Here is a 144179-nt window from a genome sequence, read left to right on the forward strand (position 1 = left end):
TTAGGTAATTTAAAAAAAGAGCTCTTCATTCCAGACGAATTGGTTGATAGACGTCTCACGCTTTAACAGCTATGGGTAAAGTGATCTTACCAGCTTGCAACCAGCGTACTAAATTTGCCGAGCGTGCTTTTGCTGTTGCTGGTCCAATGGCGAGGAACGCTCCTCCACCAGTAGTTACAAACAATGTGAGTGAATTGATCTTTAAAAAAAAAAACTAAAAATGCAGTAGTTTGCTAAATCATTTCCACAATCTCCTTTTCCCCAATTAAATCACAGTCAAGTGCCCTTGAGGTAGTATGTTACGAAAATGTCACCAAATAAAAATTGTGCAAAATTATTGTAATATTAATTTTTATTAAATGTAGGTCGATAAAATGACTCTACAACAAGTATAGTTTCACAAGCAACATTTTGTTAAATATATGTATAAAGCACGCAAAAATCTAGATTGTCGTTTTTTCTCTCATAAAATAAAGTAGATATAAAAATATACTTCTTCAAACCCTTATTCGCACCCCAGTAGTGCATCATATAAACGCAGTGTTATCTTGATCGTTAACACATGAAGGAAAGGTGATCAAACATCTGCTTCAGGTACCAGTCCAGGGTAATATTGAATTAATATTAGAGTGAAAAATCACTTATATTTATTTGACACCCCCCCCCTGGGAATTGAAACCAGGACTTACAGAACGTTAGTCGACCATCGCACTACGGAGGCAGACAGATATTAAAATATTTCGTCTATTTTTTTTTTTTTTACCTAACGTTCAAGTGACTCTGAAATCTAGCTACGGCCTACGGATCACCGCTTATCATGACCCTACTCAGGCTTCAACTTTTTTAGTTTCATAGCCTATGCCTACTCGTGAATGGATTTACTCTTTATGTTTAAAGTTACTATAATTTCATGTAATTCATGAGTGAAAAACCTAGACAAAAACACTCGCAATCTCGCTAGAGGTATGAGTTTATATTAATTACGTCTGTACCAGCTCTATCTTTTTTTTATGAGGTTTCTTGAACCGCTGGTGTACGACCACTTATTCTATTCGCCGCTGCCGGCCCCTCACCTCCCGCTATCTGACGTTTCAGACCGCGTGCTCGGCGATGGCCGCATCGCTCCGTCAATGTGTCAATCGCGGACGGCCCGCGCTATACTCGCTCCATCCGCCATAGAACCCGCAATTTCATCATCCACAATCCACACCAATTCGTCGGAGACATAGCGGTCCGCGGAGACATCGAATGGGATCACCCGCCGCGAAAAGTTCTCCGTGTTGTGAAATGTTGCCGCCATTATCGATTGCAGTGAAGTTCGCGCATGGAAATCGCGAGTAAATAGTAGCAAGGAGAGGATTGCCGCTCGCCCCTCCACGGCTTTATTCCGTCGTGGTCACATGATTTTGACAAACGTGAAAGTGGTGCAGTTGCGAATATGTTTCACGCGATTAGGGCATCCCGTGCCATGCGCAGAAACTAGTTTGTTTTTATTTTCGTTTGATTTGAATGCAAAGTTTTTTGTTAGACTCGTAGTATGGCCCTTCGCCAAATCTGTCAAGTGTGAGCTTCGATGAGTCCTTACTTCTCGCAGTGCCAATTTTACATTTCATCAGAATTTTTTAATCGTTTCATTTACTTCCGCGCGTTTTCGTCAACTTTAAAACTTTAAAACGGTAAGTTGTTTTTATTTATATAAATATTGTACAAAATATTCCGATTTTACTATCCAATGTTTACCTTTTTTCGTGTCATTTAATACATATGAGTTTTCTCTAAATACAAAGGTCACATTCGTGAGTTTGAGGTCACAAAATTCATTAGTTATAATTTATGATGAAAAGTGAAAATGATTATTTACATATCTAATGATATTAATAATAAACTATTAAAATAATTACCGCTTTTTTATCGGAATCTAGTAAGTAATTTTAGCCATTTCACACTTTTTGTTTTTATTTATTATTTTAAAATAAATATACAAAGGAATATTATGCTTAAAATGCGACCATATTATTCTTTATGTTTCAATTACATCGTAAACCTGTTATTTTGAAATTCTGATTCTTATTCATTGTTTTAATTTATTCTTGCATTGTCTTTCACCGTGTGGCTTCAAGATATTCGCAATATTTACATTTTAAAAAACGATTTAATTATTTCAAATACATTTTGCCTATCACACACTTCTTATTACTCCACCCATAATACTAGACTGCAAATTGTGTAAACAAATTAATCTTATCGCCAATATGTAAAAGTAATACTTCGATAACCTACTATATCTTCTTTACAGACTTAAAAAAAACATAACCTTGACTTTTTACCTACCTGTGTAAATTATTTTGTTTTTTTTTTCTGACTGCACCACTGGGTAATTTTCGAGTCCAATAAATTTAATATTCTACATTTATTTATTTTATTTATTTATTTCACAGATATATACATTTTTTACCATATGTATTACGGCTCTTTAGGCATGGCCTGTGTTGAGCCGAAATACTTACATGTTAATACAATTTTTTTTATTTTTTATTATTATTTGTTTTTTTTTTTAAATTATTAGATTATATACATTACATACAAAAATACAATTTACAGTATAAAGAGCTAAATTTTATACTTTCAGGGATTAGTTTAATTGTTTTATTTTTTATTTTTACATCAATGAGTTTCTTCTTTTTCTTATAACCCTTATCTGCACTCAATGTGGCACTACATCATATCTACGTAGTATTTTACTATAATAATTTGAATATTTTACAATATATTCCATGTAAATTTTACTTACTATTAGATTTTTAATACATATACACTTTTAATATACATAGTCACTAACCAAAGTAAGAATGAGAAAGTTTCTGAATATTTTTCCAGACTTTATTTTTCTTTGCTCAATCTAGGGATGACTGTAACACTAATACTATCTTAAATAAATTTCACACATTTATACTTATACATATTAAATATCATTTAATTTGTATAAAAATAAAATTATAGGTAATAAACTACACAAACTTTATAAAATAAATTTCATGCGTATACTGGCAAAAAACGTTAACTCTAAAATCTCTGTTTGAATAATCCCTGTTATTTAAAGCCTTTAGCCTGAATAAAATACCCGCTATTAAACATAATGTTGAATTTACTTTTGAAAACACATAAGTATACGTATATGACATTTCAAACTACTTAGTATATTTTTCCAGTTAATAGAATGTTGAAAACTTTATAAAATGCAATAAAAATTGCATATTTTCTACTTATCGTTTTTTGCCAGTAAACCCACGATTTAATGTTTGTCAAAAATATATTTAGGTACAAAATTTTTACAACTTCGTAATGCCAAATATGTAAAGTTATTGTCATATTGTTTTATATAATCTAATATATCGCTAACTCCTTTCAAGAACGTCATAAATCAAAAATTGTCAATTTTCAGTTGTGCATGTTTTCGGAATGCCCAGAAAATGTACTATATCCCAGCAAAAGATAGATATTTTAAACTTAATATTTACCCGCTACAGGGCAGAAAGTGATGTTTTTGCATTTTGAAGTAAAGGCATTGTTTAATTATTTTTTTTTAATATACGAAATATTTTTCAAATGGAGAAAAAACCTTCAGGTATTACCTAAAAAGATCTGTTGCACAATAAAAAGTTCAGTAAGTGGCTTGATATTTATTTTTAATACATTGCATTATATTTTTAAACTTTAAAAACGATCTCCTGAAAAATCAAGTTTTTTTTTATTTATGACGTTCTTGAAAGGAGTGAGCGATATAATAAAAAAAAATGACATGATTGTTTTATTACAGTAAGTAACATTGGTTTGGGTACCTATCGTTAGTAAAAATAATATAATATAATGGTCTTTCCATTGTTGGTGCATCGTAAACAGGATTATGCCCGCGCCCGTATGTCTGCCGTGTGTGAAATGATTTGAGTTGCCTTATTAAGTTTTATATCAGCTTTTAATTGATTTATTATTCATTACGTATCATCATACATCATAAAACTCGTATGTTATATATTATATTTACAATGTATGTAAAAACATTGTAAGGTACTTATGGTAGTACATATGGTTGTATTACCCGGCAATTTTCTATAGGATTTTGTTTTTTTTTTACATTTGCGGTAGGCTAGTTATTGAATGAACCGTTCTTTTATAGTAGGTCAGTTTTTTTTACATGTCTACCTCCGTAATGCAGTGGTTGACGCGCTTGTCTACTGTAACTATAACGTATAAAGTTCCGGTAGCACAGACTAGAAACAAAATTTTAACAAAAATCCCTAAAATGCATACCAAGTCATACCAAAAGTCTTTTTAAAAATGCTTAATCAAATAGAACTTTACTTCTTCACTTCGAACCCTTATCCGCACCCGATGGTGCATAGGGCACTGCATCATATAAATACACTATTATCTTGATCGTTAACACGAGAAGGAGAGGTGATCAGCTCCGCTTCAGGTACCAGTCCGGGGTAATCTTAAATAAATATTAGAGTGAAAAAATCACTTATATTTATTTAGCCCTCCCCTGGGAATCGAACCCGGGACCCCCAGTACGATGGCCAAGCGTGTTAACTATTATACTACGGAGGCGGAGAAAATAATTATTTTGATTACTAATGGAATCAAAATACTGATGACTGATTTTTCACTCATTTATTTATATTACCTTTAATTAGAGTACCTGGAGCACGAGACTGATCACCTAGCCTTCATATTATCAACAATTAAGATAACATATTAAGAAGAAGAAGAAATGTCAGGTTAGCCACACGTTATGTACGTTCACAATCTATATTTATGTTAGACGCGTTGGTAGTCCGCGGAAATATGTGGTTGGTAACCCTACATTTTATGTACAGAATTTGAGTTGACAGGCAGAAGTGGGTATATCCAAAAACATTGTATAAATGTAGTTGTCAAGATAACTAATGCAAAAGAGATGATAACGGAACATATACATTTTTTCACGATAGGTCAAAAATGTTGCGTTTTCTGGATACTTTAAGAAGAGATAAAAATAAATATTATTACCCAAGTTCTAGACCTGGTTTTTGCAAGATGTGTTTTGTCACAGCCTTTAAAATAATTGGTAAGGAATATGAATAATGGATCTCATTTTATATATTTTTTGTTTGTAAATTAAGTATAAACGAAACCAAAATGACTATACATGTTTAAATAAACATTAACTAAAGTGGGTAAAAGTACTACATATAAGTAATCTGTTAATTTTAGATGGTATTATCGTATTCTTATTTGTTACGCATACTTATATGATATATTAGAAATTTTGTAAAACTAAAAGGGTAATTCTATTCCCAGTCCTCTCCTTTTCTTCTTTTCCTATCACTGTCATCTCCTTTTCTCCTTGTCCCACCCTTTTCTCATATCTCTTCTTATATATAGACTTTTCCTATGCATTAATGTGAAAAACTGTAATTGGTATTCATGATTTTTTTGTATTCTGATTTATCATATATTGAAACTGTTGTTTTTCCTTCTAACAAAATAAAATAAAATAAAATACATAAATGCCGAAATAATCGGCGGGTATGTATGAGGAGATGCATGAGCGTGAATGAGGCGAAGAATGTTTGCAAAGACAGAGTTCTGTGGCGTTCTATTATCTCTGCCTACCCCTGCGGGGAAGCGGTGTGATGGTTAGTTAGTTAGTTATATGCTTAAATATACAAGAATGTACCTTGTTCTGGAAAGTTATTTCTTGATACACACTACTTTATTATTATTGATACATACTTATTTTCCGATTTATTCGTGATTCATTATTTGTAGTTAATTTTTTTTTGTTGTATGGTCACGGTAAAAAATTATTTTATATTTATTATTTTAAAAAAATACATAAATTGTATATCCCTGGCCAAACGAGTGCAGTGATTGAAGTGTACCAAACAGTGGAAATTTCCATCACTCCATTCCTTCTCCAGTCGCTCAGCAATCACTGACCACAGTAGCGAGTAGCAGTGCCAATTAAAGAAGAAACGAAACACGTTTGCCGGCTACTGCCGTGGGATGAAAAGAGACGCAGATAGCGGTGCCGGTCGGCTACCATGCCGTGACTCAACACAGGAGATGCACTTGCTTCCTTTGTGTAGCAAACGCGCTTAGTTTTTTCTATCGCTAGTTCAATTTTTAAATTAAAAGGTAATAGACATCAGTGTGAGGGTGTTGCTTTTGATTTTTTTATTGTCATGGCCATGGCAACAAAATCTTTGAGAAGAATATGTGAACCCTTCCAGAGAGAATCTTATAACAAGCGTTGTAAGGTGTTCAACCTTCAAACCAAATTGGAACTCGGATATTTATAAGCATTTGAAGATATGCATGTGTTTATTTCTTCAATAATCCTCCAACTTCTATCTACATATACTGTAAAATATTACGAAATTTCAAGTATCTTTTGTTGTATGTAATCTTCAAAAACCAATTTTGTACTAGCTTCTGCGTCAGAAATAAAAAGCGATACCCATTGTCCTTTCAACCTCGTTTGTACTAATTAGTTCAATGAGCGATGTCCCTTGGATGACTAAAATTCAAGAATATTTAGGGAGTTCATAAAAGATAAAAATAAGATGAACTAAGGTATTATCGACGTAAATATAAATACACGATAAAATAGTTGAAAAGGATTATTGATCCAACCATAAACCACGATATAATTGCTGAAAAGGGTTCTTGATCCAATTATAAAACACGATATAATTGCAGAAAAGGGTTTTTGGTCCTATCATAAACCACGATATAATAGCTAAAAGGGTTTTTGAATTGAAACAGAACACGATATAAAAGCTAAAAAAAAAATTTTGTTCTCATACAAATGCGACATATGACTTGTTGTCTTCCATTTCTTGTTTATTTGATGATTGGGATTGTCGATGAACATATATTATGAATGGTTGATGGATATCTGTATACTCGATTATTTTTATTATTACTTGAGTTTCACCTATGGCATAGATTCTACGCAATATTGTATAAATATAAGAATAAAAGACAAATAATCTCTGCAGTAAAAGGGATTATTGAGGCAGAATATCATAGTACAATATAATTGCATATTCACTTTCATGACCAGTGATAACGTGTCTTTTTACAGATTTTCCGGTAATCCCATTTAGCGGCAATTTCACATGTGACAGGAAGGATCTATATGACTTTTTAATGGTTGGAACAAATATAGTAAGCATATAATTTTGTGTAGGTTGTAGATAGTATTCAATTAAATTCAAACCCTCATCCGCACCCAGTGGTGCTAAGGGCACTGCGTCATATAAATGCAGTGTTGTCTATAAAGGGTGATCAGGCCTTCGCTACAGGTACCAGTTCAGGGTAATATTAAATAAATATAAGAGTAAAAAAATATCTTACATTTATTTGACTCACCCCCTGGGAATGGATCTTGGGACTCCCAATATGGTAGCTAAGCGTGCTGACCAATACACTACGGAGGCGGACAATAGATAGTATACCTGGATTAAAGTTTCTTGGCTCAGTTTAGGATAAACCAAGAATAAAAAAGAAAGGTCTGTTTTGGTTATATTAATTTAAAGAAAAAAATGGTAAAAAGTATTTTAACCTCTAGATATTTGAACATCTCTTCGTGATCACTGCCTACAATTTAAAGAGTACATTAGTTTTTTCTGGGTTTTTTATGATGACTCTTCTCGGAATTCAGTGGAGCTGTAATTATGGCCAGTAGGATTTGGTTTTAAAAATACAATCTTTGTTTTTTAAGGTATTTCCTTTGTAGGATATTTTTTTGTTTGTTTCGGGTTCATTGTTTACATCCACAATAAAAAAATAGAAATACCTGTAGGGGATAGTGGTCATTACGCAAAGCCTTTTGACTTATTAGTAAAGTAGAAAATGTAATTCAATGATTCAAAACGTTGAGAGCGGAATGATTTAGTATTTATCTTGCACCCGCATTGCGCGGTTTGTAATAAAACCACCAGTAACTTCATAAATGGACGAACTAAAATTTATATGTCTCGGTTATCATTTTCTTAAGTGGAAATAATTATTTACGTAATTGGTGTACGTTACACAATGCATTATTCTCAGAATATATATATATATATATATATATATATATATATAAATATATTTATGTATATATATATATATATATATATATATATATATATATATATATATATATATATATATATATATATATATAAATATATATATTTTATCAATTGTTTCGGCATTAACTTTGTGGTAAGACATGTTACAATGATTAAAGAAAACACTTCGTTTTTTACCACTTGAATGTTTAGTTATTACACTTGTTTTAGTTATTATACAGACCTGAATGATGGACGTTTAACTTCTGAAACATGTAGTCTATAATAAAACTCAAGTGGTAAAAAACGAAGTGTTCTCTTTAATCATTGTAAATATATATATATACATATATATATATATATATATATATATATATATATATATATATATATATATATATATATATATATATATATATATATATATATATATATATATATATATATATATATATATAAATAAATATAATGCAAAATGTATTGCTTACTGATCGTTTTTGTAATGAAAACAATATGATTTCATTTATTGATTCGGCAGTCACTTTGTGGTAAAATTTATCCATTTTTAATTTAAGTTTTACTTACTTAATACCACTAATAGTGGTATTTAAGTAAAACATAAATTAAATAAGAAAATAATATGGTTGAAATATTTTCCTTAAAGGACTCGTACACATTAGAGGTGTCGTGAAATAAATTTGTTAAACGTCCAATTTGATGTTAGGCATCCAATTTGAACTCAAAAACCTGTAACTTAATGAAGTTAACGATAAGTCAAGTTTATGAGTACGGATAGAGGTCAAATCCGATAATCTCCCTACACTGAAAATAGCAAATATCCACTTTTTTCAATTTCATTATTTCAGTATATTCTAAATTTAGTTCAACTTTACGGTTGTCAGAAAGAAACATCCCTTCTTGGAAAAGAAAATTAATATCGAATTTATCTCTCGGGGGTAGTGCTTTGTGAGTTTCTCTGTAATTTTAACTTTAGTTTCTTAGAATTCTTGGCGAGCAGGAGCATTTCATTCTTAGAAGAGTGACTTTCGGGGTCATAAATTGCACCCTGACAAAAATTTCCCTAAAATTTTCTACACATGTAAGTTTTCCTCACATATCAATTTATGTGGAGTGCTCATTGTTTACAAAATTGTACATAGATTATCTCTTCATTGTATACACGTTACGATAACGCACATACTTAATATCTCATTACTTCCAACGGTCATATGTCCTTTGATAAAAACCGTTGCTTATATGGATCGTATTATGCAGAAACTAACCAGAAAATTATTTAAATTGACAATTTTATTAAAAGTTTTTTTTGTAGATTTTTATAGAATTTTCATCAAAGCTTATTGCATTTAAAAACATATCATTGCGTCCTTAGTTCAAAGAATTAGAAGCCAATTACGTCAACCCTTTTGTTCCTTTGTCTAGACTTCTAGACTGTAGACATTATTTCCAAAATGTAAACACCCAAAGTTGCATGACCATGAAGTGTTATTCCATTATGATGAATAATATTGTAGTTTAGCCAAGTTGACCCGTAATTCCTGGAATAAAAGTAGGAAATCTACATTGTATGTATTACATTATACGATATTTACTTAAAAATCATTATTTTATGTTTGTGTTTTTTGAACTTGACAAATATCTACATTGCAAAACAGTTGTCGATTTATGTAAGTGCGGTTATAATTTTCTTTACCATTTTATGAAACATTTGATGAACCTGATTTACGTAAACAATTCAGTTATAAATAGTAGTTTATGTAACGTATAAACAATACATTTTTTTCTTAACTTTTTTCTGTGTGTCTATTTTTTCATGCCCCGTAAATGCCCAGACTTCCATGTTCTTCAGCATCTTTGTTGAGATATCGAAAAATAATATGAGAAATATTTATTTAGGTTTTTATTATTAACAAAAATACTTCAATTTCATACTTTTTTGTGAGAATAAGCGACTCATTATTAAAAATAGGTATCAAATTGTGGTAGAGTGGGTTCGAACTCACAAAATCTGTCTGAAGAGCCCGTGACACTAACCACGGGATCACAACCCGACACACGATTTATTATCAGTATTTAGAGCTTATATTTAGACAGTAATTAAGTTCGTATATAGTACGTAGATGTAAAAATGCTCTATGAAACGGTAAAAAGTAATTGATGGGGTTTTCAATGTAAGGAAATCAATTAAATAAAAAAAAATCGTGACGTTTAATATCCAGTATTGGGTCTATCATATAATTAGAAAAAATGTTTACAAAGAAAATCATTGTTTTTAGTAATTATTTTTGTTTATCGATTCTCCGTGCATGAAAGAAAATAATTATCAATTTCTGTTTTATCGCCATTTTCCAAATCAATAGTATTTTCCCACGAATAAATACATTTAAAAAAATCATTAAAAAGAAAACACACATACAGTACAAAACTTTGACTGAATATAGTCTTCTTCATAAATATTTATTACATCGAAAATTGATATTCACATTTTATTTACATCTATGCTGATGCTATTTTTGCTGTGCATCACCCACACATTTCTTTTATATTCTTATGAAGAAAATACAAACGATGTACTACATTGTTTGAATGAGTGAACTCCTCAATATTTGTCCCACATTTGATAATGTGACTCTCGAAAAAACACACATTTTTCTTATTTTTTCATCAAAATATATCGTGGTAAATGTTTCTAAAAGTGTAACCAATAAGTACGTTCCCCTGACAGTAACTGAGATTATTTTGCCGAATTCCGTCTTCTACATACCTTATTTTTTTCTCCAGATATTTCTAATATACAATGCAATTTACTGTTCTCTATTCGACACCAATCTCATTAAAAAATGAACGACTTCTTAAAAAAAAGTCTTCAATTGATTCGGTTTTTGGATTCGATCTTTTAAAGCTGATCTGCGAATCATCAAATTCGGTTGCGTATTTCGAGCTCCTTATTTATCACTTGAAATATGAAATGAGAAAAAGTAAAGAATTCCACTCCAATCAAGTAACCTAAAAAGTAACAGTCACATCTTTATAATCTATCTCCTGTTTACCAAAGATAAAATTGATTATTACAATAATATGACCGGTACCAACTAAAATATGTTTTTGTCTGAAATATGATAGTATATTTCAATTGTATTCTTATTTTTTATGATTACGGATGAGCTTTGACCTATATTTATATAATGGCATTCTTAAATGAATTAAGAATATTCCAATGTCTGATCACAAAAAAACAAGTCACGTGCAAGATTCTAGCTTTATCTTCTAGGCCACTCGGTAGTCGACATTTTGAAAATCCACTTTTAATAGTCAATAAAATCTTTATGCACTACGTACGCAAATAGGGCCAAGGTGATGGAGTATCATTGTGCATTCTGTGGTAATGATTAGCGAGGATGAGAATAGATCTACAAAATATTTGGGCCTTGAATATTGTTTCCATGACAAAATCTCAAAAATATCTACTTTATCGATGTATGAGAAATAAAGAATAAAATTATAATGTCCTTTTCAACGGTTATTACTTTAAATGTTCATATATTTAATCGATTTAAGTCGATTTTTTAGGAATGTTTCAGGACTTTTAATTGTAATATTTTTGGCATTTTGATACCGGTCGTCGATCAGTATTATCAGGACGTTAAGGATACTGTATACAATTTATTTCTTACTGAATAAAAGTAAAGTCAAAGTAAACATCTTTACAAAATGCGTTATATTTTCTTACCGAATAAAGATAACGTTAATGTTTTCATCTTTAAAAAATGCGTTATCTTTTCTTACCGAATAAAAGTAAGGTTAAAGTTATCATCTTTACAAAATGCGTTATCTTTTCACTGTAATTCCAGCCCAGTTACCTCTTATTCATCTCATCAAAATGTAAATGCTCTCGTTTTTTTCATGTATAAGTACGTCAAAAATTCTCTGGATGTTTTAACCTTTACCGACGCTAGTATCGTTTATTCATATATTTGAATACGCATAATAATGTGTATATATTTTTGTATTACAATATATAATGTAAAGTGTAGATTTTCATATGTACACGTAAATATTCACATCACATCATACGCTTATAGGTTGAACGACCAGACGGTTCTTTCTATTCTCAGACATAAAATTGTAAGTGGAAAGTACGATCAATAAAATCGTCAATATAATATTCATGTCTCAAAATTCTCACCATTCACCGTCAAAAAGCACGGCATATGGCAGTTGCTTTAATTGTCTTTGTTAATGATCACACATAGTATCAGTGACGTAATACTGATATAAAATTGTTCAATTTAATTGATAGTTTTCGTTTATTCCAGAATTAGGGACTATGGTATGGGATTTTTAAGCAACATATGAATCGCAAAACTTCTTTATTTTGCTAGGGATATCTGCATAATTATTTTAAATCAATTTTAAATAGATAAAAGTCTTTCTTATAAAATTACTTCTTGAATAACGAAAGAAATTACGGTGAAAATGTAAAAATAATGAAAAAAAAGACGAAATGAATGAATCGTAGCTCTTTTTCAGGTATATTTGAATGTACGAGTATGTGTATATGTTTCCGTTTGCAACATATGATGAATTTTTCAGAGGGTTAAAAATACATCTAATTCTTGCGAGTTGAAATACGTTTTCTAATTTTCAATTTTATTCCTCATCGGTTTTTTTTAGTCCAAATACTTCAAAAATTGCGACAAACAAGACTAATTTCTTCCATTAGCGTAAACCCCCTTGTCTTCCTATAATATAATATTTTATACATATTTGTATTTAAAAAAAGTTTAACTATTCAATTATTTTAATAAAAGAAAATAACAACTGAAAACTCGAATCACATTTTAAAATTTAAAAATAACTTTGCAATAGTAACATCAAACATTAAAATTATTGGGTTAATTAAGGGACATCTGCATAATAAAAACTTTGTCAATCCAACCATAGTCGGCTTCAGTGAACTCGCACATAAAGCGTCATGAGATTTATGATATATGTAGGAATTTATAAAATTTGATTACTGTGTCAATAATTGGTAGAATGGTGAATGCTACACGCGTGTAAAGGGATCACTTAGCTGGCTTTTGAAGTAGGCATTTTACGAAAATGGCGCTATTTCAACTATCCCAATTCATTATTATTATTATGACAGGTCATAAGATCTATAAATACCGAGACTTCGTCTATGTTGAGTTGTGAAAATGTACAATATATAGAAACGTGTACTCTATATACTATGCAGGTTTATGTTTTGTACTGACATTTCTTGGTGGAACTGCATTTTATATAATATAATAACAAGTATATAACTTTTTCCACATAAAATTTATTTGACCAGCTCCTTTGTCCGGGTTTCTTCGTAACCACCAGTCTGATGATGTCGGTTATGACGAAACCCGGTCGCTGGTCAAATAAAATGTATGTGGAAAAATTATATACTGTATGTAGTTTTTATTTTATTATATACTCGTCCTATGCAGGTTAATCGATTTTATCTGTCTCCATTTCATGCAAACGCTTTTTTTTCTAAGAGATAAATCATAATTTCATGGAACAGCTGTACAGCCAGTATCACGTGCTTCTGACCGAATTCTTTAGCGACATCGTGCACGTTCATCGTGATTCGTTCCTCTTTCATTTCGCCTTTATTAATAGCTGCCTTTTGTCCATACCGGCCGTGCTCGATGGTCCCGCGAACATTGCACGCTGCGGTCTCGTGCTAATATAATACTTGTCATAGAGTATAATTCATATAACTAGTATGTATAACAATATGATGTTTGGCTCTACTCGACTGGGAACAGGTTTTCAGCTCGCGCGATTCGCGATTCGTCTGGCCGAATGACGGCTGGCACGTGCGCGCTTGCGTGTTGCTAGCCAAAACTTGGGTATTGATATACAGTACATATTACACATTGTATCTATAATATTATACTAATATGTATATCTACGTTGTTAAGGGGATATTCGTAAAGACAGAACTCATTCGTAGGCCTACCGCCGAAGATGTAACACATCTTTCGGAAAAGATATTGGATTTTTATTTTTTAGAATATATCGTAGTCGTACAGGAGAAAGCGACCAACTAACAAAACGTAAAATGTTCAGGAGGGCCATTTAAGTCACTTTTGCTTGGTAAGAAAATAAACATCAATGCAGTTAGTCATTTAAACAAGTCAGTATATTATACTTCCAAATTTAAAATCCTTAGGGATTTTTTAGGGCAATATTAAGCTAGTAAGATATCCAATAGTCAATGATCACGTTTTTGTATAAAATGTACTTGGTCACTTTCCCCTGTATGACTACGATATATAGAAAACATATTTATGTATATTTTATTACTCCTAATCTTTCAATAACTCTTTTCTTTTCAAAACCATGTATTTTTTTTCGAAGAAAAACTAATTTTTGTATTACGAAGACAGTGTTTTAAGAAAAAACATAATTACCTAAATTTTATCTGGATTTAGTGAAAATTAGTTGCGACTGAACAAATACTGGGCTTTAAGGCCCAATATACGATAAATCACAACTGAATTTTCATTACAATTGATTTTTTTGTTTGAAATGCCGTTTTTGTTTTGAAAAAATAAGCTTTTCTTCGAAATACGGTTTTGAAAAGAAAAGAGTTATAGAAAGGACGATTTAAAAAATGAGATATCATACAACCTTTACCGACTACTCGACTACTTATTTTGACTACTTATTCCAAATAATTTATCATTTTCACTACGTAATTTTTAGGCACCTAGTTATTATTCGAATTCGAATAGATTCATTAATTTAATTACCTTTTAATAATGTAATTATTTCTAAAACTTATGTATATAATTGAATAATCGATTATCCTTGTTCGATTCGATTTTAGTTGTTACAACTACGTATCTTCTAAAAAGAATTTAGTATAAAGTTTTTAGTATAATTTTAGTATTAGAATTTGTAATATATGTGATGTAACGACACGACAAAAATTCCGATGTCATGCCCTTACTTTGTAGTCACGTGAATATTCGCGGAGATCACCCAGTAACCACGCTAATTAATTGTTTACTTGAGTGATCAACTCCACCTAGGGTTGTCAGACAGGCTGGGAAGATAAAAAGCGCACGGATTTGTGTAGAAGGACGCAAAAAAGTCAAAATGTGCGCTTTTAAACTTATGTTTCTAAAAACAAGACAACTTAGTGTTGCCATATTGAATCGTGTCGTTGATAGGTTCGACGAGGTGTGGGCAGAAGACAGATCTCCTGGCTCCGGAATATACGAGATTGGACGGGGATCAGGACCGTTGAGGCGCTGTTTAGAGCTGCCCAAGACAAGGATAATTACTCTCAAGTGATAGTCGACGTTAGGGGGACCTGACATGACACGCAAAGAAGAAGTTAAATAGTATAATGGCAGTACAAACCGTATAAAGCAAACCGCAATTGTAAATTGTTTTTATTACATTCAAGTGTGAATCGTACGCTTTTCCACATTTATTAATAAATGTGGAAAAAACTGTTATTTTATTATTTAAAATTCAGTTCTACCAAAAAATGTCAATACAAAACTTAAATCTAATATATATTGGGTTTCCATAAATTTGAGTACCGTAGAACGGGGCTACTTGAACTTTGATATGTTACTTGAGCCCAGTACAAAAGAATATTTAGATCGTGGTGTCGATCGAAGTATCGTGATAATAAGTATCACCTGTCAGGGAAACAATGAATCATGTCGATACATTCATTATTGTAGACCAAATACAGATTTAAATCTTTTTTGTACTGTGCTCATGTAACACATCAAAGTTCAAGTAGCCCCGTTCTACGGCAGTGTTGTTGTTTATCATGAGTAGAATGGTGAATGTTACACCTATGTAAATTTATCACTTTACCAGCCTATGAGTGGTCATAAACTCTGTAAATACGCAGACTTTCATATTCTTTTATTTCTTCTTTGTATATGTTGATATGTCAAAATGTAGTATTACTTTTGCTGACCCTGTTCTACTGTCAAAATATTTATTCCATTTGTATCACGAAACGCCAGCATGTACATTACATAATAATTTTATTATTTACAATCACAGACAAAAGCATTTATCCAGTTTTTTTTTTCATTTTAATAAATATTGAGATTTTTGTTGCTGAAAACAAATTTCGGTAAAAGTGTCTTGTTGGTTACTGGACATCAGAATTCAGAATACAGAATCCGAGGTTCTGTATTGCATTCCCACTTTTCTACATACAACATGGTTCATTTGAATAAGTATTATGTTGAGAAGTTTTTCATTAATTGATTCGACAGTCACTTTTTTCATTAGTTTTTCATTAGAAGTTTTTTTATTACTTTTTTTTAAGGTTTTCAAAGGAACCCATAGTTTCAAAACTTATTTTTTATAGAAAAAGCATAATATTTTGTTGGAAATTAATCTATTAATATACCGTAGAAGGGGCTACTTGAACTTTGATGTGTTACTTGAGCCCAGTACAAAAAAAATCTGTATTTGGTCTACAATAATGAACGTAATAAGTGTCACCTTTCAGGGAAACAAGGAATCATGTCGATACTTTCATTATTGTATTAGACCAAATACAGATCTATTTTTTTTTGTATTGGGCTTAAGTAACACATCAATGTTCAAGTAGCCCTGTTCTACGGTACCTAAATTATTAAGGATGAAGACATATCAAAATATCATGGAGGATGTCAGAAAATTGCGTCGATCGAATTTAATCAATCGATCTCATTTACTGGGATGAATTCCTAGCTGGGTCAACGAAACAACTGTATTAAAAAATTAATTAAATGTTATTTAAAAAACCCAACTCCATCAGAGTTGATGTGAACAAAGTACTAACATAGACACTTCACTAGTATACATATTGCCGACTTACTATCTATATTAATGTTTCCGCCCCCTAGGCCTACATACAGGATATAGAGTGCGTTAGGAAATTTCCAAACGACAGTTAAAGAGAAGGCAATAATTATCCCCTTTCTTTTATATAATTTACGATCAAGATACCTAGTTTTTCACAAAGCTCATAGTTTAAAGCAGCGGTTCTCAAAGTGTGTTCCGCGTAGCTTTGGGGCTCCGTAAGGCTTCTGCCAAGGCTCCGCCGCGATAAGCAGCATTATAAATCTACAATAATACTACGATCAAAGCTGCAGAAATTCAACAAAAGGATTCAGCTTTTGCTGGTAGATATTGTATTATTGTGTGTTGTATTTATTGGATACTGTTGTAGAAGTCAGTGTAACTAACGAATTAACCATCACGCCACTTACCGCAAGGGTAGGCAGAGAGAATGGAACGCCACACCAATCTGGCTTTGCACACAATCTTCGCCTCTTCCATATTCATACACGCCGATTATTCCGACCCCTGACCTGACCATTTTCAAGTATTTAAATACTTGATCATGCCATGTTTTCCTCTGTCTTCCTCTGGTTTTATTGTCCAATCACATTTACCTCGTGAATTTGTTTAACTATCCTTTTTTGACTCGTGTTAATGATTATAATTAAAAAATATCATACAACCAGGTTTTGTTTATTTCAGGACTCAATAAAATGATTCACAGTGATTTAAAAAAAATTCTGTCACCCCTTGAGAATCCCTGGTCTAAATAAATATTAAAAAAAATAGAAGGTACTTTGATAAATTTTTCAAATATACCTCTTACGGCCACGTTTTTAAAGTAGGTACTTTATTACGTTATTCAAATGGTGCGAAACATTCGTTCGTGAGTGTTAATTCGGTTCGAAATAATCGATTTTTACTGTTTGCAGAGAAAATAAATATAATTAAGGTGCAAATTTGCTATTCATGACATTGATCGTTCGACACTTTATGACGCACAGGATATTAAGATAATTCCTATAAACAAATGGATCCTATAAATGTACTGAGAAAACAAACAATTCTTGCACTATTGCTATGCAGGTTGTCGTGTGTTTTTGTACCTATTATATAATATAACCTACCTATTAGAATGTATGATATATTCCATTGTATTACATATACCCTATTATATAATGCAATGGAATATTACCTGCCTTGAGGTAGCCTTAATTTAAACATTGTAAAGTAGGCAGGCACCCTTTAATTCAAGTAACGCGGAAATTACGTGTATAATTCTATGCATTAAATTTGAATGTATAGAATCTGAATGAAAGGTAAACTAGCGATAATTGAAAATAATAAGAAAAGTTCTTTAAGGTGGCAAAACTTTGTATTATACATATACGAATGAATGGTGATAAAAGGAAAGAATGCAAGGCCGAAATAAAATTAAGAAATTTAATTAAAAATATAAATAAAATTAAGAATTTGTGTTATGATGGTTTGAGGTTTGAGGATATGAATCGAAAGTACCTATACTAAAATATATTTGAAAGGCTAATGTGGCTGGCAATAGAAGCAGAGGTAGACCGAGGAATGGCATGCTCAAGTATTTAAAATACTCAAATGCGGTCAGGTCAAGTGTCGGAATAATCAGCGTGTATGTATAAAGAGATGCATGAATGTAGAGAAGGCGAAAATTGTGTGAAATGACAGATTGGTGTGGCGTTCTATTATGTCTGTCTTTTATTATATATATACACACACACGCACATATATATATATATATATATATATATATATATATATATATATATATATATATATATATATATATATATATGTATATATATATATATATATATATATATATATATACAGATACATATATATATATATATATATATATATATATATATATATATATATATATATATATATATATATATATATATATCATTATATGGCATGTGAAAATGTAACATTGTAATACTTTTGAAATCTACACGTCTTTCTTCCTTTGAAATATCCAAGATTAACAACTATAAAGTGTTCAGTTAGATATACAGAATATTGTCTAATTTTAGACTCTGATCTCAATTTTTGTCACCAGCTGCGTTTTGAGTGGTATTCATATGCGAGTACTTATATTCCACCTACACTTAAAGAAGCTTTCCTGACAAATTTATTTTTATTTACAACCAAACGTCTAATATACTTTTTTTAGAACTTTGTTTATAAAAAGCTCAAAAAATACATTCCAGTTTCAGAGTTTTAGGTTTTTATATGTCAACTATCAGGTTTTTATATGCTAAATGTACTACCTACCTCTACTGCCTACCCTTTTTAATTCTCTATTATTCTCTGTATTATGTTTATTATTCAATAATAAACATGATACAGAGAATTGGCTTGGCCACGTACTCCGCATGCCTCCTGAGAGCCTTAATCAAGCTTGCCTCTTTTACAAGGCATCAGGTTCGCGCCGCCCAGGACGACCACTGCTAACAATTCGTCGGCAGTTCTCGTCAGAACTTCGGGACGCGGATCTGACTTGGGAGGATGCAAGGGAGCTGGCAGCCGACAGAAAAGCCTGGACACAGTTTGTGGACTCCATATGCTCCACCTAGGGAGCGGATATGGTTTATTATTATTCAATAATAGTTATTTTATATGTCTTATTCATGGATCACCATTTTTACAAAATATCCTCTCAAGGACTCTTTACATTTTTCTTATTTACTATATCTTGTGCGAACTTAATCAAAATCTTAATCACACAAAAAATTATGGGAAAGGATAGAGAAGGCTTTGAATCTGAAATAAGGTTTACATACCATGAAAATAATATAATGGCATGTATGAGCAAAAATACAGCTGTGTTTATTTATTTTAAATGCAGATGGAAAGGAAATGAGATTAAAGAAAATTTAAATCTTGCATATAAAAAATACTGTTTTTTTTTTCAATGAAAAAATATTCAATATTCATTTGAATTAAAAAAATAAATAGCTTCGCCGTGATCTTGAAATACACCAGCGTTGCCCGTGATTTTATTGTACCTAATTATACTTTATAAATAGTAATGTGTATAAATCATTATAATTGCTAATATCATGAGTCAGTGTTACCATATTCTATTACTACCGTAAACGAGAATCGTTTCTTTATTATCAATCGACTGTAATGCCAACATTATAAGAAAGATAAGCTTTCCGTACCAAGTATAAAAATAACTCGAAAAAGGAATTTTGTGCAAATGAAAATAATAAATGTTTTTATATTATTTTTTGACATCTCATCAAAGATGAGGAAGAATATGGAAGTCTGGGCATTTACGGGGCTGACGACCGTCATAGGCTGGTTTAAGTAATCACTTTTTCATTTTTATTATTTAAGCTTATAATTTGACCAAATAATTTATTTACAACATTTTGAGTGTGTCCAAATACTTGTTCACAAAATCTGGATTATCTCCAATTACAGCAGTTATTTCATATTATTTTTTGACATCTCATCACAGATGAAGAAGAATATGGAAGTCTGGGCATTTACGGGGCTGACGACCGTCATAGGCTGGTTTAAGTGATCACTTTACACACGTGTAACATTCACCAATTCTACCCATTATTGACAACCACACAATTCAAATTCTTGGAGGTTCTATATATATGAACCAATTTAGAAACCTTGTTCTTGAATCACTAGAACTTCACTAGAGACATCTATTGGTGAGATGTAAAGAAGCTTTTTATTAAGCAGAAACTCTTCTATTAGTATGTGAGGTCCGAATCCTGGATTAATTTGATGAGATGTCAAAAAATAATATGAAATAACTCCTGTAATTGGAGATAATCCAGATTTTGTGAACAAGTATTTGGACACACTCAAAATGTTGTAAATGTTTTTGATCGCCGTTTGGATCGAAATCTAATATATGGTATTTTCTAACCAACTTCTGCCAACTCGTCCCCTGTAAGAGTGGCCGAAAAGTTAGTAAGAGAATATTATTTTTTGCACGGTTTAATATTTCAAATTATCATTCATATTATATTTATGTAATTAATTGATATCGCAGTCACTTGAAGTAATATCTATCCATTTTTAATTTAAGTTTTACTTAATAAATACCACTATTTCTTAAAATCTATCGTGACACGTGTTTCGGGACATTCCGCATCATTTACAAAGACCTAATCTGAATCTGAATTTTAGTGTTGTGTCCTTGGAACGTTGAAGGATTAAGAGGATAGGAGCTGTTTCTTATCTTTATTTATTTTTTATGAGTGGGAAAATGTCCTCTCTGCATCCTTCATCGTCCCAAAGATACAACTCTGAAATAAAGAATTAGCTCACATGCGGTGTTTGAAAATGATGCGGAATGCATCGAAACACGTGTCATAAAAGATTTTAAGATATAGTGGTATTGACCAAGTAAAATTTGAATTAAAAATTAAAATTCATTGCCTGGATTCTGACAAACAAAAACAAAATATACATCCTCGGTAATTGGCTGTCCAAACTTAAAGCACAGTAAGGGACATTTTTTTTAAAGTACTTTTTTTGTTGTTGCATTTTTGGACTAAGTAGATTCTACTTAGTTTAAAAATGCAAAAAAAACGTACTACAAAAATGTCCCTTTCTGTGTTTTAAGTTTGGACAGCCGTAATGCTGTTTGACATAAACGTTAATAGGAACGTTTGCTGAGATGTCAAAAAAAAAAAAGTAAAAATATGTTAATAGGCATTATAATGTGTTTTTGCAGAAAATATTTGATACATTTTACTAGTTTGTTTAAACAGGTATATGAAAATGATAATAACTATTGACACTTACACCATTTTGCATTTCCGTCATATACCTAAACTTATCCAATTTTATCATTTAGAGCAGAGGTTCCCAACCCCGTGCCGTGAACGATTCGCATGTGCCCGCCACTATTCGACAGATACAATTTTTTTTCATAAACATGAATTAAACATGTAATTTTTTATTTATTTCATTGTTAGTTGAAATTTTTTTGAGTGCCTAGGTTGCGATATTGTAAGTTTGAGTGCTTCCTTTGCTTACAGTGCTTAAAAATAAGTCGATTAAAAATAGGTGGCGCACGCCACCCTACCAATATTTTAAAATGTGCTCTAGAGTACAAAAAGGTTGGGAACCCCTGATTTAGAGCATTGCTCTTTATCCTTTATTTATTGGCATATTAATTTTTCAGCAACAAATTAACTGATATTAAATTATTTATTTAAAAACATATTTATATCGGAACTGGTTTGATAACGTTTGAGATTAAATACAAATTAATAAGTGAAAATCGTGAGCCGGTAGGTACCAAATCAAATTTAGATTTTTTTTCTAAATGTTTTATGTGGGTCAATGTTTAATGAATCATGTGATTCATTTTGATAAATTGTATCAGCTGATATCGAGTCACATGATTGCAATTCAATATTATCAGGAAGTTTGTAAAAAGTAACCTCACGGCTGTCACGTTTGCTGTGAGTGGCTTGATATATGCATGTCATGACATAACCCAAAATGGATAAATGTAATGTATTCCTTACTTTACAGCACGTATTTATTATTTATTTATTATATTAACTAATTTCATCATATACAAATAACAAATTATAATGATGCACATTTTATTTATTTATTTATGGTTCACAAACAATGAAAAACACATCGCTCACTCCTTTCAAGAACGTCATAAATCAAAAATCGTCAATTTTCAGTTGTGCATGTTTTCGAAATGTCCAGAAAATGTATTATATCCCAGCAAAAGAGGCATATTTTTAACTTAATATTTACCCGCTACAGGGCAGAAAATGTTGTTTTTGCATTTTGAAGAAAAAGTATTGTTTAATATTTAAAAAAAAAATATATTAAATATTTTTCAAATGGACAAAAAACCTTCAGGTTTTACCTAAAAAGATCTGTTTGCACAGTAAAAAGTTCAATAATAGGCTTGATATTCATTTTTAATACACTGTGTTATATTTTAAAACATTAAAAACGTTATCCTGAAAAATCAAGTTGTTTGATTTATGACGTTCTTGAAAGGAGTAAGCGATATTACAATAAATGAAATACAGTGCAATACAAATTGTTTGAATGTGTTTCATCAATTAGATGAGAACACAACAACCTCACAGAAACAATAAAGGTGCAGGTTAAACACATGTATACAGAATAGAAATTATGTTTTAAAAAAAAGGGTAATAACAATTAAAAGTAATGAAATAAGAAAAATAAAAATAAAAATTACAATAAAAAATAAAAAATTAAATAAAACTATGCTACATAAGGTACAAAATTCAAGACTCCACCAGATTGGTGAAATCAATTTGAAATTGATTTCACCAATCTGGTAATAGACCTCTTGTATTTCTCCGTGCCATCATTAAATATGTCGATGGTGACATTATCAGTATTTTCTAAATTATTATATAATTTAAAAAAAATAACATTAATATTTGTGTTTTTTTATTATTTACAAAAATACTTCCACGAGTAGTCGGCGTGACCGCACGTAACCAGCCCCATCGGCTGATTGGTCGGACGAGGTCGGGTGAGATCGGTTGTTTCCGGGAAATGTACGTTGTGGAAGCTTCATTATGTACGTTGTAGGAAGACACACGCTTTCCCATTCATGACAAAACAAGGCCAAGCAAATATTGTTCTGTTTACGTGACATTTTCCGCGGAGCTTTTAAACTTCGTGAACTTGAAGGGGATTTTTGATCGTTATTGATTATATTGAAAGTAAAATATACTGAAAATTGTTTGTTTAGTGCTCGAATTCAAGAAATATGGTAAGATTTTGACTAATAAATATAAGAAAAGTATAATTTTTACAAAACATACTTTTACAACATTTTTAATGTGTCCAAATACATGATCACAAATCTGGATTATATCCAATTAGGAGTTATTTTTTTACATTATTTTTGTCAAAAATCATGTAAAAAACAGCGTGTGTAACGTGATATTTATAGGACAGGACAGGAGAGGATAATTTATAGGACTTAAGCCCTGTCATAGGCTGGTTAAGAGAACCAGCCTATGACAGGGCTTAAGTCCTATAAATATCCAGACTTCCATATTCTCCCTCATCTATGTTGAGATGTCGAAATGTAAAAATAACTACTAAGTGAATAAAATCCAGATTTGTGAAAAAGTAATAAATTTGGACACACACAAAATCTTGCGAAAATCTAAAATAATCACAAATATTTTTTGACATCTCAACGTAGATGAAGAAAAATATGGAAGTCTGGGCATTTACGGGGATTAAGACCGTGATGGGCTGGTTGAAGTGATCACTTTAGACACGTGTAACATTCACCAATTCTACCCATGATTGATAACCACACTACTCACTCAAATTCTTGGAATTTCTATATTATTTTTAGCTTTTATAATAATTTCACCAGTTGATTTATTTACAACATTTATAGGAGTAATTTCTCATATTATTTTTTTACATAAAATAGTATTAATAATAACTCGTGTAAATGGAGATAATCAAGATTTGTGAACAAGTATTTGAACACACTTAAAATGTTGTAAAATAAGCACATTTACGCAATTTCTATGTCTGCGATGAAGATATAAACAATTTGATATGGACTTGAAGAAAAGATCGTGCTATATTTATTGACTTACTTTATTGTTTGTCTAAATATTTTCGTTTTGTATGAAAACATTTGCAAAGTATCAAGTGTTACGAACACAACATCCTTGACGCAAAAAATATTTTCTTTATACATACGAGCAAAATAAGAAGTACCTACACGTCACGTTTTAAGCGCGTGATGCTATTTTTTTAATGTACAGTAGACGCTTTCTTAACCGGCCTCGATGGGACCGACCCAGTACCTACCGGATAATGAAAAAGCCGGTTAAATAGAAGGTAGTGCAAAATAAATAATAAAAAAACTTTCTTTTGAAAAGAAAACAAACACATTTTTTTCAAAACACTAAGAAAACAGAACTTTTATTCTTTGTATAAGAAATTCACATTTAAAATGAACATTTTACAAACTGATAAAAATGTGTAGAGGAAAAAGCTACACATCACACCATTTAATAAAAAAAGTAGGCCTTCAGTGGATTAAAAAATTCTGTTATTTTCTGCTGCTTCTTGTGTTGAATCGACTTTTAAAAGTTTTGTCACTTTTTAAGCTTATTAAAAAAAACTTATTTTAAGTCAGACGTAATGCGTTCTTTCAGACGAATGTGCGGCACAATGTTGTATGAAAGATGTTCGAAAGGTCATATAAGTAAAGTATGCAAGGCTGAGATAAGCATTTTCCATAAAATTAAGAAGAGTGTGTGAGGATGGTTTTAGCATGTAATTTGAATGAGTGAAAAAAGGATAGTCAAACATATGAGTGATTAAAGGATAACAAATTTATATCGCGTACTTGGAGAGTAATAAAAGCAGAGAAAGACCATGAAAACTTGGCAATATCAAGTATTTAAAATACTTGAAAGTCGCAGACCAGGAGTCGGAATAATCAACGGGTATGTATGAAGAGATGTAGGAATGTGGAAGAGGTGAAGATCGTACTATTTTCTCTGCCTACCCTTGCAGTTAACCGACATGATGGTTAGTTAATTAACATTTTTTTAACAATTTTTATTTTTATTTTCGGAATAAATGTTTCTTTTGCCCCTAGTATCTGTGTGGTGTCCACCGTCAACCTACTCGCTGAATATTCCAAATAAAAAATTATTGAAATTAAATTATCTACAAAATCGCATTTATATTATTTACATGAGACGATAAAGTGTTTTTTTTAATAAAAAATAAACGTACAGTGCCTGAAATCTAACGACTAATATTAGAGTTTTATTTAAAAAAAAACTTAATGTGCACTCAATTAACTGAAAATAATAGAAACTGTGATTAAATAATCTAAATAAAAATATGAAAATTTATTTGACAAATTTATCCGCAAATATCCTACTAATTTACTGTTTTTTACATTTTTTATTTCTTTTAAATATGCTTCTTATACCTATTTATTTATTTATTATACCTGTTTATTGTTTTTATATTTTGCTATGTATTAATTTTGGTTATTTAAATAAAAAATTGTAACATTATTATTTGTGTTCCAATCTTGTTAACCTTAATCCCATGTCCCAAAATGAGAAATAGAAATTACTCATCGGGAATATTATATATTTGACTTATGTATGTAATATGTTTTGAAAAATAAATAATATAAAAAAAAACATTTTATGCTCTAACCTCAGGATAAAAGTTCAGTTTCAGCCAAAATACAAATTTTACATTTTTTATGGAATCATTATTCTGTTCGCCTTGTTGTAGCTTGATTTGTAATACATTATAATTTTATGTATAATTTTTACAAAGTCTGTAAAATGAAATTTCTTTTTTCAGGACCAATCACGTGTCGGTTCTAAGTGGAAGGCTTTACCCTGGCAAGGGCGCGGGTTGTAAGGTAATATTTCCACTTGGTTAATTATTTGACAATCGGTCTTCATTTTCCAAACACGTGTTTAGTTTGTCATTTGTAAAATATTTATTTGACATATCCGTCTGGAGCGTAAATAAAGAATTCAAGTCGCTTACAGTATATTTAATGTTTCGGATGTTTGATAAAGTATGCATTTAAAAAAATGTTATCAATATTTAATTCTGATATTTCTTGATGTACCTAGCACATATACATACTATTTTATAAAAGGTAGTTGGTGTAATTTAGCAGTTGGAAAATGTCGGTTTGTGGTCCCATGGTTAATGTCGTGAACTATATGTCAGGGTTTCTGGGTTCAAATCCATTCTTTCACATTTTGAATAATGAGCCGTTTAGACTTACAAAAAATATGTGAAATAATGAATTTTTTTTTTTCGTATTATGAATTAATATTATTTAAAGCATTAACACTGTCGTCAGTCATTTTTACAAAATATAAGTTACGTTAGTATATAACCACTCACCGAAATTTTAGTTTATAGGTCTCAAGACGTACCCGTCTCTTCGTCAGGACAATCACTATATCAGCATACACTATTATCACTACTACACTATTATCACTACGATAGCATTATTCACACGCTATGGTGCGAAGAGCCCTTGAGGTAGTATTTTACGAAAATGGCGCCATATAAATTATCCAAATTTATTATTATTATTATTATGGTAGTGAAGCGTAGTGTTGTTTATATGCTGGTTTCGTGTTTGCCCTGACGAAGAGACTGGTTATCTTAAAAACGGTAGATTAAATCTCATAAATCATAACGAGTAATTCGCATAACGAGCTCCCTTAACGAGCGACATTTCGCATGAATTACAGAGAAAGTCCCTTTTTCACGACATTCACTTGTGAACCGGGACTTCCGCGCCAGTAAAAAAAATCGCTTGACGAGTAACAATCTGGAACGAATCATGCTCGTTGTGAGAGGTTTCACTGTATACCTATATACACATATTTAAAAAAATGAAGGTTACATTCGTGATTTAAAAACAAATAGATTCCTTCGCCAACATATTTTTATCGGCTTCTTGCTGTATGTTGGTTTTCTTGTTTGATTTCAGTGTGACGTGTTGCCATGTGTAAATAAATTAGAATTTGTTTTTTCATCTTCAGCATAATAGCAACATACCAACAGTTGGGTACGCATGACTCATTAGCATTTCGTTAGCGCATGGTAGCCTTCCTTTATTTGATTACGACTATTTACAAAAATCACAAGTAAGTCACACAATCAATCCTGTAAAAAATGGCGATTAAAAAAATATTACCCATACTCTTTGTATCCGTAACAAAAAAATTCTAAAAATTCCTTAATAATTCTACCGATACCTTATATCGCTCACTCCTCTCAACTACGTCATATTTCAAAAACCTAACTTTTCAGGAGATCGTTTTTAAAGTTTAAAAATATAATGAAATGTATTAAAAATAAATATCAAGCCACTTATTGAACTTTTTACTCTGAACAAATCTTTTTAGGTAAAACTCGAATGTTTTTTCTCCATTTGAAAAATATTAATTTTATTTAAAAAAATAATTAAACCATACCTTTTCTTCAAAATGCAAAGACAACACTTTCTGCCCTGTAGCGGGTAAATATTAATTAAAAAAATATGTCGCTTTTGCTGGGATATAGTATATTTTCTGGGCATTCCAAAAACACGTACAACTGAAAATTGTCGATTTTTGATACATGACGTTGTTGAAAGGAGTGAGCGATATGTACTCCTATGTACTGTCTTAAGGCCCATAATTCGTTAAGTCGCAACTTCATTTTCTCTAAATCCAGGTAACATTTTTTTTCTTAAAACACCGTTTCGGCATTGAAAAAATAAGTTTTCCTTTGAAATAATTAAATGGTTTTGAAAAGAAAAGAGTTATTGAATGCTTAGGAGTTAATTTTTTCTTCGGTATTCAGGGTGGCGAAATATTAATCACCCTATCGGAAGATGTTACAATTTTTGGAAATGACGTCGTACATCAATCATATTTAACATTTGTGAAGTAGACAACTGCAGTATACAAACAGATTCAGGGTGGTGGCGCAAAATTAATCATCCAATTTTGTTTTTGAATAATTTATTTAATAAATAAAAAAAAAAAATTTGAGTTATGGAAATCTTTATTTGGGACCTTTACAAATTTTTCTGTTAAGTGGAAAAGATGATATCTGTCATGTGGCTGCCGCCAGTGTTGATATACATTTCTGCCCGTATTATCAATATGTTTATATACTGCAGTTTCAGTACGACGCCATTTGCAAAAATTATAACATCTTCCAATAGGGGATTAATTAAGAGCCACCCTGTACATATATTCTAAAAAATGAAAAAAACATCCAATAAACATTCTTTACAAAATCGGACATGGAAAGACGTGTTACCTCTATGGCGTTCGGCCTGTCAATGAATTCTGTGATGTAATGTATCCCCTTAAGCGAAAAATTCAATTACGTTTAATGTTTAAGGGTTTAAGGAAAAAATTGTTGAGAGTTATCGATTATCCTGATTAAATTGTTATCAGTCAAAATTTCTCTTGTATTTCTTTTTAAATCGCCGCAATTCGGAAGGTTGTCCTGTTTCTCACGATTCAATTTTATGTTGACAGTCTGCGTTCAACCGTTCGGTTTTCAGTTCCTGTATTATAGTAGCCAGTAGTAAATATTCTTCCTCGCATAGCGGCCGCTATGCGCTGTCCACTTTGGGCCTTTCAAATTTTAGATAATTTCAGTTGAAATTTGCTAGTGCTGCGCTGCTATCAGGTATATTCATCTTCGATACTGATCTATCGACAATCTACTCGGTTATTATAGTACCAAAATTTGCGAGTATTTCAGTATGAAACATCGATTAGGACTGTAAACATCGCGGTAAATTGGTTAGAACATATAAGATAGAAACGTTAGTGTTCGTTTGATAGAACTTGCTACTATTTTTGTGTTTATTCGTGAAATTTTTAATACTAATAATAAAATGTGTCATTGTTTGCGATAACTCTATAAGCATAAAGTTTGTATCGAGTCGAAACTGATAAGTTATCTTCAGTACTGTTGTTGTGTTTTGAATAATTTTTAAGTGAACATTTTTGTGTGTTGCGGTAGGACTATTGACATATAATATTACGGTAAGTAATTATTGCACATTTTTTCTATAAGACGGCGAGCAATATTTGAGGCGATACTTGGATATGAAATAAATTTATAATATTTTTAGTGTGTTCAAATCTTTGTACAGAATTAATTGATCTAACCCCACAAGATGTAGTGTAGTTTTTATTTATTGATAATTCAATAGATACTACATAATTGAATAAATACACCAACACAAACACATACACACACACACACATATATATATATATATATATATATATATATATATATATATATATATATATATATTTATATGTATATATATATATATATATATATATATATATATATATATATATATATATATATATATATATATATATATAAATAATATAAAACCCTTATCCGCACCCCAATGGTGCATAGGGCACTGCTTCATATAAACGCAGTGTTATCTTGATCGTTTACACATGAAGGAAAGGTGATCAGCCCTCCGCTTCAGGTACCAGTCCAGGGTAATATTGAATAAATATTACAGTGAAAAAATCACTTATATTTATTTGACCCAGAACGGTAGCCGAGCGTGCTGACCATTACACTACGGAGGCGGACAATGTGTGACAATATGTCAATGAGTTCATAAAAATCCCTGATTTCCATATTCCCATATCGATCGCTTCTTTTTATTCAGATTTTATTGATATCTCAACAATTATAGGCTAGTTTTAAAAATCACTTTACACACGTGTAATAGAATAGTGTAAAACATTCGCAGTTGCAAAACATTCGGTGAAAGGTTGTTGAGATGTCGCTTTGAGTCTTTTCGCTTTCCAGCGTCGACACGATAATGGTACAAAAAATAATGTATGAATGAAATGAGTTTAGCATTTCTGTCAGGAAACCTTTCAGCTTCGCTTCCGTCAAGTGCTTAATTGGATTGGAACCTTCGACGCGACATAATGTGACTATTTTGTATCCATACGACACCACTCATCTTCTGTTGCGTAATTACAAACCTATTTTGTATTATCTGATAATATATATGTAATAGCCAAACGATGTTATGGCATGTTCCGATTTTACTATAAGATTATAATTTTTTGACATCTCATCAAAGATGAAGAAGAATATGGATGTCTGGGCACTTATGGGGCTGACGACGACTTAGGCTGGTTAACACACGTGTAACGTGACAACCACATTATTCAAATTCTTGGAAGTTCTTTATATATATGAACCAATTTCGAAACATTGTTCTTGAATCACTAGAACTTCACTAGAGACATCTATTGGTGAGATGATAAGAAGCTTTTTTATTGAGCAGAAACTCTTGAGGTCTCTCTGAGGTCCGAATCCTGGATAATAATCACACACATGAGAAACGTAAATATCAGAAAATATCATTTTAATTTTTATTATTTAAGCTTATATTTTGACCAGATAATTTATTTACAACATTTTGAGTATGTCCAAATACTTGTTCACAGAATCTGGATTATCTCCAATTACAGGAGTTATTTTCATATTATTTTTTGACATCTCATCAAAGATGAAGAAGAATATGGAAGTCTATACAGACTTCCATATTCTTCTTATAAGTATAGTAAAATGTTATTCGTTAAAAAGAATATACATATTACTGTGAAACAAATATTTTTATACGGTGAGAGGTGAGTTATCTTGTTTATGTGCGTCATTATTCATTATTATTTTTCTTACTCTTATCTTTAACCAATGGTGCATAAGGCACCATGTCGGATCGACGATATAACTTTATAACACTCCTTATCATTTATCGTTCACTTTTAGGTGGTATTACTCAAAGTGAACGGTGATAATGATAAGGAGAGTGTTATACATGTATTACCATACCACAACGTTTACAATGCTCTTAATATACAAAATATATAACTTAAAACTAACTAACTAACTAACCATCACGCCGCTTCCCCGCAGGGGTTGGCAGAGAGAATCGAACGCCACACCACTCTGTCTTTGCAAACATTCTTTGCCTCTTCTACATTCATGCATCTCCTCATACATACCCGACGATTATTACGACTCCTGACCCGGCCGCTTTCAAGTATTTGACATACCTGATTGTGCCAAGTTTTCCTCGGTCGTCCTCTGCTTCTTTTTCCAACTACATTCGCTCCATAAATTTGTTTAACCGTTCTTTCTTCACTCATACGCTCCACATGTCCAAACCATCTCAACACACCTTTCTTAATTTTATCGATAATGCTTATCTCAGCCTTACATTCTTTCCTTATTTCATCATTCGAACATCTATCAAACATCGTTTTGCCACACATTCGTCTGAGGGATCGCATTTCGACTGCATTCAGTCTGCTTTCATCCTTCTTTTGCCAACTCCATGCTTCGCTTCCATACATAAGGGTTGGAACCAGAACTCCATTGTGTACTGCCAGTTTAGCTTCCGCTGATAGATTTTTATTTGCTAAAACTGATTTTAGTGCACCATTCACTCTGTTCCCAGCATTATAACTTTATTAAATAAAATACTTACCACTCAGAAAAAAATCCTACAATATTGAAAAACAGTGCTTTTGTATAGAAAGGACACATTGTTAACATTCATTTTTGTGTAGTTTATGGTGTCTGTAAAAATGGAAGGTTATGGTTTGCATATATCGTATGGAACGTTTTAATCCTAACTGTCGTTTTGATAATTATATTATTTATTATCTTTTTTTATTTTTATTATTTATCAATAAAGATCTATTTTTATTTTTATGTCCATAAATTGAACATGACAAGTTGACATCTGACATCGATTGCGGTATAACGATATGTTTGAAATTTTATATTTCGCATGAAAACCACTCGTTAATCTGAATTTCAAAATTCGCTTGTAAATCTGTGAAATGAATTTTCATGATTTTTGCATACATTTTTTTCATTACATTTTTATTCGTCTGTATTGAAGATCAAAATTTTATTTTATGTACCAAACTAACTAAAATTTGTTCCCGAAAATTGTAAATATATTTATGTCAAGATTTTTATTGATATCTCAAAGCAATAAGCTATATGAATTCCCAGATTTCCCATCTTAACAGACTTCAATATTTTTTAAATATAAATTACTCCTAAATGGATTTAGTCCTTCTCCGTGGTATAATGGTTAGCGTGTTTAGCCACCGTGCTGGAGGTCCCGGGTTCGGTTCCCAGGGGTGGGATGGTGAAAGGAAATAATAGTGATTTTACACTTTATTTTTCAATAAAAGAGGAACATTTGTGTTTTTATTATTTACAAAAATATTTCAATTTCGTACTATTTCTTAGCGGTTGATTATTAAAAATAGGTATCAAATTATGGTAGAGTGGGTTCGAAACCGGAGACTGACACAAGAGTCCGCGACACTAACCACGGGTCCACAATCCGACACAAAACAATAATATTTATTTAATATTATCCTGGACTAGTCCCTGAAGCGCAGGAGTGATCATCTTGCCTTCGTGTAAGTAACGATCAAGATAACACGGCGTAAATGCTATTTAATGCCCTATGCACCATTGGGTGCGCATAAGGGTTAGAAGAAGGGGGTTAGAACAGTAGATTGTACACTCTTAAAATATAGAATTATCTCAGGATCTAAGGATGTATGATTCTGTCGTAATTTCGGTATCTTTGCTTGTCTGGAATGTGAGGTAAGGTTTCGAAAACGACAGAACCTTGAATTGGCACTTTGAATTGCGAATTCTGATTTTGCCAAGTTTATCCGGCATTTGTATTCAGTCAGTAGCCGATAACGCAGATGTGGTTATCCATAAACCGCCGTTTTCCACGAAATGTGAACAGCACGCCCACATTTATCTATTTAGCGATTGAACAAAATCTTTTACCACAGACAATGCCGCCATTGCATTGTAATTTGACTTTTTTGCTTTGAAATACAGGCAAGTAATAAATGTATTATAAAATTCAAGATTAGTTTCTTCGCACACATGATTACGAAAAAAATCCTTACGGTAATCGCGATTCAATCAACTACCATGCTATTTACAATGACTAAAGAAAACACTTGTTTTTTACCACTTGAGTTTTATTAAAGACTACATGTTTCAGAAGTTGAACTTCCATCATTCAGGTCTGTATAATAACTGTCTGTTGTTATTATACAGACCTGAATGATGGAAGTTTAACTTCTGAAACATGTAGTCTATAATAAAACTCAAGTGGTAAAAAACAAGTGTTTTATTTAATCATTGTAACATGTCTTACCACAAAGTTAATGCCGAAACAATAAATAAAATACTATGCTATTTATTGAATTGGCGTTTAATTTATAGAACTCCATTATTTAAATTTTAATATTAAAATCAAACATTGATTTTTAAGGGTCTGTAAAGGTGTATATTTTATTTGAAAAAACCTAAAATTTTATTTGTTACTATTGTTCCGCCTTGTTAGGGCATTATCGTAGTTTGGTATAGTATTTTAGCAGTTTGATAATGCCCTTACAAGGCTAAAAACTACTTTTGTTCATATATCATAATAATAGCGAAAATTAAATATATCAGGAGAGTCGAAAATTTTGCAAAATTTCAGACGTAATCTTTGGCAAGTATTAAGGAATGATTTATAATTTTTTAATCTAAGTTTCACTGACAAAAACCACTATTTCTTAAAATCTATTGTGACACGTATTTCAAAGCATTCCGCATCATTTTCAAACATAAAACCAATCAATGGAAGCATTGTTAACTTTGTGGTATGGCAATATAACACTCTCTTTATTATTTATCGTTCACTTTGTGTATTACACATGATGAATGATAAGGATAGTGAAATGTTTATCATTCACCAGAAGCACCATATTTATTACAACGATCGAGAAATAGGTGCATTGTAAAATTGTTTCTCAAATCAAGCATTTCAATGGTTATGAAATATTCGAGAGTCTATTTTACCGAGTTAACGAGTAAGAAATTTATTCTTGACCTTGAGATAATGCTGCTTTTGACTTTTGACCTTGAATTTGCACTTGAAATGTAATATTCAATTGTGCTATGTGGCAACATGTGAGTTTCGTATACAATAATAATATAATAATAGAAAATTTAATTAATTTATTTTAAGATTTTTATTGCTATATGTATCAACATATACGATGAAGATTATTTAGATGAAAATATAGAAGTCTGTGTATTTACAGGGTTTTCTATCTGTCATTGGGTGGTTTAGGTGATCACTTTATACAATGCTTCACATATTCTCATCTCGATAAAATTTTGCATCTCTTTCAATAAAAATCTTGATATTTAGGATATTAGAGTATCGGGAAATGGTGAGCTTTAACTTTAAAGGGTATGTTCTATTTAAAAAAAGTGATTATGTAATACAATTAGTAAAATAAAATAAATATAATATGCAAACATGTTACATGTGACACTGTCTTTCATGTTTACTAAGACAGGTTTTGTAGAAAATTGTAATGAGCTTGCGTTGAATGTCATATTGATTAAGTTATTTGCAACATGATAAACATATCGCTCACTCCTTTCAAGAACGTCATAAATCAAAAAACTTGATTTTTCAGGAGAACGTTTTTAAAGTTGAAAAATATAATAGAATGTATTAAAAATAAATATCAAGCCACTTATTGAACTTTTTACTATGCAACAGATCTTTTTAGGTAAAACCTGAAGGTTTTTTCTCCATTTGAAAAATATTTATTATATTTAAAAAAAATAATTAAACAATACTTTTTCATCAAAATGCAAAAACAACATTTTCTGCCCTGTAGCGGGTAAATATTAAGTTAAAAATATGCCTCTTTTGCTGGGATATGATACATTTTCTGGGCATTCCGAAAACATGCCCAACTGAAAATTGACGATTTTTGATTTATGACGTTCTTGAAAGGAGTGGGCGATATTGCAAATTACAATTTTATCGCACTATTTATAAATGCATGTATGTATTTCAGTTTTGTCGTATTCACAAACGTACAAAGTTAATAGTTCGAATGAATTTACGATATGTAAGTCTTCTTCTGTGGTCTCAATCTTGTGGAATGGTTTGCAGCAACAAATGATACCTCCTTCGCCATTCTGGTTTATTATGCGACACCCTCTTCAGCTTCTCATACGCTGAACAGCCCATATCCTCGTACAAGGGCGTGCTCTGGCGTTTGTTCTCTCGATCGTACCCTTTATTATCAAGTGCAGGAACCCTCCTTCCGCAACACGTGACTGATCTATTTGGCGCGTCTCTTTGAGATACCACATTTTGAGTGTGTCCAAATACTTGTTCACAAATCTGGATTATCTCCAATTACAGGAGTATTTTTCAAATAATTTTTTGACATCTCATCAAAGATGAAGAAGAACATGGAAGTCTGGGCATTTTTGTGGCTGACGACTGTCATAGGCTGGTTTAAGTGATCACTTTACACACGTGTAACATTCACCAATTCTACCCATTATTGACAACCACACTACTTAAATTCTTGGAAGTTCTATATATACCAACCAATTTCGAAACATTATTCTTGAATCACTAGAACTTCACTAGAGACAATCTATTGGTGAGATGAAAAGAAGCTTTTTATTGAGCAGAGACTCTTTTATTAGTTTGTAAGGTCCGAATTCTGGATTATAATCACACACATGAGAAACGCCAGAAAATATATCTCTTTGAGATAGTCGCGAGTAAGTGCCTTCATTCTTAGGTTATTCCTACGAATAATACCCCGTAGTTCGAGATATGGTGTCTCTAGGGTATCCCTACCATTCTTCTAAAGGTTCACATCTCGAACGCATTCAGCCTCTCCATGTCTCGCAGCCATACAGTAACACACGTAAAGATATAGAAATTTGATATAACGACTCATCATCATATTGCTCAACGTCAAGAGTTATGAATTCCTGGTATGTCAGTCACTTGGTTTATGTTTTCCTTCAATTTCTCTCGATCCTTAGCCAAGTTAAGGGCAATATTTAATGAGGACACGTTTATTCGGCCCATCCTGTGGGAGAGTTTCTTATAGTAATATTCAATGCTTTTGAAAGTGTTGATTTATTTAATATATTGTTATCCACCTAGAAGTCTGTACTTTCTCAGCATTTCTTCTCCATGTTATAATGGATTAATTTAAACGTTGTCTTTCACTCTCGCTGCTCGCTGATAGTGTGTGAAGGAGATGTGTATTTACCAGTACTTACTATTTGTTATTTTATTATTATTGTATGTTTAAGACTTTTTGTTTCTCTATTAGTGTATTCATTAGTGTATTTTTATATTAGATATTGTAAATATGTATTATGTTAAAGGCATTAGCCGTTCAATAAATAAATAAATAAATTAAATATATGCCTATATGAGAAGTACAGATTTATTTTTCTACATCTCGTGGAGTCTGTGTTCACTTATGGTTCCTGTAGGATGCAGAATATTCGTCTCGTAGACTACTGACAGCTACTAATTGATTATTCTTAAATATAGTGCAATAAATTTTGTTTATTGGGTTTTGAATTTTAAGAATAACATTGATAATTCTATATTAACTCTATGTACATTGGCTGGCTTATTGCTAAGAAGCAATTTTCTCCAAACAACCAAAAACAGACTAGTGATATTGGTCAAAATGTTTGATACCTTATATAGCTGTTTGCAATCAGAGAATAGTTAGTGCTTGAACATACAGTATAAATAAGAATGAAAAAAGTCATAAATGTCAATTCACTGCTGTTTTAATGAAGCAACTACTTAAAATAAATATTTATGAAAATTACAAATTGATAAAAATAAGGAAGGCAAAGGAAGCAGGGACTTCTTTAGTGAAGGGAAAGAAAATTTATTTCGACGTATTGAATTTTAACAAATGACGCTTGACGTTTTTTCTTTGATAAGTATGTGCATAAGTAGTTAATAGTACATATTATAAACTAGTGATTTTTAATCACGTAGTATCAGTAATTTTCGGGGGTTTGTCGAAATCAGTTTTTTGGGCGTTTAATCCCGTGACTATGAGAACGATCAAGATTTATCGATAGTGTCGATTAAATTGTTTGTTGGTCGTTTAATTATCTTATCAGTCTTGAATTGTCATATCACCTTCAATCACAATAAACGTATCAATACGTCAAGTATAGAAATATTTATCTACGTAATATTAAGTATTTCTTTGAATGAGATTGTTTGTGTTTGTAATATAATCGTTCTTTGCATCTTTTCTGATAAAGATACATATTTCACAATGCTATGAAATTTCTCAATAAAATGATCGGAAAAAATCTCAATTGACATAGGTGTACCACTCTCCTTATCATTCATCGTACACATTGTGTAATACCACTCAAAATCACTACTTCATGACTATAGGTTTCGGAATAATCATTCTACCATCAGGTCAAATTAATGATGGAATGATTATTCCAAAAACCGGTAGTCATGAAGTAGTGTTTTTAAGTGGTATTACACAAAGTGAACGATGAATGATAAAGAGTGTTATATTACCATACCACAAAGTTAACAATGCTTTTAATATACAAAATATAAACTTAACCAGTTTCGATTTGATCATAAAATACCAAAAATAATTAAACTAAAAAAAAACAATAAACCGCAAAGCCTCTACTTTTTAAAGGCTTGTCTGTAAGTGGTATAGTAAGGATGGGGAAGATAAATGTGAAAAATACTTCACAAGTACCTAGACTAATTGAAAATAAATCCCTCTTGAATTTTATTTGCAATTGGTGGGACTTGAACTTGCGACTCTAGTTCTGCAGTCGAGCGTCTACCCAACTACGCCACGGCGCCTGTCGTGGCATAGTTGATGAAAATAAAGACACTTAAAACTATTTTATTCTGAAAATATTGCATGGTACATTGACGCTTGTGCATATGTCGCTCACTCCGTCATAAATCATAAAACTTGATTTTCAGGAGAACGTTTTTAAAGTTTAAAAATGTAATACAATGTATTAAAAATAAATATCAAGCCACTTATTGAACTTTTTTCCGTGCAACAGATCTTTTTAGGTAAAACTTGAATGTTTTTTCTCCATTTGAAAAATATTTTGTATATTTAAAAATATAATTAAACAATACCTTTTCTTCAAAATGCAAAAACAACACTTTCTGCCCTGTAGCGGGTAAATATTAATTTTAAAATATGCCTCTTTTGCTGGGATATAGTACATTTTCAGGGCATTCCGAAAATATGCACAACTGAAAATTGACGAATTTTAATTTATGACGTTGTTGAAAGGAGTGAGCGATATGTAATATTGTGGTTATTTTTTGTTGTTCCAGATATTCCACAGTTCCTATGCTTCGGTGATGGTAACTGCATAGGGCCACCGAGAGTGCCCGACACCACCCACCACCACCCACCACCACCCCCCACCCCCCACCATGATGTCACCACCCATGAAGAAGGTCGCCCCGGACGGTGGCTGGGCCTGGATGGTCTGTCTTGGGGTTTCTATGGTTAATGTAAGTATTGATGAATAAAAATTTAAACATTAAAAAAATGTCATTAATTGATTCGGCAGTCACTTTGTGGTAAAATCTATCCATTTTCAATTAATGTTTTACTTAGTAAATACCACTATTTCTGAAAATCTACTGTGACACGTGTTCGATACATCCGCATCATTTTCAAACACCGTATTACGGAAAATGAAAAAAAAAGTAAAACATTAATTAAAAAAAAATATGGTTTAAAAATGTGAAAATTATATAATTTATTTTATAACATATTTTTGCTGTCTCAACATAGATAAATAAGAATATGAAATTTTAAGTATTTACAAGGCTTATGGCCTGTCATTGGGTGGTTTAATGATCACTTTACAAACGTGCAACATTCACCATTCTACCCATGATCTACAACCACGCTAATCCATTTTTTGGAATACCTAGATATATGATCAATTTCATGACACGGTACATTCGCTCACTCCTTTCAAGAACGTCATAAATCAAAAAACTTGATTTGTCAGGAGAACATTTTTAAAGTTAAACATATAATACAATGTATTCAAAATAAATATCAAGCCACTTATTGAACTTTTTACTGTGCAAAAGATCTTTTCAAGTAAAACCTGAAGGTTTTTTCTCCATTTGAAAAATACTTAGTTTATTAAAAAAAAAAAAACAATACCTTTTCTTCAAAATGCAAAAACAACACTTTCTGTCTTATAGCGGGTAAATATTAAGCTAAAAATATGCCTCTTTTTCTGGGATATAGTACGTTTTCTGGGTATTCCGAAAACATGCACAACTGAAAATTGACGATTTTTGATTTATGACGTTCTTGAAAGGAGTGAGCGAATATGAGTTCAGCTATCTCTAGGGGTTCCAAAATTTGAGTAGTGTGGTTGTCAACCATGGAGAGAATGGTGAATGTTGCACGTATGTAAAGTGATCACTTAACCAGCGTATGACATGTCATAAGTCCTATAAATATGCAGACTTCAATATTCTTTCTTGTATATGTTGAAATGTCAAAAAAAAGTAAAAATGGCTCCTAAGTGGAGAATACCCTGATTTGTGAACAAGTATTTGGGCACACTCAAAATGCTGTTAATCATTTGTGGTGTTGGAAAAGGGTGTAAATATGAGTTCACTATTTAAATATATTATATATTGTATATATATATATATATATATATATATATATATATATATATATATATATATATATATATATATATATATATATATATATATACAATATTGTCCACCTCCGTAGAGCAGTGGTCAGCGCGTTTGGCTACCGTGCTGGAGGTCCCGGGTTCGATTCCCAGGAGGGTCAAAATAAATATGGCCGATTTTCACTCTCATATTTATTTAATATCACCCTGGACTGGTACAAGAAGCGCAGGGCTGATCACCTTGCCTTCATGCAATTTACGATCAAGATAACACTGCGTCCCTACGATGCAGTGCCCTATGCACCATTGGGTGCGCATAAGGGTTAGGAGGGAGGGGGGAGATTTAAATAAATTAATTCAATTGCTTAACTCATCATGATTTTTTTACTGTTATAATAATGTACCTAACGTCAATTGATGTATTAAGCTATTCAGATAATGGAGTAACCGCATTCAGGATGAATTTTAATTTAGTGATATGACTTTGGCGAATTAATTAACGAGAAGCGCATGACACCCGCAAAAACTATGACAGTTTTTTATTAGCCTATAGTATTTGTGTCTAAAGTGCTAATAAAGTTTATGGAATTTAATTGAACGTGTAGTTTATTAGTTTTAGTATGATAAGAGCGTGTAAAAGCAATATAATAAAATTTTACAAATATGTGTTATTGTGTCATAGAACGTTGTATCCTGGCTTAAGGGGATACAACGCAACACATAATTCATTCACCGGACAATCGCCGTAGAGGTAACACGTCTTTTCACGCCCGATTTTTTTAAGAATGTGTATTGGATATTTTTCTGTTGTTTTTTGAATAAATTTATAAAAAAATACTTATTAAAATAATTAATATAATAGAAAAGATACCGCGCACAATTTTTAACAGCACTGAATATTCGTATGTTATGTTTGAAATTTTCTTGCCGAATGGGACATATATACATACATGTATAAAAAAATAAAAACCTGATATTTTCATTCAGTTATGTAGAATGTGTATAAAGTGATCACTTAAACCAGCCATCGTCTTATCTTAAGCATTGAGATATAAATAAAAAATATAGCATTTTTGGAGAAACTATTTTTCGAAGGACAGAATTCTTTAAATCCATTTATTTAAACGTAGGTACGGTAATACATATAAATAAATATGGTATTAGTTAGATGTATAAATTTTCCGATGAGTAATTTCCATTACTCAAATCGGAACATGAGGTTAACAAGATTTTAAAACAAATAAGAAAATACAGGGAAAATGTAAAATACAAAGCAATAAACGGTAGAGTAAATAGGCATGTAAAAAACATAGGATGAGAAGTTTGTTTATAAGAAGAATGTAATTAAAATGAGAATATATAACTTATCACTAACACAAGCATCTATCCATAAAGTATTTTTTCAGTTTATTCATTTTGTATCATTGACGGGTTCTATTTTATATATCGCTCACTCCTTTCAAGAACGTCATAAATCAAAAATCGTCAATTTTCAGTTGTGCATGTTTTCGGAATGCCCAGAAAATGTACTATATCCCAGCAAAAGAGGCATATTTTTAACTTAATATTTACCCGCTACAGGGCAGAAAATGTATTGCTTAATTATTTTTATAAATAAATTAAATATTTTTCAAATGTAGAAAATACCTTCAGGTTTTACCTAAAAAGATCTGTTGCACAGTAAAAAGTTCAATAAGTGGCTTGATATTTATTTTTAATACATTGTGTTATATTTTTAAACTTTAAAATCGTTCTCCTGAAAAATCAAGTATTTTGATTTATGACGTTCTTGAAAGGAGTGAGCGATATGTCAGGCAGCTGGTTAATTTGGGTATAGGCAATATATTGGAAGGACCTTACACCAAACTTAGTTGTATTTGTCCACATGTATTTTATTATGTTCTCTTGTATTAAAATGATGAATTTCTCTGTTGAAAATCGGTTTAGTGTTGCTGAGAGTCGTTTTAAACATAAGTTTTTGTTTCATATTTAAACAGCATGGTATTTGTAATCTCATATGTTTGGAAAATGTCAAAAGGTAATATGCTACTGCTCAAATAAATGTATTTTTCATAACTGGTGTACGGTAGACGAAATATATTTCTTATAGCTCTATTCTGTAATAAATTTTCATACCGTGGCATGCATGAAACACGTGATCTCCAATTTGAGAAAGGCTATATCTCTAGCCGGATGATTACAATCAATTGAAATGCAAAACGCGTTACATTCTCATATATATTTAGCACTTCAACTGCGGATGAACAGCAGCAGATCGTTTAAAATTTAACCAATTAAATTTTAGCGATGTGAACATTGGGTGACAATACCAATGGACTACGTGTCTAAAAACACAGCGGATCTTATTTCAAGAACGAATATTTTTAGTTTTTAGTTTTGTCTAAGTTTTTGAAGTGAAATTTATCAGGCGGTGATTCAATATCGAGAGTGAAATTTCAAGGACGCTTCACGTTTATTAGGCACATTCCGTTACATGAGAGAGAAAAAAGATATCCATTATAGAGAAGGAGAAAGAGAGCAATATATTCCGAGGCCACGGGAGCGAAGAAAATGACAGCGACGTATACACAACGATACAAAGCGATTGAATTTTTAATATTGTTAATTTTTTTATACAATTTCTATGCATTTCTACTTAATACAATCTTATAATTTTAGTTGCGCTGAGCGTCTCCAAAAAAGAGACTGAGCTCTTGTGCTTGGAAAGGGATTTTTTTTCTTTTTTTGTTAGTTATTTTTATGCGGTGCGAGGGAGTTATTCGTTTATTATTTTTTATTGTTTAGTCACAAGATAGAATAAGATAGTGTCGCGCATGCGCGCTTTGTAGATGTACACATCAGATGCTATATATGAACAGGAGCTGATAAATGAGAACTTTTTTTTGAAATGGAGTCGTTTATTGACAGTCTTATTATCTAATGCATTTTACATACACAAATGAAAAAGTAAAAAAAAGTACGTGAAGGGGAAGGGTGTCAGTTATCAGTTTGATTATTGTACATATTACCAATATTTGTACAAAACTTCTGCCATTATTAGTATTTTTTATTTTAATTTATTTAATATATTTACATTTTTATTTATAACATAATACATTTGAATCATTTATACATATGGAGAACTTTTATATTTCGATTCGCTGTGCCTCTCTATAGAAGAGACTTTGCTCTTATGCTTGGAGAGGAACTTACACTCGTGGTTTAATGTTATATAATAAAAGATAAAATAGTATTTTTTTGTATATTTTTTCAAGATTTAAATGTAATGAGCTTTATTTTTTTTCTTAAGTATTTTTATATCATCTTTTTTTAAAAATTTCTTTAGGGAGTTTATTGAAATGTTTGATTGCCAAATATTTGAAGTTTTGCTGAAATTGCTTGGTGTTGCATTTTGGAGTAGGAAAATCGTTTGAGAATCTCGATGATATATTTTTTTTAAAATTTAAATAATTGTCACCCTTTAGTATTTGAAAAATTGCGTTTTTTTTATAAATGGTTTCTATATTTGGGACTTGAAATTTTTTAAATAATAATTTTATTTGATATATGTTTTTTTTTTCAAAATAACTTTAATTATGGTTTTCTGTACTATCTGTTATTCTGTATTACAATCATTAAAAAAAGGTGAATTATTAAGCTATAAATATGTACATACTTAAGTATATCAGTGCCATTTCTTGAGCCTGAGATTATTACGGAACGTTAGTCAAAACACAGTTGATAGCAACTGTCAATAATTGGTCGTGTCACTCTATAATCACGTGAGATGACGTCACAGTTGAGCTTTTTGAACACGTGATGTGTTGAACCCTGATTTTGCAGCTATATTAGCATAGGCAAACTTAAATCAGCGATGAAATCTGATATTTCCACGAATACAATTTATTTTAATCATTGATTTATTTTTTTAAGTATAAATCATCACCGGAGAAAGTAAAAAAGATCACGTCACATTTCTTTCAAATTTTTGCGCGTAGTATTAAACATATAATATTAATCGATACTTTTCTGTGTAATATGATAAAATGTTTTTTTAAGAACATAATACATAGTGTGTGCAAGGAAAGTGATTTATTGATGAATGTTAGCAAATCCAAGATTATGGTTTTTGAAATAGAAGAATGCAGATCTGAATGTGAAATATTGGTAAACGGAGAGATTTTGGAACAGGTAGATAATTTCGTGTATTTGGGTAGTATGTTTTCTAGGGATGGAAAGATTGATAAAGACATAGAAAGGAGAGTGAATGCTGGGAACAAAGTGAATGGTGCACTGAAATCAGTTATAGCAAATAAAAACCTATCAGCGGAAGCTAAACTGGCAGTGCACAACGGAGTCCTGGTTCCAACTCTAATGTATGGAAGTGAAACATGGAGTTGGCAAAAGAAAGATGAAAGTAGACTGAATGCAGTCGTAATGCGATCTCTCAGAAGAATGTGCGACAAAACGATGTATGAATCATACATACAGTACGATAGATGTGCGAATAGTGAAATAAGGAAGAAATGCAAAGCTGAGATAAGCATTATCGATAAAATTAAGAAAGGCGTGTTGAGATGGTTTGGACATGTAGAACGAATGAGTGAGGAAAGAACGGTAAAACAAGTTTATGAGGCGAATGTTAGTGGGAAAAGAAGCAGAGGAAGACCGAGAAAAACATGGCACGATCAGGTATGCTAAATACTTGAAAGTGGTCAGGTTAGGAGTCGTAACAATCGGCGGGTATGTATGAGGAGATGCATGAACGTGGAAGAGGTGAAGAATGTTTGCAAGGACAGAGTGGTGTGGCGCTCTATTCTCTCTGCCTACCCCTGCGGAGAAGCGGCGTGATGGTTAGTTAGTTAGTTTTTAATACATAGTGTCTGGTTGTGGTCCCGTGGTTAGTGTCGCGTACTCTTGAGTCTCGGTTCGAACCGACTACTACAATTTGATTACTGAGTAATAATGAGTCGCTTAGGCTCACAGAAATAGTATGAGATTGAAGTTTTTTTGTAAATAATAAAAACACAAATATCTCACATTTTATTTCTAATAAAAATATAATTTGTATAGGCATCGGTAATAAGTTTTTGATTTCGTTTGCTTAATGGAAAAATATGGTGCCATCTTAATAAAACTATTTTGAAATTAAAATATGAGTATAAAATAAATGCGAACTTAGTAGATATAAAAAAAACACTTGTTCAAGCATCCAAATGCATATCACGTAATTCCGCGGTGTCTCTTGCATAAATGAGTTTTTTTGGAGATACAAGCATACGAGGAATGACTATACTGAAGTATCATCATTTCATCAAAACTTATCTTTTAAATATTACGCATCTAAGTACGTCCGCCTCCGTAGTGTAATGGTCAGCATGCTCGGCTACCGTTCTGGAGGTCCCGGGTTCGATTCCCAAGGGGGGTAAAATAAATATTAGTGATTTTTTCACTGTCATATTTATTCAATATTACCCTTGACTGGTACCTGAAGCGGAGGGCTGATCACCTTTCCTTCATGTGTAAACGATCAAGATAACACTGCGTTTATATGACGCAGTGCCCTATGCACCATTGAGGTGCGGATAAGGGTTTTATTATATTTTATTATTTATTAAGTACTATATAATATGTTTTTGTGAGTGTTCCTGAAATATTGCCAATTGACAATGATAATTACCAATACAAAACAGGTTTCTGAAAAATACCAAGTTACCGGGCGTGCAAAATGGTTATACCAGTAAATCGGTAAAAATATGAAGTTAGTACCGGTTTACTGGTAATTCTGAAGGTGTTGCAAAGCGATTATTAGGGCATTTATTTCATCCAAATCTTGGGTTGGATTGTGCAGACCTTAGTTTTAAAAAAATTAAGTTTTACTTGGTAAATACCACTAATTACCGGTATCCATGCTCTAATACTTTCTTAACACAATCGATATGGAATTTTTTCTATACCGCTTAGTTTGACTCGAGTGCGTAAATTCTTGTAGAACTGATAACGAAAGATTATCGCTGAACCAGCAGATTGTGGTTTAGTGTTTAGAATTAATCTAAGTGGTTTAAACAATGTTTTTAAATTGATTTATTAAAGCACTTGAAGTTTTTTGTATGGATTCCTCATATCAAATCTTTTATAGATCATTTTTACCTTATAATTAGGATTGCCAACTTTTTAAGGGAATTATTAGGGTTTTACTTGGAAAATAGCACTATTTATTAAAATCTTATGTGACACGTGTTTCGATGCATTCCGCATCATTTTCAAATGCCGTATAAATGCATCGAAACACGTGCCACATTAGATTTTAAGAAATAGTTGTATTTACCAAGTAAAACTTAAATAAACATGGATAGACATTAGGTATCACAATGTGACTGCCGAATCAATTAAAAGAATTATTTCGATTTGAGATTTCAATTAATTTCAAATATCAGAATATAATAATAATAAAACCCTTATCCGCACCCCAATGGTGCATAGGGCACTGCGTCATATAAACGCAGTGTTATCTTGATCGTTTACACATGAAGGAAAGGTGATCAGCCCTCCGCTTCAGGTACCAGTCCAGGGTAATATTGAATAAATATACAGTGAAAAAATCACTCATATTTATTTTACCCCCCCTGGGAATCGAACCCGGATCCTCCAGAACGGTAGCCGAGCGTGCTGACCATTACACTACGGAGGCGGACAAAGAATATCATAAATATCAGAAACAAGAGGTATTTTGTAGCTTTCGATTTTCAAAGTGCATTTTATGATTCTGTATAAAAATGCATGCGATTGAAACTATGTTTTTATAGAAATAGATAAACTTACTAGCGAAGTCGATACTTCTACTATATTTCATGCATTATATGTTATGAGAACGTTAATATATATTTCTTTGACAATTTATTAACAATTTTTACTCATTATATATTATATACCAGGTCCGGTAAAAATGAAACATTGTAGCTAATGATTTTCCCCAATAAGAGTCATTAACCTTCAAATTTTAGTAATGCAATTAAGTATTTGCCTTTCTGTTATTTTTTACCGTCTAATGGCAATACTGTACATTTAAAAACAGTTTCAACTAAACTCATATTATAGTTTTCTGTTTACATAAGTGTTCCGTTTTAAAAATAATGTTTTATAATGTTAAATATTTCGCGGAATAAAAAGGCAATTAACGATCATTAAAAAATAATAAAGCTTAATTTTTTATCTTATTAGTGACTATAAAGTTATTGATACGTCAGGTACTTACTTAACGAAGTAATTTATTGTTTTTAATATACAGGGTGTGTCTCGCGTAAATCGTTGGATTATGATTATTATTATGATTGCTAGATAAACTGTTCTAAAATTATATTATTTCAATGTAACTTTGTTTTTATATTAATTATAAAATGGAAAATCACAAAGTTAGTGCTTCAAATATAAATTATATAATGTTCTAAAATTGTAGTTTTCAATGAAAAAATAACAACGTAATGCAAAAACGATTGAATTTACTACGTTTATTTTGTTTTTTGTTTACGTCATACAAATATGTATTTTTTCAAAAAGTTTTCTACGGTATTTCAATCTTTAAAAAAGTGCGTTGCTATCACATTGAATTCAAGATTGAAAAAAATTAATGGTATCAGTTAGATATTCAATTGTCTACTCAATTAAGCTTCGGCGAAAAAAAATGATAGGCGTCATTGATAGAGAAATGTGTTTATAAAGTTTTTCCCATCGACTGTTTTTTTTTCTGTGGCTTTACAAATTGGGATTTAATAATATGTAAATAACGAAATAATTAATATTTTAAACACATAATTATTTAGAATTTCAAATTTACATTAATAAGTGTGTACTCACTGGGTTTTCCTGTGTTAAGGGTACATTTTAATTTTTTTTTGTTATTTGATTAATCATTTGTCTGTTATGAGTCATGAAATCGTTGAGGATATGGCCGAATTATACAATTTATTTCAAATCTATCCACACGCATTATTTAATTATTAATTAACAAAGTGTTGTTATTTAATGACTTTATGGATAGTGGAAGCAGGTTATACAGCTTTGTTGCGTATTTTTCATAGTTCTTTTGACCTAACTTTACGTTTGATGTGTTTCTGTGTTTTTGATCTTGTGGTTCTATTATTATGTGTACTACCGATGTAATTATATGTACAGCATTTTGAGAGTGTTCAAATACTTGTCCGCAAATTCGGACACACTCAAAATGTTGTGAATCAATTAACCGGTCAAATTATAAGCCTAAATAAATATTGAAAATTATGTTTTCTTGCGTTTCTCTATATGTGATAAGTATGTGAATATAATCCAGGATTCGGACCTCACATACAAATGAAAGAGTTTCAGATTAATAAAAGCTTTCCTTATCCCACCATAGATGTCACTAGGGACTCACGTGCTCTGTGTTTCGATTTTGATCAATGTATCTGGAAATTTTAAGAATTTGAGTAGTGTGGTTGTCAATCATGGGTAGAATTAATAAATGTTACAGTATGTAAAGTGATCAATTAAACCAGCCTATGACGGTCGTAAGCCCTGTAACAGACTTCCCAGACTTCCATATTCTTCTTGATCCATGTTGAGATGTCAAAATTAATGTAATTAAGTATATGTACTTTTAAATATATGTATAATTAATATAAGACATTTCCCCCAGTTTACACCCTGTATAATTTTACGATACGTCATATTGGTTGTAATCTGAATCCTATCACTTATAAGGTGTACTAAAAGACGCTCGTAGAGTAACCATTTTGATGGATGTTTTTATATTTCATGATAACGTCATCACTCTAAACCACAAACCTACTAGCCACGGTGTGTTATTCGTTAGATACTTATAAGTCAACACTTATAGTTATGTAAGGTAATTAATTTTGCTTAGTGCGATAAAGGTATTATCAAGCTTTTTACAGAAAATTAATTAAAAGCAACTCTTTCGTAATTAATAATTTTTTGGTTAAAAAATAATATTGATACATTTACATAAATACGCATTGAAAAATATATAAATATATAAAAATATTCTATATAAGTATGTAAATAAAAATGTATATGTTAATTTTATTCAAAATCTTAAATACCCTTGAGTTATTCCCCGATTGCTTTGAGCTTTTATCACAACCTTGCATTCGAATACGTGCGTTTGTATGTATTTATATATCTATACACATACAAGTAAAATGGGACAGGTTTAATAGATTTTTTTTCATTATGGCGTACAAATCATAAGAATTTGAGAATTTTACTCTTTTAGGAATCAATAAACAATCTGCGATTTTTATCTTTCGGTATCAGTTCATTAATAACATGATTTTAGTATTGAAGAAATAAATAATGAAATACTTGTGTTGTTATTTGATTGCTTTGTTTTTAAAGATAAACGTTATAAATGGATACAAAATTGTTTATTGTTTTCGAAAAGTGGCTTTATCTCCGCCATGTTTGTTTTGCATCAACATCATTCAATTTCATCTGTAGACCCAAATGTGTCAGTACCTTTGAGCATAAAATATGTATATTAAACAAAACTAATGCTTATTTTTACATATTATATATTATAAAATATAAAATGCACTTTAAAAAAGTGTCAGACTGGGTTTACAATATTTTCCTGAGATTTCGTTGGGACATTTTGACATTGATTGCCAACAACAACAAAAAAACAGTTTTTTAGAACATTTTTAGACTCTTGATAAGGTCTATTTTTCATGACCAGAATTCACCGTATTTCGACTAATTATCGACGTCGGGACATCACTATTAATAACAATAATATATCCGAACATATTGGTACGAGATGAAATCTTATATTAGATGCAAAATTAAGCCTTCTGAATACTTTTATTAATTGTCAATTTAATTATTTTTTTCATTTAAAAACTAAGTAAGCATCTTCTCATACATACCCCCCCGATTATTTCGACTCCTGACCGTACTGAATGATTTTTTTGGGTAATATATAGATCGTTATTCTATGTAGTATTCAAAATAATGTTCTGTTTTATGTCTAGCTTCATTTATAGCTTTCTTTTAGTGATTTAACACTCTTGTCAAACTATTACAACACCTGACTTAAACGCTCTTTTTTCTTTATTGACTTGGCGTTTAATTTGTAGAACTCCATTTTAATTTATGTATTAATTTTAAATCAAACACAGATTTTTTGAGTCTACTAAGTTGTATTTTATTAACAAAAACACATAAAAAATTATATTGTGACAATTGTTTCGCCTTGTTAGGGCATTATCAAACGAATGTGAAGATCAAATGGACTACGGTCCTTATGTAGCTATACAATTCTAAGTGACAGTTTTAACATGTGCAGCAATAATTTATGGGAGACAACAGTAGCTAATAGGGGATTTCTTGTCAAACTATTACAACACCTGACATAAAAGCTCTTTTTTCTTGTCAAACTATTACAACACCTGACTTAAACGCTCTTTTTCTTGTCGAACTATTACAACACCTGACTTAAACGCTCTTTTTTCTTGTCAAACTATTACAACACCAGACTTAAACGCTTTTTTTTCCTGTCAAACTATTAATTTGTAAAATTGAATGTCTTACATTTCCTGTTCTAAATACTGTAATATAACACAGAACTTTTACAAATGTGTTTATTGATTTTAAAAAAATATTTATTGAATTTATTACTGTCAGTATAAATCAAACCCAGATTTATGATTCTACTGAATTTATTATTTTTTGTGACACTTGTTTCGTCTTGCAAGTAAATGATTTAACTATATCGAAAAAATCAATTAGACGTATTGAAGTAGATATGTACACAATTTGTTTTAGGTGGGCTGTAAAATGATCTAACATTAATTAAACACATTTTATTGTTAAATACAAATATTTTTTTTCTTGACAATTTGATAATTCTTATTTTTTTCCCAAATGCTAAACTTTAACATACTGATAGCTAAACTTATCACATGACGCACGGATCCCTGGTGTGTTTTCGTCACTTATAATTATGAATAATTAAAACCTTTTCCAAGTTTATTTTAAAATAGGCCATTTAACACATTATGTCCAATATCAGGGATGTTTACCTTCGCTTTTATTTTTTTCTGTAGGAACCTGCCAAATATTAAAACAGAAACGTTCACTGGTTAGCTTTACTTATTTACAAAAAAAATCAATATATCTTCTGTTTGGAGCTGGATGTAACCTAGTGACGCTGAAATACTTGAAGGGACAACACTAAACCTGATTGTAGGTGTTGATAAGAATAAACGTATCTGCTTACTTTTTAATCATACATTTAAGGCCTTACTCGCAATGGTAGAATTCAGTAAGCGTCCGGCTGCCCTGAGAGACGTATTTTAATTTAAATAAAGATAAATATTTGTGTTATTATTATTTACACAAATATTTCAATTTCATACTATTTCTGTAAGCCAAAATTGTGGTAGAGTGGGTTCGAAGTGAGAAACTCTGACATGCGCCTCATAAATTTGTTTTACCGTTCTTAAATATTAAAATATATGAAGGATATTTAAATTATTATTATAAAATTATTTATCTTAAGTGGCATACTAGATCGATATTAAATTAATATTACTGTGAAAAATTACTGTTTTTTTATCCCCTTGGATAAAGATCCTGCGACCTTCGACACGGTATTCAAACGCTCTTACCATTACTCTACGAAGGCGGGCTTTGGACGAGAACAGGAGTATATAATTTGCTTATCTTTATTTACCCAGTAGGATTATTGTGTGGGAAAATCAAAAGGTGGGTACGTTAGAGATATAAGGTACTCAAATGACGTAGTAAATGTACGTAACACGTAGTATATTTACGTACATTCCCATTAATTACAAAAAACTTACGCGCTTCCACTGGCTTCTATTTCCTACTCCTACAGGAAAGTGGCGCGATGGTTAGTTAGTTAGTTACTTAGAAGAAACAAATGAAAATTGGCTCTGAGGCCCTTATAATAAAATAAGGATATTGTAGGCATTAACTAGTTGAAATTTGGTCATCACCGAGTACAAATTCGATCTCCAGAGAGCCTTCATACTATTGAATGAGGTGTTCGCAAAGCCTAAACGCACTACCAGTTCTTTTTGGCTGGGATTTTCTGTAATGATCATTCTAAATACTTGAAACTTTCAACGCTTTCGATCAGATTTTTCAACTCCAAGGGTTGTTGGACATCTAGGCACGAGTTGTTATACAACACTTGAGTTATAAAAAACTTTTCTTTGAGCCACATGTGGCTGGGGTGAGGTCAATTATGGTACCCTATGCGCCATGGGATCGGGATAGGGGTTGAAAAAGGTGCTCTGTAAAAGATAATGAATGTTAAACACCCTGTGTAATGAATTATAATTTTCTTTTACATGATTTAGACTAAAAATTTAAGAGGAAAGTAATATTTTATATTCGCTGTATTGCGGTTAAATTGACTAATATTATGAACACCGCATTGTTTGCATAGTTAGAGGCTTCAGTACACAAACGATGTTTCTTTTTATTGTTATGCTCTTAAAATTATCTCAGCCTAAAAAGATTATACTGACTAATATGGCGTTTGGTAAATAGTGATTAAAAGTCTATTGTGACTAACAAAATTACGCAAGGATGAAGTGATGTAGCATCATTTTTCTGTATTGCTTAAAACTTAAATTTAAAGATTAGAATTAAAGAACATCGTAGCGGTCTTGATAGTAATTATTTTTCGGAATTTGCAAATCACATAATAGCTACAAATCACTCATTCCACTCTCATAAATTAAAATTATTACACCTTGTTCCACATAAAGGCCAAATTATGAATTATTTAGAAAATTTAGCAATCCAAAAATACCTAAATTCTAATAATAATTTATCAAATAATATATTGTTTCAAAATTCTTCACCTTTGCTTTCCATTTTTCCTTTGTTTTCAAATTCCGCCCGTTTACTAACCCCCTCCCCCTAACTTTCCCCTCTCCTTATTTATATAACAATTATTTATTTTATATTTTAGTTAATATTCAGTCCTGACGATGGGAAGCTTCCGAAACTAGTAGTCTTTAATAAAACTCAAGTACATGACAAATAAGGCAATCATGTTACCGTTATGGTGCGCCGTAACACAACTAATAAGGCAATTATATTACCGTAACCTGCGATGCTACTATTAACATAGTAACATCGCAGGTTTTTAAAGTAAACTGACATTATGCGCAATGCGATCCCTCCGACGAATGTACGGCAAAACAATGAATGATAGATGTTCGATTGGTAAAATAAGGAAAGAATGCAAGACTGTGATAAGATGTGCAAGACTGTGATAAGATGTGTAATGATGTGAACTATCAATAAAATTTATAAAAAAGGTGGGTTGAGATGGTTTGGACATGTGGAACGAAAGAGTGATGAAAGAACATTTAAACAAATTTATGAGATTAAGAAATGCTGAAATGAAAAAAAATTAAAATAGCGTCAGCACCTAAATTCTTACCAGAAGAAATTCCCGATTATATTATTTTAATTTTAAAATTTAATCATCACAAATCTTATCATTATTGATCGTGGATAACAGTATTGTATAAAGACGAAATTGTTTTTAAAAAGATGCTTGAAAAGGTGACCTACATTTGTTTGAAATCACTGGCGATCTAACCTCGTACACTCCCAACCTAACCTATTTCCTAACCATTTTCGGCAATTTACTTTTAAATTCAATTTCGCTTCATTCATTATCGGGAAAATTCCCCATCGCTTTATATTCCAATTTAGACCCGTATCTACTAATCTCGTTATGGGGCGTTCAGCAGATAGAAGACCGCACATCTGCGTTATTTAACGAATCGATTTTCATGTCTTGATTTTTTTAACTGGTAGAAATATAAAAAAAGCCATCACCACGGTACACCAGTGTGCCGCGGCACACACTTTGCGGAACAACGGTTTAGTTGGTTAGGTACCTACAATGTTAAGGAATCTTTTTTCGTGCATATATTTTTTCCTTCATTTGAAAAAAAGTTATGTAGATAATACGTACCTTTACATCGAGTAAATTCTAAATTCTGTTGCGTATTTTTATACTGTTGCAACTTTAGACATTGACCGATGATGATATTTATCATTTAATTAATATGCACATAGTAGTATCGCCTTGCAAATTTTTGGGTCAGTGCTTGGCCATGAGTGCAGTAATTTATCTTTTAAAAAAAAGTTTTTTGCTTAAATTTTTTGATTAAAATATAAATTATTTAGAAAATTTAACTTATCGGTTTGATCGGCAATCGTGCATAGTAAAATAATTGAAGGCCTGCATATATGTAGTAAGCACACGAATTGGACCTGAAAATATGGTTTCAATTAGAGATGTGACTGATGGATCGCTGTTACTTTTTTGGTTACCCGATTGGGATAGTATTTTTTATTTTTCTCAATTGATATTTCCTCCACATTTATACTTCTATAGTATTTAGTTTAATAATGTTAGTGTAAGATAATATGAATAAAAATACATTTTTTTTATTTCAGTTCTCCACTCGATCCCTGGAGCCTTCATTTGGTCTTTTATTTGGCGACCTGCTGAAAGATCTAGGGGTCGCAACTACAGGAGCTTCCGTGATAATGAGTACTTTGGACTGTATGGTCAACTTCTCCGGTTTCTTCGTGGGTCCCATGATCAAAATGTTCTCCTTCAGAAAGGTCTGCATCTTTGGTTCCTTCATCTCTGCAACAGCTCTCCTCTGCACCGCCCCTGCTGCGAGCATGGCGCACATACTAGCGACATACAGCATCATGGGAGGTTAGTAGTACTTTGCATTATATGTAATTTTGTAAGTAAGGCGAGGACACGTGTATATTGGCTGCATGTCCTAATGAAACCTATAAAAACCCTCAATTTTAAGACCCAGAATCGCAACTTAATTATCTCTAAACCCAGGTAACATTTGACGTTATTGTTTTTTTTTAACACGATTTTTGTATTGAAAAAAAAATATTCTCAATATTATTTATACAGTATTTAAATTTACTTTGTGGTTAGTCATTTTTATGTCTACCGGTTTCGAGACGTACCCGTCTCTTCGTCAGGACAATCACTACCACCCTTCACCACCATGTAATTTTAAGTGTGTAAATGGTGCTATGATATATATATATATATATATATATATATATATATATATATATATATATATATATATATATATATATATATATATATATATATATATATATATATATATATATATATATATATATATATATGTGTGTGTGTGTGTGTGTGTGTGTGTGTGATTGTCCTGACGAAAAGACGGGTACGTCTCGTAACCGGTAGACATAAAAATCTCGGTGAGTGTTTATATACTAATATTATTAACATTTTTGTAAAAAAAATAATTAAGAAAAAAATTAGTTTTTCTTCGAAATAAATATATGGTTTTGAAAAGAAAAGAGTTATTGAAAGGTAGGGAGTTATTGGTGAGAAGAGGAAATATAAAAATATTTTTTCAAAAAATATTCTAAAAAAAAATCCAATATACCTTCTAAAAAAGTTGCGCGTGAACACACGTCCAGCTCTGAGCGTGGCTGAGTGCATTCTGATTTGAACGCTTGAGATCTAGGTCTTGAGCGGAGACAGCCCATCAATCCATTCTTCAAAATAATGCAGGGTAAACATTGTCCTTAAAACCAAACAAATGGTTATGAAACAAAGAGAGAAAACTTACTCAAACAATATGAAATTATTATATCACAAACTGAATAATAAAGTTTAGCATTATAATCATCACATTTTTCTCATCTGATTTTGTAAAATTAATATTTACTGTGATGTTACAAGAATCAATCGTAAAAATATGGAACACGTCTTGTGCCGCCATTTACGGTCGATAAATGAAGGCTTTCCTCTTCATTCTAGCTTTTAAAACAAACAAAAGATGGTTGGTTTCCATTGTTGACAGTAGGGGTTTAAAAAATCCATTCTATAATTATTTTTTTTCAAACCCTTATCTACACCCAATAGTGGCCCAATAGAGGGCTGATCACCCTTCCTTCATGTGTTAATGATCAAGATAACGCTGCGCTATGCACCATTGGGGTGCGGATAAGGGTTTGAAGAAGTTGATGCATATTAAATAAAAATAAAAATATATATAAATATATTTTTTGTATACATTTATTTAAATCACAATTTATACATTTTTGTAACTTTTTTTTTTGCAGAGACCCACCAAGTCACCTTATGTCTTGTCGGTGGAGTTCTTTTTTAATACATTTTTATTGTTTTTAACGATTTTAACCTAATATAGACACAAAAAAGAGAAAAAAATTAATAAAATAAACATTTTACAATTTTCATAAAATCAACTCTTGATCATTTACCCATTCCTTTATTTTGCCTTTGTTCCATATTTTATTTTGACCTCTAACATCCGTCGGCAACAAATTAAAAATGTTCAGAACGATATACTGCAGTGTTCGACTCCCATATTTATTGTTAATTCTTGGGACTATCAAACCTTCGTTGTGTGTAAATCGTGTATCATGGTTGTGTACTAAAAATTATAAACTAAAATGTTTATAATTTTCCAGGGTTTGGAGTAGGGTTCGCTTCAGCCTCATCCTTTGTTTCCCTGAACCACTATTTCACCAAACGTCGCGGTCAAGCTGTGGGTCTCTCCATGGCAGGAACAGGACTCGGGCTGATGGTGATGCCCCAACTGGTCAGGCTGCTTCTCGACGCCTATGGCTTCAAGGGCAGCGTGCTGGTCCTCGGGGCTCTGGCCTTCCACTCTGTTCTGGGGTCTTGTCTGCTGCAGCCTGTGAAGTGGCATCTCAAGGAGGTGCCTGATGATGAAGAGGGTCACTTCATGCAGGTATTTTTTTTAAATCAAGCTATTTTGTAACTGTCATTGGATTGTGACTTCCATCTCGATGTTCTGTCGCGTAAGGTCTAGGCGCTGCTCACTGCCTGTGCATTTCTATAAGATAAAATGCGTTACATCACCATATTACCATTATTAATAAAATTAAGAATGGTGTGTTAAGATGGTTTGGACATGCGGAACAAACAAGTGAGGAAAGAACGGTAAAACAAATCAATGAGGCGAATGTAGTTGGAAAAAGGAGCAGAGAACGACCGAGAAAATCTTGGCACGATCAGGTATGTCAAACACTTGAAAGTGATTAGGTTAGGAGTTCAAATAATCGGCGGATATGTGTGAGGAGATGCATGAAATTGGAAGAGGTGAAGAATGTTTGCAAAGACAGAGTGGTGTGGCATTCTATTCTCTCTGCCTACCCCTGCGGTGAAGCGGCGTAATGGTTAGTTAGGTGGTTAATTAGTTGGTATTGTTTACAAAACGCCCCATTTAATTTAATTTTACTTTATTATATTAACAGACTTCCACATGCTATTCTGTTGATTTGAACACTCACTTTTAGAAGCATTCATTCGTTTTTTTTCTTCAACATTTAAGTATTTAAAACAAAATAAGTATGTAGTATTTCATGTCATAAAAAAATATGATCATTTTATTCCTATCAGTCATCTGAGAAAAACAACTTTTTATCACCAGCTTTGCAAATTATTGACCACTTAAATACATATCAATAAAATTCCAGTCACCAGGTGTTGGAATTTGGTATTTTAAGAATTTATTCTGCATATGTTAAAATTGTCTGTTCTTGCAAAATTACGTAGTTAATATTGAGTACACATCTTTCTCAATGTCATTTATGAATCATAATTGTCAATTAAATAATATGAATTATGAATGTCACCTTATAAATCACCTAATAAACTAAAATAAATTAATGAATATTTAATTAGAAAATATTATATATTCTTATATATTCTTCTCAGAAGAATGTGCGACAAACGATGTATGATAGATGTGCGAATAGTAAAAAAAGGAAGGAATGCAAAACTGAGATAAGCATTATCGATAAAATTAAGAAAGATGTGTTGAGATGGTTTGGACATGTGAAACGAATGAGTGAGGAAAGAACGGTAAAACGGATTTATGGTGCGAATGTTAGTAGGAAAAGAAGCAGAGGAAGACCGAGAAAAACATAGCACGATCAGGTATGCCAAATACTTGAAAATGGTCAGGTTAGGAGTCGTAACAGTCGGCGGGTATGTATGAGGAGATGCATGAACGTGGAAGAGGCAAAGAATGTTTGCAAGGACAGAGTGGTGTGGCGCTCTATTCTCTCTGCCTACCCCTGCGGGGAAGCAGCGTGATGGTTAGTTAGTGAGTTTAGTTAGTTAATTCGAAAATACTTTTAGTCAAAAAAATTCAGTATTATCAAAAGTAATATTTGTCATATCATCTCCAATACCAAATCATGTTTGGGAAGTTTATCTTATAAAATGTATTTATTATTTTTATATTTTATAACTTGAATAATTTGATTAGACTTGGTTCTTACAAATCTCCTTACAGTACAAAAATATTTACTCAAAAACTAAGTATATGTGCACATATTAATTTATTTTAGAATGCTGTGAAACAAAATAAATAATATCATATGATATATCGTGAGTGTACTGGCAAAAAACGTTAACTCGAGAATATGAAATTTTGACTTCAAAACGCGTATTATAATGTTTTCAACATGCTAAAAAGTGGCAAAATACACTTACTAGTTTAAAATGTCATATAAATGTGGTTTTAAAAGTAAATTCAACTTTGAGTTTCATAGCGGCTATTTTATTCAAGTTAAAAGCTTTAATTAACAGGTATTATTAAAACAGGAATTTTAAAGTTAATGTTTTTTGCCAGTATACCAATGATATAATATATGAAATAAAGGGAACTATGTATCGAATGTAAACTCTATCTCCATACGGAATAGTATTATTTTTTTGAGTTTCGCTAAATTAATATGTAAATTTAATAGACAAAGACGAAAAGGTATTTCTATCCGTTCGGTCGAGAGTATTTATGTAATATCTAGGTGCATCTGGACAAAGATTCATTAGTAAGTCTGTAATTGCTGCGTTATTATGATGAAGGATTTATTCAAGTTTATAGATTTGTCAAATGTCAGATTATGGAGCCAGTATTCCCCGTTTATTTGTCATTGGAATGTTCCCAGGAGATGGACAGAATTGACGAGACGGAAGAGGAGGCCGAGGACCGCTTCGAGGCCGATGCCCTCATGAATGCGGTCAAGGCACCCCAGCGCCCCCAGATGCCCCGCGCGGCGACCTGCGAGAGCAAGACCCTGCGGGACATGGAGCGAACCGCCATCGGCGCGGGGGGCCTGGGCAGGCTGCCCAAGCGGCCCACCATGCCCACCATGCCCAGGATCATGTCCTCCGTCAGCGTGACGCATTCCAACTCCATGCGGAGAAGGAGGGAGTCGCTCATTTCCAACATGTCCAACATGGACTTCACCGGCAGCAATATGTACATTTATTTAGATGTGAGTTTATTATTATTTATTTGTTTAAGACCCATTATTCGATAAGTTGCAACTGAATTTTCTCTAAATTCAGGTAAAATTTTACATAATGTACGTACATCTATGTTAAGATTTGATTTGGCGTTTAATTTGTAGAACTCCATTATAATTTAAATATTAAATGTTAATGTCAAACACTGATTTTTTGAGCCTACTAAACTGTATTTTATTGTAAAAAAACACAAAAATAAATTTAAATGAAAACATTAGTATAATTACAATGTAACTTTGTTTTAAAATCACTATAAATATTTTATTATAACTTAATTATAATGTCTACCGGTTTCGAAGCTAATCGCTTCTTTTTCAAGACTGATTAATACTAAAACTCTATCTACTAAACAACATTCAACATATTTGACGGTTAGGGAAAGAAGCTTAGGTAGATCTCAAGTGGCTTTATTTTTTTGTAGATTGGCAGTCACAGTCAAAAGGGATCAGGGATGATGAGTGATTGGAAACATATTTAATAACGGACTTTTAGCAAAATCATTTACTTGTGTATTTATTAGTTGTAAATTATTATTTATTGCCTTTTTAATTTCTAATATTTATAAGTAATCTAATTTAACTCCTCTATTGCGTGTGTGTAATATATTTAGACCTTTATTTTTATCAAATGAGTGATTATTTTCTATTAAGTGATTGGCAAATTCAGAATAATTATTATTAGTAAGGCATCTTGTATATAAATACAATTTAACAGTAAAATACAGTTTAGTAGACTAAAAAAAACAGTGTTTGATTTTAACATTTAATATATAAACAAAATATACTTATTTTCAGTCTGCAGATGATGATTTGGGGCTGAACATGACGCATGGTAGGAAGGTGTCTCACATCAGCAAGGGAGAGAAGTTCACCATGAACAACAATGACGTGAAAGAACCGGAGCAAGAGAGCTTCTTCAGACGTTTCATCCACCTGATGGACCTGGACCTCTTGAAAGACTGGTCTTATTTGAATCTTTTGTTTGGCCTATCCATCTTCTGGGTGGGCGAACTGAACTTTAGGATGTTAACTCCGTTCTTCATAAGTAACTTGGGGTACACTAAGACTGAAACAGCTTTCTGCTTATCCGTCACGGCCATCACCGACATCTTGGTCAGATTGATTTTGCCGCCCATTTTCGATCGGAAGAATGTGTCCAAGAAACTGGTGTTCTTCCTGTCGTCGTTCTTCTTGGTGGTCACCAGATCTGGTAAGGATACTTCTAAACTTATTACAGTGGAACCTTTCATAACGAGTGCCTCTCAAAATGAGTAATTCGCATTACAAGCAAAAAAAATGTGTAAAAGTTGCATAACGTGTTACAGAGAAAGGGCATGTCCCTTTTTCATGACATGCACTTGTGAGCCAGGACTTCCGCGCCAGTGCATCAGTCTGTGTTTCGCTTAACGAGTAAGACTCTGAAACAAATTATGAAAGGTTTCACTGTATTTTAATATTTAACCAAAACTTGCAAATAAGTCTTTTGCATGCCTAATAGGACAAAGCAAGGATTATATAGACGTGCCTTACGTAAAGTGCTCTAACTACATTTTTGTCAATTTTGAGATATTTGGTGTACGTTATCAACTGACCGTTATCTACAAATATAAATAAACAAATAAAATACATATAAAATAAATTACGCCTAGTTTTTAGGCGTATAAGACGCTATCTACATCGAATTTTCGAAAAGAACTGAACTCCTAAAACAGTAACTACTTAATTTTGACAAAGCATAAAGTTTTAAAACAATTTAATACATTATTTTATCGTGTTTTTAATGTATAATACTAGTTTAGAATTTCAGATAAAACCGTTTATTAATAAAAAAAAAATATGTTGAAAAATTCTTCTCAGCTCTCTTCTGTAAAGTGACAGATTTGCAGATAGAGTACTTTACGTAGGGGCCGTCGATATATCTGTATACAATTTTCTGACTTTCACGCCAGTGCATTAGTCTGTGTTTCGCTTAACGAATAAGACTCTTTAATGAATTATGCTCGTTATGAGAGGTTCCACTGTATTTTAATATTTAAGCAAAACTCGCAAATAAGTATTTTACATGCCTAATAGGACAAAGCAAGGATTATATACAGATAATCATGCATTCCCTTAAAAAAATCATTCACATTCCGTTTATTTCACTGTCTACTGATTTCCATATGGGAGAAACAAGGATAGGGATATAGAAGGATGTAATCTTCAACTAATTGTGAAAATAGTGAAAAATGAAAGCGTTCGGCATTGAACATTAGAACCTCAATTACAAAGTACACAGTTTTCAGATCATAATGATTTTTTGGATGAATTCTTCATATGTACTATATATACATCTGTTTAAATAATCCTAAAAAGAGTATTTTTTGCATAGTTAATACAAAGATCAGTGGTTCTTAGCGTGTTGGAGGTACCGAACCACACCAGTTTCATATGGGCATTCACCAAACCCTTAATTGGATTTTTTTTTGTTGTTGCTTGAAATAGTATGAAGGTATTAAAACATTAAGAAAGGTATCACACAACGCACCATCACGACAGTTACATTTCGATTATTGGGCGGCAGTGTAGACAGGAAATTATCACTTCTCCATTCTATGTGATTCCCCGATTTCGTAAATCACATTTTGTAAATCTCAATGACAACACGTTATGACAATAGATCTAGAACATTTGTTGTGACTTATTTGAAGTCCCATCCCAGCAAAAAAATATAGGTACATACGATGCGCAGTATGTGCATTGTTTTAGCGTTTGAGCTCTTGTATTTTTTTTATTGCTAGATTTACATACATATTACTTTCAAATAATATACTAGATCTATTGGATAAATAAATATATATGGTACGTCATATCATTTTTTAAATATCGTATAATAAGAACCCGGTAGACTGATTCACCGAACCCCTGGGGTTCGATCGAACCCAGGTTAAGAACCAGTGACATAGATAATCTGAATAAAACATATCTCAATCATTTTGTCTTACAGAGTATTTACCGAGTAAAATTTTAATTATAAAAGAGAATTAACTTCTTAAGAGTGCATTTATGCTTAATAAATTGTTTTGTTATTATTTGTAGTTCTCGCTGAACAAACCGAGTGGATTCCTCTGATGGTATGGTTGTCCATTTGTGGATTCTTCCGAGGATGCTGCTTGAGTAACTTCACCCTGACAATATCGGAGTCCTGCACGCTGGAGAAACTTCCAGCAGCCTTTGGGCTCCACATGGTTGCAAAGGGCATTTTCGTCCTCATCTTAGGGCCAGTAGTTGGTAAGAATTCATTTTGATAGTATTGTACCTTCACAGTTTATCCCAGCCGTGATTTGGGCTTGTAGGTAGTTATTTGCCCAAGCCAGTATGGTGAAGTATACTTGGGTCTCGTATAACACGGTTCTATATAACACGGATGTATAAATTGTGGCATATTTTTTGTATAAACATGTATTGCACACACTCTTTAAAATACGGTTTCAGAAAAATAAATGAATCAAATAATATGTTTGTTATCAAAAATTAAGTACATATTCATATAAACTATCTTAGATTTTTTTTGGAACGCAAACCCTAATTTTGTATGAACTTCAAACCTTGTATAACATGGGTTTTTGTGGAACAATATAACCGTGTTATACGAAGCCTGAGTGTATTTGTTTTTACACCAGGACCTCACTTTGCATCGTAGATACGTTCCAAAATATCGCAACACAAATTGAAACAACGCAAAGTGAATTGCTATTTTCCATTGGAAATCAAATATACATCAAAGATAGCAAAAGTGAGTCTTAATTCAGTAACAACGCAACTTTGAAAAAATACAAAGTGAAACAACGTAAAGCGAGGTCTGAGTGTATTCACATTTTTGGGTGTCCAAACCCTTATTAACAAATCTGGGTATCTAACTAACTAACCAACTAACCATCATAGGCAGAGAGAATAGAACGCCATACCACTGTCTTCGCAAACATTCTTAGCCTCTTCCACATTCATGCATCTCCTCATACATTACATACCAGCCGATTTTTTCAACTCCTAACCCGGCCGCTTTCAATTATTTGGCATAACTGATCATGGCAAGTTCAGTCTTCCTCTGCTTCTTTTTACAACTATATTCGCCTCATAAATTTGTTTTACATTTCTTTCATCACTTATACGTTCCACATGGAGTCCTTTTCCAAGCACAAGACCTTAGTCTCTTTATTGGAGAGAACTGCATGATTAATTTTAAGATTGTAAAAATGGAAATGTCTAGAAAATTAGTTAAAACTATAAAAAAACTTTTGTAACCATATTAAATAAAAAAAAGAAATGCTCTTTGAAAATTATAATACTGAAATTGTTGCATAATACAACTGTTCTAAATTGCAGGTGCTGTTCGAGATTATACGGGAAGTTATCCCATCTGCATTCACTTCCAAAACTTCTTCATATCGCTGTGTGTCCTCGCCTGGGGTATAGAATATGCCTTGAACTTTTTCTGCAAGAAGAAAGTCATTGAGATTGAGAACTAGCACCGGACGAGAAATAGCAAATGACAATCTTAACTAGTGAAATTGTAATCCAATAACAGCTTCCAATATTATTTTTGCATTTTTAGTTTATAAGTATTTGACGGTAACAAATATGTGTTGTGTGTTATTTATAATTCTTCTAAGTGTATACAAATGTTATATCATGTCATCTTGGTGACGACGTAAATTTAGTGAAACAAACTCATACATATTTTCGCTTTGAAGATGATCTTTGAATTTGAATGTGACGTATGTGGTTTTCAAAACGACTGTTTGAAATTAGTTTTAGGCTTAACTTTGATAGATGTTTTATTCCATGTTAAGTACATATCGCTCACTCCTTTCAAGAACGTCATAAATCAAAAACCGTCAATTTTCAGTTTTGCATGTTTTCGGAGTGCCTAGAAAATGTACTATATCCCAGCAAAAGCAGCAATTTTTTAACTTAATATTTACCCGCTACAGGGCAGAAAGTGTTGTTTTTGCATTTTGTAGAAAATGTATTGTTTAACTATTTTTTTAAATAAACTAAATATTTTTCAAATGGAGAAAAAAACCGTCAGGTTTTACCTAAAAAGATCTGTTGCACAGTAAAAAGTTCAATAAGTGGCTTGATATTTATTTTTAATACATTGTATTTTACTTTTAAACTTTAAAAACGTTCTCCTGAAAAATCAAGTTTTTTGATTTATGACGTTCTTGAAATGAGTGAGCGATATGTATTTTGTTAAATGAACTTTATTTATCCGCCTAAAGATTAACCCATTGATACATGGGCCATAATTCTGCAAGTAAATAACCGTGATTAGAAAATTCACCTCATTTTATTAAAAATGACCATTAGGTCATTAATCATTGCTCTTGTACTCCGTTACATAAATAAATAATGTTTTATTTTATTGATATAGGAGGTACGTATTTTGTTTCGGTACAGGAATATATATTATGTTCAAAGCTCATTAAGTCAAATAACTGTAATTCGAATGTTCCCATATTTCGAAAATTGTTTCAATATTCTGCAGTGTACAGTACTACAATGGGAGAAAAATTGTTGATTCAAATTTCGAAATAAACTTATGAGAAAAAACAACAAAATCATAATTAAAAACATTTTTATAAGTGTTTATTTTTCCAACATTTCTGATTACATTTCTGTTATTTTATTAAGAAAAATGAGAATTGCCTTAGAACATCGTTATATATCAGTTCATAAATGAAATAAAATTATATTTTTCTAATGGAAAAACACTTTAAAAAAAGACTTATTCAAAGTAACATACTTATATAAAAATATGTATTAAAAGTTGCCTTAATTTATTTAAATAATGTTTATGTTCACATTTTTTAAATTGAATTATGCTTTTATTAATTTTGTTGAGTATTTTTTTTTAACAACAAAGAAGTATTATCATTGAGTATTTGTTTTCCTAGAAATAATATATATTTAAAAAAAAACCATTACTTAAATGTATCAACTGAATTTCGTGCCTCTTTGGCAGAACGTAATAAGTGATAATCTAAGAATTATCTTGCAACTTAACAAGAGTCGTAATTAAATACTTATAAAAGAGGGAAAAAAGTATTTTCGTCAATTTTGTCAAGCAGATAATACAAGTGTTTTTTATAAGAACAAAATATACATTCTAAATTGGCATTTTTCTATGTGAAGGTATTTTATAACCTTAAGGTTATTTGAAAAAAATTGCGCGTGTGAAAATTAATTCTAAATAAGACAGTTGTAATTCCATCAATGAATTAATGGTGCTAATTCAAATTGATCAAATGGTAATTATGATTGATAAAATTATCGCCAAACTGCCAAACATACATGATTATAATTATTATAGATTTTATGAAATAAACGAACAGTATTTTATTGTAACGTATACTACTTAATGGTACATACTCACGTGTACTGGACTTAATTGATTAGTATTTACAACTAATTAGCGTAACATGTATTTAACCTTTTCCATAAAAAGAGGAAACTAGTTTTTAAATTTTTATTTTATAGGTCTCTACAAATGAATTTGTTATTGTTAGTTTAGTATTCTGGATGCAACATTTGATGAATATGTAGATAAGGAGTGATCGATGTTTATCTCAACCTTGTGTATGTATGTACATATGTATGTATTTGCTAAAATGACTTGATGTACTTTTTTTCTACATTCGCCTCATAAATTTAAATAAATTTACTGCTTTCATGTTTATATATATATACATATATATATATATATATATATATATATATATATATATATATATATATATATATATAAACACATAAATACTATATCTTAGTGCTAACACAAAATTGCTCATATCACAAACTTAAAAGAAGTATACTAAGCTAATCTAAAATTTGTAAAATCCAAGTTATATGTATTTGCGATAAGCCCACACAGTATGTGGTTCCACAATGTAGTCATACATTCCGTATGAAGATACCCTAAACGTATTTTTTGTATGAAAGTTTCCTATACATAATGAACTTACAAAGTCAAACTCTACATTCGTACATCTAATCCATATAAATCTTATACGCAGCTATGGTGATTGTCAAGGTCAAACTACAGACAAGATTCAATGCCTTGGTATATTGTGCTAATACTACAATTGTAATGTGTATCACAATTACTTCTCTAGTATTTCTCATCTGTTACATAGAGGCATCTTATTACGCCTTCTATGTATTCATGATGTAAGTAATGTCATTAACTTGTCAAACAACATTGTAAATTCCTTCGTAACATGTTTTTCACCGTATGTAAACAAATATACAAAGTTACATATATAGAGGCATAACTAGATTGCTAGTGTGTACAATTTAACTTGATTTTTCATAATTTTAGATTGGGTTAGTTTACTATTAACACACTAAAGACGGGTGTTTTTTATGCCTGTGGAGCGCTGGCAACAGAATTCAATAATTGTGTACATATATGTAGTTAACACCTTAACAAAGAGATAGGTTTATTATATTCATATAAAAACTTTAAATAATTCCTTCTAGGCCTGCGTGAAATGAGATAAAAATACACTTCCTGTCCTTAAGCATCAATCGACCAAACGGGTAGAAATACCTTTCCCGTCCTTAGTGTGTTACGAGTTCAATATGCGTATACAAGATATGGGTTTTTTGTGTGGATGCAATAATGATACTCCATAATGTAATGTTTAGTGTGTTTGGCTTCGATTGTCTTCGATGTCGCTAGTTCGATTTCTAGGGGAGTCAAAATAAATATGAGTGTTTTTTCACTGTAATATTTATATAATATCTAAATACAGGATTGATCATCCTGCTTTCACGTACTTAATGATCAATGTTAAACTGGGTTAACGCAATGTAGTTCCCTATGCATCATCTGGCATGAAAAAGGGTAAGAAAAAAAATTGCTTGAACTGCTGCTTTTGTTTTAACTAACATTTTTTACAAAATGATCAGGGTCAGATATAAAGCTAAAAATCGTAATACCTAATTCAATTTTGATTTGGATATTATTTGCTAGTGTAAATTCTGACTATAACATAATTATGAGAAAATTAAGGTTTTTAAGTTGTGTATGCACTATGTATCTAACATCTGTAATTTCTCTAATGAAGAGGTTGTGTTTGCAAAAACTGTAGTAACATGTGCTCCGCAATGCATATTTCTGTTGTTCACTGTTGGATATAATCAAAAGAGATCACTTTTGATAAAGCGAGAACCATTGTGAAGCGTATGAACATATCCAATAGTAGTAATAGCGGAACTTTACTTGTTTGCAAACGTAGTGGATATACAGCTTAACACGTTGACTGCCAACTACGAGATAACTCGTAGAATGCGTTCTTTGCAAGGACTCCGACTACGAGTAATCTTGCACTGTGTTTGCTTTCCATATTCGTGCAGCTACGATGAAATTCCTAGTATATCAGTGCTAATATGGATTGATTGCTTTTGGGAAGAGAACAAAAAATCAATGCCTTACAGAAAATGTAATTACGTACTAAAATTAGAGTTTTTAGTAATTTAATATGATTAAATGAATTCTGAAAATTGCTGTGGCAGTCTACGTGCTAAAAAAACAATTGAACAAATTTTGTAACAAAAGCATGTTTCACATTCCCTGGTAATTACTTATTGAAAACAAATTAAATTATTGTAAATCTTAATTGAAATATGTATTTTTGTGTATGTTTATAACTGCCAAGATAACCTAACTACCATTTTTTTTTAAAACAGCTTTTTTCTTAAGATGAAATTGTTTTCGATGTACTGGCAAAATATTAAGTTAGTTGAAGTGTATTTAAAAAAAAAAACTGCAAAATGAATGTAAGTAAAAAGGTGTAACATCCACCTTTACCGAATCCGTCCATTTAATTGGGCCTTCTAACAAAACAATATTTCCTTTAATTTTAACGTATATAAAGTCCTTTACAAATGATGACTTGTTATAAAAGGACACAAATGAACTGATTCAAATATGTTTGTTATGTCACCGATTTATGTATATATTTTGTATATGTATTGTACTTATGAATTGTATTTTATAATCTTATTTTGTCATCAGATTCATTATTACGATAATTGTATAGTTTTTATTAACACGGGTATTTTTTACACCTGCGGACTGCTGGCAACGGGATTTGATAATTATGTACATTGTACATATCGCTCACTCCTTTCAAGAACGTCATAAATCAAAAAACTTGATTTTTCAGGAGAACGTTTTTAAAGTTTAAAAATATAATACAATGTATTAAAAATAAATATCAAGCCACTTATTGAACTTTTTACTGTGCAACAGATCTTTTTAGGTAAAACCTGAAGGTTTTATCCCCATTTGAAAAATATTTAGTATATTTAAAAAAAAATAATAAAACAATACATTTTCTTCAAAATACAAAAACAACACTTTCTACCCTGTAACGGGTAAATATTAAGTTAAAAATATGCCGCTTTTGCTGGGATATAGTACATTTTCTGGGCATTTCGAAAACATGCACAACTCAAAATTGACGATTTTTGATTTATGACGTTCTTGAAAGGAGTGAGCGATATAGGTAAGACCTTAACAAAGAGATTGGTATATAATATAAATAAAAACATTGGATACTTCCTACTTTTCTGCCTTTAAATGTGGCCGGCGCAGAAGGTAAAAATACCCTTCCCGTCCTTAAGCATCAATCGACCAAACGGGAAGAAATACCCTTCTCTCTCGAAGTGTGTTAATGAATGATTTATGTATATTAATATTTATTTTACTCAATAATCAAAGGACATCATCACAGTGATACGTTTTACGTACTATATGTATTTTTAGATATACAAAGAGCATCAAACAAAAAACCTTATATGTATATACAGGACTGTCAATTATAAATATTGAATAATGACTTTTAAATAATGCCAAAATATCATATTTTTATAATATACATTCTGTCTAATATTTTTTCAGCTACCATCAGTTAGTATGAGTGTAATACTTATCCAAGTCTAAAACATTTTGGTATTGTGTAAAAGGTTTAACATATATATGTATATATCTTATGTGTACATTTTAAAACTTTTAAAAATAACAATATTTTGAGAATGTTTTTTGTTTACGAATGCTGGATTTTCTCTACTTTATTTAGGATATTTTTATCAAGTCTTTACAGAGCTTACAATCTGTTGTTGGCTTGGTTAAATGATCACTTTATGTGTTATATAACATTCACCAATCTTACCATGATTAACAACCATGTTACTCCAATTTAATAAAAATAACTTTTCCAAATAATAAGTATAATATAAAAATATATAATTAAGGTGTTTCTTAGCATGACAAGTAATTTGGGAAGTAAGTGTATTTGGGTAGATGCTTGACTTCAAAACCGGCGTTGCGGGTTCGATTCCCGTCAATTGCAAAAAAATTCAAGAAAGATTTATTTTTAATTGGTCAGGGTGATTGTGATATATTTTTCATAACTACCTTCCCTTTCCTTACTATCTTAACTGCAGACAAGCCTCTAATAGTAGAGGCTTTCCGGGTTATTCCTATATAAGAAAAAAAAGAAAAATCTCATTCATTCATGACAGTCTTTGCTAAGTTACTAAATACATACACATTTCATGCAAAGATATTCGTTTTTCTAAAAAAAAAATATATGTTGTCATTTGCGACAACTATATATCACATAGTTGTCGCTTTTGTCCGCCTCCGTAGTGTAATGGTAAGTACGCTCGGCTACCGTTCCGGAGGTCCCGGGTTCGATTCCCAAGGGGGGTAAAATAAATATAAGTGATTTTTCACAGTCATATTTATTCAATATTACCCTGGACTGGTACCTGAAGCGGAGGGCTGATCACCTTTCCTTCATGTGTAAACGATCAAGATAACACTGCGTTTATATGACGAAGTGCCCTATGCACCATTGGGGTGCGGATAAGGGTTTTATTATTATTATATATCACATTCTGAAATTTGAGTAACATGGTTTATAATCATAGATAGAATGGTGAATGTTACGAAGTGTATTAAGTGATAACCTAAATCAGACAATGAAATGCATAAAACATATGATTCCTTGTAACGCAAAGCATTGACTGTGGATGATAATAATGTATTTAATAAGAGATATATTTTATATACCAATATTTTGTGGTAATTATTTTTAATATGCTGTAAATATTTATGTATATGTTGTAAGATCATTGTAATAACCAAATTGATGACGTGTATATTACGTATTGTACATATCAACCTTTTCCCGGCAAAATATTGTTAATGTCAGTAAGGTAACGATCATCTTGTTTGAGTAAATCTCCTTAAAAACAATTCGGAGCGATCCAAGTGTCCTTAAGTATATTTTGCTGGAAAAAGATTGATACAAGTTGATTTATGTATATAGTAGATAGTACTATATTGTATTGTACTTACAAACATTGTTGCATGTATGACAATTATGTCTGATTAAACAAATTTCATTTTAAATTTGTTTGTTTTTATTTAGTAAAAAATATCACTTAAAATCCTTCTGTCTCCTCTGTAGTGTGGATAGATATTGCATTCGGCTACCGTGCTAGATATCCCAGATTCGATTCCCAATGGGGTCAAATATATATTAAATTAAAAACTGGTGGTAGTAGCAAAGGAAGACCAAGGAAAACTTGGCACAATCAGGTATGTCAAATACTTGAAAGCGGCCGGGTCAGGAGTCGAAATAATCGGCAGGTATTTATGAGGAGATGCATGAATGTGGAATGGGTGAAGAATGATTGCAAAGACAGGGTGGTATGGCGTTCCATTCTCTAATCCTACTCCTGTGGGAAATCGGCAGGGTGGTTAGTTAGTTAGTTATAACTGGTATTTGAACCCCTTCGACAATGATAAAGATTATGCAGTGTTTATGCGATGAGGTGCCCGATGCATCATTGGATGCAGATGAGGTGTAGAAAAAGAAGAATAATGATGCGTAAAGCAGTGGATTAAGGGGAAACTCACAAACTGAAATTATTTAGTAAGCGATTGGCTGCGCAAGAAGCTGGACGTATCTCTGCGCATATTTTTTCCTTCTTGTTTGGATTCAATCTTGTGGATTGGTTTGCAGCAACAAATGGCACCTTCTTTGATATTCCGGTCAATCATGCGGCTTTAAAATAATGTATAGGGGAATTTTTATTTTTAAAACATACCTATCTATTGAAAAAAAATTTTTTTTTCGTTTTTAACCCTAACCTTTAATAACTCTTCTTTACCAAACCATATATTTATTTCATATAAAAAATAATTTTCGATAAAAAATGGGTTTTTTAAGAAAAAAATGTAGTAGCCCGCAACATTATTTCCTTTAAACACAGGTAACATTTAACGAAATTTAATTTTTTGCTTTCAACACCGTTTTTGTATTGAAAAAATATTTTTTTCTTCGAAGTAAATACATATATAGTTTTTGAAAAAAAAGACAATTAATCTAAATTCTCAATTAATATAAAAAAGAAACAAATTCCAATATTTATTCTAAAAACAAAATTATGCGTAGAAAAACTTCTGGGGCCTCTCGCAGCCGGTCGCGCAGTAAATATGTACGTTTGAGATCTCAATGCAGTATTACATTTATCGTAAACTACCTAAGTGCAGATTGAGTGAACCCTTTGTTATTGCTCTCGTATGGTATGTGAAGAGTATGTTAAATTTGATGTTCCTTCTGGGTGAATATATTCAATTACCTACTAAAATTATTTAATGGTATTTACGCTGGACTGCAGACAGAAACTGAGAACCTGAGATTTCTGACACATGTAAGTACTAGACTCATTATGTTATTAGAAGACTGTTTTTCTTACATAAGGTATTACTTTAAATTGGTGGCGCTGAGTATCCCATTAAATGGTAGCTCTTGATAGTTGATTACGTTAATATCATTATAATAGCTGTAATTAAAAATGGTTATAATGGAAAGTAACCCTGTATACTGTAGATATTCATATATAAATATATATATATATATATATATATATATATATATATATATATATATATATATATATATATATATATATATATATATATATATATATATATATGTATATATAAATATAAATATGTAATAATAATAGTAATAATAATAAACCATGCATATATGTGAAATATGTGTTGTATTTGTCAATAATGGTGAATGTTACACGTGTATAAAGTGATCACTTAAACATCCTTCCATATTCTTCTTCATCTATGTTGAGATAATAAAAAACAATTTATTATTACACACATATACGCCCAGAGGGATTTTAAGAATAGAAATGGGTAGCCAATTGAAAACCATAATATTATTCAACGAACTCAATTTCTAAATAATGTTAGACATACTTCGTTTTGATATTTTTTAGATAACACTTTAATCACTCGACGAATCGTTATAGACTGGCGTCATCTGTATCACTCTTTCATACAATTAACTGGTCTGTTTTGAGATCACATAAATACATAATAGGAGTGATTTGTAAGTAATAGGTAGTGAGTAGATTGTAGAAAATGTGGCATTTTAATGTAGTTTCGATCTTTATTTGACACGGGAAGTACAATGAAAAGCGTTAAGGGAAATGAGAAAAATAATTTGTCACCGAAATGTGAAGAAGAAAGTAATGAAACGGAAGGGGGATGGGGGTATGTTGTGTGTGTGGGATTTTCAATAGTTTTTGTAAGTACATATATCTTCTTAAAACTTTGGCCCCGCTTATTCCCCTCCCTACAAATATCCAGCCCATCCTGGCGAGCAGGAACCCAATTATCTACAAACTTTTAGTTATTTTTTTTTAATTTTACGGAATCATATTTTATAATTAAGTAATATAATATTATTTAATTAACTTGACATTGGAAAAAGCAATACATTTTACATGCAACGCCATTATATATTAAAAAAAAAACATACATCTTCTCTTCCCCTCCTTCAACCTTCAACGTCCCAAGGACCCAACTCTAAAATTTAGAATTAGCGTCACACACGGTGTTTGAAAATGATGCGGAATGTATCGAAATCAGTAGATTTTCAGAAATAGTGGTATTTACTAAGTAAAACATTAATTAACAATGAATAGATTTTACCACAAAGTAACTGCCGAATCAATTAATGGAATTATAAATATATATTGGAGATATCAATAAAATCTTTATTTAAAAAAATCTTTCCTTGCCTTCATAATTTATTTCCTGACTTTATAATTTATCTTTACCTTTTTTAGATAATCACTATTGCTCCCATGTCGTCTGTTGGCTTATTGTACACAGACTTTTTGGATGAACTTGGACAAGGAACGAGCCCGATGACGATTGTGTTTGGAGTTTTTAGTGCTGTTGTTTCATTTACCGGTAGAAAAACATATTACTTTTTATTTTATTTTGCATTAAAAAAAATCAATCAATGGTATTTGAATTTGATTTAAATTTCAGGTTTGTTGACGACATGTGCTCTTAAACATTACACTCTCCGCCAAGTAGGACTGTTGGGAGCGTTTGTATACTCTTTGGGGTCGTTTTTAGCCATTTTCGTCAATTCGATGTCCCTCTTTGTTTTTGCAAATGGATTTGTTCAAGGTAATAAATAGTGAGAGTATCCTTGATTTCTAATATATCTGTAATAAGTACGTGTATTCAAAGTAAGATTTCAAGATTCCATGTTTAGGTGGGATGGGATTTTTTACTTCGTTAGAGGAGCAGAAAGTACGTATTTTTTTTTCATTTCTAAAAACCTAAATCACGCTGTGGACTTTGAATTTAAAGTTAAATAGTGAAACTTTTATTGCATTTTTTTTTTCAAAATAAGAGGTTGCTTTATTTAATGATTTATGTAATATTCATGATGATACTTGAGGGGATTTCCCATGAAAACATTGCTATATAAATTGTCTGATAAATAAAATAAAAATTCATATGGTATTCATCAGTGGGCAAATAAAAAATTATAAATAATATTTTACAAATATTTTATGTAAAACAATGTTTTTTTAGAGAAGATAAATACATTATTTTGAAAAAATTATACAAATTAGACGAGTAAAAAGTTCGACGAAGGATTAATGTATCCAATATAATAAAATATGATAGTTATAGTTTAAAAAAAAACGCAATATACAATACAATATAAAAACACCAAAATACGAAAAAACACGTAAAAGTGTATGATTAATGCCTCAACTAAGGTACCTGCGGTCTTGATTTTAATCCTGGAATATGGACTTTTTTCAGAGATTTTATTGTATTATTTTGTCTATTAAAACAACTAAATGCCAAATATTTTTCTTTCAGCTATTGGTTTTGGTATCATGATTCCTATATCTCTCACTAGTTTTAATAACTATTTTACAAAAAAACGGACTGCTATGATGAGTGTCGCATCGGTTATCATCGGAGTCGCTGCCATGGTCTTTCCAATGGGAATTGAGATGTTGATGGAAACGTATGGTTTTAGAGGTACTTTGGCTCTACTGTTCGCGATAAACTTGCATGTCATACCGGGAATCGCTGTCATGCGTCCTCTTGAAGCCAATTTGAGGAGAACAAACAAGGAAAACGGTACTTAAATCTGATTATTTATTTGGATTGAATACCTTAAAATACTCAAAGATCCGAGACAGATCCGAAATATTTAACAAATGACAACTCATGACAGTCAAACAACTATACGCTTAGACACAATCCTTACAAATTAATTTAAGAACTTCTCAAACAAATTACAAGAAAGAACATCCCAGCAAAACGACGCACAAATAACTAATAGCATGCTTTATGAAAACATATTTAGAACAACAAGATCAAAAGCACGGAAACACATCAAACAAAAAAAATGCATATACCATACTATTTTTTTTTATATAACCCTTATCCGCACCTAATGGTGCATAGGGCACTGCATCAAATCGACGCAGTGTTATCTTGATCATTACTTACATGAAGGCAAGGTGATCACTCTTGCGCTTCAGGAACAGGAACAGGAAATATTACAGTGTTAAATCACTAATATTTATTTTCACCTCCCCCCCTGGGAATCGAACCCGGGACCTCCAGCACGGTAGCTAAACATGCTGACCATTACACCACGGAGGCGGACGAAAATATACCATACTACGCTTGGTTAAACGAACTTTGAGTAAAATGGAAAAAAAGTTATATACCTAACCCGCTTTTTATTTCAAATGTCATAAAATAACTTAACTTTGTAAAAAAGAACTATTCGTAATTGAATAATGGAGATGGGTAGATTTGAAATAGATCGTATCATTCGCCCATGTCGTCTATAATTGCATGACTCATGATAGACAAATTATTAATCAAATGTGTCAGGCAGTGGTCCCGTGGTCAGTGTCGCGGACTCTTAAGTCAGCGTTCCTCGGTTCGAGCCCACTCTACCACAATTTGATACCTATTTCTAATAATGAGCCGCTTTAGTTCACAGAAAAAGTGTGAAATTGAAATATTTGTGTAAATAATAAAAACACAAATATTTCTCTTTAAAAAAAAAACAATCATAATTTCATAAAAAATGATTTTTTATGAACCCCAGGACGATAAAATCCAGTAAGGGCACATTTTCAATTTTTTTTAAAATCGTAAACATGTGTTTGATGAAAAATAAATACATTTCTAATAATCTTAATCATTTACAGAAAAAATAATGGATCTGAAGGAAAGTATTCAAACTAAACTAAATGAATCAGAATATGATATATCAGTATGTAACAAAGACATAAAACGATCAGTAAAAGATCCTCTCATTCGTAATTCCTTGGAATTGAAACTGCTGATAGAAAATAAAGGATCTCTTATACCAGTAATTAAAAAAGTAACCCATATGAATGATTCAGAATTCAATTTAGTCAAAACATCTTCTCTTCAAAGTCTAGGGAATTGGACAAGTAATATCATCGCAACTGAAGCCATACCAACTAAAGAAGGGAAATGGTAATAAAGAAACTCTGTGCATTTTATTTATCATAAGCTAAGGTAACATATACCATACGTAAATTGGAAAATATATTGGTTAAAATTAATCTAATTTTAGGAAGGTACTGATTGATTATTTAGATCTTAGCTTGCTGAAGGATCCAGTTTATGGAAATATTTGCTTTGGAATAACGATGGCAACATTCTCTGATGCCACATTCTTTACTCTTGAACCTATGATGTTAAGCTCATACGGTTTTACAAAGGTTAGTAAAAGCTTAAAAGCTTTATGTTACGTATTTTAATTGTCTACTGGTAAAAGATATATTTTTCTCTGAACTATTCAAAAGACCGATTTGTTTAAATATCATGAATTGCCTTTGTGAATTCTTTGTTACTTCCGGGCTCCAGAACTAACTTTAGTTGAATTTCTTTACTAAATTCTCTTCTTCTGTTCGTGTCATGTCAGGTCCCCCTGACGTCGACTATCACTTGAGAGTAATTGTTCTTGTCTTGGACAGCTTGAAACAGCGCCTTGACGGTCCTGATCCCCGCCCAATCTCGTATATTCCGGAGCCAGGAGATCTGATTTCTGCCCACACCTGGTCGACCCTCTTTTTTGACTATTATAATTAGGTGCAAAAGCTTACTTTATTTCTTTACTTTACTATTTACTTTTATGATTATTTATTTATTTTATTACCAATAGGCTGAAATTGCATACTGTATTACTGCTGGTGCTGCTACGGACCTGGTATCGAGAGTTGCATTTGCTGTAGTTAGTTTTTACGTAAATTTGAAAAGCAGAAACGTACTATTTGTAGGAAATCTGTTCATAGTCATCTTCCGGATCGGTGAGTTTGAAAACAATCCATTTGCTGAAATTATTATAATAATTTATCGACATATATTGGCAAATAAAAATGTAAATAATCGTGTTTTTCTAAATCTTAAATCTCCAAAACTGGTTTACCGATTGATTTGAAATTTTGACATAAGGGCGCATTTGAGTGCACATATTTTTTAAGGTAAACACATGATTTTTACAACTATGGCAGCGCCATCCGTTGAGCAACATACGCAATTATAAACAGTGCTCTTAGAGGATTCTTTTTGAAACCTGCTGTCAATTTGATTGTAAATTGAAAATTTATTATTTTTGATTGCATTTAATATCTTCATTACTTTACTAGCAATGTGAAATGAAACATATTAGATAAATTTACTTTGTGTACTTTTTCTTTTTCAATTTAACCAGACTGAGCCACAGAAACGCGTTGTACATGTAGTAATATTATATATATTTTTTAGCATTCGTTTATTTTACTGGATTTTATGAATTGCTGACATTGACTGCGTGTCTTGGATTCTTCAGAAATTGGCTCCACGTACACGTTCCATTGACTTTTGCCGATTACGGAAGCTCTACCCGTTTCCCTGCCGCTTACGGCCTTTTTATGATGATTTCAGGAATATTATCGTTGATTTTAAGCCCTTTAATAGGTACGTACTATATGTCAGTAATTTTATACTTCATATCGGCTTTTGACTGACATGTTCCCTTTTCCAGTGCTATGTCCTAACGTTTTCAGAAATAAGCATTTTTTTTAAATTAAGTTTTTCTTAGTAAATACTACTTTTTCTTAAAATCTTTTGTGACGCGTGTTTCGATGCATTTTGCATCATTTTCAAACATCGTATGTGAAGCTAATTTTATATTTTAGTCTTTGGGGCGTTGAAGGTTGAAGAGGGGGTAGGAGCTGTTTCTTATTTTTATTTATTTATTGAATTGATATTATTTCTTTGAAATATTTTAATTTTTTTTTATTTCATTGTTATTATTTCATTTTTATTTTTAATTCTTATAGTGGTATTTACTAAGCTAAAATTAAATTATAAATAGATAGATTTTACCACAAAGTGACTGCTGAATCAATGAATGAAATAAGCATTTTTCCTGGCCTTGTTCCTTTAAATTATACTAAATAACAATTTTTTTACAGGATATATGAGTGACATTACCAAAGATTACGTACTGATCCAAAACGTATTGACTATATGCTCCCTTTTTTGTACTGTTCCATGGGCAGTTGAGTTATTTTATGACTATTTTAACAGAAATTATTTGAAGAACAAAAGAAGAGAGAAAATTAGTGACTTATGATAATAACAAATATGTTATCATACTAACATCGTGAAATTAAATAAATAAACGATATTAAAAAAAATAATTATGTCATAATACATGTGAGGTACAGATGAGGGAATAAAAAATAAGGAAGGAATAGAAAATCACACCTTCTTAAAATATCGTTAGCATCCCTCCGTGGCTAAATTTAGTATTTATATAAAAGTATTTGTAAATCCTCGAAATATTATTAAATAATAAGGTATGCGTGTTTAAAAAAATAAAAGCTTTTGTTTCATTGATAAGCACTTTTATTTTATATTATTATTTAACCCTACGTTCTATTTGAATGCGAAATCCGTCTTGCCGTTTTAAAATAATATCCGCTTGAAGTTTGAAATCCTCTTCCTTTAGGTCTGATAAAATGCGATAATTCCTTAGAATTGTTGAAAGTAAAACTTTCAGTTTCAGCATTGCATATTTTCTCCCTGAAAAATAATAACATGTAAATACAGATACTATACTGAGGATTTTTCGATAAACTTTCTAGCACGCCAAATAAACATAGTCTTATATCAAGCTTTATTTTACAATGATTAAAGAAAACACTTGTTTTTTACCACTTGAGTTTTATTATAGACTACATGTTTCAGAAGTTAAACTTCCATTATTCAGGCCTGTATAATAACTTCTGAATTATGTAGTTATTATACAGACCTGAATAATGGAAGTTTAACTTCTGAAACATGTAGTCTATAATAAAACTCAAGTGGTAAAAAACAAGTGTTTTCTTTAATCATTGTAACATGTCTTACCACAAAGTTAATGCCGAAACAATAAATAAAATAAGCTTTATTTTGTTTCAAAATTTTGTTTTTTTTTATTAAGTTTATTGTTCAATGCATAAAAATTATTGTTGTATTTGATGGAACAGAATCAATCAACATTTCATTTATTAACCAAGAATCAACAAAATAATTAGGACACCCATTGTAAGCTTAACTAGAGATAATATTATTGCACATGTAATGCATATGTTAGACGTTATAGAGATGTATTGCAAATGTAAGATCTATGAGGAGATGCATGAATATACAAGTAGAGGCGAAGAATATTTGCAAAGATAGAGTGGAATGGCGTTCAATTCTCTGTGCCTATCCCTTCGGGGGAAGCGGCGTGATGGTTAGTTACTTAGTTATTGCAGTTTAAACATCTGTATATATAATATATAACATAAAGTATTTCATTACCAACACAACTCCTTGGCCCTGCACTGAAAGGAATATAGCTGTAGAAGTGTCGATCTTGCGTTTTATCAGGAAGGAAGTTGTCAGGATCGAATACATTAGGATTCGGGAACAAATTAGGATCCCTATGCATCTTTATTGTGGCTATTATGATCGTGCTTCCTTTCGGCAGTATGTATTTCGAAGCTGAAATATAATACCAAATATATATATGACCCCATGATTAAGTATTCTAGTCGTATTTTTTAGGAAAATGTACGATACCCATATCGCTCACTCCTTTCAACAACGTCATAAATAATTTTTTTTTTTAAGTTTAAAAATTTAATACAATGTATTAAAAATAGATATCAAACCACTTATTGAAATTTCCACTTATCTTTTTAGATAAAAGCTGAATGTTTTTTCTCTATTTGAAAAATATTAAGTATATTTAAATTAAAATTAATTAATCTGATTTATGTATCTAACAAGTAGTTAGATACATAAATCAGATTTGGTATTTTTATAATATCAATAATTTTATAATTTAAAAACATGGAGTTTAACAGTACCTAGTTGTAGTCATTACCTCATGATATATTTATATCTGTTAGTTACAACTATACAATATAAATAATAACATTTTATTGAATAATTTTCAGTTCTACAACACCCGCCATTTGTATAAAATTTCCTCGATTTTTCTAATTTTTCCAAATGTCTAAACAATAAACTTGTTGAAGGACTTTCTTGGAGAAGAATCCAAATTGTATCCAGGGATATAGAGTTGACGAGAAGAAGATTTATCATATTTATATAAATCAATCAAAATGCACAAGCTCTTATTTTTACATAAAACATTATTCAGTTTGTAATTTGTTGAAATAAAAGCATATGTACAATATTTTGAGCGTGTCCAAATACTTGTTCACAAATCTGGATTATCTCCAATTATAGGAGTTATTTTTCATTTTATTTTTTGACATACGAAGAAGAATATGACGGTCGTAAGCCCCGTAAACGTACAGACTTCCATATTCTTCATCATATTTGTTGAGATGTCAAAAAATAATATGAAAAGCATATATACATTTTTTTCATTTAATGAAGTTTCCATTTTCCATACCTAATTCAACGTCTTCATTAAGTTTCCTGGCAATCACTGGAACTGGAGGGTATAGCCTTAGAGTCTCTAAGATCACTCTTTCGAGGTATTTCATCTCGAGGGTATCCTGGAAAGTGACTTCTCTGTCAGAATCCCCAAATATATCGTAAAGCTCTGTATACACTTTTGCCTGGATATCCTGATATATTCCCAGGAGGCAAAGGACGAAGCTCGAGCCTGCTGCTGTCGTGTCATGTCCCTGGAAATGAAAGCCCACAGTCTAAATTTAGAATTGAAATGCATTAAAGGTTTGTACTATTATTTAAATGTTTGTAAGTATGAAGGTAACTGGATAAAAAATTTGGAATGCCTGTAGATCAGCAAATCACAAAGTTTTTTATTAATAATTGAGAGTTAAAAATTGTCCGCCTCCGTAGTGTAATGGTCAGCGTGTTTAGCTACCGTGCTGGAGGTCCCGGATTCGATTCCCAGGGGGGATTAGTGATTTTACACTGTAATATTTATTTAATATTACCCTGGACTGGTTCCTGAAGCTCAAGAGTGATCACCTTGCCTTCATGTAATGATCAAGATAACACTGCGTCTATTCGATGCAGTGCCCCATGCACCATTGGGTGCGGATAAGGGTTATAAGTAATAAGTAATTGAGAGTACGCACATAATGTAAATTAAAAAAAGGGATTTCTTTGGTTTTCAGTCAGTAACATAAAATCAGTAATTTAAATGTGATTATGACCTATATATTCAAAGAGTGGGCATTAAGTCGAAATATAAATACAAAAAACGTAAAAATATTTAAAACCGTAGAATTTTAGTATATAGTAGTCTATTTGGTCTAAAGAATTTCTAATATCTCCCTTGAGGCTTTATATCTACCAAACACATATCGCTCACTCCTTTCAAGAACGTCATAAATCAAAAAACTTGATTTTTCAGGAGAACGTTTTTAAAGTTTAATAATATAATACAATGTATTAAAAATAAATATCAAGCCACTCATTGAACTTTTTACTGTGCAACAGATCTGTTTAGGTAAAATCTGAAGGTTTTTTCTACATTTGAAAAATATTTAGTATATTTAAAAAAATAATCAAACAATGCCTTTTCTTCAAAATGCAAAAACAACACTTTCTGCCCTGTAGCGGGTAAATATTTGGTTAAAAATATGCCTCTTTTACTTAGATGTAGTACATTTTCTGGGCATTCCAAAAACATGCACAACTCAAAATTGACGATTTTTGATTTATGACGTTCTTGAAAGGAGTGAGCGATATATTATAATGAAATTTTAGTTTCGATGGTCATAAGTAGACAATGTGTATTTTTTATGTACTAGATCATGAAGGATATTGCAGTGCTTGATAATCAGGTAAATAAATAGTCCTTTTTTAGGTTTCCGCAGTTGCACGGAGAAGCGTGCTATTTCAGGAATTTTACGAAGGAAAAATGCTGACCGTATGGCATTTAACGGCTTCCTTCCTTACTACATCCGAGAAAGTTTATTACATACCTCAAACATGATTGTGTCAACTTCTTCTTTAATTTCGTGGTCGGTTATATCTGCAGTACCATTTTGGGATGCTTCGATCATTAGGTCCAGAAAAGCGAGCCTCCTTTTTTCACCTGGTAATATATTGTAATAATAAATAGTTGTGTAATTCGTTTCCCCATACATAAATTTGTTTGAACATTAAATACCTTACTAAGAACTGGTGTGTTTTAAGATCCAACGGTGATAAATTGACGAATACTTTTTAGCCAGAAATATTATACTAAAATACGGACATACCTAAATTCCAAATATGGATAAACATGGAAGTATCATGACTAATTTAATAACTAAAATTAGAAAAGAATCCAATAAAAGTGCATACATACATCTTTAAAAATTAATGCAATATGGTTGTTCAATAATGGGCACAATAAAGAAAGTTGCATAATAATTTTTTGACATCTCATCAAAGATGAAGAAGAATATGGAAGTCTGGGCATTTACGGGGCTGACATAAGTATAATTGATAGGCTGGTTTAAGTGATCACTTTACACACGTGTAACATTCACCAATTCTACCCATTATTGACAACCATACTACTCAAATTCTTGGAAGTTCTATATATATGAACCAATTTAGAAACCTTGTTCTTGAATCACTAGAACTTCACAAGAGACAACTATTGGTGATTTCTTCTTCATCTTTGATGAGATGTCAAAAAATAATATGAAAATGACTCCTGTAATTGGAGATAATCCAGATTTTGATTTAAAATGTTGTAAACGTATTTTTTCTACTAAATTCTACAAAATTTTAAGAATAAAAATGTTAGCAAGACAACGATTGAGATATTGTCTTAACGAACCAGTTTTGCAAAAATCTTCCTCTGACATATTTATAATATTTCTGACTAAGAATTCAATTAACCTTAATATTAAACTCGTTATTATATTTCTGAGCAAATTATTCCTTATATAAACACTTGTTAACTTGTTATTGCCAAGTAGGGTTGCAATAATAATTATTATAATTGCCATAAATATAGTTTTGTGAAAAAAATTATTTCATTTTGCATACCAAGATCAACGCGTTTATGAATTTCATATCGTTTTCACCAGAGCCGGCGGGTGACAAAAAGTTAAACTATTTATTTATAATGAAAAATGCCTTTAAAAGATCATACAACTGTAGGAAATAAAGTGTACATTTTTTCTCGTACAATCATGTAGAAAAGTACTCAAGACATCGTTGTTATTCTCCTGTTTATCTTTTTTATTTATAGTTTTCAATATTCCTCCTCCATTTCTTTCCCATAGAGTTGTAAGGTCATTGTGATTAAACTTCTTAACTTACGTTATCTGTATACTACCAAATACATCCCATTCCTAGATCATGAATCCGGAGCGCAGAACTGATCACAGGTCTTCATGAAAATATCAAGTTAGTACCATTGAATGCTCTCCCAACTGCATTCCCGGATACTGAAGCATCTTGACAGAGGCTTCCTGACAGATCTCTCTTGCAAAACAATTTTATTTTTATGAACTAAGTAGCATAAATTATATGAAAATGTAATATAAAATTGTACCCCGTTTTTTCTGTGAATTTACATTAAATAGCTTTCAATGACCTAGTCACTGCTAATCTAAATAAATACAGGTTTGTAAAACTACTAAGTTTCTAGAAGTGTCCCAGTGTATGAAGTGCAAGGGATTTGAAGTTAGTTAGTTCAGTTAGCCAGCTAGATCCGATACTAACCCAACGTTGGCTAGCATGCAGACGCCTCCACAACCCGATCAGCACAGCAGATAGATACAGAACAGTACCAAGGCAATTAAGTAACACATCGATGTATGGGATCAGAGGGAGAGACTTGTGATTCCAAGTATAAGGTGATAATTTTATAATCATTAATACATAATTTCGTAGTATCAACACATTTTGCTACCGTGGTGGAGGTCTCGGGTTTGATTTTCAGAAGAGTAAAAATATATATAACTGATTTTTTTTTTCATACATGTTTTTATATAATATACCCTGAACTGCAACTTGGAGCGCAGGGCTGATTACCTTCCCTTCATATATTATATTTAACGAACAAGATAACACTGCTTGTATATTATGCAGTGTCCTGTGCACCATTGGGTGTGAATAAAGGTTGGAAAGAGAATTTTATTAATGCAATTCATTTTTACTTACCGACGTCATTTTCATCAATTTCATCCAAATCGTCTCTTAAACCTTTTGTTAATTCTTTCGGAATTTCTGATTTGAGTTCATTTTTCATATCAGTGAAATTATTAGTTTTTTCCTCTCCGTTATTTTTTTGCTGTGACACATATTCTATTTTTTTCCTTCTCAATACCTAGAACGGAAGAATGGATAAAATTCTCTTTTTTGTCACATATTCTTAATATTATTGCTTCACAGTGTCGTGACTCGATATTGTTTTCCAAATACGGTAAGTTTAATTTGTCGAGTGCTTATTTTCATGAATACTACATTCTTGTGATAATATTCGAGACTGTCGTTAAATAATTAAAGTAAAAATATGGAGTGTAAAAACGTGGTGTATTGAGATGGTCGAAATGGCAAATAAGGACTCGAAGGCTGGACAACAGTGTTTCTCAACGTAGGGCGCACGCCCCACCGGGAGGCAATTTGAATGTCTTGGGGGGCAAAGCTCAAACCGTTAATATTTGTTGTAATATTAACGAAAAAAAAATCTTAAGTTTGGAGAACATTTGTATTTGTTTTATTTGTGCTTTTCCATATTATTTTTAGTGATAGATGGGAATACTAACCCAACGTAAAAATGTTATAGATTATAGTCGGGTACTCCGGATGTCTGTGATTGACTTGTTCGTTTGTTTACACTTTGTAAAGTTTATAAATTTATTTTAATTATAGTTCCCTAACCCCATGCAAAAATGAAAAGTAAGAGTATAAAAAAAGTTCGTCAGCATTCAGAAGATTATTCGCATTTCGGTTTTTCAAGCCAAGCCCAAGGATCGCACTTATTTTCTTTGGAGTTAATGTAGCATAATACACGTGATAATTATTTACGAAAATTAAATTAAAATAGTAAATGTGCATTTTTTTGTTGATAATAATTAACTTTTTTAGAATTTGTTTGGTAAATAAAAAAAATTAAATGGGATTCGTTACAGAGGGGCATGGTAGAAATTTATTTCTACCATGCCCCTCTGTACAGCAGCTCCCAACTTTAGTTGGGAGCTGCTGTACACCAACTATTGTATAAAAGCTTTATTACCATGTTTGTCAATCCGTGAATAATGCTGAGGAAATTTTCTTGTTGTTTTGCGAATGAAGTCATGTTGAAAATGAAGTCAGGACGAAGCCAAAATTTGTAGTGTCTCTGGTGGATTATATCACACATCCTAAAATAAATGAAAAAAAACGATTCTTATAATGTCTAATCTATCGACATAAATAAAATGTAATTTTTTGTTTGTTTAATAACTTAATGCCCCTATATTCACATATTTTCAAATTTTGTCATGACGTGACAAGCAAATATAAACTGAGATGGTATAGGCACATATTGTGAAACAGACAATCGCCATGGATCTTCCTCGAAAGACATCTAGAAGTCTAAAAAAATCATGTATGCTACAGCAAGATAATATGACTTGAATGCATGGCCTAGGTGACGTATATGACGGAAGAATCTACAACCTGAGGATGAAGAGAGCTGACACTGGATTTTCTTCATGTTTTTTTTACCGTAATGGCAGCGTTATCTGTTAAACGTAACAGCAACACACGCAATAACAAATATTGGTCATGGTGGATAGTGTACTTCTTGACACCTGCTGTCACTTAGCATTTTTAATGTTTTCTATTGCATTATTGTTTCATAGATTTTTTAATATTTTCATTGTTTCACAAGCGTTGTGAGAGTAAATATATTATAAATTTGTGCTTTCTATTTTATTTATTAACCATTTAACTAGACTGAGTCACAGCAATGCATCCGGGTACAGCTAGAAAATCAAATTAAGAATTAGCAACGAGTACTGTGTACTTACTTCATTACTGCCATAGCGTAGTCGAATCCTCCACTCTCTTGAGATGTTTTATTTATACCCATAGCCGTTTCTGTAATTAATAAAAATATCAAAGCAAAAGCAACCCATTATGAAACATCCAATTTTTTTCTTTAATAAAGATGCAAATTGCGTCTTTAAGTTCACATTTTACGAAAATTGTATATTGCCAAAAATTATCAAGGACTGTTAAAATTAGGTTTCGTAGGTTTCTCAACATAGATAAATAAGTAATCGAGATACGAAAACGGAACTCTAAATAATTACAAATCTAACGACCTGTCATAATGACCTTGATTGGTTTAAGATTACTTTATAAAATGTACAATATTCAACCACATAAAAAAATGTATAATAGAAGATAACGTGAGTTTTGATGCAAATTATATACAATTTATTAAAATAGTATTTAAAGTTAAAGAAAGGAATAACCCGTAAAGCTTCTACTTTTAGAGGCTTGTATGCGGGTAGTATAGTAAGGATGGAGAAGGTAAATATGAAAAACACATCGTAAACACCAATACCATTTGAAAATAAATCTTTCTTGAATTTATTTTTCGATTGGCGGGATTCGAACCTGCGACGCCAGTTTTGCAGTCGAGCGTTTACCCAACTACTCCACGGCGCCTGTCTAAATTAAAATTAAAGTTTTGACAGCATGATAAAGATTAATAGATATATAATGAACGTTGTAGATGTAAAAGAGAGGTTATCAATTTTTTTTTATAAACATTGGTTTATAGGAGCCTTTTAAATATGTGTGAAAAAGCATTGAATGAAAGAGAAAACAAAGCATTGTAAAAAGTTTATTTTACCACGTTAATCTGTTTTTATAATCGTAAAGTTATTTTAAAATTATTTTTATAAAAGTAAAATATGTTTAATAATAATAAAACTCTTATCTGCACCCTAATGGTGCATAGGGCACTGCGTCATATAAACGCAGTGTTATCTTGATCGTTTACACACGAAGGAAAGGTGATCAGCCCTCCGCTTCAGGTACCAGTCCAGGGTAATATTGAATAAATACGTCAAGTTTTATATGGTAATATCGGAAAACATTTTTAACAAATGTCTGATATTTATGTACGTACAGGTTTAAATAGAAATGTCGGGTTACATTTTAAACAAGTATTGCACCAAACCTATGATGGATAGTAAATAGGTCTCATTTTGAGTGTGTCCAAATACTTGTTCACAAAATCTGGATTATCTCCAATTACAGGAGTTATTTTCATATTATTTTTTAACATCTCATCAAAGATGAAGAAGAATATGAAAGTCTGGGCATTTACGGGGCTGACGACCGTCATCGGCTGGTTTAAGTGATCACTTTACACACGTGTAACATTCACCAATTCTACCCATTATTGACAACCACACTACTCAAATTCTTGGAAGTTCTATATATATGATCCAATTTAGAAACCTTGTTCTTGAATCACTAGAACTTCACTAGAGACATCTATTGGTGAGATGTAAAGAAGCTTTTTATCAAGCAGAAACTCTTATATTAGTATGTGAGGTCCGAATCCTGGATATCACCAATAGATGTCTCTAGTGATTCAAGAACAAGGTTTCTAAATTGGTTCATATATATAGAACTTCCAAGAATTTGAGTAGTGTGGTTGTCAATAATGGGTAGAATTGGTGAATGTTACACGTGTGTAAAGTGATCACTTAAACCAGCCGATGACGGTCGTCAGCTCCGTAAATGCCCAGACTTCCATATTCTTCTTCATCTTTGATGAGATGTTAAAAAATAATAGGTCTCATTATCCGTTACACGTTTTGGTGCAACGTAACTTCAGCAATTGACGACTTATTGACGGTTTATATATTTGAACGCTTAAATTGGTCCATTAGTTCTTCTCGTTTTTGGGATATGCCCAAAGATTCTATCAAAGTTATGCCTTCTGGAAGGACAAATGTGAGTGTCTTGAATGATTCGCTAATAAATATAAAGAATACAATGTTGAACGTCTTAAGTATTTGTCAATTAAAAGCGCAGTCAGTGTTCTCAGAGATGAAAACAATGTTCCTTATACGGTGAACAAGGTTTAATGATTGTTAGTGCCAAAAATCACGAATTTTTTTGTAGGTACTAAATTTTAAATAAAATTTTTATAAAAATAACAAAAACAATAAATAATGAGTTTATTTTTTGTCCATCTACGACAAGTCTAGTGCGTTTGGCTACATGACCTTCAGGTCCCCGGCTCAATTCGCAGGAGGGTCAAAATAAATATAGGTGATTTTCACTCTCATGTTTATTTAGTATCACCCTGGACTGGTACAAGAAACGCAGAGCTGATCACCTTGCTTTCATGCAATTAACGATCAAGATTACACTGCGTCGTTACAATGCATTGCCCTATACACCACTGGGTGCGGATAAGGGTTAAAAAAATGAACGTTATTTAACTTACATAAAAGTTACAAAAAAATACATAAAAGTCTAATTTAACAATAATTTGATGTGAGTGCTAATTTTTTTTTTCGTGATAATTTGATATGAGTGCTAAATTTCTTGTATATGGAGATACAGTATCTATATGATAACTATTTTTCATCTCATATACAAATACGTACGTATACAACATGTAAAAAAGTTAAAAAATTGTTAATTTTTATGATCATTAGTTTCAAACTGAGGAATATTGGGTTAGTAAACATAACCTTACATACATTATATACCTGACATTTTTATGGCAAACCGTCAATTTCTTATGGAAGTAAATGCGATAACTACGTGGTATAGATAACTTTAAGTTTACTTTTTAACTTTTTTTCTCACGATTTTGGAACGGTTTGGATCAACCTTTTTTAGAAAGTTTATTGTACGGAAATGAAAAATAAGGTTTTTTTATTTTTTAATTATTTAATAAATTAAATTTTTATTTATAACATAATACATTTGAATCATTTATACATATGGAGAACTTTTATATTTCGATTCGCTGTGCCATATATGATAATGTAACGTATATGGTAATGTAACATTAATGTTTGTTTTCAATCGAAAATAGTTGAAGTTAAAGTTATCTTCACTACGCAGTTGAAATGTTATCTTTTTACCATAATTTCTGGCCAAGAACATGAAATATTGGGACAGAAAATATGACTTACCGAGTAAAATATCCACAGTAACTGCACTGAGATTGTCATGGATGTTGATGGTTTCACCTACTTCTGTCTTCAGGCACTCACATAAAGCTCGACTATTCGCGTTGAAGACTCCCATGAAAGACTTAAGGATATTCAGGTGAAACGTTGGAGCGATCATTTTTCGGTGAGATCTCCATTTATCGCCTTGAAGAAATAACAACCAATACAAACTTAAAAAAAAAACTAGTTTCTACGATCAATGGAATGAATGCACCACCTTAAAAAATCCAATTGAAAATATTGTAAAAAAGATAATATATTTAAACCAATTTTTGAAAAACTGTCATTTCGAATATTTCATAAGTTATGCATTTTTAATATATTTTAAAAACAATATAAAGTACTTAACTATGAATCCAAAAAGTAAAAAGTTTGAAACTGAAAAATATTTTGAAATATTCCGTATGTTTTTAAGGAGCAATATTATGTAAATAAAATAAAGCTCTTGGAATTATGGTCTCATTTTTTTGTGATCACCAAGCACTTTCAACTAAGAAGGCATGTCTGAATCGTAGCTTCCTTGAATCCTATCCGCACCCGGATGGTACATAGGAAACCACACCGAATATACACAATACTAACTTGATCATCAATATACATTAAGTTATCAGTTCCACACCACATTCTTAGATCTAGGAGTGGAATACAGATGAATAATGTGAAGGTCAGGATAACGACAATTACTGTTTTATAGAACAGTAAATATGAAAAATACAATATTCAGAAGATAAAAATACAACATAAAGTAGTGGCTAGTTTACTCAAAGTTGCGAATCTTGTACGTGAAGTACCTACTTGTACGACATTGTGTAATTTAGAAAAAGCTAATGTGTACTATAAGTTCAGCAAATAATTATTTTTTTACGACTAATCTCACCTGAACTAATGAGTAATCCCTCTCCCAGCCATGGTTCAAAGAACTTGTATTCGTCTGATTTGTCGATATGCACTTGGCTGCCAAGAACCACCTCTACATCTTTGGGATCCATCAGGAAGACATACAACCTGTAGCCGAACCATGCTCTTCCTACTGGACCATAGTCTCTGCTTATCTCCATAAATTTTTCTAGCACTTCTGTAAATTATAAATATTAACATCTCCATTTGCTGTTGATATCTCAACATAGGTATAAAAGTTTTTTTTTGTTGAGTTGGCAATGTAGAGCTTACAGTATTTACAGGGCTAAAAGTTTAATTTTTAAGTGATGACTGGAGCATATATAATATATACCATTCTCTTCATGATCTACAACCGCATTACTCAAATCACATTTTTTCAATTACCTAACGTCCAAGTGACTCCAAAATCTAGCTACGACTTATGCAACACCGCTTATCATGGCAGCACTAAGGCTTCATCTTTATGAGTTTTATGACCTAAACAAAATCGTGAGTGGATCTACTGTTTATGATTAAAGTTACTATAATTTATTGTAATTGAACTGTCGAGTGAAAATTCTAGGCAAAAACACTCGCTAAAGCTATGAATTTAAACAGTTCAATGATTCTAAATTAGCAATGAAGTTATTTAAGAATGTTATTTTTGTTCAATGATTTGACTTGTGAGTTTACATACTCAAATCACAAGAGACGTATGAATTAGACATGGTCGATCGTGTTAAAAACCGAAATAAATAAAAATAAAAATAAAACTTAAAAGAAGTAGGTTATAAATTCGGTTTTTTTTATCACTTGAAGTTAATTACGCTAATCAGTTCATAAATTTAGTTGCACATTACCTACAAGTATTTCTAGTTCCCGATTTGATACCTATTTCTAATAATGAACCGCTAAGGCTCACAGAAAAAGTATGAAATTGAAATATTTGTGAAAATAATAAAAACACAAACATTTCTCTATTATGATTATTTTTTTTTAACATTTAACAACTAAAAATTTATTAATGCCAACAGAGTAAATAATATATTTTCAAAGCACTGTACTTAAAAATACATTATTTCTATATAGTGGAAACATCCATTATAATTTGAATTTTAGCCTAAATATTACCTGAAGGTTTTTTCCCCAGGATAATGAGGGCATTCCCAAAGAAGGGCACCTCCTTGGGTCCTGGGAGGAGATTACCAAGCTTAAATATCCGCGACTGCTGTTGCCACCAGTGGAAGATGTAGAGAATTATAAAAGTTATTATTAAACCGTAGCATATTTTGGATTCCGTCAGAAAATTTTGCTGTGACGTCATATTTTGTAAATCAAGAAGATCTTCAGATTGTCTCATTTAACCGATTACTTCAAACCCATTCATTTGAATATTATAAAATGTGTATGCACATCCGTGAAAAAGCACTATGAACTAAAAGTACTTCCTGTAAGTATCCGAATTTATAACCTTAGTTCATATAGGCGCAGTGAATAACCAATATCTATGCATTACAATTTCCGATGTATCAGGTATTGCATTTGCATTAAGAGGGGAGTCTTCAAGAAGGTATGCAAATTACAAAGTAGAAGACGTTTCAAGTACATTGTCAAATAAATAATTTATGTATTTTAGTATAACGTTTACTGTATTATTTTTTGATATCTCATCAAAGATGAAGAAGAATATGGAAGTCTGGGCATTTTTATTGTAAATCAATGAATATACTAAAAAGTTGAAAAAAGTTTATTTTAGATTGGTTTTTAATCAAACACTCTCCTTGTCATTGATCGTTCACTTTGTGTTATACCACTTTAATATAACATAAAGAAGTATTTTAGTATTACACAAAGTGAACAATGAATGATTAGAAGATTGTTATATTATCATATCACAAAGTCAACAATGCTTTTAATATACAAAATATGGTATTTAATTATTTAGCTCATTTTAAAATAATTTATCAATTTACGTATTTATGAGAATATGTAAACGGAGTGTATTACATGTAATTTTTTTTTAATGATTAGTAGAGTTTTAATTTTTTAAATAACTGACAGTTATTTATTGAACATATTCAATGAACTCCTACGAACAGGTATAATAAGTTAAAATAAAAATACTGAGAAATCATAAAAATGTTTTCCAATTTCTACAAAATGGACTCCCCCCTTAAATACCTAGGTTTATGCTATGCCCTAAATCGCGTAATTTAAGTACCTACACATAAATTTGGTTATTTTAACCAATTCTTTTGGTTAATGCTACAGAGACCGATGTCAAATTATCAATTACTTAAATTAAACAGCTTTGTTTTAACCACTTTAAAAAAAATATATAAGTACACTTTAACCTACCGGTTTCGACAAAAACCTTGTCATCATCAGGATTTATCAAATTCTAAAACATTAAAAACATTAAAATCCACACACTCCGTAAAAAATCCTAAATGTTATTTTTTGTGCCACAAAGTATCTGCGAAAAGCATTCAAGAAATAATCAATTAGTCGTTAAAATACTTCAAAGCTTCTTTTGTGTATTATACAAAATTTATTATCACTTCAGGAAATAATTAAGATAAATAATAACTCTTATTTTATTACAATCGTCAGCATTGTTATGAAATTTAATATAATTTTAATTTCTTAAATAATACAAATGTATTTTTAAAACAACTATTTAATTCGTAAATACAATATTCGTACATCTTTAGTAAGAAAAAAAAGTTCAGTTAAATAAGTTTTGGAGACATGGAACATATAGATATCTAAATTCATTTTGTTCAGCATAGCGATAGTCAGACAGGCTGGTCGTAAGCTAGATAAAAACATTAAACGATTTATATTCCACTGTATTTCATTTCATGATATCTGTTTTTCATTGTTTGTGAACCATGAATAAATATCTATATAAGAAAGCCGAAATAATTGTAAACTTAATTAAAGTAATATTTGCTTTATTTTTGTTTCCATAATGACAGTAAGTTGCTATGATTAAACATTTTATCTGATAAAAGGACAGTCAGTTTAATTTCATGTCAAATAATATATAAACCAAACGCAAACATCCTATTTTTGTTTTTTTAACATACTAATATAAGAGTTTCTGCTTAGTAAAAAGCTTCTTTATATTTCGCCAATAGATGTTTTTAGTGAAGTTCTAGTGAATCAAGAACAAGGTTTCTAAGTTGGTTCAAATATATAGAACTTCCAAGAATTTGAGTAGTTTGGTTGTCAATAATGGGTAGAATTGGTGAATGTTACACGTGTGTAAAGTGATCACTTAAACCAGCCTATGACGGTCGTCAGCCCCGTAAATGCCCAGACTTCCATATTCTTCTTCATCTTTGATGAGATGTCAAAAAATAATATGCAAACATACTATATATATTCTCATTTCTAGAACTAATAATGTCACTAACTTATTTTGGCCAATTTAGCATTGAGCATGTAAATATTTAGAGTACCTACTTCAATTATTGCCCTCTGATTGAAATCAAAAGCTCATAACCCTTTTGATCTCCCTCTATGAATCATTTTGTTTTAATTAGGTTTTCTTTATTTTTTAATACACGCTACGAAAAAGGGTCTCCAACTTCATTCAATGGTATGAGTATTTGAGTATTTCAATACTTACTGATATATGAAGTTCAAGAAAATCAGTATAATTGATTTTATTTCAGGGATGAATATTGGTGTAGTTACTACACTGTAGTATAATAAACATGGTTTTTGTATAAATATGTAAATTCAATATATATATATATATATATATATATATATATATATATATATATATATATATATATATATATATATATATATATATATATATATATATATATATATATATATATATATATATATATATATATATATCGATAGCAAAGAAGACCTGCAAACCTTGGTGACAAAAGTGTATAATGTGTGCAAGGAAAGTGATTTATTGATGAATGTTAGCAAATCCAAAATCATGGTTTTTGAAAGAGATGAATGTAGATCTGAGTGTGAAATATTGGTAAATGGGGAGATTTTGGAACAGGTAGATGATTTCATATATTTGGGTAGTATGTTTTCTAGGGATGGAAAGATTGATAAAGACATAGAAAGGAGAGTGAATGCTGGGAACTGAGTGAATGGTGCACTAAAATCAGTTTTAGCAAATAAAAATCTATCAGCGGAAGCTAAACTGGCAGTACACAATGGAGTTCTGGTTCCAACCCTTATGTATGGAAGCGAAGCATGGAGTTGGCAAAAGAAGGATGAAAGCAGACTGAATGCAGTCGAAATGCGATCCCTCAGACGAATGTGTGGCAAAACGATGTTTGATAGATGTTCGAATGATGAAATAAGGAAAGAATGTAAGGCTGAGATAAGCATTATCGATAAAATTAAGAAAGGTGTGTTGAGATGGTTTGGACATGTGGAGCGTACGAGCGAAGAAAGAACGGTTAAACAAATTTATGGAGCGAATGTAGTTGGAAAAAGAAGCAGAGGACGACCGAGGAAAACTTGGCACAATCAGGTATGTCAAATACTTGAAAGCGGCCGGGTCAGGAGTCGTAATAATCGTCGGGTATGTATGAGGAGATGCATGAATGTAGAAGAGGCAAAGAATGTTTGCAAAGACAGAGTGGTGTGGCGTTCGATTCTCTCTGCCTACCCCTGCGGGGAAGCGGCGTGATGGTTAGTTAGTTAGTTAGTTATATATATATATATATATATATATATATATATATATATATATATATATATATATATATATATATATATATATATATATATATATATATATATATATATATATATATATATATATATATATATATATATATATATATATATATATATATATATATATATATATATATATATATATATAAATATACTGCATATGTAGACGTAGTTTATAGTCATATTATAACAAATGAAGTGTATTTTTAAATGAGAAAATAAATTAATATACAAAATAAAACACAAGACAACCTATACTACATATACCTTCTATGTAAGATATAACGGAACCAACCGACTGCGAAACCTAAATTGGAGGCTCCAGAAAAAATGGGACGATGCTTTAATTCCTGTCACTGGCAAAAATTAGACACGAACGGAATGAGAAGCATAGAAAACATAGAAGAGGCGTACATCCAGTAGTGGAGGGATGGTTGAAGAAGAAGAAGAAAGAACGGAATAGTATATATAACAGATTGACTGATTCTGACTTCTCAATATCGATATTATTGATGTCTCTGACCTCTAGGAATCATATCCATGAACAAAAATGCGGTTCGAAAATTTTTCATATAGATTACTACCGGGCATGTAAAAAGAAAATTAAACAAATTATCTGTTCATTTACATGAAATCGAATAACTGTGGTTTTTTAAACATAGCGATTTGGTCTCTGTGGGAAACATGAGAGAATATCACAAATATCACATCATGTTTATATTTAAAACTCTTGTAGCTACTGTAAATTTTTGACGTATACATTTTTGTGGTTAAGGGAATACTTAAAAATGCACGTTCTTACAAATAGTAGATACCTGTTTTTAGTACTAAAGTTGAGTGGACTACAGTACTTAATACTTTCTCAACTACTTACTTAAGTTAGTGGTAAGATACAATGTAAAACGAAATTTTACACTGACCACAATTAAAAATTATTGATATATTAAAAACACGCTTTTTAAAATAATGATTTAATAATTTCTTGACATAAATTTAAACACGTTTTTATTACCCTGGGCTGCTACCTGAAGCGGAGGGCTGATCACCTTCCCTTCATGTGTAAAAGATTAACATAACACTGGGTTTATATGATGCAGTGCCCTATGCACTATCGGGTGCGGATAAGGGTTTGAATGAATGAAATTTAAACAAGTCTTTACATTTTAGGAATGGATTTTGGAATATATTTTCATAATATGGTTTTATATCTTAATTAAATAATATTTAGTATTCCGAAACCGGTAGTCACGAATTACTGCTAATTAAAGTGGTATTACACGAAGTGAACAATGAATGATAAGGAGAGTGTTAAAAAATACTGTTCCCATAACTTATATTTTGTATATTTTTAAAGTTAAAAAAATTTACATAAATGCATTATGAAAAGATGTAAAGGATGTAAAAGAAGAAAAACAACAGGATATGAATAAAAATAAATAAATTTTTAAAATTACCTCCTGCCATCTCTTGAGTCACTATCGAAACATTCTTTAAAAATAAAATATTGAATTAGTTTGTATAAAGTCCGCAAGATGACTCTTTAAATTAATTTGAATAATTTTCGTTAAATTTATTTTTTAATTTATTTCTGTACCAGAATGTTAAGAATAGTGCAGCGTTATCTTGATTGAAACATACTTAAACTTTTAATTAGGTTTAACATATAAGATATAAAAAAAAAATCTTGCTTAAGAGAAATTGGTATTCACAAATCCAGTTAAAATCTACCGACTAACAAAACTGTGTAAAAAATATTTAACTGGTCCTTACCTCCTGTATTATATCTCCATCCATTTAAAAGTATAAAATTATCTAATAAATTACCGTCACTTTAGATCCATGCGTTAAAAACTAATAGCGAAAGCGAAAGTGAAGGTAGGATACAGGGGTAAGTTTTGTATGGAGTTTTTGTTATTAGGTCAAATATAAACAGCATTTGTGAATGCGGATATAAGGCATTTTAGTTAAGTAAAGATTTGATTCATTAGAATTGAAAATTTCAGTAAAAATAACATACACAAAAATTTATTTTCACCGAATTTACGTATTTTTGAACATTGTTATTTATTTATATAATAATAATAATAATAATAAGACCCTTATCCGCACCCCAATGGTGCATAGGGCACTGCGTCATTTAAACGCAGATTATCTTGATCGTTTATACATGAAGGAAAGGTGATCAGCCCTCCGCTTCAAGTACCAGTCCAGGGTAATATTGAATAAATATTACAGTGAAAAAATCACTCATATTTATTCTTACCCCCCCTGGGAATCGAACCCGGGTCCTCCAGAACGGTAGCCGAGCGTGCTGACCACTAGACTACGGGGGCGGATATAATAATAATAATAATAAATCTTTATTCCAGCTTGACTAAATGTTGGGTGCAATATTTAGTTAGCCATATATGTTTTACAACATTTTTTTATAAAAAATAATAATAATAAACAAATAAAAATAAAAATAATGAAAAGAAACGGCGAAAGAAAATAAATAATAATTTTTTTGGAGAGATGTAGTAGATGAATATTAGCTCGCTGGCAAAATATATATTTAATGTGTATATTTATACAAAATTTGTATGTAATATGTATGTTTAATATCTTATTTATTGTGTTAATTTATTTAATATTACCCTGGACTAGTCTTTGGAGCGCAGGAGTGATCACCTTGATTTCATGTAAGTAACGATCAAGATAAAACTGCGTCAATACGATTCAGTGCCCTTTGCACCATTGGTTGCGGATAAGGGTAAGAAGAACAAGATTTTGCCTATTTTTTAACATTGTAAAATGTTTTATATTATTTTTGGAAAGAAGTTTTTTTTAAGGATTATATATGTATGTATACAGAACGAAAAGTAAAGATGTCCGAGGGACGACCGATTCGCAGAATTGCACAAGAAAAATAAACGTTCGTAGCAAATAATATAGATTTTAAATTTGCTTCGAGTTCAACTGTTTTTTACTGAAATTTTTGGCTGAATCAATAAAAGCTTATCTTTCGCAAACAACGTTAATATTTCACGGATCGAAAGTAAATATTGCACCCGGAAAGTATGTGTGCAGGAGGAATTCCGAATACCGAAGTTTGTTTTTCTACTTACTAACAAAAGGATTTATGTCGTTTCCTTTGTCGTAATAAAAATATGAAATAAATTTCAGTCTTAGAGGGTTAATACGACAGCTCAACTGACACGTGAAATATGGACTTATTCTCGCGTCAATGCCTTTTAGAGTAAATAAAAATATTATCCTCGATCCTTGAATGGTTTGATATTAAGGAAGGTATTGTTATATATCTATCTATATGACGTCGGAATTCTGCCTATTTTAGCCATTGTCAGAGTTAAAATTATATGAAATATCTTTAAGATTAGGTACTAAAAAACCTTTTTCTAAAACCTTATCGTAACGGTAGGGTTATATTGTAAATTTTAAGCCCTTCGCGAACTCTTTAGAAATTAGTAGGAAACAATATTTTTTTTAAATCCTGTTTTTTTTAAAAAAAAATTATATGTATTGTGATAAATTTTGTAAACACAAGATTTTTCATTAAATCCGTTCCTTGTGGTGCATAGGACACTGCACCAAATTGATGCAATTTTAAGTTGACCGTTAATTACATAAAAGGCAAGGTGATAAATCCTGCGCTTCAGGTAGCAGTCTGGGGTAATGTTAAATAAATAATGGATTGAATAAAAACTAAAATATTTTTTTGACTCTTGGGGGAATTGAACCCGGGTCATTACGGATAATAATCACAAAGAATGATGCGTACCGCGTAGAGTACACTGTAAGTGTATAAGACAATAGTACACTATTTTATAACCTTATCAGCACCCAATGGTGCATAGGGCACTGCATCGTATTGACCAAGTGTTATCGTTGGTCGATACTTAAAGAATGGTAGTAAAAAAAATGGAAAATGTAAAAAAGTAGTTAATACGATTAGAAAAAAAATGTCCTGCTGCCGGGCGGTCTATACAATTAAAGGGCACGTGTCATTGGTCGTAGAAACTGAATTATCATCCACGCTTGGCTGCTCATTGGTCGGTTCAAATGTTTAAATTTAGAGCAGGTATGTATTCTACCGCGATATAATGATGACGACAGGTGCTGGAAGTGTGGTCATTTGGCTGACCAGAGAAAAACAACGTCTACTGGGGTCAATGGTCGAAATATATTTAAAAAATTTATACGGAACTATTACGAAAAAAATATGTAAAAATATATAGATTGAAATTCAGTTAGGAGCCTTAATGTTTCTTCTTCTTCTTCTAACCCCTATCCTCACCCAACAGGGCAGAGCATCGTATTGTCGCAGTGTTATCTTGATCATTATTTACATCAAAACAAGGTGATTACTCCAGGGCTTTAGGGACCAATCCAGGGTAATATTAAATATATATTCTTCTTCCTTCTTCTAACCCTGTTCCACACCAAATGGTGCATAGGGCACTGGATCGATTGACGCAGTGTTATCTTGATCGTAATTTACATGAATATAAGGTGATCACTCCTGCACTTCGGGGATCATTCCAGGGTAATATAAAATATATATTAGAATGTAAAATCACTAATATTTATTTTGATCCCCCCCCTGGGAATCCAACCCGGGACTTCCAGTGGGGTAGCTAAACACGCCAACCACGGAATTTTTTATAAGGATTATTTTTCATTATGATTTGTAGAGACATCTCACTGCAGACTAAGAAGATTTTTTAATAAAACGATATGGAACTCTAAGCATACGATCTGTCATTGGCTGATTTGAGTCATCACCTTATACTTCTTTTTCTTACCCTTACCCACACCGAATAGTGCCTTGGGCATTGCATCGTACAGAAGTAGTGTAATCAATTAGTTTTTTTCGACATATTAACATAAATTGAATATTTAGGGAAATAAAAAGATTCGCTAAGGCCATTTTGAGGGTAAAGAACGGATATATGGAAATGGTTATATACATGCACATATAATGCTAAAAAATAAATGGTTATTAGGCCATGTTTTTTTATATTTTTTATTATTGCTTGCTGTTAACAGTAATAACTTGTGCTAAACAAAATTATAAAAATAAAAAAAAAAATCCTTCTATTTTTTCAAAGTTTAAAAAACAGTTAAGTACCATATTATGGGAAGAAATATTAAAAACTACCTTGAAAAATGATGAAGGCATTAAATGTCCGTTGCGTTAGCCCCTTGAGAATTCTGTGTGGTACTACTAATAGTGTGGCAAATTGATATAATGTAACTCACACGTCAGACTCCCAGGGGTGCAGTAAGGAAAGAAATGTCCCATAAAATTAGTGTGAATACTTAGAACAGATTGATGAAGAGCACTTACTTTAAGTTTTCTGAAGAAAAAGTTGTATTAAAAGCGTTGAATTTAATATTTATTGGGCAGGATGTTTGACCTAATAGGATATATTAAAGTATCTCGAACAAAGGTTTCACATATTTGAATTACAGTCGTGTGCCATATTAATAGACTCAACAAGCAAATAACAATACAGCTACAATTCTTTTGATATCATTACCAATCTTGTGATTTTTTAAATGTTTTTTTGTTAAATTATTAATTGTAGATATATTGCGCATTCAATCAAATAAATTTTAACATTCTAAGAATTTTATTATGTTGACAAAAAAAATAAAAGTAATGCAAGACGTAAAATCAGTATTTTGTGTGACCTCCTTTTGCGGCGATAAGTCATGCTATCCTGCGTAAAATGGTATAATTAATGTGAATATACCCTATTTTTAGATATGCACTGTTATTCCGCTATAAAAAGATAAACATTTAAAAGTGAAGTACGGAATTAGCAAAATAAGAATGAAATTAGACTAATTGGAGTAAAAATGCGATATCTTCGATAAATGAACTGCAAAACGATGTAAGATAGTTGTTTGGTACAGAAAAGACATGCAAGGACTAATCAATGAAATTAAGAGATGGTGTTGTTGAGGTGATGTTGAGATAGTTTGGACATGTGGAATGAACGGTAAAAAATATTTGAGGTGAATGTAGTTAGAAATATAAGTAGAAGTAGACCGAGGAAGATTTGGCATTATCGAGTATTTCAAATACTTGAAAGTGGTCAGGTAAGCAGTCGAAATAATCGACGGGCATATAATGAGGACATTAAAGATGTGGAAAGGGTGAATAATGTTTGTAAAGACAGAGGTATTGCGTTCTATTCTCTCTTAAGGAAGGTTCTCTCTTAAGGAAGGTTAGTTATACGTATTTAGTCATATGTTTTATTACTTATTCGAACACAGTTATTTTGTAAGTGGAAAATATTATCAGATTAACAACGTAATAAATAAGTGTCATACAGCTTCTATGAAATATATATGTATGTAATATACACACAGCAGAAGTGTGCAGAGTGAACGCTGTTGAAATGCGCTCCCTCAGACGAATGTGCGGAAAATCATTGTATGACAGAATTAAAAACGAAGATATAAGAAAGGAATGTAAGGCTGAACGAGGAATAATTGAAAAGATTAGGAAGAGTTCCTTGCGGTGGTATGGACATGTGGAGCGAATGGATGACGAGAGAATGACTAAGAAAATATATGTGGCGAATGTGAGAGGGAAAACAGAACGTGGATGACCGAAAAAGACTTGGCACGATCAGATCAATCAGAACCTAAAATCTGGTGGTGTCAAAAGTCTGCGTAATCGGAGGGCATGTATGACTAGATGTATGGTTGTGAAGGAGGCGAGGAGTGTATGTCAGGACAGAAGACGTCCCATTCTCTCTGCCTACCCCTGTGGGGAAACGGCATGATGGTAGTAGTAGTAGTATATACACACACACAAACACATATTTCAAATAAATTTTAAGAGGGTTGAATGAATTGTATGGGGTAAACAATACAATAAATTATAATTAAACAAGTTAAGTTATGTGTAACGAGTGTGATATGAATAATTTAAAGGTAATTTCCTTGATTAAACTGCTGATTCCGGACACGTGTACGGCACATGGGTTCTTCGGGGTTGAGTAATTTCACTGTATGTATTAATAATATCGTAGTTATTATCGTAATTTTGTTACAGTGGAAATTAACCGATTTGAGTTCGAATATTGATCAATTAAAACAAAAATACTTTTGTTGTATAAAAAAATATAGTAATATATTTTTAACAGTCAGTGGTCAGTAGGATGAGTTCATATAGTATATATGAGGTATCAGATTCATTTCCCCTATGAAACATTAGATGAATGTGCTTAGACTATTTTTTTAAAGGAAATATATACCTAGTCTTAAATTTGCTTGAAGTGGGAGATTCGTTATACTACTTTAAAAAAAATATGTGAAAAATTTATGGTAGAATTTTATTTTTAATTCCATCAATATATTTAAAATTATAAACGAAAATGTAAGGTCAGTCGACTGTTTAAAAAATCGTATTTTAATTACAAAAGCTATCTAACAATTTTATCCGTAGAACGGTAATTTTTAAATTTGTTTTTATTGTATTCAACCAGTCCTTCATCACCTCAGGTACGTTTGTTGCCTTGTATAATATATGTATATAAAATATCTTATTACATATTTTCATACACAAACCATACATGTACATATGCCTAACGGCTTTAAAGTAAACGCTTAAAACATAAAATGGTTCATTGATCTTGTATGTATAGACGATTCAAATATCTGATATATGTGTTTGTGAATAAACTCTGATGGCGAGACGTTTACAAATTTTATATATTTTTTTTTTATAAAACATTAATCATAATTAACTCCAATCAAAGTTTTTAAAAATGTTTTATATATTCAGCCATACATACTTACCATATTCGCTCAATCCTTTCAAGAACGTCATAAATCGAAAAAGTTGATATTTCAGGAGAACGTTTTTAAAGCTTAAAAATATAATACAATGTATTAAAAAAAATAAATATCAAGCCACTTATTGAAATTTTTACTTAACAGATCTTTTTAGGTAAAACCTGAAGGTTTTTTCTCCATTTGAAAAATATTAGGTATATTTAAAAAAATAATTAAACAATACCTTTTCTTCAAAATGCAAAAACAACACTTTCTGCCCTGTAGCGAGTTAATACATATCAAGCTAAAAATATGGCGCTTTTGCTGGGATATAGTACATTTTCTGGGCATTCCGAAAACATGCACAACTAAAAATCGACGATTTTTGATTTATGACGTTCTTGAAAGGAGTGAGCGATGTGTCCACCGATGCATTTTTAATTTTAATTTTAATATGTTTCCCAAAGGTTTTGGTCTACGAAATACGAAATGATATACTACTTGTTTTTTTTAAGTATTAAATTATGATTTTGACCTTTCTTTCTCCATTAGAAAATATTAAATATTTAATGGCGATATTCATAATTTCACGGTAGTGAACTTAATAAATTATCAGGCTTCCATTAAAGAAAAAAGAACTAACTGTTCTGCTTAAATGAACGTCATAATGGAAATATTAAAAAAGTGAAAAATAAAAATGGTCACCTGATAAATTTATACGTAAAGGAACATTATAGTATCCTTACATTCAGAAATAAACCATTTCAGCTATTTTTATACTATGAAACTGCTACACTATGTAGGAAGAAAAAATACCAATTGTTTTATAAATTTATGTGATTTTTTTCTTTTTATTACATGTTTCAAAGTACCAATATGTGTTTATTTAAAATCTTAAAAAAATAAAGAAAAATATGTGTAGACATAGCCTTTACGTAGTTATACAATATATGTATACTATGACATGAGGCTAATTGTAATATTGTAATTTTAAAACAGAAAATAGGTGGAAAAAACAATGTGAATATGAAAAAAAATCAGAAGATTAAAGAAAAATATAAAACAGTATAATTAAAATAAATGCCAAAACATATATAAAAAAAATAATATCAGAGTGTGAAATCATAAATGTTTATTTGAATTTTCTTCAGAAATCTCATGCGAACCGTTAAGTTCAATATTTTATGAGCTATTTACTATTTAAAATAAAACAAATAAGATGGAATGATCATGACAAAATCAGGAATTTATGTTTTTTTTAACCAGTAAAATAAATCTGTAAAAGATATGGTTTTATGCCAAAGAGCGAATCGCCGAAGAATTTTTGAGAAAACCATTTAAGACCGCAATCACTTTGTCACACTTAAAATCCAAGAATCGTAAGATTTTTTCAAATATTTATTTTTCATTACTTTTTCCTTGCCTCTTTACGTTTCGTGGGTCCCGTGTTCGTCATGCCAATAGCGCCTTAATTATCGGCTCCGCCAATTACCGGTAATTACAATAAGTCGACATTGTCGTCGAGTGAAAGAGATTAAAATATTTCCTGGTAGCGAAAGATTGCACATTGACATTGTTGCCAATAATCCGACTGATCTGAGCTCCCAATACGGTGTCAGGTAAGTGATGGTATTTTAGCCATTTTTTCTTCTTAAATAAATTTTCACGAGCACAAAAATCAGTATAATCTTCATAAACGTAAACGAAAATGCTTACTATTAAAAAATCTTACGAAAACAGCACTTTGTTGAATAAAACTATGTACCAACTATTAAATGATGTAAAATTTGTACCAACTATGTACCAACTATTAAATGATGTAAATTATGTATCAACTATAAATGAAATAATATTAAACTATGTACCAACTAGTAAATGTACCCACAATTGAAGATTTTTTTAATAAAGCCTCTATCTTACAAACTTTTAAAGAAAAAATAACTGAAGTGCAACATTCGCGTCACTCTAGATTTTCTAATAATTCAATTTATTTTTTATTTATTTATTGCACAGATGTATACGTACGAAGGTAAAAAAAAACTTTAATAACCTTCCGGAAAATCTATAAAAATTATTAAACCTTTCAAACTAAATTAAAAAAAAACGTATAAGACTTGCCCCTACCTAGACTCCGTACCAAATAATATTTTTAATTTACTTTGTTTTAATTTAAACTAAACTCTCTCTTTAATTTAAATTAAAAAAAATTAATCTAAACTCTCTCTCTAAACACAAGTATCTACTTTATTAGAGAGGTAGAAACGTTATATTTTTGTTTATTTACCAAGTGTTTTGTATTATTTAAATATGTATAAAAAACTGAAATCGAGTAAAGTAATGGTTAATATTTTTTTGTATATAATAAATGAACGGTATTAGGTAACTGATGTTTCAAAAATATTTTCTACTTGTTTTTATTTTATAAATATTTGTACGGCAGACTGCTCTACATTAAATCGTTGAATTTTGGAAATTCTTGGTAGTAAATATTATTATTAGCACATACAAGATTTTTACATATAAATGTTTAACTGCGAGTTTTTGTTACCGTGTATGACGTAACCACTAGAGGTGGTCACCAGCTGAATTTTAATTGCAAAATAATTTGGAATTTAAATTCTTAAAAATGCCAACGGACAATGCATATCTTAGTGGACTGTTTTTTATAAATATATGGTGAATTAAGAAATTATAAGGTTAAAATAACTTTTTTTATTTTACTACCTACCTAATTTGTGCTATCTTTGCGCGCCATGATTTCACCATCTTTTTATTTATTTTCTGGAATGGATTTCTAATACGAAACGATTCATTTTTAAACATTGTATCAGCCATTATTTTCCCCAAACAATTAAACAAATATGATAAATGATGGCATTAAGAATTAAATTTAAATAAAACTTTATTATATTTATATTTAAATGGTGACAATATATTTTTTATAAAAGTGTACTTTAATACAATCGCTAAAACTATTATACTTGCTTGAATGAAAATCAGGTAGCATTTTATAAAATTCTACAATACTACGGTTGTTATTACAATCAAATATATGTTATTTATTTGACATCAAGTTGACGAAATCGATTATTAATAATGTGATTAAATTAAAGGATTTCCTTCTTAATTCTCTCTTATTCATACCCAATGGTGCATAGGGCGCTGCACCGTATCGATGCAGTATTGTCTTAATGATTAATTGCATGAAGGCAAAGTGATCAGTCCTGCGCTTCTTGTGCCAGGGTGACATTAAATAAATATAACAGTGAAAATCACTCAGATTTGTTTTGACTTCTCTAGAAATCAAACCTAGGACCTCTAGCACCCAAGTCAAACACGCTTACTACAAGGTAAGGGTCGTATTAGTTTAAAAATGGTAAAACAATTGGCGAATCAATTCAATAAATATATATTTAAACTCAAACATCAGTGTACGATTTAATAAAATATTATGTATAGGATTTAAATATTCTGAAAAAATCCTGGATAAATACTTCTGATTCAAATTGGATCCTTTAAGAACAATTTTAAATCGTACAAATACATGTTTTAAATTTGTGTTCAATGCGCATGTTAACTGCGTATGTTCTACGCTTGACGTTTCCGGCATCCTGTTTTTCAAATCAATAATAAATTGCACCCGCGGATACGAGGGGTGTTTTTTTTTCAAGTACGTAGCGGGAATTAGCAAAGCTCCGGGGGTAGTTGGCTGTAACGCGAGGGTGGAATTAGGATATTGGTCGGTGCATGACGTCAAACGAGCTTCCGATGATTTGCTTTGGTGATTTGAACAAACTTTTGGAAAGGGTGGTCCTTCGATAATTTTAATTAAAATAATATATTTTTGATATGTAGGTACTAGAATAGTTTTATTATCTTTATAGTTTGAAGCTTTAAATATTATTCATGACTCAAGTTTTATAAAAGAGTAACTATCCATTAAAAAAATGTTTTTATTTATTGATACTTAATAAATACAACTCTCAGCTGCGACATTAATAAATTAATTTTAATTGATGATATGTTCAACTTATTGAACTGTTTAGATTGGTCCACAAGTGTAAAAAAAAACATCTCGTTTCACACTAAAAAACACGTTTTACACAAAATTCACACTAAAAACACGTACTTTTGATACTTATATATTAAACATTGATTTGCATTTTTGAAAATAAAATAAAACATAACATTTTCGTGTCATATAAATTATTTTTTTACCCTTAAGAGAATTAAAATTTATATAACAGATTTCTTAACTTGAGTCGAAAAATGGTAGTTATATAGTACCAATATTAATAATTTTTTTGTAAAAAAAATATAGTTTTTAAATGATAGAATTAAATATTGAATTGAATAATGGATATTGAAGCGCACTTAGAATAGTATGCAAATGGCGCTGTTTATATTTTCCAAAGTTTTTATTTTTGTTATTATTCATACTTATCTATTTTAAGGTAATTCTTGATGATTAATCGTTAAAAGATTCCTTAAAATAAAGTGGTTTTCCTCTTAGGTACATCACATAAAAAAACCGTAGCTACTTGAGTCTTATTTGGAAATAAAATATTATCTCAAATTAATAAACCTTTTTTCGCGGACCACAGTTTTAGGAGCACATGTATACATAAACTTGTATAATTTAGGTCATAGGTCACAGATTGCGGCGTAGGGAAGTATGGAGCTAGAATCTAACAATTACATCTACACTTGGTGGCATATGTTGATAGTTTGCTAGTCACTATACAGAACCTATTCAATTGCCCGTGGTGAAGCGTACATTTGTTTGCCGACAAACTTCAAACAATTTTAGCGAAAACTTATCACGATTTTAAATAATATTCAAGTTTCTAATTAGTAAAGGAAATAACAATGACCCTCTAACTTAAAGGCATTTTTTTGTTGTTGATAGAATGAAACATTACATTTTTCGTTGATCGGACTTTTAGATTAACCCTATATTAATTTTGTTATTTCTAGAGTAATAACCGTACATGAATTTTGCGCACATATTTTTATGCACATTTGCGCACACATTCCATACACTAAATATTTTAATCACGTTATATTTTTACTGTTAACATTTCATTTATATTTTTGTATGTTGACTTCAAAAAACCTTGTTACCTTCATTCATTCATTCAATCATACATATCCACTTCCTTGTGGACTATATGCAGTCCATAAATTACCTTCTGGCTTTTCTGACACTTACTCCCTTAGTTTCTCTCAAGTCTGGTCCGCGTCCCGAAATTCAGACGAGAACTGCTGACATATCGTCTTCAGTGGTCATCTAAGCGGGCAGGGGGCATGCGAAGCTTATTAAATTGACTTTTATTAAAGAAAATTGTGATAATGATTTGCTACACCGTTACTCAAATCAATTCATAATTCAAAACTTATATATTTTAAAAAGAGTTTAAATGTAATATAGCTTTTCCTCCCCAATGGTGCATAGGGCACAGTATTGCAGTATTATATTGATCGTTACTTACGTGAAGGCATGGTGATGACTCCTGCGCTTCAGAGACCAGTCCATGGTAATATTAAATAAATATTTTAGTGAAAAATTACAAATATTTATTTTCACACCCCCCTGAAAATCGAACCCAGGACCTCCAGCTCAGTAGCTAAACACTCTTACCATTACACCACCGAGGCGGATAAAATTGAATACTGTTTGAATAGAAAACGGCGCTACATAAATAATCTAATATTTTATTATTATTTATAAGGATAGAAACAATTATACACACAGGGAATCGAAGCTAAACCTTATTAATATATGGTTACTTAGTAGTAAGTTTTTGACACAAGTACTCTTGCGAAAGTGGACTTTAAGAACTGTTTTGTTTTTTCTTTGTTTTTTCGTTTTGGTTTAGATATACAACAATATTTGCTATTTTAAATACGTCGCTCATATGTCTCTTACCATTTATAATTTCTGCACTCTCTTTATTTTGACACGTGTTGTTATGAACCTGAAAGCTGAAAGCCAACACGTGTAACTTGTATAGCATCCACATACACGTGTATTACTTCCTGTGGCTGGTAGACAGCTTTCAGACCTACGGCAACTTATAATTTATTGAAGCTAAATATAGGAACTAAGAGTTTCATAAAAAAATCTAGCAAAACCGTTAGCATACTAAACAAACAAGAAAGGATACAAAGACAAACACATTATGCTAAATTTATTATGTATTTGTTTGTTTTAAACGTGTTTAAGTACTGATAAATTGACTGTTTATTCACACGAAGAATTAGTGGTGAAAAATTACTTAAATTTCGCAGTTTTTATTATTATTTCAATTATAAAATAGTAATAATAATTGACTTAAAAAAAGCTCTACAAAACGGGATTTTAAAATGTTTTGTTAATTGTTACTATGGTAATTTGCTATCATTACTTGAAAATGTATAAATACACCATAAATGAGCTTAATTTGTTTTATATTTCTAAATAAACGATTATTCATCTTGCTTATATGAGCTAAGAATATTTGATTTTTTTTACTGCAACTTAATAGTTTTTCTTATTTTATTTTATTGACCGGTGACTATTTGTTATTACCGACATCGTCAGACTAGTAAGATGACGTCTGTAATGACGAAACCCGGTCGCTTGTAACAATATAATAAAATAACAGTGGAGAACGTTATTGAGTCGTTGTTTTGTTTTTATATTAAATGTAGTTTCTCCAAGAAATTTCAAAAAATTAACTTTAATTTGACGTGCCAATTATGGTATTTTAGGCCAAAAATCACATTATTTATTTTAAAATATAAAAATAAAAATTAAAAATGTAAATTAATAAATTAAGTACTGAAAATTTGACTGTTTCTTCGCACGAAGAATTAGTGGTGAAAAATTATTTAAAATTTCGCATTTTTTATTATGATTTCTATTATAAAGTAACATTTATAATTGGCTTAAAAAATCTCCACAATATGAGATTTTAATTGTATTTTTTTAAAGTTACTATGGTAAATTGGTATGGTAAGCGTTGATAAATGATAATTTAAAAAAACCGTTTTGATACATATGCATTTGTATTTTTAGTGTTAAAAAAAACATTTTGAGTGAATTCAAGAAATAAACGAAATGCATTTTAAACTTTTGAAGAAATCTTATGAATGTTACCAAATAAGCTACGATTCCAGGAAACGTTAATCAAATAAAACGCCTTAGATTCTACACTTTAATTATACTGAAAAGACCACATTGGCCATTTCTAAGTAACGACATAATAATTTGAATAGAAAGACTATGAATGGAATTAAAAATACCATTACAAATAATTTTAACGGTAAGCTAAAGATATCCTTAATGTTGTGTAGTTAGAAATCTATAGGAGGCCTTATATTCTTAAATTTCCCGCAGAGTCTGAACTCCGGGGGTTGAAAGTATAAAAAAACACCCTCCGGCTTATTAAAGGTCTTACGGACATTTTTTCAGCCCTCATTATGCGTAAAAAAGGTTTTGTGCACAATATGTAAAAAAAGGGAATTCAGAAAAGTACGGTATTTTAGGGGTAGCGAGCTATTAGGGGTTGATGGGAAGTTAAATGGTAATTTAAATTATGTTTTTTTTGTTGTTTAATGAATAAATTAGTTGTTAAGAAAGGATTTATGAAATTTAAGAAGGAGTATAGTTAAGAATTTATAAGCCATGTTTATATGAGTACATTTAAAATATATATAATGTAGTTTCTGGACAATGGGTTGCTTTATGAAAAAAGTCCTTGTTTATTCTTTCAAAGTTAAAAGATTTATTATTCATTTAAGACTTGCTCATGAAAAAGAAATATCCATAAGCCACAACACAAAATTTACAACCAAAATAAAAAAAAACTGCAATTCATATTTACACTTATGCTCCGTGGTATTTTTCTTCATTATTTAATGAACGGATTAGGAATTTGTGGAATAATATTTTAGTAGATAATAATATTTATTTTAACTTGTTTGATTTCGATAATTTTGAGATAGAGTCGCAAACAAAATTTAATAGGTCCTGGGTAAATATTAATATGCCTTTTCAAATAAATTGAGGAAAAATAAAGAATTAAAACATTTTTTAATTTATTTTAATTTTTTTTATTTATTGTGATTATGTTACAACATAAAAATGATACATCGAGGTATAAAAAAAATAAGCAGATATAAAACAATATAATGAAATCCTTTTATTAGTAAAAAATGGAAATATTTGGGTCTTATTATATACAAAAATATTTCAATTGAATACTATTTTTGTAGGCTCAAGCTTCTTGTTATTAAAAATAGAAATCAAGTTGTGGTAGAGTGGGTTCCAAACTAGAAACTCTACATCATAGTCCGTGACACTAATCACAGCTCGAAATAAATAATGTATCTAATTATTTACATTTCAAACATGGGTATTTATGTTTTTTTTTTAAATGCAAATTTAGATAAAAAAAAACTTAAGAATGAATGATACAAAATCATTGTACATTTATTTGAACGTACTTGATGGAAAAGTATATTGAATAAAATAATATATTAGAAAAATAATGTAAAAGATCGTAAAATATAATTGAATAAAATACCACACAATTTTTATCATATTGACTAAGGCACTGGCACCTTTTTTAAAGAAGGTTATAAAATCAAATAAATATATACAAATTGATTTATTCAATCGAAATAGGAGTTGTCTTCTACTCTTAATGATGTATTATTTACTATTTTTTATTTATTTTTATCATGTTGTTTACACGTTAAATATATATATATGAAAATATACAGTAAATTTATTCATTTATAAATTTAGATAATTTATACTTAGAGTAGATGATACAGTTAATGAAGAGTCCAATAAAAGTTGATATGAGATTTATCCATAGAAAAACTTACAACGGTTTAATACATTGCAAAGTAAGCTTTTTCTAATGTCTTAACACATAACATTAGTTTCAGATAGATGATAAAGATCAACAGTACTAAAAATAACTGTATCGTCTTAATTAAGTTTAACATAATATTTTTCATATCGTTATAATGATAGGTGAAGATAGAACTAAATTAAAAGTGAAATAGAATTTATATTTAAAGCTTGGTGATTTTCCATTTTTAAATTAAAATGTTTACTTGGTTATAAAAAAAAAAAAATTTAAATATTTTTTTTTTCAATAACGTAAAAAAAATATTAATTAAAGTAATTTTAATGCTTGTTTATACAATTTCATCAAAACAAAACACTAAAGATTTTTTTATTATTATTGGTTTTGATTCTATTCATGTTGATTTATTGTATTCTTAATTAGTTCTATTTGCAGCTATCATTTTCATCTCACAAATATTCTATAAAAATTAACGAATATTAAACTAGATATATAAATTTGGCAACTGAGTTCGCTGTATGCTTGATTTTTTTTAACTCTTTTTACAAATTAAACATAAATTTAAATACTAACATTGTACAAAAAACATACATACGAAATATTTACACATATAAGTATGGTTGGTATTTCAATATTTTAAAATCATATACGTAACAAAATATTCCACAACAAAAACATATTTTCTTTTTCCATACACCATATCATTAATTAATTTCATAAATTTGAAAAAATAAAATACTTTTGTATAAGATCACTTTACAGTTTATTAATGAGGACAAGATGTTTCATAAAGTACAGATGTTTTGATCAACAGGTGAAAATACAAACGATTTGCATTTTGACTTGTTGATGAGAATATTTGTAATGTCATTAATTAACTCAAAAGTGGTATTAAACTAAGTTTTATTCTTATACGTAGATCACCATGTTATTCCACAAAGTAAATAGCAAATTAATAAAAAAGTCTCTTAAGTCATTGCTATTGTTTTGACAAATTGTTCAAAATTCTACATATTATATATCATAATATATTTCAATATAAAAACAGTGTTTTAGACCCAAATTTTAATTTTCCTCTTCAATTTATTTTCCTCTTCAAGTATAAAAAATAAACTTCAAAATTGTTTTCGAAAAATGTACATATAATTGAAAAAAACATCCTTAAATATTATTGACATTTTTAAGGTCTAAAATGCGATGTATATATTTATATATTTTGAAAATATTATTGGCAGAAAGAAAACGATTTATTAATACCAAACATAATGATTTCATTATTATTTATTTTTGTTTTGGTTTAGTTTAGTTTTTTGATGGCTAAAAACTTTTAAATTACAACGACTTTCAAAACTTATTAACATTGTTGATGCTGTAAAAAAATACACTTATTTAATTACAAATATGTTTCTATGTACAATTTATAACTAGTAAGCAATATTTTTTGGGACTACAAGAAGAATTTGGAGATACGTTGAGTAGAGATCGACTGATGCAATGCAAATCTGAAACAAAAGAGAATAAACAAATGATTAATATTATTATACAGTAAGACGTTTATAAGAGTAAATATCTGGAGTAAATAGTGGTTACTCATAAACTAGTCTCCAACAATCAAAAATGTTTAATAGATTTTAGTCATTTCCTGTCAAAAAATGTACAGCATAAATTAGTGGTATTTAAAATAATTGATATTAATATGACATATCATTGATATAAACGGATAAAAGTAGAATGAATTCAGTCACAATTGCGATCCCTCAGAACAATGTGCGGCAAAACGATGTACGATAGATGTTCGAATGGTGAATTAAAAAAAATAATTCCAAGCTGAAATAAGCATTATCGATAGAATTAAGAAAGGTGTGTTGAAATGGTTAGAACATGTGGAATGAACGAGTGAGGGAAGAACGGTAAAACAAATTTATGAGGCGAAATTAGTTGAAAAAATAAGCAGAGGAACACAGAGGAAAAGTTGGCACGATTAGATATGCTAAATACTTGAAAGAGGTGGGATCAGAAGTCGATGTATGAGGAGATGCACGAATATGGATGCACAAAGATGAGAAGAAAAGACAAAGTGGTATGGTATTCTATTCTCTCGTGTTGGTTAGTTAGTTAGTCAGTTAGATATAAATATATTCTTGCATATACGCACGCGTGTTACTTAATATAAATTAAGCGGCAGGCATATATGATAGTGAGGATTAATATTCTTATGAATGAAAGCTTAATTGGTGCAGTCTTACACTTTCAACTGGTTGCTCAAGACTCATTGACTAATTAAAACAGCTTCCTTTCTTTTATTACAAGTTAGCGTGAGTCTGTTTCATCCCAACACTTGGACATAATACTTTGTAAATTGGAAACTATCAACTTGATATTCACACACACAACTAGAACAAAATTAAAACCCTTAATCTTTTAATTGTGTTTATTGCGAAGCTCGTAATTTCAATTGCAGCTTTTCACAATTCAGGAAGTATTGCTTTGTAATACTATTATGAGTTTAAATAATCTATTAAGGACTTACTCGCAATCACAGAATTCAGTAAGCGTCCAGCTATGCTAAAAATCACACATCTCTCCAAGACCATTTTTTAAAGAATATATATTTAATTTTTTTATTTGTTTCTTAGAATATATATTACATTTTTTTGTCACTCTTTATCTTTTAAAAACTTTTTTTTTTGAAACCCATTTTTTTTCGAAAAAATGCTCATTTTTTCAACACAAAAACGGTGTTTAAAAAAAGGAATTATGTTGAATGTTACCTGGTTTTAAAGATAATTAAGTTGCGGGCTATTGATATAGACCAAGAAGAATCTAATAGAAATATTTATTTCCTGAGAAAAATGTATTTTAATATTATTTGACGTGAAGCATTGCGCATTCCAAGTTTCATGTTCTTAATATCATGGGTAGAATTAGCGAATGTTACACGTGTGTAAAGTGATCACTTAAACCAGCCTATGACGGTCGTAAGTCCCGTAAATACCCAGACTTCAATATTCTTCTTCATTTATGTTGAGATGTCAAAAAATAATATAAAAAATAACTCCTAATTGGAGATCATCCAGATTTGTAAACAAGTATTAGAACACACTAAAAATGTCGTTCTTAAAACTTATTGATTCACTTGCATAATATTCATCTTATATGCAAGAACAAGTCCCTGCTGTCGTAAAACTGGTCAAGTGTACGAACTGTCACATTATCTCAACAGCTATTGAATGGGTCGTCTAGACATGCGGGTATTATGTGGCAGGCGAGCAAGTGCATATTGTCGCAGGTCACATAAGAATTGCCACTTACGAAGGATATCTTCAAGAAAGTCCACGAACACTGATGAATCGTGTTTTAAAAGTAAACGTTTTTGTTGCAACTTTTTTTTTACATTTATCTTTCGATATTTATCGAAAGATCATTTAAAAATCTTTGAATTAAATGAACTGTGTATAGAATCAAATAAAATTATTACGTTTACGAGTATTATTAAAATGAGTGAAATTTATTACAAAAAATCATTTATAGAAATATATAATATCACAATCAACAAATATTTTAAAATTTTAAGAAACAGTATTGTTTTTTTATGTCATACGGTTTTACAAAAATTAAAAAATAGATTTTAAAACTTTTTTAAGAAATTAAAAAATATAGATGAAATAATTTATTTCTAGTAATTTTTTTCCATAACATGCAAATTTTCACGTAAAAAATGCGAGATTTAAAAGAAATTATACGAATGTAAAAATTTAGAAAATGGAAGACTTTTTAAAATAGCTTTTAGTGCAAAAATAATTAATAAACAGAACGAGGACGCCCTAAAAAGACTTGGCATGATCAGATTAATAAGAGCCTAAAATCTGCCTAAAAACGGAGGCCATGTATGACTAAGTGTATAGATGTGAAGGAACTAGGAGTGTACGAGTACATCAGGACAGTTTTGTGCTGCGTTCTATCCTCTCTGTCTGCCCTTGCAGGGAAACAGCGTGATTGTAGTAGTAGTAGTAGTTGTAGTATTATTTAAATGTAATGAGTTAAGTCCTTAGTCTCCTCATAACTAAATACAATAATAATAACCAATGAAATCCTTAGAGCTTTCGTATTTTTAATAAGTACCCCATCGATCTGCAGAATCCTTAAAAGCTCAAGTAATAAACAGAGAGTAACAAGATCTGTGCATTACAATATTAAGCGTGTCATCTCCTTAATGACCAGACTGGGACTACCACTTGACTGGGTCCTCACTTCCTGCCCTAAATAGGGACTTGACCATGTGTCATGACCGTATTATTTCCTCCACACATGACCCTCGCCTTGACATCTTGTCAATATGCTAGACGGCTCCCGGTGATATATGCGTGCGTCTTAACATAACGAGGATAGAATAATGTTGGCTTTGAAAGCGATACCTGGTAAGGATTCTGAGAAGTGATGACAAATGAAGCGTGCACTGTCCGTTTGTTAAAATAATACAAGTGAAAATGAGACTTGTAGATCTTAATTAAACTAACTAACCATCACGCCGCTTCCCCGCAGGGGTAGGCAGAGAGAATAGAGCGCCACATCACTCTGTCCTTGCAAACATTCTTCGCCTCTTCCACGTTCATGCATCTCCTCATACATACCCGCCGATTGTTACGACTCCTAACCTGACCACTTTCAAGTATTTGGCATACCTGATCGTGCCATGTTTTTCTTGGATCTTAATTGGACGTTCAAATTAATAACAACTCCAAATTCAGACCTTTTTCAGTCAATTGTATTTTCACTTGTAAATATATGTTTACAAAGATTTCGACATAAATACACAATACTTTATCAGTTCAAAACGGCACAAATAAAAACAATATCTATAAGTATTTTAAAGTATTTTATAGATCACGATACCGCGTAGGACCAGAATTATTTTGATTGTTAGTTTCATGAAGGCATTGTGATAAGTCCAGTGCGGTTATATTTTATCAATATTAATATGAGAAATGACAGATATTTGTTTTGATCACTTAAGAATTGTTCTCGAAACCGATAGTTAAAGACGACAATAAACATTGAAAATTTCAAAAACTTTTTTTTGATTGATTGGATTCTGCATGTAAATTGACGATCCAGAACTTCTCAAAATATGGTTGTTCAATTATGGGCTGAATGGTGAATGTTGCACAGTGAATTAAGTGATCACTGAAACTAGCTGATAAGAGGTTGTAAGACCTGTAAATGCCCAGACCTCCATATTCCACCATAAAAAATTCAATTTCATGAAGATCTGTCCAATTGAAATGAATTTAAATCAAATATGTGAAATATTTATTAAATACGCTGTTCTAACATATGAAATTTAGTTTGAGAAAAAATACAGTATTTTATTTAAACATCCATACACAGAGAGAGAGAGCGAGCGAATATAATTTAAAGATTAAACCTCTAATCTACCAAAAACAAAAAGCAAATAAGCTTAACTCTACTAAAAGCTCACCGAAAAGAAAATTCGTATAAAAAATAATCCATAAATTTCAGATATCATAGATTGTTTATAGAAATCTTAGATCGATATATTATAGAACAATTATTGGTTAATTTATATAATTCTTTTAAAAAATTGTAACCTCAACACATTTTATGAAACAATTTATTAGAAATAATACTAGAAGAAACACATTCGAAGACAAGGCGGTCTATTCGCACAATTATTTAATCTTCAAGTGCCGTGGGTACGTGATATAACGCGTATTGACTTGCTGGATACAAACACAAAGTTCTTGTCATATTTGTATATCCACACTATTTTATATATTATTTTCTTACGTGTTGTCTACTTAACGTTCATTATTGATAATAAGATGAGAAACGTTTATGAGAGTATTCTCAAACAATTATACGAATTGCTCGCTTCACGTGATTTAAAGTAGAATTCGATCAAATTGCTTGGCGGCGAAGATGAAACGATAATGAAAGGTATAAAGTGTATCGTTGTGACATGTACAAATCCTTTCCGTAATAATGATTTGAAGCATTTTAAAGAATTTGCAATTCTTTCAATTTCTCTGCTAAATACAATGCGATTAATGCAAAAATGTACATATGTAGCGAAATAAGAATTACTACCGACATTTAAGTTTATTAAACTGGTCATGTATTTTTTAAAACTTATAAAAAAGGAATTAAGTATTGAACACCATCATTTGTTTTATTTTTAAGGCTTCTGTTTTTACTCTGCGATGTACATAAACACATAAATGAAAAAAAACTAAACTTTACTATCAGTATTTTTAGTGAAGTCCTGTTAATACTTTACTAAAATATTTTTGTTGAATGCTGTAATATTTTTATTAGCGTTATACTTTCATCGATCAGTATATTTAAAATATAACTTTTGGTCCCACTTTTTATGATATTAAATGATACTTTAAAAGCAGTTGTTTTTATTATCATCATGATGTTAATTTTATTTCCATTTTCCGTGATAGTAGGCAAAAAGTAAATGCGATGCATTATTCATCATATTAAATTATCACTTTCATCAGTACTCGACCTATCACGACTATTTTTATTATGGCTAAATTTTTAAAGATTCGGGCGAGAAAAAGAGCCTTGCACAATAATATTTTCGTTTCGCCCATAACTGGACATGCGGTGTAAATGTTTTATTCATATTGTCTTGTAAAACATTCATCTTGTCTTGTTGAATTTCAGAATAAAGTTAAAAAGGTTTTGATCAACGTCAGAAAAGTGTCTTTATCTTTGCAAGAAAACCTCGTCATAATTTATTTAATCGCCTGAATTCTGGATTTTCGAATCGATTATTTTCTCCACGAAATAAAACGATTTCAGACCTCGAGAAGTGATTCAGCGTTCCTATTATATTAAAACTGCGAACCACTTTATCCTCAACAAGTAACGTTAACATCACAATAAATATGATATATCGTTCTTTGAGACAAAAATTATAGTAACTACGTTACGAATATAATATTACTTTTTTGTAACATGGTTACTTTAATTAACACAATATTATTAAATTATGTAACTATGTTACAGATAAAATATTTTTCATTTTATAATTTTCCATACATTTATTAAATAACTTTTTCATTTTCCTTTTTTTACACGACGTCCAATAGTACGTAGGGTATCTTATTGGCAAAATCATTAATTGCATAAAAAAAATTATCCTTACTTATGAATTTAAAAATCACCCATACAAAATGCTAGAAAACATATCCCAGCTAAAGGACACGCAAATTACACAAACCAAATTACACGAACCACAAAATCAGAAAGAAGAGAATATCGAACATATAGGTACCACGTTTGGTTAAAAGAACTAAGTATTTCGCAATAAAGCACTCTAACCTACTTTCATTAATCTTAAATGGACGGAATTTTTCATTAAGAATCTATGAATAAATGGATAATAGAGGTGGGTACACACAAAATAGATCGTTGTGACATTCGGTAACACATGAATTAAAAAGCTCATGACAAGCTTATAACTAGCTTAAAAACGTATGATGAGACTCCTGAATGTGTGATGAGAATACCTGAATGTATGAAGAATGAAAAGAGTCAGAAAGAATTTAAAAATAAAAGTTATGTTTATTGATAGAAGATGTTTATACCTATATATGATTAAATTAACTGTAAATTAAAGTTTGAATTAAAAGTAATAAACCATATATTCCTATACAGGTTGCCATTTTTAACAGTGCCTACTGACTTCAATAATTTCATTAATTGATTCGTCACATTGTGGTAGTATCCATTCATTTTTAATTTACGTTTTACTTGGTAAACACCACTACTTCTAAATAACCATAAAGTGGTATTTACCAAGTGTAACTTAGATACAAAAATGTGTATTTATTTGTGACACGAGACTTCAATTTGGATGCAATACTTAATGTAAGGCGATATTTATTTCCGATAATGAATAAGCCACGCGAGTCCTATTTGTGAAGGAGCCCAAAGGAAGTGAATTGCAGACGAACGGAAGTAGAATTGCTGCATAATGCAATTGAATAATATCATATTTTATTATGCAGTCCCCTAGATGTGTATCTCGCGAAGCAACATGTCTGATGTTTGTACCAAAGGAAGGTATTTGTTAGCAACATGTGCCATGCCCGAGACAACACGCCCAAAGCGAGGAATAAGGTCATTAGGTCCCCGCCTACCTTCACACTCCTTATGCTATCCTGGTACTTGGTACCCCAACCTAACCTAACCTGTCATTTATTTTCTTCCCATATGTCGGTAACATAGGTTAGGTTCGTTAGATTTGTTAAATATACATATCGTAGTCGTACAGGAGAAAGTGACCAACTAACAAAATATAAAAAGTTCAGGAGGGCCATTTAAGTCAGTTTTGCTTGGCAAGAAAATAAACATCGATGCATTTTGTCATTTTCAACACGTCAATATATTTTACTTCCAAGTTAAAAATCCATTGGGATTTTTTCAGGGCAATATTAAGTAAGTAAGATATCAAATAGTCAATAATCACGTTTTTGTAAAAAATGCACTTAGTCACTTTCTGCTGTATGACTACGATATATGCAATTATAATTTTAAAGAATGGAGTGGAGTGAACATTAATTTTATTAGTATTGTATAACGATGAATATAAAACAATGTCTTAATACATAGTACGACATTCAAATAGTTCTAACTAAATAAACACATGTATTATTTTTAAAGAATATTAATGTCTAAGTATTAACGGGGCTTATGACCTGTCATACGCTGATTAAATGACCACTCTACACAGTTATAATATTCACCGTTCTACCCATGATTGACAACAACAATACTCAAATTTTGGGAACTCTTACATATATCGTTAATCTCATGACACTGTAGATGTGAGAATACTGGAGCCATCTATGGTTGAATTGGGTAACTTTTTAAATTAGCATAGACCCTTTATTTGGATGTATGACAGATCCAAACACGAGATTATTTTTACATACTGGGAAACGCCTGAAAACATGATTTATCCCAGCTTTTTCACCAGTTATTTTTATTCACAACATTTTGAGTATGTTCAAAAACTGGTTCACAAACCTTGGTTTTCTCCACTTATATTTCTCCAGTTATTTTTACATTTCACAAATCAGGATTCATGTAAAAATAAAAAATAAACATAAAAAAAATTAATGTAAAAATAACTAAGTGGGAAGAAACCAAATTTAGACACATTCAAAATATTGTAAACATTGCATTAAAAAAATTACTTTCATGACTTCATCGTATTCCTTCCTTTCAAGGGATGAGGATGGATTTCAGCACACGTGACACCAATTATCTGTAAGGGTAGTAAGAGTACAAGAAACGGGAGCTACACTGGGTGGAGTTAGTCGGTGCATGGTACATCCCTCCGTAAGTTGATATGTAAAACTTCTTTTAATCATTTTAAAAGGAGATTTATGAATACAAAAAATCAAGTGTCAACTATCACACTCAAATGTTTGCAGTAGACACTACACATGATTTATTTTGTGGTTTTTGAGGAAATAATATGAGAAATTGGTAATATGGTAATATAGACATAATTAATATAATAATTATTTACGACTGATAATCACATATCTTAGTAAATCACAATCAATTTAACATTGCATTGAAGCGATGCTTTGATCTTTATATTTGGTGTGGATAACAGTAAAAAGAAGAATAAGTATTTAGTAGAATATACTTTGAAAATGTATTCTGCACTTATAAGAGAAATTTTACTTTTCATATTAATACTACTATTACTATCACGCCATTCCTTTGCACGGATAGGCAGAGAGGATGGAACGCCACACTCTTCTGTCCTGACATACACAACGAGCTGCCTTCACAGCCATATATCCCCCCCCGTTTATGAAGACTTTTGGCACGACCAAATTTAAGGTTATTATTGATCTGGTCATACCAATTCTTTTTTGGTTTCGTTCTGTTCTTCCGTTCGTATTTGCCAAATGTACTTTTTAATTCATCCTCTCGTTATCCATTCTCTCCACATGACCATACCATCTTAAACAACGATATAAAAATATTTTCAACTATCCCAGGCTTACATTCCTTTCTAATATCTTCATTTATTATAACACATTAAAAAAATATTTAATTTATTATTATTTAAAATTTATTATTATTTATTAATGCAAATTATGTGCAAAACTGGCAAATATTTTTTTCTTCATGTTTTGATACTAAATATAAATATTATTGTTTATTAATCGTATACTATTAAAACGAGAACTGTAAACAAATTGTCTTTTAATTTCTCATGTTTGTATATATGTCAATCAATTTAAGAAAACAAAAATGTTTGCTTAAAGATGTAAGTTAATTTTAAATGTGAAAAGTTTATTATTTTAATCTAAGTATCGATAACAGTAACATGGCATAGAAAATTTTAAAATGATTTACAATTCAATTAAAATTCAGGAAGAGTTTCTATGGATTATGTCATTTCATGGCGAAATAAAAATCACAAGTTTAGAGAAGAGTTCCATTAAGCCCACGTGGTGTGTGAAATATGTGCACGTGTTGGAAGAATTTCAATATTTTGAAATATGCACGCAACATACCGAAGACTGACAAATTGCATTTCCTGTTGAATGCAGTTCCGGCATTTATATTAATAAATAGCCAAATGTGAAAGGTGAACGTGCATTCTGGCAGAAAAAGAAGATATATAAGTAAATTTGGTTAAATTAAAATTTTGTTATCTTCATAGATACTATCGTTTAATGAATTAATTCGTTATCTGTATTGATGACTTATTCAAGAACTAGAACATAATAATAATAATAAAGGCCGATACACATATAGTAGTCTTTTTTTATAATCGTTTATTTTATTAGGTAATAAACTTTGATTGGAACGATTATCAACTCGAAATAGAGCATAGTTCTACCTAAAAATTGTATACATATAATTACACACACACACACACACACACGCACATACACACACACACACACACACACACACACACACACACACACACACACACACACATACATACACACATACACACATACATTATTGTAACCTCAACTGTATTCATTTGGCGTTTGATTTGTATTACTTAAAAATGTATATTTTAAATGTTAAAATCTAACACTGATTTTTAGAATCTATTCAGTTTTATATATTATCTAAAAAAAAACTACTTTGATAATAACCTATGAAGGCATTGCCACGAATTTAATTTATAATTTTAAGTTTTTTAAAAAAATAAAATATACAACTTAGTAGACACTAAAAATCAGTGTTAGATTTAAGTATTTGAAATATATCTTATGTTTTTCTTTGTGTGGATCAGTGCCTATTTTACTCACTTTTTCTTATCATATTCTTATGCCTAAAAAATCTTAGGACTTATCTAAGTACACCCATAAAGTATCTTTCAGAAAAATGTTTCAAAATACAACATCTCTTATTTTACTTACAAATTGGAGACACTTTAGAATTGGATTTCGTTTAAGTGCACTCCTAAGGAGATATTCGAACCAGATGCGAAGCGCGCCCATTGATCTGTTGCCAGGACCCATAATGACCCGGGCCCTTCGGGTAGCATATGGGGCTCTAGTTTTTATGCCCATTCTTGTACCGACTACGTGTTTTATACATTTATACTGACAACATAAGTGCAGCCCTTCAAGAAGGCTTAAGGTACATATGTTCAAGGTACCGAAAATATACCTACATATGTAAGAGTCTAATTCTTTTATTACATCCAAATCCACATCCGAGAAATATTCTTAAACATTCTTCTTAGATAATATGGTAATAAATAATATAAAAGTCAACACACTTTAAAAACTGCTTTTGTGAAAATTTTTTTTTTTTTCTAATTTGATGAAATGCAACCAATTTTGAAGTCGCTGTTTTAAAAATGTTTTAAAAAGTAATGTGTAAGTTCATGAAAGAGCAATGGGATCTTTATCAAACGTAGCTTGATCAATAGAGATCTTTTTAACAAACTATATAATAATTACAATAAATTTGGATACTTTATAATGTGCCAATTTCGTAAAATACTAACTCAAGGGCGCTTGTATAATTGTCATATTTTAAGTCGGTGCTATAATAATGAAGTTCAAATTTGAACTTTGATTTCCACTCCACAAATTGATCGATCAGAGTTTCTGAAGCAGACAAATTGATAAGTGGGTAAGAAGCTTATCTTGTAAGGATTCTAAATGAATGAGCTTAATGTCGTGTGGTTAGTGTTAAATTACACGAAAAATTTAGGCAATATGGTACGTGAAATTCTTCAGACACCTTTTTTTTTACTTGTTTTATTTTAAAAAGACAGCAAATTTGTTCCTGGATTTACTTCTCCTCAAGCACATATTTGAATTGTTTTATAAATGTAGATACCCACATAAATATAGACTTTTTAAAATGTATTTTAATCATACATATTCATATGTTCAATGGACACGAACACAAGGGTGTGCGGGTACGGACATCTAACCCCGAGTCGCTCAGTGCATTTTGATTTCTCCATAAAACAACTCAACAAAACATTACTTTAAAATGTCTTCAAACCCTAGCAACCCAATGGTGCATAGGGCACTGCATCATATAAACGCAGTGTTATCTTGATCGTTAACACATGAAGGAAAAGTGATCCCTCCGTTTCAGCCCTCCGTTTCAGGTACCAGCCCAGGGTAATATTGAATAATATTGGGGTGAAATGACTTTAAAATATAATTTTTTTAAATACATTTGCACACAATATGTATGTATGTTTATTAATATGTACTTAGTCATTTTCATTGAACATTGAAAGTACTTAGTTGTCCCCGCAATCTCATTGAACAAGTTGTATTATTCTGAACAACTATGGCCGAGATTAGATAAGGTCTTTGAAAATAATAATTACTATGCATCAGCAATAATCATGCTGGATACTGGTTATACTCAAGCGGTGTGTCGAGAGGCACCATTCAGAATAGATTCATTAGCTACCGCCATAAACTAAATACTTCAAGTCAAGTGTAGGCATTGTTATGTTATTCGTAATCAAACACAGTAAAAAAACGGAGATGATTTTTTTTCGTACACGTTTAGGCTAAGACCCAGCGAGCATTTTTATAAAAAAAAATATTTCATCACAATAGATTCAGGGTTTTTATGTTTAACCCTACTCTACCACAAGTTTATTGGTAATTATTTAGTGGTACTATACGAATGAATGAATAATCATAATTTTGTGTATTGATGACAATGTAAAATGATGAAAAGCAACGTTGGCATTGAGTATTAAGTAAAAATGATACGAAATTAATACGAAGTTATTTTTAATTTTTAAATACAAACTTGGTTTTGTATAACAATACTAAAACATCTGTAGTTTTCGAAACTAGTCGTGTGTAATGAAATATAACTCACTAAGTGGTATTATGCAAGGGTTTTATTTGAAAAAAAATCAAAATGTCATTCCACAAGGTTAATGCCGAATCAATAAATAATATAATATCATTTTTTAAAATAATTTAAAAGAGTTTCATAATTCACATATTAATGTTGATATTATAATTTAAGCAATTTTCCTAATCTCGTAAATTAAAGGATAACTATTAAAAGTAAATGTTAACTTCAAAATTGTAGTATAATACGTTTTTTACTGAGAATGTTTTTAAGAATTACCATATCAATCTAACGAATTTTTAAACCGAAACGTTTTTTTAATGTCATAATATTTGGAACCTTTTTTTACGATTAAAACGGTTGTATGACATTCTTCAAAATGTGTTAAGGTTTTTTTATGTCAATCTTTTGTAGTATTTATGATAAACTTACACAATATCTAGAAAGTAGAGGGTGTGCGTTAATTTTTGAAATTTAAATATTCTTTTTAAGCACTTGGTACTTGTCATTTATGAATGGAAGCCCTTAATGTTGATTTAATGCGTATTTATCTTTCGGAATCATGAACACGAGAGATATTGTATTGCACTATGATATTATTCATTCAAGATTTTTATGTGTTGAACGAAGAGAGAGCGCCTGAAACAATTCAATTTTATTAATTTTATATATTTTTTTATTTAATGCAGTCTCCATGTATGTTATATCTTACATTTTTGAACTAACAACATCTTGGATCGATTCTAGAATTTTTATGATTCTCAATAAAGATTTTTCTTATATTAAATCAATGATTCGTTCGAATGAAAAATGGATTAAACTGAATACATGTACACATAATTTTTTTATTTTTTATATTTTATTTTTTTATAAAATAAATTGCACACATTTATTTAAATAAAAATTTAAAACATGTTTAAAAAATATTTTGCAAGAACCCATCAAGCCACCTTGTGTGTCTTGTCGGTGGAGTTCTTTTTTAATACATTTTTTATTTAATCACATTCTGGATTTTTTCCCTACGGAAGATATATCTATGTTCAATTGGAGATATCTCTATACACTTCATAAATCCTTGACTCAGCACTACCGTCAGCCATGTATACTAAAGTTAGTGCGATTAGTTATTTTAAAATACATATATTAAAGCTTTAATTCCTAACAGGAAAAATAACATTCATGTATCACATGGATATTTAATGACATACGATCGATCAATTATGAAATAAATTTTTTTTTAAAAGTAAAATGAAATTTCATCAAAATAAAATATCTCTTTCCGTGACTGTACCATAGTACAATCAGTTTAAGCTTGTGAGCGGCCGGCTCCTTATGAGCTTTTGATAAAGTTATAATGGTCGCTATAAAGAAAGCATAATCAAATTTGACGACGGTATTCCAACAATATCATTCCGTGAGTTGTGTTCACTTGTCCACGATGCTGGAGACTTTCATTGTCAACGAATAATAGTCGAAACGTACTACCACTTAAATTGTGTCTCTGAATTTATTATTTTTTGGATGTGAATCGTGGCCTGAGTTACACAAAATCGTCTTATAGATAGAACGACTCTTGAGATAAAATTTAAGAGTATAAATGTATAAATTATATAAACAAGTGAGTATATCTAAAAATATTCAAAATCAATTCTTCAGTGTATGAGTAAACGAAAAACAACAATTTAAGTTATTTTATTTCATTTCTTGAATGTTTTTCGCAGAAAATTTGTGGCACATTTTATAAACTGTATAAAATTAAACCGCTTGTTTTTGACCACTTTTTTACTTTTAATTTTTTCTCCAATCGATTTCGGCAAGAACTTTGTTATCATCAGGATTAATGTTGTAAAGTAATATACATGTTTAACCCTGATGATGACAAGGTTCTTGTTGAAACCGATTGGAGAAAAATCGTACAAATAAAAAAGTGGTCAAAAACAAATTTTATTTTACAAACATTTCATTCCAGCTTAAAATATTTTTTCGTTTGATAATTTAATTCATATCAGCTTCAAAAGCTATGTCGAAATCAAAATTTTTGAGAAATTTCTACTAGAAATAGATTTATGAAAGATTTAAAAAAATAAATATGAAGGACGATAATATTACATTGTTAATAATAAATATATGAATTTATGAATAATTATTTAAAAATCGTACAATATCATGAAATCTGAACAAAAAAGGAGAACTAAAAAATAATTTCACATCCAACGAACTTTCTCACACAATATTAAATATAGGTAGTGTGAAAAAATGCCTGATACTTGATATTTTCCTTAACCCAAATCTCAAATATTAAATGACAGTTCAAATGTTATTTAATTGTTGTTATATATTGACAATTCATGTGAACTAGAAAATAGAAACAGAATACAGGAGCGGAAGAAGGAAGTAAATATTAACTCGGAGCAAACATTTTGGGATTGGCTTGGGACAAGAAACTTTCAGTTAGCCGCTTCTATTCAAACTAGGTACTGATCTATGCAAATAGACAACACGAACTTTGTTGCCCGAGCTTATTGTGTGCTTTATATTTATAAGTACGAGTACAGCATATATGCGGAACATTAAAAGAAGCTTTTTTCAAAGGAAGCTTTTACACATATGTAAGTAAGTAAAGGTCTCACATACACATAAGTCGAATGCAGGAATGTATTTGAAACCATGTTATCAATGAATATCCAGTTAATAAGCCTTTCAAAATATATTATTTATTGTTTTGCATTAAGTTTGTAGAATGACATGATGATTTCAATATGAAAAGAAAACACTAATATGATAACGATTTTGATTTTTTTAATGAAAATACGACTAGTTTTATATTCTTATCGAGATTTTTTTAAATTTCCTTTGTTGATGAGAACATCTGCAGTTCTCAAAAGTAGTCATGTTAATATTTATATACTCAACAATGGCCGTTTTAAATGTTTTATTTTTACGTTTGAAACCCTTTTAAAAATATCAAATTGACTTCTGCGTAATGTGAAAAAATTATTTGTGTGCAAGTGTTACATTGTAATTTATTTATATAACATTGTAATAGAAGTAATCAACGTATGTAATTTTTAGTGAAAAAAATGTAATACTACTAGCTGTCTGAATTCCCTCATTCTTTTGTGCTTATTGGTAATGCATTTTAAAACATGTATATACAAATGACCGAAATCGTACCCAATAGAATTTTATCGAATAAGTACCACTGAGTATTATCTCTTTTGACAAAATATAGTTCGAGACAAATAAAATATTTTACGTATTAGTAGTGAAACAGTTGCTATGGCTATCGATATGTAATTTTATTTACGAATATCTGAAAATTAATAATATTCGAATAAGTTGGTACTCATTTAAAGTATAATAATATTCTAGGTCCCAGGAGAGAATAAACATATCAGATATCAGCGGGACAGTTGTTATCGAACATTCATACCCAAAAAATGAAACCATGTGACAAGCAGGGATCGTAACGTGCTATACGTACTTTACAGTCTTAAATGTTGTCATAAAAAACCTAACATATGATGATGATGAGGAAGTCGATAAAATAGATATTGTATAAAATTAAACAAAGTAAGAAGAAAATGTTGTTTCAGTAATTCAAATAAGCGAAATATCACAAATATCTTAATTAATGAAATACAAATACCATTTAAATATTAAAATGATGTGAATTTTTTTACAATACAAACTGCAAAACCATTTATAAATGGAAAGCACCCTGTTTAAAAATAATCGTTATTATGCTTATTGGCTTCCGAAGGAATAAAAAATATTATTGAAACCCTTTTAAAAAAAATCAATTGTACCGTGTCAATATTTGCATATGAATTAAAATCAAAACCATTTTCATACGTAATAATATTCAATATGTATTTTTTTAATATCCATACGTTTAACATATATTTTAATTCAGAATACTATCCATAAAGCAATTTTTTAAATATCCATAAACACATACTTTGATGTATTTAAAATATGTACTTACATATCAAATAATGATTCAATAGCAAACAAAAGACTATTGGATATTAAATTTAAATTTTTTGATTGAATGTTTCATTAATCAATTTAGAAATTACTAAAATTTACATTATTAATTATTTCCTTATTTCGTTAGATTTAAATATATCACTCCTTTCAACAACGTCATATTTAAAGAAACTTGATTTTTCGGGAGATCGTTTTTAATGTTTAAAAATATAATGAAATGTATTTAAAACAAATATCAGGCCACTTATGGAACTTTTTACTATGCAACAGATCTTTTTAGGTAAAACCTGAATGTTTATTCTTCGTTTGAAAAATATTTAAAAATAATTAAACAATACCTTTTCTTCAAAATGCAAAAACAACACTTTCTGCTCTGTAGCGGGTAAATATTAATTAAAAAATATGCTGCCTTTGCTGGGATATAGTTATGGGATATAGTTACTATAATTTTCAGGGCATTCCGAAAACACGCACACCTAAAAATTGTCGATTTTTGATACAAGACATTCTTGAAATATATAAAAATTGGTATTTAGAGCAAAAATGGAAAACATTTATTGCATTTTATTAAACTTATATAAAATTCATATTATTATGTCAAAAAAAAAACTATATTTTTTGTAAAGAAGTGCGAGCGAGCAAGGTATGGACCAGATCATCAATTTATTTTGAACACACATAAGTTTTGTTTGAAATTATACGTTTTAAAAATATTTAGAGACCACCAGGGACGTATGACTTAGACAATCTGATGTTTCCGTATAGTTTATGTAGGAGGAGCGTGGCAGATATAATCCTGCAAGGATTTGTAAAGTGTCCTTTGTCAATTAAGGATTAGTATAAATGTGCACAAACTTCTGACGCAACGAACGGATGTCGCATTTTATGGGATTAATTTTTAAAATCCCAGTTTTGTGTAGAACGATATAAGCTTAGTTTTTAGTTGTTGAAAATACACCGAAAAAAATACTGAGAACTTAAGAAAAAAGTAAATGACCATCTTATCTTACTTTAAAGAAAGATCCGAAATGATCAGATAAGAGATTCGATTTCTCAAAACCTCTAAAAGTCCGCCTCAGTAGTATAATAATCAGCACGCTCGGCTACCGTACTGGAGTTCCCGGGTTCGATTCCCGTGGGGAAGGAGGGGGGGTCAAATAAATATACGTATAAGTGATTTTTTTCACTCTAATATTTATCAAATCACCCTGGACCTGTACCTTAAGCGGAGGGCTGATCACCTTTCCTTTATTTGTTAACGATCAAGATAACACTGCGTTTTTATGATGCAGTGCCCTATGCACCATCAGGTGCTTATTATTATTCAAAGTTCTCTTAAACTGTATGTTTGTTAAACTTGTTTGAATACCGTCACACTTAATTATAGAAAAAAAGGAATTATTTTAGTACGCTCAACACTATTGAGCATCAGTATCTTAGAAAGAATTTTATAAAAATACACATAAAAGTTACAAAGTTTTTGCACATGTATTACTCGTAAACAGAGGGAAAAGTTTTTGAGTTATCTACTATCACGTGCGTGTTGATGGTAGATCACTAGAAAAATTGTGATATTAAAAAATATCTTTGAAAAATTCTTGGTTTGTATAATATATAATACAATAATCGTTATTGCGTGTATGGAGCGTTCGTGCATTATTTATTTACCTTAGAAAATTGTTTCTGAGTCGGCATTGTAGTCTTAGGGACCCGGGAGCCGAGACCCGACCTTTCCCACGGGATCGTCCTATAGAACGGACTGGATGACAATAGATGCGAAAGTGAAGAAGTGAAAACGAAGGAAAAAAATAACAGAGCGCGTAGGTATAACGGAGGTTCCTTGTTTATGCAGGGGAAACCAAAGAAATATTGAGTACCAATAATTAAAAAAAATATTTAATTATTATATTAAGTATGTAGATATTACTAGTTGTTATCTTGATGACATACTGTAATTTTTTAATGTCTTAAAAACATATAAAATTCTTCCAACCCTTATCCGCACCCAATGGTGCATAGGGCACTGCGTTGTATTGAAGCAATGTTAAAATCGATCGTACTCATGTACGATCGATTTCATAGGTAAGGTGATCACTGCTGCGCTTCAGTTACCAGTCTAGGGTAATATTAATTAGAGTGTAAAATCACTAATATTTATTTTCAGCCCCCTTGGAAACCGAACCCGGGACCTCCAGCACGGTAGCTTAACACGCTAATCATTACACCACGGAGGCGGATCGAATAAAAATGAAAATAATATAAAATGGAAAGCATATTATGTTCAGTATTTTCAAAGTAAATTGAAACGTCAATGCTCACCTTGCCTTCGTATAAGTAACGATCAAGATAACACTGCGTCAATACGACACAGTGACCTATGCACCATTGGGTGTAGATAAGGGTTAGACGACATCTTGTTTATGATGAATTTTAAAAAATTAGCTCAATTCTTTTACTTTAAAAAATTCACAGATTTCATCGTCTTTAGATACTTATTGGAGTGGAGAACTCTATTAATCAAAAGCATTTAAATATATCTTGATTTTTGTCACACGTCTAAAACGATCCTATGAAGAATTGGAATATAACCAAATTTTAACGCTCGCGACTCTTATATTAATATCCCTGCGCCCCAAAGCCAAAGAATCCATGCGCATAAATTTCGTCCTGAATTACCTTTTCACAAAGTTCCTGTATTGTGAGACCTTGATCAAAGAATTAAGGGACTATTTGACCTTGGGTAAAAAATTGATAATGATTCTAATAAGCTTAGAAAAGCTTCGCATAGAACTGGTCTAACGGTTCAAAACTTTTAAGCTCAGGCCATAATCATACATTAGAAAAGGTTTTTGTTCATTATTATAACGGTATATTTAAGAAATCGTTAATCATTTTGAAATTGAAATCATCACATTTTATTTGGACCTTTTTGAATGATATATTATATAGTTGAAATCAGAAGTAAAATAATACGTGTTAAAAAAACAAATCTAAAATACTAATTTTATTCAAGTCAGATTATCAATAGTTTGTAGTAAAATTTTGCGTTGGTTGCTGTGTTCCTATAAATTAGTTATTTAATGTAAGGATATGCTGATATTTCTGTTCTTAGAAAATATTTGAAATTACGTATATTTTATTAAATGGAAAACTACATTTTGCCTTACTTTATGAAATACAAAATAGAAAAAAATGTAAACGAATTGAGTCAATAAAGTGTAAGCACTTTAATAAAATTAAAAACAGATAGTAAAAATACCTGGTAATTACGATAAAATAATGAAATAAGCTCGATAATACGATACAAAACAGTTAATATTCCACTTTTTCTTCAAACCCTCATCCGCACCCGATAGTGTATAGGGCACTGCATTATATAAACGCAGTGTTATCTTGATTGTTCAAAAATTAAGGAAATTTGTTCGGCCCTCGGCGTCAGGCCCAGGGTAATATTAAAAAAATATTAGAGTGAAAAATTACTTATTTGTATTTAACCCCACACTGAAAATCGAACCTGTGACCTCTAGTACGGTAGCCGAGCGTACTGACCATTACACTGCGGAGCCGACCAAATATTACTTCAAATCTTGTTCCTTTTAGGAAACAAATTCATGAATGGATGTGTATAAAACAAATCAGTCTGCATTCCTTTTATCCATTAATCTCCATTATCCGATTATCTAAATAGGTAACTCATCTAGAATTAAGTCCATTCAGTGCGCACCTCGGCTGGTGCCGACAGTATAGCGTGTAATCAAATCCTGAAATAAATATCATGTTACTGATATGTGCTCCTGGTAGAATGGTGCTCGTAGATCAAAATAGACGGACATGTAAATTGATACACGTAACTCCTGTTTAATGTATTGTCAGAATCTCTGAAGAAGAGGTTGGATTTGATGCGGCTGTTTATATTATGAACTTACAGAATTCAATTTACATAAATTAATTTATATTTAAAAAACTTTCTTTCACCGACTACAAAAAATTCTACTTAAAACTGTTCAAACGATTTTATTAATATTATTTTTTGGAAAAAAAGATACTTAGGTGATTAAGCTTAGGTAATCCAGGAATAATCATAATAAATAGTGTTAAGGAATAGACGAAAAGTGGGTAAAAATACTCGTTTATATACAAGTATGTTATTTTATTTATTGTTTCGGCATTAACTTTGTGGTAAGAAAGTTTAACTTCTGAAACATTTAGTAACATAATAAAACTCAAGTGGTAAAAAACAAGTGTTTTCTTTAATCATTGTACAAGTATGTTGTTACAAAAATTTAAAAGTATAATTTTTCTTGTACGTACGTATTTAAAACAAATTTATTACAAAGTACAAATTACACTAAATATCAAAATCGTGAGTAAAATGTGTATTTAAAAAAAAATTATTATTAAGGCTAAATTATTATTTATATTTTTTTACATCAACATAGATGAAGAAGAATATGAAAGTCTATGGAAGAATTAAGGTATTTACAGGGCTTACGAGTTGTCATAGGTTGGTTAAGTGATCTCTTTACACGCGTGCAAAATTACCAATTCTAGACACGATTAACAACCCCACTACCAATCGTTTTGAACTCCTATATATATTAATCAATCTCGTGATACAGTACATATGAGTTCACAACAGCCATCTATGTTGAAATGGTAAAGCTTTTATATTAAGTAATAAACAGCAGTAAGAAGCAAACAAAAATGTTATAAATAAATAAGTGGAGATAATCCAGATTTTTAAAAAAAGTATTGGATGCCTTCTAAATGTTGTGAATTATTATTGTTTCTTTTATCAAATATCGGAATCATAAAGGTTGTCACAAATATTGGGAAGACGATTAATCAGATTTAATTTGAATTCTGTATAATGTCGTGAGATCAAAATGATTGATGCATCACAATTTCGATTTGAATTGACGTAATATGTCTTAGTAAATATACTTGTATTCATGATTTTGGATATCTTTTTAAATTTGATATCAAATATTTTTTAGGTGAGATGTTTTTCTATTCTTATACTCATTTTCTCTTTTTATTTCAATATTTCAAGTGCAAAATTTTGTGTGCAAAATTCATAAAAAAACCTGCATTTTTTTGATAAAGTTTATATTTTTCAATGGAAATTTTGATTGCTGATGTATTAGTGAATATTTTTGTATCGAAAGTTTTTTCAGTGAGTAGAAAAAAGCGTTGAAATAAGGTGAAGGTAATAAGATCGATTATTGTGTTAACAAGACGTGAATTTTAAAATTTGACAAAGAGACTAAGTAAGGATTATAATAACTAGTAAAAAATCCTTTTAGAATTAAGTGCGTATAGAATGCTCGCTCAATGAGGGGGTTTAAATTGGATGCAAAGCACCCAAGATTCCTAATCAAGGTCCTCGGGAATCCCTTTTCAAAATCCGCCGTCAAGCTTCGAGCAAAGAAATTCGATATTACCCATTGTGATGGCTAACGGTAGCCAGACAATTATCGCAGAAGTCACAAACTATTGGATATATTTTTTTTAGCTTCATTTTATTTTTAAAATGTTCTTAAACCTTCATTTACGCAGCATTTACAACGTTCGGAAACGATATTTTACTACGTTACATAAATGTATTTACAACATTTTGAGGGTGTTGAGATGCTTGTTCACAAATTCCAATCTCCAATCAGGAGTTACTGGATACATTATTTTTGAGATTTGAATGAATGAAAATGAATATAAGTATTATGTAATAATTATATAGATGTTGTAAATATTTAAAACACTTAAATATTTTTAATATACGATCAAATGAATTGAACTTTCAATAATATTATTTTTGGATGTGATATTAAAACTCTTTAACATTCATAAAAACATTATTTGTAAACATCTAATCCCTACAGCTTCCACCTTATTATTAAAAATGTACATTGAACCCAATGTATCAATGAAAATATGCATTTTTATGATTCATGTTTTTCTTCAAGAACTAATTACAATTTATTTGAATAAAGGGAAACCCTTAAAACGTACAGTAACGATAAAGGAAAGTATTACCAAAATGTGAAATATCAATATATACATCACTACTATCACAAATATATATTTTTCACCTCTTATTTTGATAAGTATATTGTTCAGTGATTTTTAAAAAAAGTAAAATTTCACTGGTTTTGTACCTCTTTTTTATTTAACACTACACAATACGGCGTAGGTTACAAGGGACAATGTGCCATCGATGTCAGATCTTTTCCGCGTGATTCGTCAAGGCGATCTTCTATATCGTCTTACAGTTTCATGAGAAGTAATCGGTAAATTGTGCCCGGTAATAAAAAACTGTATTTCTGTTCCACCAAAGAAATCCGGGCCTTGAAGCAGAAACGGGTCTTTCATAAAACACATTAAACCAGTCAATTGTGGTAGATTTTCAATTCATGCTTGCCATATCGATTAATTGAATTATGTCGGAGTAAAAAATGAAAGAGTTGAGTATAAAGATGGCTGATGGGTTGTCAGGATAATTTTAGGATGAAAATGTAAAGAATTCTAATCTGCGGTTTTGAGCGTAAAGTATGATGAAAAATGGATTTTTTTATGCGTTTACTTTTTTGTCAGTTTTTTCGGTTATTGCGTCAAAGGCTTGTGGTAAAATGGGTTGTGTAAGATAAGTGGACAGATAGGTAGGCACCCTTTAAGGATTGTTGCTTTCTTTGCACAAGAGGTATTTAAAAAGTAATGGATATTGGAAAGGAAATGAAGCTTTTATAATTAACAGTATTTAAAAAAAGTTAACTGACACTTAAAAAAACATTAAATAATAGTATAGAAAAAAAGCGTGACCTGAAATATTAAGGGTTAATCCAGATACTGAGGTATCTCCTAGCAATTGTGATTTTAAAATGATACAGTTTCTAGGTTAATTAATGTTATAAATTTTAGATAAATATAAAAAAATAATGACTTATACGATTATATAATCCTCCGTAGTGTAATCTTCAGCTCGCTCGGCTACCGTACTAATCCAGGGTTCGATTCCCAAGGGGGAGGTGAAATAAAAACAAATGATTTCTTTACTGTAATATTTATCCAATATTACCCTGGACTGGTAGGTACCTAAAGTGGAAGGCTTATCACCTTTCCTTCATATATTAACGCTCAAGATAGCACTGCGTTTATATGATGCAGTGCCCTATGCACCATTGGGTGCGCATAGAAGTTAGAGGTAATACAGATAATAAGGTATCTCCTAGCAATCATGATTTCAAAATGATACAGTTTCTAGGTAAATTGATATTATAAACCTCAGGTAACTATGAAAAAATTACAAATATAATGGAGATCAGGTATTAGGGCCCAGTTTTCACCTTTAGTAAAAAAACAGTAGATAAAATACATTATAATTTTGTCCTTATAGGGTTTAAACTTAGGACCATATATTTGAATGTCAGACATGCTACAGATGAAGATTGGCCAGCTGATTTCGGATCCTTTAAAAATATTATTTTTATTCTTCAATTCACATCGGTTCAAAGGTACAATCGCCCTCGAGATGATGTATTAAGCCAAGGTCTCACAGACGACGCATTATCGTTCATACCTTTCAATAGAAACTGAAAAACAACCAGTTTAGGGCCTTTTCATTCCTTCCGGCTGTGGATCGCGCAACTGAAAAGCAAACACCGCAAGATTCGTACTATCCTGCGAGAGCGACCGAGACAGGCATATAGAATAATGTCGCTAAAAGTCGACGGGGGGAATGATTTAAGAAATACATCTTTTATAGTTTCTGCGTTTTGCGAAGAAAAGATGTTATAGGTCGGTATTTCAATCGTAGCTTATTTTATTAGCAATTATTTTATGACCAATTTTTTTATCTTACGTAATGCATCAACTAAAAGGGTATTGAAAAAAATCGAATGAATGCCGAGAGAATGATTAAGAAAATATATGTGTCGAATGTGAGCGAGAGAACAGAACGAGGACGGCCGAAAAAGACTTGGCAAGATCAGATCTATCAGAACCTAAAATCTAGTGGTGTCAAAAGTCTGCGTAATCGGAAGGCATGTTTGATTAGATGTATGGATATGAAGGAGGCGAGGAGTGTATGTCAGGACAGAAGAGTGTGGCGTTCCATCCTCTCTACTTAACCCTGCGGGAAACGGCGTGATGGTAGTAGTAATTGCAGTAGAATTAATGGTACCTTTGTCTAATGATCTGAAGCAAGATATGTTTAGTATAATTACTTTGTAAAAATTGTTTCTCAAAATCAGAATGAGTCTTTCGTCGTCAAAATTATATTGTGTTGAATTATTACTTCAAAGATATTCTTCTTTCTCTAACTCTTATCTGCACCCAATGTTGCATAGGGAACTGCATCGTATTGATACCGCGTTATCTTGATCGTTTACACATGAAGGAAAGGAGATCACTCCTGAGCTGCTGGGACCAGTCAAGGGTAATATTAAATAATCAATTGAGTGTAAAATCACCAATATTTATTTCCCCCCTGGCAATCCAACCCGATACCTCCAGCACGGTAGCTAAACACGCTAACCATTACACCACAGAGACGGACAAATATATTATTTAATATATGTTTGTATAATGCATATATAAGATAAAAATTTTATTAAATTTTTTAAAACGTACCTACATACTTTCAAAATATATCTTACAAATATTCGTAATTGTAGACTATACAATAAAGTTTAAAAAATACTTTCGAAACTAAGGATTAAAAGTCCTTTGGTTGATAAAATATTACTAATTTGAGTATTTGCTTAGACATTTTTTAAATGTATACGCAATTTGTTAAATAAATGTTTTATACTATTCTGACCAAAAAAATTAAATTCATGTCTAACACGTAAAATCACGACCCTATTGTATTGCACTTCGTATCGGTAAGAAATTAATTTTGGCACGGTGCGCGACTATAAAGAGAAAACCGTTAGGAGTTTCAAAGTTCGTAGGTACCAAGCTTAATGCTTCGAGCCTAAAGCTCCACATTAAATGTTCAGGTACCTACTGATGCATTATGCAAGCTTTTTTCGACCTTTATACGTGCTTATCAATGCGGTGATATTAATCATTCAGCAAAAAACTTTCAGCGTATAAAATACATTTTTTTCTATCCAAGTTGCAAAAGCAATCTAAGGAGCGTATTTTAAAATTGATCTAAAAAAGGATGTAAAAGAACTTTCTAATTTAACCCTTTATAAATACTTTTAAAATATATATTTTACCATCGCATTGAAGTGCAACATTTGTTACATTTATTTATATTTTTTTATTAGTTCCCATCAGAAATCAAATTCAAAATGAAACTTTTGTTATTTAAATTACTTTGATAAATAAAATCAATTTAAATTATGCCTAAATAATGAAAAACGTTTGTACACATTTCACGTTAATAGTTTTCTCAAGCTAAATAAATAAAAAAATAACAGAACAAGGTCGATAATGTATGAACATTAGAATAAAAATTCACTTGATGTAAAACTAATAATAAACAGTTACAAAAAAACACATTCATTAAAAAATTTACGTTAAAAAATTATTTGTTATAAATTTTGGCTCTCCTTGAAATCTAACCCGGGACCTTCAGCATAGTAACCAAATTAGCCAACCACTTTACAAGGGAGGAGAATAAATTTAATAAACATCGAGTATATTTTTCCAAATTAAAGATATCTCAATATAAAAGAAGAAGTTATTTTGTGAAGGAAATTAGGGTGTGAAGTTCACTATTCTGCTAATGATTGAACCACTGAATTTACCTTAATTTTGTATCGTGTAAAAATAAAAGAAAATAACTACGTGCGAGTTCCTATCGCCATCTGTATATATTTTTTGAAGCCATCGAGCTGATATCTTTAAAAAAAATAGGATTTAAACTTTTCGTATTATTTCACCTACTCCAGAAAATATTTTTTCAGTTTTTTTTATTGTACCAACCATAATTTGAGTTTTATTTTCCTATAACATATAAATATTTTTAAAAAATACTTTGCAAATTTAAAAGTAATTTATTTTGAGCAGTGTTTGGTAGGTTAAATTTTATATTTTTAATCTCTGAAGTATTTACAAATGAATTATTTATTTGCTTTTAAACTCATTCATTACAAATTTTATGCAAACGCTTTTAGCAATTCGAATGGTATAAAAATATCTCGAAGAGGCGTTTACGCTATCTGTACATGATAAACGATAATAAAAATAAGGAAAAAATTCTTTATTTCATCGAATGTACAAATATTTTATCTCATTACCCGATTGGTGAAAATTTAATTTATTTAAAGTGTGATAAGATTTCTCGAAAAACCGTATCAGGAAATTTTATCGTTATTAGTAAGTTATCTGCCGAACGTTCCCGCATAATTTTTGCATATTTTTCAAAATATATTCCCAGCAAACGCCGCGTACTTATTTATTTTTTAAACACTTTTAAAATATCTCGATTTGATTACGCAACATTACAGTGTTATTTGTAATTCGCCGATGGAACGTGTCGGCGAGCCGCCATTTCTTCTTTATCGCACCGCGAGCCACTGAATTACAGATCGCGAATACCAACGTTCTTCTCACGGGAACCGAATCACGAAACCATTCGTCTTATATGTTTCTAATCCGATGCCCGTTGGTGCACAGGGCACTGCCTGAGGTAATGCGTTTTTACTTTGATACACCATCTTAGCATGCTATAATTATCAGCACGCTCGACTACCGTACTGGCCAAATAAATATGAGTGATTTTTTTCACTCTAATATTTTTTCAATGGACTGGTACTTGAAGCGGAAGGCCAATCACCTTTTCTTCATATGTTGACGATCAAGATAACACTGCATTTATATGATACAGCGCCCTAAAAATATATATACACACACACATTCTTCGCTTCTTTCACGAATGTGAAAGAAGCGAATAATGTTTGCGAAGACGGAGTGGTGTGGCGTTCTATTCTCTCTACCTATCCCTACTGTAAGCCACGTGAAAGTAAATTTCTTAGTTAGTTTAACATTTTAAAATTAAATAAAGGACATACTTTTCAGTAAACCTGAATTATAATTCACACACATCCATATTTTTGTGTTTTTATCAAACGAAATGCACTTTGATATTTGTCGCTTCCAACCTATTTTTAAGCAATAATTTGATTAGAAAAACTTCTTTTTCTTCCAACCCTTATTCGCACCCGATGGTGCATAGGCCACTGCTCATATAAACGCAATGTTACTTTGATCGTTAACACATGAATGAAAGGTTAGAAAAACTAATTAGGAAATAGGAAAAATTATAAGTCATGTGCGATTCCAAAGTGCATGAGATCAGTGTTGTGTAGTTCGAGCGAATACGTCACTTAGACCGTCTGATAAACATGTTAATGTCCCGCGCACTTAAATGCCGGATAATTCCCGGTCCTTGCAGTAATTTAGTCTACTGCTAACTACAGCCTGAATTATACCAGCAGTAAGCAGTAAGCATAATATACTCCAGTAAATTAACTGCGAATTAACTGTGAATTAAATGCGGGAAACTGCATAAACAAGACACCGGCCGGGGAAGCTATTAGTCGGAACCGAACGCTGATTGAAATAAGGGAGAGTCAATTAAATTATGAACATTTATGGGTAGAGAGTTATACAATGTTGTACAAAAAGTCATACGAAAGTGAGCATTCTTTTCATTAGTGAAAGGGCAACTTTTATGTATATATATATATATATATATATATATATATATATATATATATATATATATATATATATATATATATATATATATATATATATATATATATATATATATATATAAATAATAAAACCCTTATCCGCACCCCAATGATGCATAGGGCACTGTGTCATATAAACGCAGTGTTATCTTGATCGTTTACACATGAAGGAAAGGTGATCAGGCCTCCGCTTCAGGTACCAGTCCATGGTAGTATTGAATAAATATTACAGTGAATAAATCACTTATATTTATTTTACCCCCTTTGGGAATCGAACCCGGGACCTCCAGAACGGTAGCCGAGCGTGCTGACCATTACACTACGGAGGCGGATATATATATATATATATATATATATATACATATAAATATTAGAAAAAAGGATGAATTGCAATTTGTTCTAGACAAAATGACAGGTAAATAGAGAGATATACTATAAATCACCCTCATGTCCATAATATGACTTACAAAAAATACTTAATATTCACTTAATAAAAAATACACACACTCACACACAACATATGTAAAAATGTAAAAGGAATGTCACGTTCAACGTTATTCTGTACTTAGGTGGATAGTTAAATAACTGTAAATTTATACATATTTTAACTACACACATATACATATACTATCTTTTACTTTTAAATATAATTAAACCTGAATCATATTGGTTCAATAAAAGTTTACAATTAGATAAAAATCCTTTGCATTGGACACTGTCGAATGCAAAGGATTTTTATATCTTTAACATGATGTATATATTAGAACCTATTTACAACATTTTGAGTGTGTCCAAATACTTGTTCACAAAATCTGGATTATCTCCAATTACAGGAGTTATTTCATATTATTTTTTGACATCTCATCAAAGATGAAGAAGAATATGGAAGTCTGGGCATTTACGGGGCTGACGACCGTCATAGGCTGGTTTAAGTGATCACTTTACACACGTGTAACATTCACCAATTCTACCCATAATTGACAACCACACTACTCAAATTCTTGGAAGTTCTATATATATGAACCAATTTAGAAACCTTGTTCTTGAATCACTAGAACTTCACTAGAGACATCTATTGGTGAGATATAAAAAATATATATATATATATTAGAACCTATTGTGGCGCCTGTTTTATAGATTTTAATAAATGGTGAAATTTAGCCAGTAAAAGTTGAATTTGATATAGATATACTAGTATATTACTAAGAAGTGAACAAGTTGCCAAAATAATGCAAACATTGTTAAAATATCAACATATTATGATACATGTGGGGATTTAAAAAAATGACTTTTCGTGTAATTTACAATAACTCTGTATTCTTTTATTGAAATGGCCATAACAAGCTGTAGATTAGAAAATAATAACGGGAGCTTGTTTAAATATAATTAAAGTGAAGAATAAATAATTGAAGCATTAATAAACAAATCACGCATAGCTAATGTCACTATAAAAATATACTAGAATGTAACAATGATTAAAGAAAACACTTGTTTTTTACCACTTGAGTTTTATTATAGACTACATGTTTCAGAAGTTAAACTTCCATCATTCAGGTCTGTAAAATAACTAAAATATTAAATATTAAATTGTTCTATAAATAAGGACAGGGGAAAGTAAGGGGAAGGGGTTTCTTTCCCCTCTCCTTATTTATAGAACAATTTCATATTTTATATTTTAGTTATTTTACAGACCTGAATGATGGAAGTTTAACTTCTGAAACATGTAGTCTATAATAAAACTCAAATGGTAAAAAACAAGTGTTTTCTTTAATCATTGTAACATGTCTTACCACAAAGTTAATGCCGAAGCAATAAATAAAATACTAGAATGTATGTGAAAAATGAACATCCAAGTGTAAAATATTTATTTATGTACCTGTGTTCATAATGAGGCAAAAGCTGGTTTATTATCGGACAGACTTCGAAACAATTACTAAAGTAAAATGTTAAGTAAACGGAAATGCTTCCCTACAAGAGATACATTTTAATTTTGTATAGATTAAAGCTTAAACAGGTTAAAGTATTGTGGGAAATATCAACCACATACCTATTTTTTTCTGTGCAGTGAAATAAAAGTATAACGTTGAAGAAGAACAATATTATAATTAAATATCAATGAATTTAGGGATTTAAAAAAAATCAAACATTTGATGGTTTACTAAAATGATGAAAATGAGTAAATAAGCTCTGAAAACATTAAATATTAAATTTAAATACTATTTCATAATTTTCATCTGAATTATGTTAGTTTTAACTCGTTTAAAATTTCAGGGTAAATGTTTGAAAAAGCTTTAAAAAATATAAAATTTATAACATTTTACCGAATATTATATAAAAATGAGCATCCGATGCATTTTTACAAATATCAGTTTGTACTGTTTTTTTTTTACAAAAAATATGTCTTGTGGTCTGTGACCATTTCTTTGGGGATACTGATAAAATGTTGTATGGCTGAATATGAATTTGAGAGTCGATATATTACAAAATCAAATAAACATAACATCCTAGTGTTTCTTAGGGCACATCATCGAATCGACGCGATGTTAACTTGATCATGATTATACTCGTATATATAAATCCAACGTTACCAGTCAATTTAAATAAATTTGGTGAAATGCAGATGACGGGAGTGAAAGAGCTCAGAGCAAAAGACATTACTGCTATATAAGAAAGGAAATGGAATTGAAGGAATGGTATGTACAATAGGAGAGAAAAATGAGCAATGACTAGGCTTTACGGTTTGCGAGCCAATACTCGTACTCGCTTGTGTATGGTGTACACTGCATTTTATAAAGAATACTGTAATAACTATAGGAGTCAGAGATATACTTGTATGGGCATAAAAAAGGGTTTTTGATATTTGGTATTTCTATTTGATTGAGTTTGATGTAATCATATCAAATATAAAGGATTTTTAAATATATATATACATATACTACAACAAAGTAGTAGGTTTTTGGAAAATTTTGTTTATCAAATTCAATACGTTTCATATAGGTACTTTCAAAAACTGACCTAAGTAATCCAGACATTACTAAAGGAAGTAATGTTCCGAGCATTAA

General features: G+C 30.8%; 4 protein-coding genes across 6 annotated transcripts in view; 2 read left to right on the forward strand and 2 right to left on the reverse strand.

Moving 5' to 3' along the window:
* The first annotated feature begins 1085 nt into the window (after window positions 1-1085).
* LOC148302856 (uncharacterized) lies at window positions 1086-65239 on the forward strand. Of its 3 annotated transcripts, none has more exons than XR_015838580.1 (10): window positions 1086-1676; window positions 26373-26433; window positions 38848-39030; window positions 54705-54975; window positions 56766-57049; window positions 59277-59606; window positions 60432-60846; window positions 62715-62906; window positions 64002-64393; window positions 64858-65239. XR_015838580.1 is itself a non-coding variant. In XM_088270983.1 (9 exons), exons 3-9 carry the CDS (start codon window positions 38950-38952, stop codon window positions 64142-64144), a joined length of 1716 nt encoding a protein of 571 aa, XP_088127109.1. In that variant the 5' UTR covers window positions 1086-1676; window positions 26373-26433; window positions 38848-38949; the 3' UTR covers window positions 64145-65239. The 3 variants fall into 3 exon arrangements, 1 of the variants encoding a protein (XP_088127109.1); XR_015838581.1 differs by having other exon boundaries at window positions 64002-64335; window positions 64854-65239; XM_088270983.1 differs by having other exon boundaries at window positions 64002-65239.
* An 8659-nt stretch (window positions 65240-73898) lies between these two features.
* On the forward strand, window positions 73899-78718 carry LOC148302857 (monocarboxylate transporter 7). The gene is made up of 8 exons (XM_088270981.1): window positions 73899-73983; window positions 74065-74208; window positions 74920-75186; window positions 76278-76572; window positions 76673-76820; window positions 77264-77408; window positions 77866-78057; window positions 78558-78718. Exons 1-8 carry the CDS (start codon window positions 73938-73940, stop codon window positions 78716-78718), a joined length of 1398 nt encoding a protein of 465 aa, XP_088127107.1. The 5' UTR covers window positions 73899-73937.
* A 288-nt stretch (window positions 78719-79006) lies between these two features.
* Window positions 79007-91971, reverse strand: LOC148302858 (cytochrome P450 4g15-like). Its single transcript, XM_088270982.1, has 11 exons — window positions 91779-91971; window positions 90646-90843; window positions 89730-89912; window positions 86583-86652; window positions 85805-85931; window positions 84730-84895; window positions 82548-82660; window positions 81038-81275; window positions 80658-80660; window positions 79933-80115; window positions 79007-79170 (listed from the first exon to the last, which is right to left on the reverse strand). Exons 1-11 carry the CDS (start codon window positions 91969-91971, stop codon window positions 79007-79009), a joined length of 1638 nt encoding a protein of 545 aa, XP_088127108.1.
* Window positions 91972-113133: 21162 nt separating this feature from the next.
* Window positions 113134-144179, reverse strand: part of LOC148302859 (uncharacterized) — a 33783-nt gene continuing 2737 nt past the window's right edge. Inside the window, exon 2 of the mRNA XM_088270953.1 lies at window positions 113134-113541. The gene's annotated coding sequence lies outside the window, so the exon portion shown is untranslated. The remainder of the gene's footprint in view (window positions 113542-144179) is intronic.

Source organism: Brachycentrus maculatus, unplaced genomic scaffold (assembly GCF_059751285.1).
Source record: "Brachycentrus maculatus isolate JH-2025_06_01 unplaced genomic scaffold, ASM5975128v1 h1tg000405l, whole genome shotgun sequence".
Taxonomy (NCBI): Eukaryota; Metazoa; Arthropoda; class Insecta; order Trichoptera; family Brachycentridae; genus Brachycentrus; species Brachycentrus maculatus.

What these genes read in the sequence shown, in the direction of transcription:
- LOC148302856 (XM_088270983.1), top strand. Translation starts at nt 38,950, where the DNA reads ATGATGTCACCACCCATGAAGAAGGTCGCCCCGGACGGTGGCTGGGCC. An exon ending in GACATACAGCATCATGGGAG is followed by an intron (nt 54,976 to 56,765) that starts GTTAGTAGTACT and finishes ATAATTTTCCAG; the next exon opens with GGTTTGGAGTAGGGTTCGCT. An exon ending in AAGAGGGTCACTTCATGCAG is followed by an intron (nt 57,050 to 59,276) that starts GTATTTTTTTTA and finishes GAATGTTCCCAG; the next exon opens with GAGATGGACAGAATTGACGA.
- LOC148302857 (XM_088270981.1), top strand. Translation starts at nt 73,938, where the DNA reads ATGACGATTGTGTTTGGAGTTTTTAGTGCTGTTGTTTCATTTACCG. An exon ending in TGCAAATGGATTTGTTCAAG is followed by an intron (nt 74,209 to 74,919) that starts GTAATAAATAGT and finishes TTTTTCTTTCAG; the next exon opens with CTATTGGTTTTGGTATCATG. An exon ending in GATTTTAAGCCCTTTAATAG is followed by an intron (nt 78,058 to 78,557) that starts GTACGTACTATA and finishes ATTTTTTTACAG; the next exon opens with GATATATGAGTGACATTACC.
- LOC148302858 (XM_088270982.1), bottom strand. Translation starts at nt 91,971, where the DNA reads ATGACGTCACAGCAAAATTTTCTGACGGAATCCAAAATATGCTACGGT. An exon ending in GGGATTACTCATTAGTTCAG is followed by an intron (nt 89,913 to 90,645) that starts GTGAGATTAGTC and finishes TATTTCTTCAAG; the next exon opens with GCGATAAATGGAGATCTCAC. An exon ending in TACGCTATGGCAGTAATGAA is followed by an intron (nt 85,932 to 86,582) that starts GTAAGTACACAG and finishes CATTTATTTTAG; the next exon opens with GATGTGTGATATAATCCACC.